Source organism: Erinaceus europaeus, chromosome 8 (genome assembly GCF_950295315.1).
Source record: "Erinaceus europaeus chromosome 8, mEriEur2.1, whole genome shotgun sequence".
In the NCBI taxonomy this organism is placed as follows: domain Eukaryota; kingdom Metazoa; phylum Chordata; class Mammalia; order Eulipotyphla; family Erinaceidae; genus Erinaceus; species Erinaceus europaeus.
In genome coordinates, this window is record NC_080169.1 from 11,542,890 (window position 1) to 11,685,668 (window position 142,779).

General features: G+C 53.6%; 1 protein-coding gene across 13 annotated transcripts; it reads right to left on the reverse strand.

The window, feature by feature from the left end:
* Positions 1–13,603: 13,603 nt before the first annotated feature.
* ADGRB1 (adhesion G protein-coupled receptor B1) lies at positions 13,604–95,034 on the reverse strand. Of its 13 annotated transcripts, none has more exons than XM_060195900.1 (33): positions 94,602–95,020; positions 80,967–81,956; positions 71,517–71,678; positions 70,734–70,844; positions 70,244–70,408; positions 69,924–70,088; positions 69,358–69,522; positions 68,936–69,100; positions 68,639–68,740; positions 68,077–68,183; positions 67,752–67,946; positions 67,374–67,442; positions 66,836–66,944; positions 65,199–65,342; positions 64,680–64,755; positions 64,374–64,476; positions 61,981–62,024; positions 44,986–45,127; positions 37,390–37,493; positions 35,235–35,337; positions 34,545–34,695; positions 34,068–34,137; positions 32,595–32,661; positions 30,355–30,440; positions 28,510–28,608; positions 24,556–24,727; positions 20,794–20,889; positions 19,355–19,394; positions 16,211–16,917; positions 15,187–15,222; positions 14,882–14,986; positions 14,672–14,713; positions 13,604–14,378 (listed from the first exon to the last, which is right to left on the reverse strand). In XM_060195900.1, exons 2-33 carry the CDS (start codon positions 81,742–81,744, stop codon positions 14,181–14,183), a joined length of 4,878 nt encoding a protein of 1,625 aa, XP_060051883.1. In that variant the 5' UTR covers positions 81,745–81,956; positions 94,602–95,020; the 3' UTR covers positions 13,604–14,180. The 13 variants fall into 13 exon arrangements, with proteins under 13 accessions (XP_060051883.1, XP_060051884.1, XP_060051882.1 ...); XM_060195901.1 differs by having other exon boundaries at positions 16,226–16,917; positions 19,340–19,394; XM_060195899.1 differs by having other exon boundaries at positions 19,340–19,394.
* Positions 95,035–142,779: the final 47,745 nt, after the last annotated feature.

Genomic DNA, 142,779 nt, shown 5'->3' on the forward strand with positions numbered 1-142,779 from the left:
GGGGAAGACAGAGAGGAGGAGAGAAAGTTAGACACCTGCAGACCTGCTTTGCCACTTGCAAAGCACCCCCCACACACCTTCAGTGGGGAGCTCTGGCCCGAACCAGGATCCTTACACCCGTCCTGGCACCTTGTGCCATGAGCACTTAACCCACTGTGCTACCGCCTGCCCCCCTGTATGGGATCCTTGCAAGACAGGAAAGCTGAAACCCCAGTTTTCTAACCAGAGGCCAGAAGTGGAGGAAGGACTAAGAGCCAGTAAAGCTAGGAAATCACTCAAAGGAAGGGAAATAGCCACATGAAATAGAGTACAACCTGTACCATCTTGACCTGGACATGACTAGACCCAATCCTAAAAGTAGAGCATAGATTTCACAGTTGGTCATTAGAGTGGACCAGTGCCCAGGTCTCAAATGCACAACCAGTCACCCTGTGTAAGAGAGAGAGATAAATGGCATTGACTGACTGACTCAGGAACCACAGGCCATGGAAAGTGAAGTGGGCAGCATGGGTGAACTCTGCAGATTGCTTGCAAGTCCTCCAGAGTTGAAACAAAACCAGAGTCTCATGCCCTATAACCATAATGTCCAGGATGCTGTCCAAAATCACTTGATATGTAGAGTCTAGAAAGTATCCATTGCGGGGGGAGGCATCCAACAGAAGGACACTCACAATGACAGGATGCTGAAATTGTCTAAGGTTGTCAGTGATGATTAAACCTACGCTCTGGGAATTGGGCGGTAGTGTAGTGGGTTATGCACACATGGTGCAAAGTGCAAGGACCAGCACAAGTATCCTTTTTGAGCCCCCAGCTCCCCACCTGCAGGGGAGTCGCTTCACAGGTGGTGAAGCAGGTCTGCAGGTGTCTATCTTTCTCTCCCCCTCTGTCTTCCCCTCCGCTCTCCATTTCTCTCTGTCCTATCCAACAATGACAATATCACTAACAACAATAATAACTACAACAATAAAACAAGGGCAACAAAAGGGAATAAATAAATATTTTTAAAAAACTATGTTCTAAGAAGCAAAGCCATGAATAAAAATAACAATTCCACAAAAAAGAAAACAGAAGAATAAAATGTCGAGACAGTGATGCATTGTCAAAAAACACAAACTGGTCAACAGAACAGACAGAACAGAGAGCCCAGAAATACAGGCATCCTCTAATGAAGGGGGAAAAAACAAACTGTGCTTAGAACCTTTGCATCTTGTATAAAGGTTAACTCGAAATGAAGCAAGGATCTAAAAGTTAAATGCAAAATGAGAGAGCTCTTTCAGAGGAAAACACAGAGGAAAGTCTCTGTGACTCGGGTTTAAGCAAAGGAGTCATAACTATGACACCAAAGGTTCAGTCCATAAGAGAAAGAGAAAATCAAACCCTTTGAACTACAGAAGGCGCCACTGAGAGAATTCAAGGCAAAGGCTTTCCCACTTGGGTGGTGGAGATGTCAATAAGTTAAAAAGCAGGGCCCTGGTTGCCAGGGGTTGAGGCTGGGGGGTGGGATTTGTTGTGGTAGCCCTATGCCCAACTTGTGATGATGGTGACAAGTGGGACATGAGCTGTACATTTATAAAATCCCCCCCCAAATTGAACAGATTCTATCATAAAAAAAAAAAAAAAACGGCACATCTATAAAGGTGAACACAAAATGTAAAATTTAAGTACATCCAATATGGTTAGCTAAAATTTACAGAGGATGTCAGGAATTTATAGTAGATTGTCTATAACTTATAATGATTAAGCTAATACAGACTAACCTGTGTTAGACAATAAAGCACCATTTTTATTAATAAGTCACAGCAGGGGCCGGGCAGTAGCGCTTCGGTTTAAGCGCATATGGTGCAAAGAGCAAGGACTGGCATAAGGATCCCGGTTCAAGCCCCCGGGTCCCCACCTGCAAGGGGCATGGGGTCACTTCACAGGCGGTGAAGCAGGTCTGCAGGTGTCTATCTTTCTCTTCCCCTCTCTTTCTTCCCCTCCTCTCTTGATTTCTGTCCTATCCAACAATGACAACGACGACAACAACAACAATAAACAACAAGGACAACAAAAGGGAAAAAGCCTCCAGGAGCAGTGAATTTGTAGTGCAGGCACCAAGTCCCAATAATAACCCTGAAGACAAACACACACACACACACACACACACACACACACACCACACAAATAAGTCACGTCAAAAAAAAAAAAAGATGAAAAGGGGGCCGGGCGGTAGCACACTGGGGTTAAGTGCACATAGTATGAAGTGCAAGGATCCCTGCAGGTGGGGTGTGGTCGCTTCACAAACGGTGAAGCAAGTCTACAGGTGTCTATCATTCTCTCTGCCCCCCACCCCAAGCTTCCTCCTCCTCTCTCAATTTCACTTGGTCATCTCCTATGAAAAAATGGAATAATGGCCTCCAGAAGCAGTGGCTTTCTAGTGCTGACAGAGAGCCCCAGTGATAACCCTGGAGGCAAAAAAGAAAATCAAAATGAAAACATAAAAGATCAGATGCATATTGAGCAACCCAGATTGTTTTTGTCATTTAAAAAATTTTTTTTGTCTTATTTATTACTGGATAGAGAGAGAGAGAGAAATTGAGAGGGAAGGGGGAGACAGAGAGGAAGAGCCACAGAGACACCTGCAGCCCTGCTTCACCACTTGTGAAGCTTTCCTCCTGCAGGTGGGGACCAGAGTCTTGAGCCTGGGTCCTTGTGCACTATGATGTGAGCACTTAAACAGGTGCACCACCACCTGGCCCCCCAACCCAGATTTTTTTTTTTTTTACCAGAGCACTGCTCAGCTCTAGTTTATGGTGGTGCAGGGGATTGAACCTGGGACTTCAGAGCTTCAGGCGTGAGAGTCTATTTGCATAACCATTATGTTATCTACTCCTGCCCCCAACCCAGATATTTTTAAGTGACTAGTGAGAGAAAAATGAGGTCTGTAACTATGTAATTTAAATAAATTTAAAATATACATACTTTGACAACTGAATCATTATGTCAGTTATGAATATTAGACGGAAAATTGCTAACAGTATACAGAACCTCTCTGTACTATCTTTGCAACACTTCTGTAGGACTAGAATTGTTTCAAAATAAAAAGTATAAAAATATATCTTTTTTTTTACATGAACATTCACAAACAAAGACAAATTAACTCATCTTGAGTATTTGTACTTCAGTGGGAGGTGCTGCAGATAAAAAAAAGACGAAATTAACAAATCATTAGGGAAAGGTCTTGCACTGTGTGTGCTAATGAGGTTTATGTGCCAAGGAATGCAAGTAATTCACTTATGCGTGAAGGAAAAAATGGAGGCATTTACATCAACCACTTAAAGGGACTGGGGTGGATGTGTGCTGGAGGGAGGTGACCATGACGTGACATCTAAGGTGACAAGGGCAGCACAGAAATCATTAGACACATAAGCAAATAGAACTCAGCACTACTACCTGTTTTTTTTTTTTTTAAGTTGATACTGATATGTGATTAGTGGAAATGCAAAACAGAGCTTAAGTAATAGACAGTGTTACCAGGGCAGCCAAAGAAGCTGACTAAGAAGTTCTGAAGCCCTTGTGTTAGCAGAATGAGTGGGTAGTGTGATGATGCCTTTCAGACCTTCTAAGGTTAAATAACTAGTAGAAATTCAGAAGTAAGCTGGAAAGGCAGAGTAAGAGTCCATATAGTTTCCTGATTGATTAAAGATAAAGCACTTCAATAATTATTCATATGGGGGGGTTCTTGAAAAGGACAATAGAATCATGATGGATATAGAAAAATACATCAATGGAGAAAGAAGTCCATAGGGATTATTAATTACAGAAAAAATACTTTGATCAGCAGTCCTCTGATTACTTTTATTATATTTTTATAATGATAATTATTATATGTTATATATTGTAATTATTACTGCCACCAGCATTATCCCTAGGGCATGGTACCTGCACAGTGATCATACTCCCAGTGGAATATTTCCTCTCTCTCTCTCTCTCTCTCTCTCTCTCTCTCTCTCCTTTCGTTTCTTATAGACACAGAACCATGGTAGAGGGAGAAACATCTTCAACACTTCTCTACCATTCAGGATGTTTTCCTCTTGCAGGTTGAGACTGAGTGCTTGAACCCAGGCCCTGGCACATGGAAACATATGTGTTTTACTAGGTGGGCCACCGCCCAGTCCTCTCTGATTAGATTTTTAAAGTTTAATTCTATGTTGTTATATGAGACACATGTTTAATTTAAAATAGAGCCATAAGAACTCTATTTTACAGAGGATGGGTAAGGTATTTACATCAATATGCTGATAGACTAAGTCAGGAGATTTAAAACTCATTATATAAAGAGATGGTCAGTTCAAAAGAAACTTCCATTTACCGGTGAAATCTAGCATTTTAAAGCCTGTGTTCCAGATATAGAGGAGCATGCAAACTGGAAAGCAAAATCTGGTCAAATCACAAAGTGGAAATCTGCATCACAGTGGGGAGTTTCACTGTGTGCTTTTGAATTATTGGCAAGCCAAGAAGATAGAATGCATTTGAAGATGTAGAAGTTTTGAACCATGAAATTGTCAGAATTTAGTTTAATGACCATATAAATGAGTGTGTATTCAGCAACGAGAAGATAATATGAAATACGACTAGAAATTGGTAATCTGCTATGTGACACAGCATATCCTGTATGGATTACATTCTGTGACACCAAGATTAAGTCAGAAGTCGCAAAAAGAGGTAGATTTAAAAATCGCTGTGGTTTAGGGGCCAGTGGTGTAACTCAAAGAAGGCACAGTCCAAAGAAGGTGATCCACGATCAGAGGTCCAAAATGAAAACACTATTTATTATAAGGGGGATGGGCTGTGGCACACCTGGTTAAGTACACATATTATAGTGTGCAAGGACCCAGGTTCAAGCCTCTGCGTCCTCACCTGCAGGGGGAAAGCTTCATGAGTGATGAATCCAGGCTGCTGGTGTCTCTCTGTCTCTTTCCCACCTTGTCTACCCCTCCTTTCTTGATTTCTCTCAGTCTCTATCCAATAATAAAGGTTAAAATATTTAAAAATAATAAAATACAAAGAATATTATAAGCAATTTATCCCAAATATGATTGAAAGCTCAGCTGAAATAAGTGGGTCTCTAAAGATAAGAAAAATACTGACAGTGACTCAAGAAGTAGTAGCAAGCTTGAATAGTCCTGGTGTAAAATGCTAATGGGAAGAACTTGGGGGCAGTGGTGAGAGTCTGGAGAGAGGAACCCCCACCAGCTGTAAGGGCTAGCTTGGTTCAGAGACCGATGGTGTTTGCCTGGGTATGGTGCTGGGAGGAATCAGCTTGTGAGGTTCTGGGAGGCCCAGGGACCGGACAGAATCCGTGAGCGGAATGAAGTGACGTCACCTTCCTGAGCAGGACTCGTGTCAACACCTGGCCTTTCACAGCCTGGCATGATCCTGTGGGCACCATAAATAGCCAGGCCACATTGTTAGAGTGCCAGCCTGGGTCTTCCTTCCTGCTCTGACTTCCAGTTTTGAAATGAAGGAGAAGAGGAGAGTCCTCCAGGACCCAGCAGTGAGACCTGGACCACCGGTCTCGTCTCTCCTAGACTGGCGTTGGTGACCTGCTTTCTAGAACCCTCTCTGGCCTCAGAATCCCACACCTTCGTTGAGAATGGAGCCTCCCTCTCCTGCCAGTGATCTGACTTTCCAGACTCCCATTAGTAGATGGACCCCCTAGGCACCCTGCCTGGACCCCAGTCCTCTGCCCTGGCCAGGTCCTCGCACCATCATCAGCTTTCACCGCTGAGTCCTGGAGCTCACCCCCCACCTCACCTCACCAGGTGCTCCGTAGTGCTCCCCCCCATCTCCTCCCCCATCCCTTCCTCCAGGAAGTCTGGAGGGGGGGGAGTCCTTGTTTCTTTTCTGTCCCCCTCTATTTCACTCAGTACTCAGGGTACTGACCCCAACATCCTTACTTCTCTATTTTTTATCTTGAAACTTCCCCTCCTACCCACCCCCCCCCCCACCCCAGAGCTACCTTTTGCAAGGTCACCTGTCCCTCTAAATATGGGATATGGGGACTCTGGGCTGGGGATCAGGAAGGATAGGAGGGAGCAGTGGGCAGTAACCTGGCGGATGAGGAAAGCTAGAAAAGGAAGGCCCTGAGGATCTGGGCAGTTGAGTTGTCCCGGAACCCCGACTTCCAGGCTACCCCCACCCACCATCTGTCTCCCCATAGGAACTCCCGGTGACAGACAGGCAGGAAGGAATTGAGGGTGCTGCCTCCTGCCTCTTTTCCTGGGTGGGAGGGGGGTGCCCATATGGTGCTCTAGGGGAGCCAGATTGAACCCAGCAACACCGCCCCCACCTTCACAGGACAGCTGGGATCCACCCTCGCCCCTGTACCGGCCTTCCCCCCACCACTCAGGATCCCCCAACACTGGGAGACCAGGGTTGGGACAAAGGACAGGGCATAGAGGAAGCCCCCTCTTCTGAGGAGGCCCTGCTGGCTCTTTGCTGGCCCCATCTCCCCCAAGATTTGGGGGACAGGTCTGAATTTGAATGACCTGAGGCCGTGCATGGAAATGTAAGTCCTAGGGTCAGTGAATTCTTGGGTTCCCTCATTCTGAATTATGGGGCCCCAGATGTTTGTGCAAGGAGCGGTGCAGACTTTTCCGGTGGGCCTGGGTCTATAGTGTCAGCAGAGTTTCTTGTGTGATCCCTGCCTATCAGCTTCTCCAGGCCTGCCCACCCCTGTGGGGAGGCATTCAGCCTGGCGAAGGTGGGAGGGAAGATTCTGGAGAAGCTGTAGCTTCTGTGACGTAGCTGTGAGCTGTGAGCTGTGAGCTGTGACTGTGCTGCTTCCGGCTCTGCCAAGGCCTTATTTGGAACAGCTTCCGCTTGGCGTGGGGCAAATGACTGACACCTTGGAGAGCTATTCAGAGACTCCCCTCTCGCAGTTATTTTTAGGGTCTTAAAAAAAACTACTCAGGGAGCCCGCTGCTACCCCTCGTTCCTAAGAAGTATGGAGTCACAGACACCTGGCCTGGAGGGCTCTCAGAAAATACACCTCTCCCCACCCTGCTCCCAGGGGCTCCAGGGCTGACACCAGGGTCCCAGGGAAGGGCCTTTTTCTGACCAAGGTCAAGTGGAAGTTCTGGCTAGCTGCCCCCACCATCCCTGTCTGTGGTCAGGGAGCAAGGATAGAGGCTCAGGTGGGTCCAGCCTGGGCTAGGTCTTGCCCACCTTTGGGGCCCTCTGTGGGCTGTTCTGAGTGAACCCTGCTGGAGGCCTGGAGTACCCCAGTGGGTAGGATGCCCCAGGTATGGGTGTGAAATTCAGTGCAGGGACCAGAGACACCCCATCATCTCCCACAGGTCTATGGGGAGGGTGCTCTGGGAAGCCCCACTCTGCAGGGGCCTACAAGCTATGAGCTGGTATGTAGGGGGGGGTCTGTGTGACACCCCCCACCACAATCAGATGCCCTGGGCAGTTCCTAGGGCTAGAGGAGTGAGAACTCCTCAGAATAAAGCCCCAAAGTCAAGATGCTTGCAAGGGCCTGGAGTGTGGGGACCAGAACCCCTGACCTTGCATTTGTCAGAAAGGGCTGTGACCCAGACCCATCTCCCAGGGCAATGGAGTGGCTGAGACAGGGGCGAGTGCAGGTTCAGGCACTCTTTGGTGGGATACCTGCTTTGCTGTTGCCATGCGTGGATGGGGGGCCCACATGGAACCCTGACAACCCTGGCTTTAGGAGGAAGTCACAATGAGTGGGGACTAGATGAAACAGGGAAGAACACCCTAGTGGAAGGTTCTGGAACAATTCTTACACCTCTCTGGAGATAAACCTCTCTGGAAAGCTTCAAAGAGTCAGTGGGGATGTGTAGTGACCCCATTAATGGGGTCCAGATAACAGTGAAAATGGTGTTCTGGCTGGAGGAAGGTCAAGGACAGAGACAGCTGATGGGGATAAGAGCTCTCTCTCCAGGCTGGGAGTATGGATCGACCTGTCAACGCCCATCCTCAGAGGGGAAGCAATTACAGAAGCCAGACCTTCCACCTTCTGCACGCCATAATGACCCTGGGCCCATACTCACAGAGGGATAAATAATAGGAAAGCTATCAAGGGAGGGGACGGGATACGGAGTTCTGGGGGTGGAGTTGTATGGAATTACACCTCTCTTATCCATGGTCTTGTCAATGTTTCCATTTCATAAATAAAATACTAAAAAAAAAAAAAGTTCCCCCCTTACCCAGCCTCTCTCCACCTGCAGAGGTAGTCGTAGATAGAGGAAGGACTTCTGGTCTGCACATTTTGTCTGCGAGTTATGTTCTGGTCTGGGGAGAAGCAGGTGTGAAGGCTTTGCTGGGAGGATCCCTTGAAGCCTGAGGCAAGGGTGGGGGCAGGGCGGGGGCACCCAGGTGATATGCAGGGACTTCTTGGGCCCTCATTCTGCTTGTCACAGTTTGCACTGATGACAGGAAGGAGAATAAACTGACGGAAGTCAGGTGAGGAGAAGTTGCCTCCTCCTGTTCTCAGGATTGCTGGCTGGCAACTGGGACAGCTGTGCTTCTCACTCCAGCCCACAGCCTTGCTCAGAGACTCTGATTCCTGTTCTTATGTACCTCTCCATTCATTCACCCTGCACCCAGACATCCTTCCATTCAGCCTTCCATCTATCCTTCCTCTACTCCTGGTATCTGGAGGTGGGGGAAGGCTGAGCTGTGCAAGAGCCTCAAAGGTAACCTCAAAATTACCACCAACACCTGGGGGGGGGGGGTGATCTCAGCTGGAGGGCACCGGACTTGCACGCCTGAGGCTTCCGGTTCAATCCTCTGGCACCAGATGTACAGAGTGGTGCTCAGTCTCCCGTGAAACACTTTGTTGCCTCCTAGGAAATAATAAAAGAGAATCTTGGGACTGGGTATTGGTGCACTTGGTTGAGCACACGTGTTACAATGTGCAAGGACCCAGGTTTGAGCCCCTAGTCCCCACCTGTAGGGGGAAAGCTTTGTGAGTGGTGAAGCAGGGCTGCAGGTGTCTCTCTGTCTCGCTCCCTTTCTATCTCTCCTTTCCTCTCAATTTATGGCCATCTGCATCCAATAAATAAATAAAGATAACACAAAAATAGAAATAAAGTGAACCTTCCCCACTCCCACGCCCCCCAAAAATTGCCACGACATTGATCTTGATGGCTACCACTTTAGGCTGCTCCAAGCACTAAAATTACTTCTTATCTCAACTTGCAGCTTCCCCAAGCCACCACTACCACCACCACTACCATCATCACCATCATTACCACAATCACCACCATTAATCCCATGACCTCCAGCTCCATCCAAAAGACCACCACCACCAGCTCTGCACAGCGTCCTGACCATATTGGTGATCCTCAGCCCTCAGCACCACCACTTTTTCCCTGGCACCGGATGGTGGCAAAGAAGGTGGCCTCAGGCTCACTGGTGACTGCATGCAAGAGAGATAGCATTTGTACAAAGGTGGCAAGACTATTGCAATGACAAAGGGTCCAGGAAGATCTTTTTGGAGGCTTGGCCAGCACCGGGTCCACAGGAAGGGTGACCCCTAGTGGAGGGAATGGCAAACGGAGGATCACTGAGGACCCAGGCTAAGGGCTGGAGTCTGGAGAGCTGGGCTCAGGCCCATTTATGCCCTCAGTACTTCCAGGACAATGATAGCACAGCTGACGAATGCTCAACCTTTGTTTCTTCATTTCTAGAAAGTATCAGCGCCTTTATTCACAAGAGCAAAAAACCTGGAAACAAACAAAATGCTCTTTGACAAATGACAAGATAAAAGCGCTACGGGACATATACTGAAACAGAGTATTATTCAGCAATTAAAAAAAGAGATGAGATTGTGTGCTTTCGGACAAAGTGGATGGAACTGGAGAAGATGATGCTCAGTGAAGCAAGGAAGGAGGTGAAGGACAACTACAGAATGGGCTCGCTCAAATGTGAAATACAGAGAACTGAGCGTCCAAATGTGAAGAACAAAGTGCCAGCCTACATTTAAGATTGTGGGGGAACTACAGTGGTTTTATGGGGGTGGGGGGGAGGTGGGCCTGGAGACAGAGACCTTTGGTAACTCGAGTGGTAAAAATAAGTAAATAAAAATTTTAAAAAAGATAAGAAAGAAAAGTGTCAGTACCAAGAATGCAGCAGCCTGAACATCTACAGGTACACAGGGGAACCCACCGAGATCCCCATCCTACATGTGAGCACTCTCAGCACTGGCTCTAACCGCTGCTGCACAGAGCTGACCAGAGGAGACTGGACTAGGCGGACCCGAGGGGACCCAAGTTTTAATTAACCCCATGAGAATATTTCTATCACGTATATCGCTATACACTAAGCTATCATGGGCACTGAACAATTATGAGCCCTGGTGACCAGTGCAGACACACACAGATAAATTGGCCTTTATGTATAAGACAGTCTCTCCATGGAGGAACTACTGTAAGAAATGCCAGAACCTGGTCACTGAATACTGAGCCCTGATCCTATTCACAGTCTGACTCTGACCCTGTTCACACTCTGACCCTGCTCACACTCTGACCCTAATCCTGCTCACAATCTAACTCTGACTCTGACCTTGACCCTGATCACACTCTGACCCTGCTCACACTTTGACCCTGACCCTGCTCACACTCTGACCCTGCTCACATTCTGACCCTGCTCACACTCTGACCCTAATCCTGCTCACAATCTAACTCTGACTCTGACCTTGACCCTGATCACACTCTGACCCTGCTCACACTTTGACCCTGACCCTGCTCACACTCTGACCCTGACCCTGCTCACATTCTGACCCTGTTCACACTCTGACCGTGACCCTGCTCTCACTCTGACCCTGTTCACACTCTGACCCTGACCCTGCTCACACTCTGACCCTGACCCTGCTCACACTCTGACCCTGACCCTGCTCACACTCTGACCCTGCTCACACTCTGACCCTGACCTTGCTCACACTCTGACCCTGCTCACACTCTGACCCTGACCCTGCTCACACTCTGACCCTGCTCACACTCTGACCCTGACCCTGCTCACACTCTGACCCTGCTCACACTCTGACCCTGACCCTGCTCTCACTCTGACCCTGACCCTACTCACACTCTGACCCTGACCCTGCTCTCACTCTGATCCTGACCCTGCTCACATTCTGACCCTGACCCTGCTCTCACTCTGACTCTGACCCTGCTCACACTCTGACCCCTGACCCTGGCCATACACTATGGTTGACCCTGGTCATCACTAATCTTGACCCTTGTCACACTCTGTGTTCAGTTCTCATACTAGCATTTCTATTCTAATGCTATGCTTGCCTGTGAAGATAGTGTCCATCTCGGGTTGCTGCTTTCAGTTATTCTGCTGCACATGGTGTGGTTGAAAGCACACAGATCTGGGAGTTGGGCAGGACTCTCCCTAATCACTCTACAGTGACAGCGGTGACTCCCAACCCCACCCCTCACCATCCTGGCTGACCCTGACCCGGGGCTTGCGCTCTTCACAGAAAGGGAGCCAGGGTCCAGGACTTCCTCCACCTTGACCTGCCCCTGTGACTTCCAGTTTCACTCTGTGATATGCCCTCATCTCCTCTGCAGGCTTCATTGGACTGACTCAGGACTCTGTTGTGGAGTATTACCCAGAACTCTGGACACATACTCCCTTCAGGGCATCTCCCACACCCCACCTCCTCATGACATATGTGCACATGATTCTGGCCAGAGAAAGTGTAAGTTCGGGTCAGGCTTGGTCGCCAAATCTCACTGCAAATATGGCTGCCTCCAGCATTTAGGTCTGTGCCTGAGACTTTCCTTTGGTGAGTGTGGACCCCAAGGGATGGCTGTAGATGCCCCCCCCGCCCGCCCCGGGTTCATTTCCACAGGGTCTCTGCGATCATTCTGTCACTGCCCAGAAACTACATTACATTACGAAGTCCCTGCCTGTTCCCTTTCTTTTTATTATTATTATCTTTATTTATTGGATAGAGACAGCCAGAAATCGAGAGGGAAGGGGGTGACAGGGAAAGAGATAGAGAGACACCTGCAGCTCTGCATCACCATTCACAAAGCTTTCCTCCCTGCAGGTGGGGACCATGGGCTTGAACCTGGATCCTTGTGCATTGTAACTTTTGAGCTCAACCAGGTACGCCATCCCCCCAACACCCCTCCCCCGCCCCTGTTCCCTTTTGAGCTCAACCAGGTACGCCATCCCCCCAACACCCCTCCCCCGCCCCTGTTCCCTTTCTATCTGCTGGCAAAGCTCAAGGTGGGGTCTTGGGAGAGTGCCACAGATATGTCCCGCAACTTTGTCCAACTAGAGAATGGCCACAGACGGACAAGACCACAGTGGGTGCCACACACTCGGCAACTGCCTGTCTTTTTCTACTCAACTTTGCATTGTATCCATTTTGAAAGACGAGGCTGACATCATCATCTCTGGGGTTCTGGGGTCTACAAATGCCTACCTGCACACTCCTCTCCCGGAGCCTGTGCTACTGTCCACTGTGGTGTATCCTGTTGCTTGAGACCTTGGGGACCCCTCAATTCCAGGACTGGGTTCTGGGTGGAGACTGGGGTGGGGGGGAGGGTTGTACAGCACAAAGTTTCTCTCAGTCTGGTAGAGTCCAATCCAATTCCTGCAGGGGCTCAGCCTGCCCTCTGCTGGCCGCACGTAGACATGACAGGGACAATTTGCTTGCATCTCAAAGCTCCTTCTCAGGAAAGAGAGAAGTAGCTCAGTGGTAGAGCATGTGTCTGACATGTGTCAGGGCACAAATTCAACTCCCTGTACCATAGATGGCAGATCAGGGCTCTGGGCTCTCTCATTTAAATAAATTATTACAAAGTTTAAAAAGAGCAAGGCAGAAGGGGTGGGCACAGAAGATGGCAAGGAGCTGATCAGAGGAAAGTGGGCATGCACTTAGTAGCCCCTCCCTGGCATGAGCAGGTAGTTCTCACAGACAACCCTTGTCCAGCTGGGACCACTAGGACCTTTATGACAGAGATATGTCCTAAGACCCAGGGAACATTGGACCCTAAGTTCAGTGTACCCCAGAACTTTCTTCCATCTCAGAGGCAGGAGACAATGGAGCCAGGGTGATGTGGAAGAACGCAGGTATTCTCTGAAGAGTAGGCCCACCCAGGCCAAGGAAGTGTCAAGGCCCCTCTCAGGTTACTTTTTCAATGCACCATGTTGTGAACTGAGGACGTAGCACTACAGACTTGCATGCCTGAGACCCCAGAGGTGCCAGACTTGATGCCTGGCACTGCCACATGCTAGAGCTTGAGTAGTACTCTGGTCTCTCACTTGTAATTAAGTCTTAAAAAGAAAAAAATCCCATGTTGCCTTTGTCCTTACTGCAATGAATCAGACACAGGAAAGTCAAAGGTACCCCCTTTTGGGTCCAGGCATTTGAGAAGAAGGTGAGCAGAGGCCTGGCTCCCAAAACTCCCCAAGTTCTTTTGTGGCCCTGCTGAGAGACGGAGCACCTGGGGAGTCGGGGACCACTGGCCTGGGGAGGAGGGAGCTCAAGGCCGACACTGGGTCAGTGAAACCCATTCCTGTCTCCTAGGCACCTCAGTTCTAGAGCTGGACAGAGAAAGGTCATGCAGAGAACTTGTAGGTTTTTAATTCTTTTTATTGAAGAAAAGAAAAGGAGAGAAAAAATAGATTCCCCACCCGTTTCTTCCCGGAGTGGGCTTCTAGTCCTGCCCCTGGGGCGGCGCAGGTCAAGGGCTGTGCTCTCCACCTGGGTCTGGGGAAGGGCCCAGGGCCCTGGAAGTGTGTGTGTGGGGGGGGGGGGGCTGGCTGCTTCCCAAGGGTGAGGGTGTCTAAAAAACGGCGCCAGGCCGCGTGGCCAAGCAGGCTGGTCCTCCGCTGTGCCCCTACAGCAGGGCATCCTGTGGATGCGGTGGACCAGGCCTGGCCATTGTCCATGGCCGCCCGGCTCCGGGCTGGGCCCGAGGAGAGCAGAGTCTGAGGCTCCTTCAGGCCTCTGGGGCCCTGTGCCCGCCGGGCCACCGCCACCTCCTGTCCCGTCTGGCTCTGGTCCCAGCACTGCAGACTTCTGCCTGGCCACTGTCCGAGCGCCCCGAGACTGGGGCGTGGGTCTGGCCTGCTGCCCGAGCTGTAGCAGGAGTGGGCAGAGCAGCAACCCTCCTCCGTGGCCCAGTGCATGGCCACTGCCCACCCGCTCAGACCTCGGTCTGGAGGTCAATGATGTCCTGGCCCACTAGTGGGATTGTGGCACCCGACTTCTCCCACTCCACACTCTGCAGCTCCATCGGGGATGGGGCCAGGGGCTCCAGCTCCTTCTTCACCCAGGTGGGCGTCCCGTGGGCTTTCCGGAGGCTCTCCCAGGGCCGCTTGTTGGGTGTCTGCTGCTTTTCTGGCTGTTCGGTCAGCAGAGGAGGAAGAAGCAGAGGACCAAGAGGAGACAGAGAAGTGCATGTGGGCAGGAGGAAAAGGATGCCGACAGAGTCAAACAGGCAGGAGGGGATCTGAGAGGCAGGAGGGGCAAAGGAAGACCCTTGCATGGAAGGGAGGAATGGAGGGCCCCCACCACTGGGCCTGGGGAGGTGCAGCCTGCTCGGCACTGTTCACTGGGCCTTGCCCTCCACCAGGCTGCCCAGCCCTGGACACAGCCCATTCCAGACAGGGGCCCAGGACAGACCCCTCTGCCTACCCTATCCTTCCAGGATCTGGCATGCGCTGGGGGAGGCCAGTCCTTGGGAGAGATTTGAATGAATGAAATGGAAATGGAATCATAAGACAGCATACCCTTACCTTAGGGCGACCCTTGGCTGGCCCCGCCCCCAAACGAGCCCCGCCCCAACCCATCCCCATTGGCCAGCCCCAAGGTCCGCCCCGCCCCTTCCCACCCCGCCTTCCAGACCTTGCTGTCGGCTCCCAGCACCTCCTTGTCCTTCTCAGCGTGCTGCAACTTCCGGTTCAGGTCCTGGAACATGTCCTGGTGCCGCTTCCGCGTGTGCATGATTTTCTGCAGGGGCAGTAGGGGTAGCGAGTCCTGAGTCAGATGGGGGGGTGGGCGCTGGCCCTGTCCATATGGTCCCCCAGATTTCCGAGGAGTCCTCCTTTCCAGACCCCTCCCTTCCCCTGCTTGCTAGAGGGCCTAAGCTGCCTGGACACCAGGTACCTCTGGCCCCCAGTTTGGGGCAGGGGGTAGGCAGTAGAACTCACTTCGAAGTCCAGTTCCGCATACCGCGATTTTCGTCGCTGAGGGGGGAGAAGGGAAATGTGTGTGTTAGCAACCAGTTCCCTGAAAAACCCTACACCTCCAGGCATTTCCCTGGGAGGATGAGGGCAGACCAGCAACCCCTTACCACACGCCTGCCCTCAGGTCCTGGTCACACGCTGGGGGACACAAGTTGAGATTGGAGTGAGTGTCCTGGCCTTTCAGAAGATACTGGAAGGCCCTCTGAGGAAAACGGTGGGGCCCCTAGCCCCAGGTCAGCGGGCAAGTCTGGGGGGGTGGGGGCACAGGGCTCTCTCCCCCGTGAGACTTTAAGGCTCTGCTATCCCAGATCCAGAACTGGGGTGCACCCTGTTTTGTGCTTTACCCTGGGACTTGACTCCCACATGGGGCAGCACATCATCCAGTGCGGTTCACCCTGCCCAGGTCAGGCTCCTGGATACAGGAGACCTGGACATGGCTGGTGGCCACCCGGCTAAGTTCAGTGACAGAAAATCCAGGAGCAGGAGACCCAGGTTCAGGAGGTGACAGCATGGCTGAGGGAGGGAGGGTGGGTCTCTCAGAAGGTGGTAGGCCTGGGTAGTCCGCCTCTTCAGGCTGAGCTCTGGCTGTCTGGCTGGCCTCTAGGGGTACTTGCTATGGCAGATGAGCTTCCTGCCTTCACTACAGAGAAGGGGCTGGAGTTGGAGACTCAGATCACTTCCAGCCCAGCCCCCTGTGGGTCCTGAAGCCCCTCAGCCATGGTGGGACCACTACTTACAGGGCAGCTTGGCCCAGGCCTCAGGCTCTCTGTCCTGAGGGCCAAGCAGGGCAGGGGCAGCAAGGCTGGTAGTCAGAGAGAGGACCCTCCTGGAGCTCAGGCCGGACCTCTTCCTCCCCACACAGGCCTCCCTGATGTAGGCACTGGGCTCCACCCAGGCCACCCACAGCATCATAGCCACCTGCTTAGCCAGAGTCCCAGTGGGCCCCCTTTAGACCCGCCCCAAACACCAAGCCCTGAGCAGCCCTCACCTCCAAGGAACTCACGGACAAGGTGTTCACATTCTCATTCTTCGTTCCAGTTCCTGTGCTGGGTCCCGGGTGGACGGGTTGCTCCCCAGACTCCCCCAGGCTGGGGGGCGCTGGTTCCATTGGGGGAGGCGGAGGCAGGGGCTGTTGGGGGGGTGGAGGGGGTGGGGGTGGGGGAGGTGGGGGCTGGGCAGGGGGTGCCTCAGGGGGCCCACTGGGGGGCTCTCGGGCAGGGGGGCTGTGGGTGGGGAAGCTGGCGTCGGGTGCCATGTTGAGGTGGATGAGGCGAGTCTGGGGCATCTGGTCAATGTTGATACTGTACTTGGGTTCCTCCTTAGGCTTGGGCCGCAGCGTGGCCGTGGCTGTGGGTAGGATCACGTAGCTCGTGTCCAGAGCCTTCTCCTGGGCCCGGCTCAGCTCCGTGTCCAGCTTCTTGAAGATGTCGCCGTCACCGATGAAGGAGGACTTGGGTGCCCGGTCCTTCTTGAGGGTAAGCGAGTGGTTGGGGAAGTCAGGCAGGGGTCCGCCTGGGCAGCGGGGGGAGCTGTGCAGGTGTAGTTTAGACACGTTGGCCGGCAGGCTGTTGAAGTTGGGGGGTGGTGCTGCCTTGGCATGGGCCAGCTTCAGCTTCTCCTCCTCAGGGAGTGACGGCCGCTTGAGTGTCCCCGTGATGGTGGCTGTGCGGCAGGTTGTGATGTCCTTGTTCAGCACTGCAGGGTGGGGTGGTGGGGAGGAACAGATGGAGGTCAGAGCGGCCTGGTGGTGGCTCAAACTGCAGGTGACCTTGGCCTTTTCAGACAGCCCCCTGCACCACCATAAACCAGAGCTGAGAACTAGTCTGGTTAAAAAAAAAAAAAAAAAAAAAAAGGAAAGAAACTAGACCAGGGCACCTGGCATGACTCTGTCTGCTTCTGCAAGCAGACAAGTGACCACCACTCATGGACCACCTCTCATGGCAGCTGGGCCCAGGGCAGAAACATTGGCCCACGCTGCCTGTGAATGGAGGGAGGACGTGGTGCCTCACCCTGGCTGAACAGCCCGAGGGCTCCCGTCAGTCACTCCTTACCGTCAGTTTAGCTGACACAGGCCTAAGGAGGGCGTAAAGCTACAGGCAGAAAGGGCTGATTGTTCAGTGAGCAGCCTCAGGATGCATCCCTGCAGAACTGGCTCCAGCCCAGGACCCTCCCAAATAGATGAGGGACACGCTCTCTCACCACCTGGCCTCGTCTCCAGCCCCCAGCCTGTGCACTGCTATCTCCGCGGCGTGCACACTCCCCACCCGCCCGCCCTCTGCCCTTGCCTGCCTTGGCGTTGGTTACTTACTGCCCTGATCCTCCCGCTCTCTGCCCACAATAGGCTGTAGCCTCTCAGGCTGTCATTAACTTGCTTGGCCTCTTGACATGAGTCTCTGCCAACAGGGGCCATCACTTTCCCTGCCAAATCTAAGGGCCAGGAAAGGTCCCTTTCTCAACATTTCCCCTCCTCCCCAGGCTCCCTGTCCATCCCTGTGACTGTGGGTCCCCAAGGACTGGACTCTGAATCTCTCCTGAGTCCATCTGGCTGCAAACCTCCTGTGTACAGAATCTACCTCATGGTGCTTGCACGGTGACACACTCGTTATCTATCATGCACAAGGACCTGGGTTCAAGTTCCAGGTCCCCACCTTTGGGGGGGGAAGATTCAGGAGCAGTGAACAGTGTTACAGGTGTCTCTTCTCTGCCTTTCTCCCTTCTCTGTCTCTTGCCCACTATTACACACACACAAATACACACACACACACACACACACACCGGCTTCTGTGAGTAGTGGGGTCATGCAGCATGGAGCCCTGGCAATAACACTGGTGACAATCAATTAATTAATTACCAAGAAAACAAAACCACTTCCTTTGAGGCTCCCAGGGCCCTAATCTGTCTGCCCAGGCACGACCCCTGACTCCACACACTTGTCCCCGGATATGTGTGTTTAGGAAAGCCTGACCTTGCCACCACTTGCTGCTCTAGAGATCATGGGTTAGGCTGTGCTAATAAGGAAAACAGAGACTCAGAGACAACAACCTCACCCAAATGGGACTGGGACCGCGCTCCTAAAACCACCCTCCTCCCCCTCCAAGTCTAGGGGTCACCTCTCAGGAGGTTGGCTATAGCACACAAGACCAAGAGAGATGCAGGAAGGAAATTCTGTCCAGCTCCTCTTCACTCCAAAGTAGAGACCCTCACCTCTAGGAAGTCCTCCTGGATCCACCTGGCAACAGACAGCCCCGCCCCACGCATGCACACACAAGGGTTGGCTCAGCCCCTCTCCTCTAGTTATCCCTAGAGAAAGTGCCCCACAGACACAGGCTGGGCCAGAAGAGTGACTTCCATAGTCCAGAAAGACCCCGCCTGTCACTGACCCCCATGTCTGGCTCCCACAGCAATGACACAGGTGAGGGGTGGGGATGGGGGGTGGTCCTCTTCCCCTTCTTGCACTCTCTTCCAGAAATCTTGGCACTAGTCTAGGGCTCAGTGATGGTTTCTTATACCTACTCTCCCAAAGGGCCCCCAACCTGACAGCTGGACCTGCCCCTCCCCTGGGATAAACTAACAATGGAGAAGTGAAAGCAACACAGAACATGAGTCTTAGGCGAGGAGGTGCGAGAATGAGGGATGGAGGCAGGGCAGCCCCAGATGTCACGAAGAGCCTGCCCGGCCTCGCTTTCCCTTTGAACATGAAGGGAAAGGCTGAAGAGTCAGGGGTGCTGAGACCCAGCACCCCACGGAGAGGGGAGCTGGCCAGGGCCCTGCAGGGCGTGGGGAGGAGGCCTAGGTAGTTCTCTGCATGGCTGAGAAGCCAACAGCAGCATTTGGGATGCCCCTCACACCTGCTGAGTCCAAACCCCAGGATAGTTTTCCAGAAGCTTCTACTCCCTGCTCCCAGACCCCACCTACAGATCTGTGTGCAGCCCAGGCTCTGTGTCCCCTCTGAACAGGGCTCCAGGGCTGGCAGCACCCTTAGGTGGTAGTCTGACCCAGTGTGGCCATGGGGGCTGTGGAGGGGGTAGGTACGATGAGAACAGACAAATGGACAGACAGACACACAGAGAAAAAGAAAAGCAGGTAGGCCCAGGCAAGGGCCCCCTGTCACTCTCACCTGTCAGGCGCTCACCTGATCTACAGGCCAGATCCACATCCTTCTCGAAGTCAGTCTGCAAGACAGAGATGGCACAGTGAGGGCCTGGATCCAGTAGGTGGGCAGGGCTGCTGGGGTTGGGGGAGGCACCGGGTTGGGGGCAGCACCTCGAGGGGCTGTGTGTCTATGTGTACACATGTGCTCACACTCCTGAGTGCTGGGGTGGGGAGAGGGAGAGGGCTACTCAAGGGTGCCCACCTGTGCTGGGGTGTTTGCACGAAGCAGCCTGGGGCAGGTGGCTGCACTCTTGCCTGTATCTATATGTGCACACACATGTGCCTATCTCTGTGTGTGTCTGTGTATGCAGACACATGTGCATGTGAGCACAGTCTCTTTCCAGGGCCTTTGTGCTCATGGGGAAGTGGGAGGTGGGTCTCCCCTATACTCTGACCTGTCTTTCCTGACCCTAGCACCCCCTCTGCTCAGTCCCTTCCTCCCCTCTAAAGGGAAAGGTTCACACCAGATCCCTTATCAAAGCCTCCTGATTCCAGCCCACCACTTGGGACATGCAAGGTATGGTGGCTTGCCACAGGTCACTTCTTCTGTCTTCACCATGCCCCAGGGGGGGAATGGAGAACAGCAGGTAGAGAGGACAGAGGGACAGGACTGAGCTAGAGGTGTTCGCCATGCAGCTGTGGTCCCTGTTGTAGAACCTGCCATCTGGGGTGAGGACCAGGGGAGGAGCGAGAGGGTGACCCGGGCCCTGGCTCAGTATGGCTGTGGAATCTGCTCAGGACTGTGCCAGCATGTGTGGGGCCTTAGTCTCAAACCGGCAGGTGCCCTCCCTGTAAACCAGTCTCCCCTGAGGTCTGATGGGAAGGAAGGTCAGAAGGTCATGGCCATTCCTGGCCACCCTCCTCCCCCACTCCACAACTCCCACAGACACTGGAAGCCTCCCAGGGGTAGGGCTCGAGCAGTGGATGAGGTTGTGACTGGGATTCTCACGCCCAGAGTGGGGTGCAAGCAAACTAGTGATAGAAAGAGCACTGCTGGGATCACTGGAGATCCTCCAGTGGCAACAGACACCAAACAACAGTGCAGAAAATTCACCCAGAGTGTCAGCATGGATTAGACAGAAGACCTGACAAATGCTGGTGAGGATCCGAGAGGACTCCCTGTAGGAGGTGATATCTCATGGACACAGGAGTAGCAGTGCCAAAGGACAGCCATGGCACACAGTGACATCAGCCCTAGCCTGCACTCATCACCTCCACCCTCACCCTCCTGTGTGCAAACACTGGCCCAAGATTTTACCTTGTGAATCTCAGTGTCCCCAGCCTCAAACTGGGCTCAGAGTTCTTCCTAACAGGGCCACAGTGGCCAGCCGAGCTTTGAGTAGTGAGGATACCAAGGTGCCCAGCAAGGGCTAGAGGGGAGACCCAGCTGGGGTGACCTGCATGCCCCCCAAGCCCTACCATGAGCTGAGCGTGGCCATTCTGGAAGGAGCCCCCCGAGTCCCCGTTGCCCTCCTCCTGGCGGTCCACCACACGGCACTTCACAGCATCCTGGACCTGGGGAGGGCAAGCAGAGCTGTCAGTGGGCAGCCTGGCTCCATGGGGCACAGCAAGGGTACTGGCATGTCTGGGCAGCCCCACCTGGCATCCAATGGACCGGTGCACTAGGGGGTCTCCCTGGAGCCAGCTGGGATCACCTCTGCATTCCTTGCTTCTCTGAGGCTCTCTCTGGCTAACACCATGAAGCCCAGGGGCCCTTAGGATGAGCCCTCAGGCTACCTGTTTTCATTCTGTCATCAGGGGGCCTTAGCACTCTTGGCCAACTTTTTCAGATAAAGACAGAGGCCGAGGGCGAGAAGCTTCTTCTAGTGCAGTGGGGGCCGGGATAAGACCTGCTTTGCATGCAGGATACAACCACGCACTATCCAGGTGAGCTATCTTTGTGAAGCCCTTCGCATGAGTTTGTCCTTGCCGGAGTTTGTCAGCAAGGAGGTGGGGAGACAGCATAATTGTGATGCAAGTATCTCAGGCCTGACCTGAGGCTCTGAGGTCCCAGGTTCAATCCCCAGTAACACCAAAAGCCAGAGCTGGGGAGCTGGGCAGTAGCACAACAGATTAAGCCCACATGGCACAAAGCACAAGGGCCAGTGTAAGGATCCCGGTTCGAGCCTCCAGCTCCCCACCCGCAGGGGAGTCGCTTTACAAGCGATAAAGCAGGTCTGCAGGTGTCTTTCTTTCCTGTCTGTCATCCCCTCCTCTTGATTTCTCTCTATCCTATCCAACAACAACAGCTATGACAGCGATAACAACTAACAAGTGCAACAAAAAGGGCCACAAAATGGGAAAAATGGTCTCCAGGAGCAGTGGCTTCATAGTAAAGCCACTGAGTTCCAGAGATAACCCTGGAGGTAAAAAAAAAAAAATTTAAAAAGCTAGAGCTAAGCAGTGCTCTGTTTAGGATTTCATTTATTTATTTTTATTTACTACTGGATAGAGACATAGGGGAATTGAGAGGGAAGATAGAGAGGGAGAGAGACAGAGAGACACCTGCATCTCTGCTTCACCACTCGTGAAGCTTTCCCCCTGCAGGTGGGGGCCAGGGGCTTGAACCCGGGTCCTTGTGCACTGTAGTGTGTGCACTTAACCAGGTGTGTCACTCCTAGTCCCCTGTCTGTATGTCTGTCTCTCATTCATTAATATATTGGGATGCTGGAAAAGTCATGATGCATCTCTGCACAGAAAACCCTATCATGACTTTTCTGACATCCCAATAAATAAAGCATTTTTTAAAAAAGAATAACCCACTATCAGGCTCAGAATTACTGGGTGCCCAGACACTCACCCTAGAGTACTGGGGACACACAGGGATCTGGTCCTTACTCCCTGAGAAAAAACCCCGTGTGACAGAGATGACGGGAACTTGACTAAGGCCACACAGCCAGAGAGGGGAACCCACTGTCTGCGACTCCCCTGTGGTTGCGCCTTCCCCCTATTCTCTCCCTCAAGGTCCAGTCTGGCAGATATCTGCTGAGCGATCACTGTGTCCAGTGTTTGGGGGCCACCAGCTGGGGTCAGCAGATGTGAATGCACTTTTTCCAGTCAAGAAGATGAGCTAGGAGTCCCCAAGTCCTCCTCAGCCTTCTCCGTTTCCCCAGCAAAAGACACACACTCCTCCCACCTGTCAGAGGGCTGTGGACCGGACACACAGGGCCAGCTGGGGCTTCAGTGGGGCCTCCACCTGCCTCAGCACTGCCCCCTGAGGTACCAGGCTGGAGGGCCACTCTTGGCCTGGCACACGTGGCGGGGTCTCTGTAGTGTGTAGGACTTTCCAAGCTCCAGACTGACAGAGCAGCCTGACCACTCAGTCTCTGTGGGGACATGGGGGCCCTCCTCTTGGCCCTAGCCCTGATGGTGGGTCTCTCAGGGAGACCCACTTCTGTACATAGGCCCTGCATGTTGTACTTCCTCCTCCTCTCTGGCCCACCTCAGCTCTCTGAGGCCCTCCCTCTGCTGTGTCCCTGCAGCTCCTGCACAGACTCAGGGGTCCACAGAATCCACCTGCTCCTGGCTGTGCAGCTTCTCTGTCCTTCTGCAGGACGACACTTCACTCCACCACCTGTGCAGTGTCTCTGGGTCCATGCTCAGGTCTGTGATTCCTACAAGCTCTTCTGTGTCTCTGGGGAATGCTTCGTTGTTTCTTGTTTCATGAAAGTTGGGCAGCTGGAGGCTGTGCGTGTGACCAAGGCCTGGTCAGTTTACCTCAGAAGCTCCGTCTGAAGAAGGGGCGCTGCTGCTGCATGGAGACCAGGGAGGCGGGGGGGGGAGCCACAAGACTCCCTAAGTTAGGAGCTTCCGAGGACATGTGGGACTTCTCTGAGGCTAGGGACACAAAACTGAGCCTCCAGCTGCACTGTGCTGGTGGTGCCAGCTGGGATAATCTGTGGTTCTACCATCACCTCTCTGGGTTCCTCTGCATTTAAGAGTGAACCTCAGCATTGGAAACTTCAGAGCTTTATCTTCCTGTTCCTCATTCTTACAGTCCCTAGACAGGGGGCCCTTCACCCCGAGAGATGCAAGCCCAGCGGGTGCTGAGCTGACAGGGTGTGTGGCCACGTCTCCAGGCTGTTTGTAGAATGGCCCATCTCCAGCTGGGCAGGGCAGTCCTGGACAGGGTCCACATTTACACCTGCATGGTGATGCCCCAGCAGGTCCCCAGAGGAGATGGAAGCCCTTAGATCCACAGGTAGAAGACCTGCCTCCCCACTGTAACTCTTGTGAGAGTGTGCGTGCAGGTGTGAGCCAGGGCTCCCCCAGTAACTGAGTCCATGTCCATCCACGGGCCCTGCCATCCAGCCGCTGATACCTGTTCCCGACACTCTCTCTGCCTGTGACTCTGAGCCTTCCAGCCTCCCTTCACCACGGACGTCCCCAGGAGATTTCTGTGGGGCAGAGGCAACCCCAACCTGCTGGGGTTCTGTCCCCTTGTCACCTCTGCTCAGATGGGCCTGTTGGCCTGATGCTGTCAGCAGTTCAGATGTGATTTGGTGACAACTTTCTGAAGCAGTCTGTTGGGGAATTATGCAGATGCGGTCTTTGCCCTCAGGTTTTGCCACTTCCCGTGAGATTCTCCGCAGTGCCTTTTTCAACCAATCCTGTCCCAACATGTCACTCCTGGTTGTTGCCCTATAAAGCCCTCCCACTTCCCCCCCACCTCTCTTTCTCTCTCTCTCTCTTTCTCGCCCGGTGGTGAGGTAGCGGGGGACGGCCATTTTTGGCTGGCTCCACGTGGCCTGAACCACCCGTCTGACCCAACAATAAAGGATTGTGTTCCCTTTCTGCTCCAAACCTCCTTTTTCTGTATCCTGCCGCCACCAACTGCAGCAAACGACAGCAGTCCATAAAAATGCCAGAACAGGTGTCCGAGCTGCCGCTGACATCTCTGATCTGGTGTCCCCCCCAGGCCCCAGGAGCAGGGACTGTCCCCCTGCTTGAGTCTGGGCCAGTGCTGGGCAGGAAGTGTCATTCTCTTCAGGGGTGAGTATTCTCAAAGCTCTGGCTGCTTGCTGGACACAAGTGCGACCCCAGAGACGTGGGGATGCTGGATCTGTACCTCCCCCAACACCATCACACCTGGAGCACACCCCCACCCCCGCCAATCCTCCCCAGAGACCAGAGTGCAGGCTCCTCCTGGGCCCTGACCACACAGTGGCTGGCGAGGCCCACCTCTCTCCGCAGGACACAGTGCACCATCACAATGACAAAGCCCTCCAGTGAGTCGAAGACAGCGAAGAGGATCTGGAAGAGGGCGGAGCGTCGGTCGGTGACGGCAAGCACTGCCGACATCCAGGTCAGCGCCAGCAGCGGCAGCACCACACAGGAGCTCCAGAGAGACGCCCTGCAGACAGGGTGGTGGGTGGGTGGCATCAGCACTGCCCAGGGGCCCTGCCCACGTGGCCCCTGGAGGGACACCCAGGACAACCACCTCAGCCTCCCTCCCTCCTGGGCTCCTGGGCCCCCTCTCCCCACCCTCTATACAGACCCTCTCCCTGCCCAGCCTCACTGCCTCCACTTCTGGGAGTAGCATGCAGGGCAGTAACTGTCCCCCCCCCAGCCCAAAGGCTCATGGGAGGTCCCAAGGGAGAGAGGGGCTCCCTGGGGGACCAGAGCTCCTGACTGTCCAGGGGGTCATGGGTGGGGAGGAGGTCTGGAGTGGGTGGGCCCCTGTTGCATCCAGCTACCAGGCCTTCAGCCCCCCAAACCAGGGGTCCAGGGCCCAAGCTGCAGGATGGCCACAGGGGCAAGGCATTTGGCCAAGCCTCTAAGCACTGAATGGAGAGACAGAGAAAGAACCAGGGAGGAGGAGAAGGAAAGGGAGGAGGAAGAGGAGGAGGAAAGAGTGAGACAGACGAGACTAGGTGGGACAGGACTGGGCACACACAGGAACAGAGAGACCAACAGATGCTTCCTCCTCTCAGTGGCCCCTGCTCTCTGCCCTCAGCCCCCTTCTCCAAGGAGCCCTCCAGAGTGCCAGTGGTAGGCATGGCTCTATAAAGTCTAGGCGCCTCTCTCTGTCACCACAGCTATGTGCCTGTTTCTCTGACTGCAGCAGGGACCCTACCACCTCAAGAGGCTGCAGTAGGGAGACAATGAGCACTGGCAGAGCCCTTGTGTACAGCCGGTATCTGAGGAATGTGCTTGAAGATGTCAGCCAAGGTGGGCTGTGCCCTGCTGGTGATCTAGGGGCTATGGGGTCACAACCACTGTCACCAGGTATGGAGGCTGGTGTCATAGCCACGACTGCTCTCCTCTCTCTCATTCCTGCTGGCTCACTCTCACCGAAAGGAGGCAGGAGCAGGAGAAGCAGAGGACCGAGGGCCAGGCCACTGAGAAAGAGCGGGCATAGGACTAAGGACGAGGCTGAAGGGACTTGAGGTCCACCAGGGCCAGGAGCCCCCAGCAGGCTGCTGACTAGGCCTTGGGCACCTGATCTCACTCCTCCACTTGTCGTCAGGAGAAGCAGCCTCCTATCCCTAGAGTGCTCAGTGCTGGGCATGGCAGTCACTCCACGTCTTGGACGCAAATCTCTTCTCTTCCTCTCTGGCTTCTCTCCTCACCCGAAGACTCAGCTCCTTACCCCAGCCCTGCTTCTTTCCAAAGCAGAGCTCCTGGTCTTCAGCCCCCCTTCCCCCCCTCCCCGCGCCCCAGCCAAGGACAGCTTCTGGGCCTCCCAGCCAAGCTTCAGGCGAGAGGACTCCCCTGATGGGCTCTCCTCCCTCCACACCTGATGACCCCACCTATGCACCCCGCCACAAGCCCCCTGAGTATGCACACACCCACAGCAGCTGTCCGTTGTCTCCTACCAGCTTTGGGTTTCAATGTCTCCCCAATGGTGGGGAGAGGGGAGTGGACCTCTGTAGCTGGGACTCCCAGATGCCCTCATCACATCCTGAGCAGCTGGACACAGCCTCCCTCCCAACTCCTCCAATCTGAGGGGGTCCTCTGCCTCTGTGGAGGCCTGACTACCAGATAAAGGGGACTGTCAGCCACTCTCATGCCTGCAGGGGGCCAGAGGAGGAGCCCGCAGGCCCAGAACCAGGGGGTGGTGGTGGGGTGCGGCGGACTGCCCCTCTGTTCTGGCCCCTTAGAGAGATAGACATTGGGGGAGGGACTTTTTAGCATGGATGGGGAAGCAGAGCCATCACCTCCAACCTTCTGTGTGGCCTCACACGTTCTCAGGACAGCCCCCTCCCCCACACGTGGGATGTGAATGTCCTGAGGTGGGGTGCTGCAGTACACCCCATGGACAGCAGTGTGAAACAAAGGCCTGTGGGTGGAGAAGTGGCAGGCTTGGGGTGCCCGGCATCAGCCAGCTGCTTGTCTGACCCCGGGATCTCCTCCCTCACGGCCTGAACCCCACCCAGAGCTCTCCTAGGTCGCCCCTGCCCCCCCACCCCAGTTTTTGCGCTCCTATACTTCCCACACCAGGAGTGCCCTCTTTAGGTCCCTGAGCACGTGAGCCTGAGCCCCACTCAGGAGTGATCACCGGGTCCTAGACACTCAGGTGGCTGGAGCAGACTTGCCCCCACCCAGTGACCACCCTCCACCCGCCCACACTCCCGGCTGCCCGCTGGACTGCTTCTATGGCCAGGACAGCTTCTCCCACACACATGTGCACAACATTCAGCAACACATGCATACACAGACACGCTCATATGCACTCCTGTAGGCACTCACTCTTCCATGTATGAGCACACACACCTGCACTTACATGGTACACACACACACTCCCTCACACCCACACACTCGAATGTACACCTGTGCTCTTACACCCACACATATTAACACCCACACTCACGGGCCTGCACACTCGAGTTCTTTTTTTTTTTATTTCCTTTTGTTGTATTGTTGTTATTATTGATGTCGTTGTTGGATAGGACAGAGAAAAATGGAGAGAGGAGGGGAAGACAGAGAGGAGAAGAGAAAGGTAGACACCTGCAGACCTACTTCACTGCTTGTGAAGTGACTCCCCTGCAGGTGGGGAGCCTGGGGCTTGAACCAGGGATCCTTACGCCGGTCCTTGCGCTTCAAGCCATGTGCGCTTAACCCACTGCGCTACCGCCAGACTCCCTCGCACACTCGAGTTCTTACAGTCACAAAGGTATCCACAAACTCACACACGTCAACATCCATATGCGATGCTGTAGTAGTGTTTTTTTTAATTTATTAATTTTATTTATTTATTGTTGGATAGAGACAAGAGAGAAATTGAGAGGGGAAGAGGACACAGAGAGGGAGAGAGACAGAGAGACATTTGCAGTACTTGTAAAGTGTTCCCCCTGCTGGTGGGGACCAGGGGGTTGAACCTGGGTCCCTGTGCACTGTAGTGTGTGTGTGCTTAACCAGGTGTGCCACCACCTGGCCCCTATATACACTTACACTTGAACCCTACTGAACACTCAGACTTCATCTTACAGATGAACTCTTACACCCTGTGTGGGGACAAATACCTACTCACACACTCACACACACACACACACACACACATTCACAGACACATATGTGATCAACACGCATGCTCGGACCCACACTTGCAGGTACCTGTTCACACCCACACATTTGCACACACCCACACACACATGGACTCAGACATACACATGAACGAACATTCATAGCCCCACAAACACACATGAGCTTACAACTCAACACGAGTGTTCACACCCACCTAGTCACACGGAATGCTCCCACCCCCACACTCGAGCACACCTGCACCTACAAACACGTATTCAGACACTCCCACTGTCCCCAACTCACCCATATCCTCACACACACAGCACGCTCTGAGCACGCTGATGACACATGCATGCGCTGGCCCTGGCTCCAGCACAACCACATGCTGGGAACGGTGCTTCCTGCTGACCCCGAGCTGCCTGTGGGCATCCTGTGCTCTCCCGTCTTGGGCCTTGAGGCCCTGGGTATGGAGAGTGGAAGAAGTAAACCTGGTGGGGAGCAGGGCAGGAAACAAGGTGCCAGGGCAGGGAGAGGCCAGGCAGGCACCTGGACTCCTGAGGGAACAGCAGAGGTGACAGAGTGACAGAGAGAGCTCAGAAAGGAAACAAAACGCAGCCCAGGAAGAGAGTGGAGCCCGCGGCAGTGGGCGGGGCACTGAGAGGCACTAACATGGCATTACTGGCAGCTTCGGAGGTGGCGTCGGCCGCAGAGAGGGCTCCACACTCTGCACATTTGAGGGCACGCCCGAGGGGGGCCGGGGGCAGCTGACTGCAAATGAAATTAAAAGGCTGAAATAAAAACAAACACTGTTCTCCAAGAAACAAGAGGCTACAGAAAACCAAAGAGCAAAACCAACCAGATGGCAGGTAGCCCTGCCGGAGCCTTCCTGGGGAGGAGGACAGGGTCCTGAGGTGCAGGCGTGGGTAGAATCCAGGGTGCAGGTGGGACTTTGGGGATTAAGGTTGAGAGATGCAGGTAGGGATGGAGCCTAGCAGGTTGCCAGTGGGGTCTGGGTTTTGAGCTACGGGTGGGAGTGAGGGGGGGAGGGCAGCGGAGATGGAATCTGGGAAAGTGCTGTTCCCAGAGGCTGGGAGCAGGTGAGGAGTCAGGGTGGGTCTGTGATGGGCTATGGGCTAGAATATGTCTGAGTTTCCACAATGTACCAAAGTCAGACATGCCCTTCCCTCTGCTCCCGCATGGGGTCTGGCAACACCTCCCCAGAGAGAGAGCAAGAGGCTGGTGGCCCTGTCTGTCCCTTGGTGCCAGTGGACCAGAGCTGTCTGGGGGTGCTTCCCGTCTGCATGGGGAGTAGGTATATGGGTACAGCTGCATGGGATTTATGCCCACACCCCTCAATGGGGTTGACACAGCCTTACTGGCACAGCTGGACTCTAATGCCCTGTGACTCTCCCTCCTGAACCCAGCTGCTCAGCTGTGGCATGGGGGGAACAAAAGACTCCTTCAGTATCTCTTGTAGGTGACATGGGTCCAGCCCACTGGACACCTTAGGGCAGTGTACAAGCTCTGTACAAGCAGTATACCCGTCACCCTGCTGCTCAGGGAGCAATGTGTGGGTGACTATTCTGGGGACAGCCTGAGGCCTACACCAACCAGTCCCTACTTCTCAGCCTGGAACATAGGCCCAGGCCTCAGACCCAGATGTGCTACCCACATAGCCAGGCTCCTAGCACCGTGGGAGGCAGAGTTGCATCTGTTCCCCAGAGCAGGATTCTAACCAGAACCAGAGCCCACCAGCGACCCAAGGGGAAGGTTTCCTGAAGCTTCTGTTCACTGGGGGAAAGTAGGAGCGGGGGAAGAGGAGAGACAGACAGACAGCTAGAGACTGAGCAAGACCGGCACGGAAGGTCACGAGGAGCAGGGTGGGAGACCCCACGCAGACACCAGCTAGGGCAGAGGTACAGAGCAGCAGGCAGGGGTGAGGTAAGGGGGGGGCTCAGAGTAGTGCACGGGGCAGAAAGAGGGGCCTGTCCCAGCCTGTGACCCCTCCCCACATCTGGGACCTCAGGCTTAACCTCCTGGCTGGCTGGCTGGAGGGGACTCTCCTCCAAGGACACGTCTCCCCAAACTGGGTGCCACCCACCCATAGTGCTGCATGCCCTCTGGCCAGAAAACACCCTCTCTGGGCCCAGGCTCCCCAGAAAGGAGGAGCATCAGTGTTTTCTGCACTCTTCTCTCCAAGCTCTGGGCTCCTCACAGACCACTTCACTGTTTGGGAGCATTAGAGAGCCAGGGTCACCCTGCCACCACCCATCCCAGTGGGCCCAGTGAGGATGAATGAGGTCTCCAAAAGCAGTTTCACTGCTTCTGAGGATCTTCTAGATCTCTCTGTCGAGAGCCAGATGGAGAATCTGAGGCACAGAGCAAGGTGGGGACTGGCCAGAAGCCTGTGCAGAGCTCTGTGCCTCAGTTTCCCCACCTGCAGGGGAAAGAGGGTGTTCTCAGGGGTGGGTGGGTGATTCAAGGCCAGTGAGGAGCCGCTGTGGCTGGTCCTACCCTGCCCGCTCCTTCAGCTTCTTGTCTGTGATGCCGTCTTTGGACACCAGCTTGTTGAACACCAGGATGCCAATGACCATGTTCACCTGTGGGCAAAGAGGGGCGGATGTGGGGGCCAGTGAACATGGGTGCTGGGCACCTGCATCAGGAAAGAGACACAGCCATGGTGACTCTGTGGCCTTGGATGGCCTCTGGCCCCCTGACCCTGCCTTCTCTTTCCAAAGCTGTTTGAGGGAGCTCTTAGTGCCACAGGGACCCCCTCCCCCCAAGCTGTTCCAGGACTGGGCACTGCAGCTGGAGCCTGGTCATGCAGGCATGACCCTCAGGGCAGCTGGTATGAGGAGGGATCAGGTGAACCCTATTGGGGCTCAGGGTGGCATAGGGGTCCAGCCTGAGGGCCTGGACAGGATGGATGACACTGTGGTTAATATCAGCTTGTGAAACTGTAGTGCTCTCTGTGTGGGGAGCAGAAGTCAGAGGTCAGAGGTCAAGCAGGAGTCTGGGGGAAGCTGTGTCTTCTCAAGGGTGGCTGACCGGTTCCGGCATCACTGTTCCCCATATTCCTCCCTCCTACTAGGGAGCACACCCCCACCCTAGGGTCCACCCTGAAACCCATCTGCTTGACACCTCCCTGTTCTTTCTCTGTTTGGAATCATGTAGTCCTTCAGAGAAGGCCTTAATGAAGGGTCATAACCTACCCTCAACACACATGCACACGAACACGCACTGACACACACACACACACACACACACACACACACACACACACACACACACACACACACACACACACAAACACACACACAATCTTCTAGAAACCCACAATAACCCAACAGGCACCGACCCAGGCTATGGCCCGTTGGCCCTCTCTATGGGCCTAGAAAGTCTGCGGTTCCCTCTCCTCTGCCTGCCTTTTGCAGACAAGCTTGGGCTGGCCTAATCCTGCCTGGAACCTGCAGCCCTGAACCCCTGGGGCTCAGTAGATCCAGATCTTAGGCTCAGAGGTCCCCTGAGGCCAGTTCCCTAAAGCCCCACAGACAGGCTGCACGCCCAGCTCTGCCTCCCCCACACGGTGGATGGAAAGTTCCAGCAGCTGGTGCCAGCTGCTCAGTGGCAGTATCGCTCCCGGACGCCCTCATTTCTGCCTTAGTGGAAGGCAGGACGGGCAGGACACCACTGCCCTGCCCACAGGAGGCTCCCTGCTTAGCCTCCATCCATCCTGCTTGTCCTCAAATTTCCTAGGGGCCCTGGGTGGAGGCCCTGGGAGGTGTCAGGACCACCCCCCTTTCTGAGGCAGGGGCCCCATGCCTTTACCTCCCCACCCCCTCGCCCACCCTTTCTGGGGTGCCTGCCATTGACAGGCCAGGATTAAAATGCACAGCACGTAGGCCTTTCTCTGCTTGTAACTTCCAGGAATAAAGAGCTGGCATTGCAAGCTGGGGCCCTACGGAAGCTGCCTGGGACCCCCACTTCCCAGCTCCCCCCTGACCCAGGCGCTCCCAACTCGTCTCCTACAGACTCAGCCTCCCCACACTACCCTGTGCTGCACTTCTCTCTCCAGCCTGTGCCTGGATGTATCCCAGGAGCCCCCGTGACAAGGTGGCCTGGATGCTGGGGAAGAAAGACGATCATACAGGAGGAGGGTGGGTGTGCCCTGGCCTCTCCTGGGGTGGGAGAGAAAGAGGGAGAGAGGGAACAGTGCCAACCTAAAAGACTGCCTCAGACCCAGCAACCTTAGCTGTCCCCAGCCACCCAGCTCATCTGTAAGTGGGGATGATAGCCCCAAGCTACTCTGGGGTGCTGCCTGAAACCTCTCACCAGAGGAATGTGGAAGACTGCAGAAAGGAATTGGGGGAGGGGGTCATCAGGGAGTGAGGCCCCAGAGATTTGAGAGCCTCCATGGAGACTCCCAGCAAGGCCACATCTCCGGACCCTACTACACATTGTACACCCCCACCTTCTCCTCCCCACCCCTCTGCCTCCACACACACCTGGACCACCAGAAAGTTCCACAGATCTCCCACAGATCCTGAGCCAGTGCCCGTGAACAGGCAAGCTGCATGCAGAGAAATCAGTATGCCCCCCCACCACTCCCACCAGCCTGGCTTTGTACCCCTGCACCCTAAACCAGTTGGCGGGACAAAGGTGGCTGGCTGCCCATTCGCTGGTGGGCAGTAAGCCTCACTGGTCAGCACACCCAGCCCAAGGCCCACCCTGGAAAGGTGTGAGAGGATCAGTACCAGCACAACAGCGGCAGCCGGTCCCACGAAGGCATACAGCAGTCCCCCCTCCAGGGAGAGCCAGCAGCTATGGATGGAGAGGGGCTGTTAGGGCAGGCTGGGGGTCCCCACCAGTCTCGCAGGAAGAAAGGCAAGGTGAGATGCTAGCAGGTACAGTGAGCTGGTGATGTGAGGGGCTTCTGCCTTCAGGGTGCCCCACACACCTTCAGCTGCAGGAGCCCCAGCAACATGATGACCCTAGAATTTGCCCCAACAAACATCAAAGGCCAGGGTGGACACATGAAAGGACCCTGACCAGTCCTCCTACCTCCACAAACACACACACAAAACCAGTTTTCCCTTTCCCAGCTGGACAATCTCTACTCAGACACCTACTCCCACCCAGTCTTGGGCAAAACCAAGCTCTCCAAAGTGATGCCCAGAAGGTTGGGATGGTCACTGGCCTAGCCTAGCCCCCTAGGGGCCATTCAACGCAGGTCCATGGCTTCAGCATCTGGCCTCTGCTCTAATGACAGGTCCAGGCCCCTAGCTCCCCCTCACTTGGCCACCTGCCTCACACTAACCCTAACCCTAACCCTAACCCTAACCCTAACCCTAACCCTAACCCTAACCATAACCCTAACCATAACCCTAACCCTGGACACCATTTGTGCTGATCCACAGGGGCTTGGCACCCAATGAGGGTCATGCTGCCCCATCCTATCTATAAAACTCTTCTTCATCCTTCAGAACCCACTTCAAGATCTTCATCTAACCTGAATTACCCAGGACCCCTGCAGACTGGGTGTCCCTATTCACCCCACATGGGGCTTTGAGGAAACACACCCCATTCATTCCCACTGCCCTCCACTGTCTGGTGGGGAGGTTTTTGGTGTACCTAGATCGGCCATGCCCTGAATCTGGGGCTCTACAGTGAACCAAGCCTTACTCTTCCTGCTGCTCAGTGCTTCCTGATTGCACAAACCCCAAACTTCTTCCCTGCCATGCAAAGCCACACTATCCCTAGGCCAATCCTAAGCTTTCTGGACATAACCACTACTCTACCCTACCCCACCCACCAAAGCCAGTCCCGAATAGCCACTTAGGCCTCTGTGAGCAGGCCCTTCTACCTGCCCTTTCTCCCTAGGTCACACAGTCCCTCCTCTCTCCAGCAGAATGCCGGGTGGATACCGTGTCCTGCAGGTAAGCAAACCAAGGCTCAGAGAGGCTATAAGATCTGTCTAAGGCCTCTTAGCAGGAGGAGCCAAGTTCTGTTGGCCCCTGGCTCTCTGGGTTCTGCTACCCACTGCAGGAAAAGCTGACTGACTTGAAGAAGGGAGCTGTTCTGATCCTGGCCCCCCAGTTCCTGGGCCCCAGGTTCTCCCCACCTGTGCCTTGTGTGAGACAGAGCCAGTCCACCCTCACCTCCTAGGGTGAGGGGAGGCTCAGGAAGCAGTGTGGCCTCCACCATGTCCCCACCCTGCCCCGACTCACTAGTTCATGGTGCTGTACCCTTTGGCCTTGGTAAATCCCACAGAAATGGCCACGACCAGTGCAGGGAGCCCTAGGATGGATAAGAAGGAGAGGTGTCAGTCCCCTGCTCTTCCAGTTCATCCTCCCTCCCACCTCCCTGCACTGGGACCAAATAGTGAGTTGATGCTGAGCATGTGAGAAGGGACAGGCTTTGGGCAAGGATGAGGAGTCCCACAGGTACAAGGCGGAATTCCCAGTCTCATCTCAGTGTCATGGCAGAGAGGCAAGTCTTTCTAGTTTCTAGTGTAAGCGTATATCAAACACTAAATGGGATAGGCTCCCACTGAAATGATGATTGTCTGGAATTCAAATTAAGTTTGGTGCCATGTTTTAGCAGGCAATACTGAGGAACTGGAGAAGATGGTGTTCCAGGGGCTAAGGGGCTGCAGGGATTGTGTGTGTGTGTGTGTGTGTGTGTGTTGGGGGGGTAGTGCTCACCCCAGCCCAGGCAGAGGAAGCGCTTTCGAATGAGGCGGTTCCGAAGGCGGCCCGTCACGGCCATGTAGGACTGCCAAGCCTCAGTGAGCACCCAGCAGAAGGAGGACAGGAAGAAGAAATGCAGGAAGGCAGCCACGAGTGTACAGACCACCTGGGCAGGGAAGGCAAGCAGGGGCTGGACAGGTGTCTGGCCTCACGCCTCCTTTAGGGACACGGCCCCAGCCTGATGTCCATAACAGTAACCAGGTCAGACCCCGGGCAGGGCATCACCAATCAGCCACACTGGCTACTGAACATGTAAGCTTCCCCTTACCTCCCACCCCTGATAGGGATTGACATCACCATCCACATCCACGTGTGTGAAACCAAGGTCAGAGAGAGCAAGTCCACCCAAGATCACACATAAGCTCAGCCAGCCTGGGCCTTGATGGCCAGCTGAGTATGGATATCTCTAGTTCCTCCTATCAAAGCACTAGCCCAGTTGCACAACTACAGACTCCAGACCCCAAATCCTTATGCCCATCCTGGCCAAGTTCAGCTGGGTAGCACAAGGAGGAGAGTGAAGGACTCTGTTTGGCCCAGAGCCTCTACCCACAGTTCCTGAGACCCAGGGTCCAGGCCCACTGAGACCGTCCCATAAACTCAAACCAGGAGTGCTGGGAGATGCTCAGTGAGGTGGCGGTCACCTACCTTGTTTCGGGTCTGGGTCTGCCCGATGAGGATGAGGGCGTTGGAGGAAATGATGGACAAGCAGAAATTGATGAGGATGACAGACCTCTCTGAGCGGATGTACCTGTGAGAGGGTAGGAGTCGGGGGTCAGTGTCTGGCAAGGCTGTATCTTCACAAGGACCGAGGCCCTGCAGTGTCCCCAGGGTTACAGCGCCATCTCTTCCCTGCAGTCACTGCTGATGCCACTGCTGACACCACCGCTGCTTCCACCCAGATACACTTCAAATTCCAGCACACAGCTGGAAGCTCGCTCACTCCCCGTGCACCTGTCAGACAAGCTCACCCCAAGGATACACTCCCATTTCTTTCTCTCGCTCTCTCTTTTTTTGTTTTTAGACATGGCAATCCCCCCTTAATTAATTTTTCATAGGAATACAGTTTTTAAAATTAATAGTGATTTATAAGACTACAGGTTAATAGGAGTATAGATTAACACTATTCCCACCAGATCTGTGTCCCTATGCCCACCCCACTACACTTGCCCGCCCAGAGTCTTTTACTTTGGTGCAATACTCCAATCCCAGTCCAAGTTCTGCTTTGTGTTACCCTTTCTGTTCTTCTTTCTCAACTTCTGTTTATGAGTGGGATCATCCCATATTCATCCTTCTCTTATCTTTCTGGCTTATCTCACTTAACGTAATTCCTCCTAGCTCCATCCAAAATGGGTCGAAGAAGGTGGATTCATCATTCTTAATAGCTGAGTAGTATTCCGTGGTATAAATATACCACAACTTTCTCTTCCTGTTGTTGGACACCTGGGTTGCTTCCAGGTTTTGGCTATTATGAACTGTGCTGCTATGAACATAGGTATATATAGATCTTTTTAGATGGGTGTGGTTGACTCCTTAAGATGTATACGTAAGACGGGAATTGCTGGGTCATAAGAAAGGTCCATTTCTCTAGCCTTGAGAACATTCTCCAGACTGCTCTCCACAGGGGTTGGACCAATTTATAGGACACTCCATTTCTATTGCTCCCCTCCCAGGAGATCTTGACTTTGAGGCGAAAGGCATACTAACAGAAGGATGCCTGGCACCAGAAGGTTCTGAGGGGAGCTCTGTTTATATTCCTGAACTGACCCTGCCATGTCCATGCTGTGTAACCCTGGCAAGTGACCCAGCCTGTTCATCAGAGTCCGGGTGGGTGAAAGTAAGAGTCGCTCAAGGTGCAGAACGTGGTCGGCTGATTAAAGGACCGTGACAGGGTCTGAGGCCTAATGGAGATGCTCTTGATGCTGGTATGTGGTTGTCTGACCCTCCCTCCCATGTCCCTGTGCTTGGGGAGGAGAGCAGGGTGGTGGCTACCCCTCCTACACAGCCACATTGACCTCTCGTGCTAGCCTCAGGCTGCCATGTCAGTTCCAATTATTGGCTGACACAGAGCTGGATGCGTCGGGAGTCTGGCTGAGCCCAGGGGGCTGCTCCCAGGATGCGGCCTTGACTTTGCCCTCCTTGTCCTAAGCCTCTGCTCACAGGGGTTGTCAGCAGGCACCGAGGACACAGAGATGGGACGCTTGGCAGCCATGAACGGTCACACTCTTTGAGGCACACGCTCCTCCTGGCAGGACGCACGGCTATGGCCACCTGGACCTTCTTGAGCTGCACGGGAGTTATACACCTCCCTCACTCCAGAAGCTGGTGACCCATTTAGACAAAATGGGTCCTTGCTACACTCCTCACCCTCACATTGTCAAGAATCCTGCACCCTGGAAGAGTGAACAGAGAATGCACCCTTGGGCCCCAGGCTCCAGGGCTCCAGGAAGGCTCTGGTCTTACACATCCTGGTAATAGGACAGGCAGGGAAACCAGGGCTCACCAGAACCCTAACGGCCAAGGGGCACAATGCCCAGCTGGGCATGGGCTCTGGACTGCCACCCATCAGGGACACAATCGGAGAGCTACCTGAGGCAGGGTTGCAGTCTGTGTGTGGCACTGTGGGTGGAAACGTGGCGTGTCACTCTATAGTTTCTCCTGTGTCTCCACCCCTTCTTCCCATCAGTGTCCATGCGGCAGTCGGTGTGAGGTGAGCAGCAGGCACTGGGCCACCTGATGCTGGGTGTCCCTGGATGCCCTAGCGACAGGGTGAGACATGATCCAGGCCGCCCTGCCCACGTACCTCCACACAGAGACATATATGATGATGAGCATAAGCAGGGTCAGGGACGACACACCACAGCCCACGATGAGCGTCACCGATGGCACGATCACCTTCTCCATGTTCTGTAGATTTGGAGGGGGAGACAGAAGAGTGAGTGACTGGCAGGGGAGGTACGTGGGCTGTGGCCCTGCTCAGGGGCTATGGTCACAGCACGTGGACCTGAAGGCTGTGGGGACACCGGGAGGGCGGGGAAGGACCTTCCTCTTCAACCTCTCAAGTCACCGTCTTTTCATAAGCTCCTCCTCACCACACACACACTGCCCAATAGTACTTGGTGTCCACCTCCCAGCCTCTGGCCACACTCTCAGTCCCTTGGTCTGCACTGTCCCTGTGTCTCTGTCACCTCACAACCCACTCTCCAAGTCCAGGGACAGGCCACCAACCATGTCCAGGGGTCATGCAGGAATCAAGCTCAGACCTTCCACCACAGACAGCTCCCCGGGCTCTGTCCATGGTCCTGGGCTAACAAAGACCAAGCGTTGCCATTCTCGCAGAGGTCCCCAAGGGACCAGATGTCCAGACAGGCACGCCAGCCTCCAATACCCACCAAACCCAGCTCCCACTCACAGCTCCCGACTCCTTCCAAGGCCTACACCAAACATTTCCACCACGTCTCCTCATCCTCGCCTCTTAGCTCTAGCCTCTGCCCTTCACCCTCTGGCCAGTCCCCCCAGCTGACCTCTTTTCCAATCAGCAGCCAGGGGGGTTTAGAGACTAACCAGAAGTCCCTGCCTCACCCTGATAAGTCCTCCCTGCCCCACCCCTGGCTATGTCATATGCCCTTCCTGGCTCCGTGAAGGCCACTGGCTTCACACTGTCCAGCTGCAGAGGCAACCCCCCCACACACACCTAACCCCCAACACGGGGTCACCTTCTTGTTCCGGTCTCCAGTCTCTGCACCAGCCCCTTTCTTGACCTGGGATACCTTTCCCAGCTGTCACAGGAAACCTTGCTATCTCCACCAGGTGGCCCAGGGAGTCCAGAGTAGCCTGGCTAATGCATTTACACACTTATCTACACTGACTGCCATGACCCCCATACACATTAGCTCAGTATTCAGGATGTGCCGCTTCAAGGCAAATGGATAGCGCACCTATTCAGACCCAGACACCCTGAGAGACAGAGAACTAGGCCTTGCCGTCTAGAGGCAAATGGAGAGATTGCTGGGAAAGCAGAGCTGGAGGCCAACGGTTTCTCCTGGGCTCCCCATCCTAAAGGTGATGCCTTCCTGTCCCAGGTGGAGTCAGTGGACACAGCTCACTCACAGCAACGTTCAGACCCAACCTGGGCACTAAAGGACCCCTCCCCCACCACTATCATCACAGAGGGATCTTTGCTCAATGCCTAAAGTCTTGAAGCACTTACACAGAGTACGGCAGGCTGACCTGCCTCCTCATGGCAGGGCAAACCCACCCCAAAGGCGGCTGTGCCCAGGCCACACAGTTTCTCCATCCACCAGCCTGCTGTTTCTGCAGGCTGGCCAGCCCGTCTTCTCACCAGAAGGAGCATTTCCTTCCCACAGAGCCTCTCTGTGTGCCACTGTCTCAGCCCAGCTGCATGGCTGAGGTGCCTGCCTGCCTATTCTTACTGTCCAGCATCCTCCACGCAGATGGGCCTCTCCTGAACCAGCCTGGGAGTGGATGTGACTGGCAGACAGGGGGAACTGGGAAGGCAGGCTCCAGAGATGCAGAGCTGCTGCAGGTCACCAGGCCATCTGTGGCCCCTGCTGCTGCCTCCCAGTCAGGTTACAAGTCCCAGGGCTCCCAGGACTCGGGCACAGCTGGTGCATGGTGTCTCCTCCTGCTGGCTATCACCCCTGTGCTCTGGGCCCCATGATAGCCAGCTGCCTGACAGCCATTTATCTGCTCTGGCCTGGACCACTCACCCCTATGGGAGACAAATGACCACTAAGCTCCTGCCCATGTTTTTACTGGCTTCTTCCTGGCTGGGCTGATTCTTGCTGCTAACTCTCTTCTGTTCTATTTCTGCTTCTGTGTCAAGCGAAGCTCTGAAGTCACTCCTGCAAGATCTCCCCAACACGCAAGGCCTGTGCACCCTGGTGCCTATCTGAACCTCCTACTCCTGCTGTCTTCCTGGGGAATGTCTCCTGTAGAAAAGCACTCCAATCCACGCTCTCTAGGACAACTCCTCCAGGCAGGCCCCTCTGACTGCCATCCTAAACGTCACCCTGTGAGGGCTACATAAAGACAAAAACAACAACAGCAACAAACAAACACAAGGTTGGTCACTGCAGAGTTCAGAAGAATGCTGAAGCAGGGATCCTGAGACTGGAGTCCTGTCACTCTACAACTCACCAACAGAGATTCTGACATCAAAGCCATAGAGGTTGGTGGGGAGTAGGGTGACCCCAGATAATATTTCCAGAACACTGGGTTGGCTGGGAGCCAGTCAGTTATATGGGTCACAGGTGGCCCAGCAAGTGGCTGGCACCTGCTCCATAACCATCTGCCCCCGTCTGTCCTCGGGCTTGGCAGCCATGAACTGCCAGCTCGCCCACCTGCCTACCTGCCTCTCCTCTCTTCTATCACTCCTGACAGGTTGTGCAAATCCTGGACAATGTGGGCAGGGCACAGGGGCCAGAATGGGTGGGCCTCAAAGGAAGCAAGGCTGGCCTGACTAACACAGAAAGAACAAACAGACCAGCCTCCTGCCCAGACCACTCTGCAGCCAAACCCAGGGCTGCCCCAGGGCCTTTGTGTATGTGGGTACCTCTGTCTCGTGTACTTCTCGACCTTCACATGGTGACTCTGTTTGAGCTGAGATGTCCCCCTCTTGCAACGCCCTCACTGAACCATCAGAGGCAGCTTTCTCCTCTCTGCACACAGCTCCCCCCACCCCTCACCTCCCACCCAGCCTGCCACTTTTCATTCTTCAGTCCAGCAGTAGGACAGCCTCACTGAAGCTATTTCTACTTGTGAGTTACATGGTTACTGTCAGCTTGCACCATGTGGGTTTCCTCCTTCTCACCATCCACCGTCACATAACCTACATCCCTGAGAGACTGATGTTTTGCCTCCAGCACCAACTCCCCCTTCACTGCTGCATACTTTCATAGGAACAGAAGCACCCACACAGTCCTAACACATACAAATCAACTTGACCCAGCTCACACCCGGCCCCTGCCCCTGCTCACACTCTGACCCAGCTCACACCCTGAACCAGCCCCTGCTCACACTCTGACCCAGCTCACACTCTGACCCAGCTCACACTCTGACCCAGCTCACACTCTGACCCTGCCCCTGCTCATACTCTGACCCTGCTCACACTCTGACCCAGCTCACACTCTGACCCAGCTCACACTCTGACCCTGCCCACACTCTGACCCAGCTCACACTCTGACCCTGCTCACACTCTGACCCTGCTCACACTCTGACCCTGCTCACACTCTGACCCTGCCCCTGCTCACACTCTGACCCTGCTCACACTCTGACCCTGCTCACACTCTGACCCTGCCCCTGCTCACACTCTGACCCTGCCCACACTCTGACCCAGCTCACACTCTGACCCTGCTCACACTCTGACCCTGCTCACACTCTGACCCTGCTCACACTCTGACCCTGTTCACACTCTGACCCTGCTTACACTCAGACCCAGCTCACACCCTGCCCCTGCCCCTGTTCACACTCTGTTCTTAACCCTGCTCACACTCTGACCCAGCTCACACCCTTCCCCTGCTCACACTCTGTCCTTAGCCCTGCTCACACTCTGACCCTGACCCAGATCACACTCTGACCCTGCCCCTGCTCACACTCTGACCCTGACCCAGATCACACTCTGACCCTGCCCCTGCTCACACTCTGACCCTGCCCCTGCTCACACTCTGACCCTGCCCCTGCTCACACTCTGACCCTGACCCTGCTCACACTCTGACCCTGACCCCTGCTCACACTCTGACCCTGACCCTGCTCACACTCTGACCCTGACCCCTGCTCACACGCTGTCCTTGACCCTGCTCACCCCCTGACCCTGACCCTGCTCACACTCTGACCCTGACCCTGCTCACCCCCTGACCCTGACCCTGCTCACACTCTGACCCTGACCCAGATCACACTCTGACCCTGACCCTGCTCACACTCTGACCCTGCCCCTGCTCACACTCTGACCCTGCCCCTGCTCACACTCTGACCCTGACCCTGCTCACACTCTGACCCTGACCCCTGCTCACACTCTGACCCTGACCCTGCTCACACTCTGACCCTGACCCCTGCTCACACGCTGTCCTTGACCCTGCTCACCCCCTGACCCTGACCGTGACTCAGACATAACAGCTTCAGGGACACTGAGCAAACTCCCAGCACTAGCTGTGCCGTCAGCCTGTTTACTATGAACCAGGTTGTGTTGTGTCCCTCAACTCCTCACTTCGTCATCCCCCAACGGCTCCGGGCAGGTGGTACTGTCCCCACACAGATGTGACTCAGAGCAGCCCCTCAGTCTTTCGGCCCAGCAGTGGTATAGCAGAGCTTTGGGGGTGGGGGTGGTAACTGGGGAGGGGGGCTGAGTCTGATCTCCCTTCACTCCTTCTATACCCCTGCCTAGGTTTCATCTCTCCCCACCTTCTCTCCACTGCTCCCCTCACACTATCAGCTGGATCCCCTCTCAATGCCACTCCAAACCCCTTGGAGTCCAGACCTACTTCCTCACTCCCTCTGCATCCTCCCACACCCAGCTCTCCCCATGCCTCCTACCTGCTAGCACCATCTCAGTCAGTGGCTCCTCAGTGCCCCAGGGATGCCACCCCCACCTGCCTGGTCTAGGCTTCTGTCTGGTCTTGTCCTTACTCTCCCTGCCTTCGCAGTAGTTCCAGCCTTTCTCCTCCTCCCTGGGATGACCACCTCTCCTCCACACAAAACTCATCTAGTGACTCCTGCTCACACTTCAAAACCCCAGTCTAAGCCCCCTCCTTCTGTGCTTATCCAAAAAACCAACCCCACCAGGATGCTTTCTCACCTGGGAGACGCTAGACAGTCTCCCATCAAGCTATGTGCCTCCTGAAGGCAGGACTGCAGTTTAATGCAGGGCTCGAGATGCAGAGGGGTCAGCAAGCAGCTCTCCTGCCTCCACTCTTGGCCTGCCACCTCCCAGCATCTCTGAGCTTCTTCCCCTACCACAATCTGGACCTGAGCTGGCTAGGAGGAAGACAGCAATGGCCTCTGAAGGTGACCGAGCAGGAGATGGGGCTCTTCCCTTCTCACACTGAGGCTTGGGCAGAGCTGGCCCATTGTACAGATGAGGAAACTAAGGCTCACAGTGGCAGGCAGCCCTAGTCAGCTGCTGCACCCTTACCCCAGCCACTTGTTCTGGGGTCTGGGGATGGTTATCTGATTCCCGGCTTGTGTCACACTTCTGAGGACCCAGTAGTAACAGGTCAGGATAATGCAAGACCCTCTAAGTGCAATCTCTGCTCCTCACAAACAAAGCCCCCTTATTCTTCCTGGAGGGATGGGCCCATCTACCTGCATTAGAGGCACCCTCAACATGCAACACCCCCTAGAAAGGCTCTGGGCACCTGCCCAGGAGTGTCAGCAGCTCATCCCACTCGCTCATTGAACCTGCTCCCTGCGCCAGCTGGGGGCTCAGCCCTCCATCAGGCATCACCTGCCAGCAGAAGCAGTGTCCTCCCACCCAGGGAGCTCCCCGGAGTTCCTGGCTCCCTCCCAGCCTCTCAGGAGAGTCACAGAAGCAGCTCTGCTTTCTAGGTGAGGAAAGTGAGCTTCAGAGGGATGGCAGCCAGTCTAGGGTCACCCTGTGTGACAGACAAGGCTCTGCTTAAGATTCAAGCCACTGGGTCAGGGTGGTGGCACACCTGGTTGAGTGTACAATGTGCAAGGGGCATGATTCAAAGCCCCCAGCCTCCACCTGCAGGGGGAAGCTTTGCAAGCAGTAAAGCAGTGCTGCAGACGTCTCTATTTCTCTGTCCCTCTTTCTCTTTCCTTCGCTCTCAATTTTTCTGTTTCTGCCAAGCAAATCAATTAAATTACAAAAAAAAAAAAATGCAGGTCACACTGACCTCCTACATAACAAACCCTAGGCTGGTTGGATGTGCCCCACTTCAAGACTTCAAGACCCTCCCCTCCCCTGGCCTCCCTACCACTCCCCTTCCCACCCCCCACCCCCCGCCACCCCAAATGAAAGAATCAGTGGCTAGCTCAGTATCCAAATCTGGGTCTCACAGTTGCTTCCCTGCTTTGATGACCACCTACACAGAAAGCCACCTCTTCCAGGGAGCCACCAGGATGGTCCTATTCCTGGAACCAGCAAGAACAGGAATAGTCACTGTGTGTCGGGTGGGGTAAGGGGCATACTGGGATCAAGGCCAAGAACATAGATCCCTGTCCAGGACAGCCTCTCTCCAAGATCATAGGCAAGGACCGCTCCCAGACCTCAGTTTCTTTACTTGTCAATAGCAATGACCTTTAAATAAGTCCCATACAGCGCTCACACTGCTGGGGAAGGGGGGCGGGGGGGGGGGGGAATGGATGACAACATCACCATCCTTGCCAATATCCCAGAAGACAAAAGGTGGTGGGCGGAATGTTCTCACAGAGGCCTGAGGCCACAGGGGATTTATGAAGGGAGAGCTTTTCCAACACCACCTGATGAGGGTCAGGCACACCAGACACCCAGGGATGCCATGTTCCCTGGCTAGCCAGTCTTCCACACTTGCTGCCCGATGACCCTTCCAGAGCCACCCTGGGGCAGATGAAGATCTAGGTGGGTCAAGGCCCACAGCCCTTTCTTGTCCATGTGGCCCAGGCACAGTGTGTGTGTGTGTGGGGGGGGGGGGGGTGTCCCAGTCTCCCTGGGACAGTGAATGCTGCTCAGCCCTGGCACCAGGGAGCCCACACGGGTCCCAGCAGGCCTCCCAGCACCCAAGGCCCCAGGCAATGAGCTGGCCCCAGATGCCGTCGCCATAGAAACCAGCAGCCCCCACAAGAATGACTAACACAAAAGGAGGGACAGAGATGATGGGGCCTTCCTGGGTAGGGTTGGGCAAACCTGAGCCCTGATCACAGCCTCAGCCTGAGCCTGGGTCCCTGTCTGGGGACACCACCACCTCTACAGACCAAGGTCTACCTATTCGCCATGGAAAAAAAGGTTCTGAGGAGGAGGGAGATGTCAGCATCTCCCCCCACCTCTTCCAGGCTCTTCCAGGGGGACTGAGGCTAAGTGGGGTGGGGGGTGCTGCATCCCGCTCTGACAGGCTGTGCCTCCCCCAGCCTGCCTGGCTCCCCGAGGACCCGCGGCCTCCAAGGTCCCAAAGGGTCCAAGGATAGCAGGAGACTCACCCATCAGTCACACCTCCCGGGCGTCACCAAGTCCAACACCACCACCCACTCAGCTGCCACCCACACTCTACAGGGGCCCGGCCTCCAGGATGCAGGGGGGCTGGGGGCGCAGACCCTCTTGCAGGCCGGGCCCTCGCCATGCCGGTTCCCAGGCCACCGGAAGTCCCCCGGGCCCCCTCCCCCCGCCAGCCCCTCCCTGCTGGTGCCGCCGCCCCCGCCCTCGCCCCGCGGGTCCCCAGGGTCTCACCGCGTCGGCGCTGAGCTGGGCTAAGATGGCGAATGTGGAGAGCCGGTCACAGAGGCAGCGTGTCCGGAGGGCGTCGAGGGGCACCGTGCGGCAGCCGCGCCACGACCAGGGCCCGAGCTGCGGGGGGGCGGGGGAGGAGGGTCTGGGAGGGGCGGGAGACAGGGCGGTGAGCGGTAGAGCCCCGGCCCCGGCCCCGCGCTCCGCATCCCGCGCCCCGCACCTGCACCCGCCGCCGCGCGCCCGCCCCGCCGCCAGTCCCCGGAGCCCCGCGCCCCATGGCCGCGCCGCCGCCGCCGGGAGCCGGAGCCACGGGAGAGCGAATCGCGGGCGCGCGGCCGGGCGGAAGCCGGCGGCCGGGAGCTTGGCCCGGAGCCCGCGGAGCGCCCCGCCCCCGCCCCCGCCGCGCCCCAGCGCAGAGCCCTGATCTCCCCCCACACACCCCAGCCGAGGGGGCGGCTTGCGAGCGCAGGCAGAGGGGACGGGGGAGGGGGCGCACTCTCCATCCAGCCCCCACTGTCCTGCTCAGGACCGTGACCTTGGAACCGCCCCAGCACCCCCGGACCCGGGCACCCTGATGGCCGCGGTTCAGTTCCTGGAACTCGGAAAGAGCCTTTCCTAGTGCCCCGCAAGCATGCATCCAGAGGACCCCCTCGGGTCAGTGCCCCCAGGCACCACTGTTGTGTAAGTGCGTGATCTCGCACTTTTCCATGCACACGCCAGGACGTGTGTGAGGTTCTCACTGCGTGGGACTGCACGCAAACCCAGACCTACCCCCCCCCCCCCAAGTCCCCAGCTCCCACTTCCAGGGGACTTAAGAGTGTCCAGCTACCCAAATGGGGTGTCAGTGACAAAAAGGTTCAGGCAGGCAGCAGCCTCCCTGGCTCCTTGGGCTGCCTGGAAAGACAAGACAAACTATGAGGCGGGAGGGGGCACAACTGGGAGTGGTCGCCTTCAAAACCCACAGCCAGAAAGGTCTCCTCCTTCCAGCCCATATTCCTCAGAAACTAGCTCCTGCCCCAGGACTTCCGGAGAAAGTTCCAGGTCTGAGCAGGGGCCCCCAGAGGAGGCCCTGGAGCTCAAGCAGCAATCTCACTCTCTCTCCCACGGAGAATGATGGAGCTACAGGGGCCTGGCAGAACCTGCAGCTGGCTCCTACCTCCCCACCCCTCTGACAACCCACAAGCTGGGACCCAGCTGCCCCCTGCCCTCCCCACTGTCACACTGTGACAGTGCTGGCAAACACCAGACTGAGCCACTCCCTAGCTTGTCACCTGGGAGAATGACATCCCAGATTTAGTGTTCTCTGAAATGGGCAGGGAGAGGGGAGTCATTCACAGGTGGACACAGGTGCCTGAGGGGCACTGATAGCATGATGGTTTGTGTGGGGATCTTCAGGACGATCTGGGATCACCTGCTGCAGGTGCCCAAGAGCCACACAGCCCTCAAACCGCCCCCCCCCCCAAGTTCTGTTGAATTTGAAATGTTATGCAATCTCCCCTCTAAGCTTGAGGCCCCAGGCAAGACAGGCCAGGCTGGGCTGAGGGTGGGGTGGGCGGGGGAGGATGCATCTGCTTTTTTTTCTATTGACTCTGCCCTCTAGGAAGAAGACAGTCCCCAGTCTTACAGAGGGAAACCGAGGCCAAGGAAAGCAAGATGCGGCCAAGATGACAACAAGGCAGAGCTGGGAGGGGCACCCAGGAGTGGTTCAGGGGCTCGGGGTGTAGCAGGCCCCTGTGATCCCAGGAAGCCCCCCCCCCAGTCTGTCTGCTTATCTCTGAAGCGTGTAAGAGGGTGCCCTGCCACTCATGCACATGTGCTCTGAGCAGTGGGGGCTCTAGGAATCCAAAGCTCATTCACCTACCATGCAAAGGCAGAACCATAGAAAGGTCACAGTAGAGCCCAGGAAGGTTCAGAGCAAAGGCTGCACAGCCTTGACCCCAGCCACAGGCATGGAGGCCAAAGCCTTGGCTATCTGGCACATTCCTCCCTACCTGCCACCTCTCGGGTGCTCTGTGCCAGTACAGAGTGGAATAAACATCACTGCCTGATCAAATACCAGCAGAGACCTTGCTCCCCTTCCTCTCCCTGGAGCGAGGTGGAGACCCCTCTCAGCGAAGAACCAGACATGAGGCTGAGTCAGAAGAAGGACGTAAGAGGGAAGAGGATGTGGGGGTTCTGAAAGACCTGGTTGCAGCCCTCATCCCTATCCAACCCAATCAGGTTCTCTTGCACCCCCAGCCATCAAGATCTCAGACAACCCACTTCCTGTCTCCCTTCACCCCACCCCAGGAGGCCAGGGACATGGACACAGCAGGGGATCAGAGCACTAAGCCCTGACTGATCCCAGCTCCCTCTGCTGCTCTGACCCTGCCACAGGAGACCTCAAACACCGCATCCTGCAGTTGGTCCCATCAGAACAGAACACCGCTTTGAAGCTGCATGACCACAGCACTGGGACTGCTATATTGCCCCAGCCAGTCCTACATGCAGGCTCTGGCTCTGCCTCTGCCTCAGTCTTCTTCAGAGCCAGAGGCCCAGAAGTAAGCCCATCTGACACTACTAAAAAGCCCTGGAATAACACCCCAGGGCTGGGGTGAAGGGGGTGGGCTGAATCAGCAGGCTGGCAGGTTCTCGGTGGTGCTGGCGGGTCTACAGGGCGCCAGGCTACCAGCTGCCAGCCACTTCCTGGGACACGGCCAGTGCTGGCCAGAGGCTGGCTCCATGGCTCTTGCTGCAGCAAGCATGAGTTTCTCAGGGCAGGGCAAGGGGGGGGCTACCTGCTCTACTGTGGGATTTTCCCTGCTTTCCCTAGAGCTCAGACCATGGAGGCACATGGAGGTGCCAGCACAGGACCAGAGCTGCTGGCCACACAGGAGGTCGCTCTGGTCTTTGGCACTTCCTGGCCCCAGGGATTAGAATCTGGACAATGGAGCCTGCAGAATTCACCCTTATGGCCCAGTTCTACCCCTTCTGGCTACATCAGGCCTCAGCAGCTTGCACCAGAACATAATTGGCTTCAGCTTGGGGCACAGTCCCTTGCCCTTACTCCTTACCCCTCTCTACACCCCCAAAACATGCTTCAGTGCAGTCTCTCATTTAATCTCTGCAGTGCCTCTGAGTGCAGGGGTCTGACAAGGCCACACAGCAGAGGGCTAGAGTCACTCAAAGCCACACAGTGAGACAGCAGGGGGCCCAGGGTCTCCCAAGACCTCCTACGTCTTATCTATCTGCTCTGAAGATCTGAAAGGGGCCCCTGAGATAACCTGAGAGCCAGGGCAGCAGAGGGAGTGGGCTTGGCCAGTGCAGGCTTCCCAGGCCGTCAGTCTTCCCTGGGGTTCGGTGCTGGGTAACAGCCAGGGCTGGCCTGGTGCTGCACAGGTGGGGGTGCTCCCTGACCTGAGGGCTTGTACTGCAGGCACACCTTGACCTTACGGCAGGGAACCTGATGGCCTCCTTCTTGCACCCTGACCTCTGGGACATATTCTCTTCCAGCCGGACCCATAACCTCAAGGAATTCCCTTCTACACCTGACCAGAAATCTGCCTACTGTAGGGTTCACCTGCTCCCCTCACTGCCACACCGCCACAACAGTCCCTCCGCTCACACACCACGGCCGCACCACACGAGGGAAGACCATGTGCTGCCTGTGGCCTGAGCTTCAGAAACTTGCAATATCTGGGTCACAGAGCCAGCCCCCCACTTTTCCAGGGCCCAGGCCTAAAGAATCTGGGTCAGTGACATCTGTTCCTTCCCCAGTATGTCCAGGGTCACCTAGCAGGAGCACAAGGGCAGGGAACTCTGGCTTAGAGCAGCAGGGAAGACTGAGGGGGGGACCTAGGTCTCTCAGATCAGAACATCCCAATCAGACCAAGGCCCCTGGGGCTAGTTTGTGCCTCCCTTATCAGATCAGGGCCCCTAAAGTCCAGCCACTGAGGGCCCCTGAGCAGGCCTCCAGTTACCCAGCATGGGGGGTCCTCCCACCCCACTCCTTCCAAGAACCCCATAACCCCCGATGGCAAGAAGCCCAAGTGACAGTTTCCTGTCTATTCTCTTCCACTGCTGACCACCTCTGCACCCTGAGACCCTCTTCACACCTGCTGCCTTGGTCGCGCTCCTCACAGCTAAGACTTTCCTCTGCCGACTCCCTACTTTCCATCTCTTACCCCACCAGCTGACCCGCCAGCTGATCTGAGTGTCTTTCTCTCAAAAAGCACAGGTGCCAAGGCACCACACACCCCAGGTTTAACCCCTAGCACCACCATAAGCCAGGGGTAAGCAGTGTTCTGGTAGAAGAATTAACCATTTTATTAAAATACACGATGTCAGCCATTCTTCAGGGGGGAAAAAAAGGCACAGGTGCTAAGCACTGTCCATCCTCCACGGCTGCCTCATCATTGCCAGGGTCCTCCCTCTGCCCTACTCCTCCCTACCCTTTCAGCAAAAACCACCCTGTCCACAGAGACTGCAGGGCCACTGCCCCCACCCCGCCCTTCCTGCCCTGCCCTTCTGCACTCAGGCCGTGAGCACCAGCTCTCCGCAGCCCAATATAGCAAACGTCTCAATGTTTCTAGTCCCCAGCACCAAGGCCAGCCCACCTCCTCAACCTGTCCCTAATGAGGAGGCATGGATAAGGCAACTCAGTGCCCGCTGGCCAGAAGGGCATGTGCCTTGCAGCCCCCAGCTCAGCTCAAACAGCTCTCACTGAGCACCTTCACCATGGCCAGGATGAGCTGAAGTCAGAGGCTCTGGAGGTGGCTCAGCCTGTGCCCTTCCCCCACCTCTACCTGTCCCCCGCCACCTGGCCAGACCCTGGTCAAGCTTGGCCATCCAGTCCAGGAGGGGACCTGGACACCCAGGAAGTTCCCACCATTGGGCATGTTCCCTCCTGGCTACTTGGATCTGAGCTGCCTCATAAGTTGGTGTGAAAGGGGTATCAGTCTCCCCTGCCTTTACTCCCACTCCCAACAGGTCCAGGGAGACCCCAGGACCTGGCGTGTTCATGGAACCCTGTGGGACACACAGAGCAACCCCCCCCCCCCACCCAATCACCAGCTGCTTCGCCACTTTCCCAGAGCCTCCCGCCGGCCCACGGAGCAGGTGCTATTATGGGCCTGCACGCCCTGGTCCCCTGGCGTCTGATGGGCTAATTCGCAGTGCAGCACAAGTGACTCACAGCTGTCCTCCCACATAGCAGAGTTGAGCAAAGTGGGCACGGCGGCCCCAATGGGGAACATGGAGTGGGCGAGGCAGCTTTGCAGGCAGGGGCTTCAGGGAGGCCCGCCACACTTCTCAGCCTGGCCTTCAAGGCCCCTCACCCCAGGAGCTGGTCTCTGTAACACTTCCTAGGTCCATCACCAGGTATAGTCCCTGCTGACCCTGCTTCACGCATCACAGTGCCCACCTTTTCTGCCCCCTGTGAGCCACAAGCCTGAGCTAATGGGGGTGGGCTGGGGTTTGCCTGACCAGAAAGTCTGCCTAGATAGGCCTTGAGGTCTGAGTGCTGCACTAATCGCTGATTAATTTTTATTTATTTATTTATTTATTATACATTTATTTATTGATTCATTTTTGCCTCCAGGGTTATCACTGGGGCTAGGTACCTGCACTATGAATCCACTGCTCTTGGCGGCCATTTTTTTCCCATTTTATTGGATAGGACAGAGAGAAATTGAGAGAGGTGGGAGGAGATAGACAGGGAGAGAGAAAGAGAGAGACCTGCACACCTGCTTCACAGCTTGTGAAGCATCTCCCATCCAGGTGGAGAGCCGGGGACTTGAAACCAGATGCTTGCGCAGGTCCTGGCACTTAGTACTGTGTGCGCTTAACCAGGTGCGCCACTGCCCAGCCCTGTCACTGATCTTTTCATGGGGTTCTGCCCTCCTGCTGTGGTAGGATTTTATTCCCCACCCCTGATCAATCTTACCTCCTCTCACATGTAACCGGGGCCCCGCATGGCTGTCAAGCCTCTCTTCCCACTGACTCTGCCCAGCCCTGATGGAACCACCACTCCTCAGGCTGGGCCGGCACGAGTCCCACCCTCTCTCAGTCCAGCAGCTGGGACAGTGCCTGTTGTCCAAGAGGACACTGGTGTCTAGTCTGGACATCCCTTTCCACATCCCATTCCACATCCCTTGGGTCCTTGGCCCTGCCTATAAGGCTGATGCTCAGACTCCTAGCTCCCCCGCCCCCAACAATGTCTAGGCCTTGCTCAGCACCCCAGGATCAGGACCAGGGAATCAGGGCTTCTCACATTCCCTGCCATGCCAAGATGGCCATCTTCTGGGTGCCAGCTGGCGCCAGCCACTCCCAGTCAGGGCTTTCAGCTGCTGACCTGTCTCCTCACTGAAATCTGGCTCTTCCCAGGGTCCTGCCCCCATCCTACTTGCCTGGGGTTACAAGGCAATGTGTCAGGCAGACAGGAGTCCTGGAGAGGTGGCCCATGACCCCAGATCCACAAACAAGCCATCTGGTCCAGAATAGGGGCGTGGGGGAGACGGACCTACAGTCCCTCTGCCTGCTGATTCCACCTGACTCAGGAGCTGGGGCCCCAGGAGTCTGGCTTGAGACCTTTGCTCCTTCACCTGCCACACTCAGCTGTGCTCACTCTACTTCCTCCATCAGCCCAGGGGCGTGACACCCACCACCCCTCGTGTGCCAGCACAGGTCCCCCCTGGGTCAGGTGGGCACACCCACACATCACGGGCACCTCCCCTGACCTGGCTATGCTTGACTCTGTGCCCCGAACACCTGCAGCCACTCTCCTGACTCTTGAAGACCCCAAACATTTCCAGTCAGCCTGCCTCCTCCTGGTATTCCTCCAGATTGCTGTGGTCATGGGAGCTGTCCCTGCTGTTCCCCACTGACCCTTGCCTCCGTCCTGGCTGCGGTGAGTCCTCATGGCTGCAGTCTGGCTCGTTAGCTGTGTACAGGGACCCCATCATTCCCACTGGGGTGGGGAGCTTGAAGCCCCCACTTAGAGCTGAGCCCTTTACCAGTAAGTACATTAGCTGCCACCACATTCACTGCTACCAGTGAAACCAGCCTCGACACAGTGGCAATGCCCGTTAATAGGGCCATCACTGCTATAACGATGAAATCACCACCACCATCATTTGCACCAAATGGTCAGCATCAGTACCACCACTACCTCTGTCACTTATCACGCAATCAATCCTACCACTGTCACTAGCGTTAACACTATCAATAATAAATAATTCAGCCACTTCTATCACCAGTAGCTATGAAATTGTGTGTGTTTGTGTGTGTGTGTATGTGTAAGAGAGAGAGAGAGAGATACAGAGAGAGAAACAAAGAGAGAGAGGAAAAGAGAAGGGAAGGGAAGGGAAGAAAGGGAAGGGAAGGGAAGGGAAGGGACTAGACTGGGGACTTTAGCATCTGCTAACTGTTCCCAAGCTGAACTTTAATTTTAATTTTCTTTATATTTCATACATGCACATATACACATGGGAAAAGGGGAGCCAGAGGAGAGACACCACAGCTACAACATCTGTGGAGTTACCCCCCCCACACACACACACACACACACACATGTGGAGTGTTCCCATGTGGTTCCAGAGCTCAAACCTGGGGATTCACAGACAGCAAAGCATGTACCCTAGTGAGTGAGCTCTCTGTTGGCCCTCACAAGAACACCACTAACAACACTGCCTCTTTCTTTCTTTCCTTCTTTCTTTCTTTCTTTCTTTCTTTCTTTCTTTCTTTCTTTCTTTCTTTCTTTCTTTTTTTGCTACCAGGATTACTGCAGGAGCTCGGCGCCTACACTACAAATCCATGGCTCCTGGAGGTCATTTTTTCCCCCTTTCTATTTTATTTTTATTTGACAGGACAGAGAGAAGGGGCAAAAAGGGAGGAGAGCGACACCTGAAGACCTGCTTCACTGCTCATGCAGCACCCTCCCTGCAGGTGGAGAGCAGGGCATGAACCCGAATCCTTGCACACCGCGATACATGCGCATAACTGAGTGAGCCGCCGCCCAGCCCCCAACAATGCTGTTTCTGCACCAGCATCACCTCCACTACTGCTGCCATCAGCATCATCGTCAACATTATCAGCCCTGCCACCAACACCAGCAACACAGTCATCACCAGTGTCGTTGGTCCTGCCACCACCAGTAGCCTCAGCAGCACACCACTGCCACCACCATCATCACTGGCTTCGCAAAGCCACAATTATGATCCCCACAGCCACCAGCACAGTCTGCACTATTGCCAACAGCACCATGACTGCCACTAAGTTCTCAGAGCCAGAAACAGTAGGTAGCCACCATCACCAACATCCCCCAGCAAGCATGGCTCAGTGCCCAACAAAGCCAGGCCCCTCACAAACACTCTAAGATGTCTCCCTGCCATCTCCATTAGCCGGGCTGATCAAACCCAAGCAGTTGCACCTTCCGACCACCAGTCTCACACCTCACCTAATCCTCAAAGGCTCCGCCACTCCAGGGGACCCCCAGGCCATCCCACCATGGCCACTACCCTCTTTGCTGGCTTGGCTGTCCTGCCTGTGTCGGCCCACATCCTGCTCTTCCATGTCCACAGTTGGCTGCCTGCAGGGCTGAGGAGAGAGAGAGGAGCTGCCCTCGGGTACCCCGGGCCGGGGTGTGAGTCACTGAGAGATTTGGAGTCAAAGGTCTGAAAGAAGCAATGTATGCCCCGGAGTGGGGGACACATGGCATGAGGAGGATCACCCATCTAAATACTCCCCATGATATTACAGACCCTTCCAGACATCACTAGGCCTCTTCAAGGTCACTGGGGGAACACGTGTGTGAAGGAGTCTGGTAGGCACAACAGGGCCACTCAGGCTGTTGTCAGAATCCATGAGCCTGCTGTGCTAGCCTGGGCAAGTGCCACTGCCACTCTGAGTCTCAGACTTCTTGTCTGGGGTCTGAAGTTCAGGGCTGGTGCACAGAAGAAGCTAAATAACATAGACACAGTGAAGCCGGGTGGTGGCACGCCAGGTTAAGCGCATGTATTAAAAAGTGCAAGGACCTGGTTCCAGCCCCTGCTCCCCACCCACAGGGGGTCTACTTCGTAAGTGGTGAAACAGGTCTGCGAGTGTCTATCTTCCTCTTTCTCTATCTCTTCCCTCCTGTCTCAATTTCTCTCTCTCCTGTCTAGTAAAAATTAGAAGACAAAAACACACAGACACAGCAGGGAAACTGTCCTGCCGCACTCCCACCTCAATTCCACTTCTGCAAAGTCACCTCCAGGGTTAGAGAGCTCACCACCACCCCCTATATTCCTAGAGCGAGAAAAGAGTGAGAGTCTATGCTGGGAAGGGGGGCTCAGTTTGCTCCCTGAACCCTAACTATTGTCTTCCTTGTGCCTTGGAGCCTGCTGTGCCCTTGGCCTGGGGGGCCTCCTCCTGACAGGTGACCTCTGTATTTCCTTTATAGTCCCTTACTGCTATCCAGACACAGGCCACAGTGCCAAATAGTAACGGGCATTCTCCTCCCCTCCTCTAAGCCTCCTCCTGGTGTAGGGGCGATGCCCACTTGCTGAGAGTTCCAAGCTCCAGTCACTTCATTCCAATCATCTCACATGACCTGGGGTTCATACTCCCAGAGGGATAAAGAATAGGAAAGCTATCAAGGGAGGGGAGGGGATACGGAGATCTGGTGGTGGGAAATATTTGGAGTTGTACTCCTCTTATCCTATGGTTTTGTCAGTGTTTCCTTTTTATAAATAAAAAAAGTGAAAAAAATGAATGAATAAATAAGTAAAATTTTAAAAAGAAAAAAAAGAATCACAACAACCCATTTTAGAGCTATGGGAATGGAGGGCAAAGGCGGTAAGCCCAGTCACCTTGTTTATAAGGCCTTGGGAGGGTCTTACCCCTCCTACCACCCAACTGTTGTTTCATGGGGTCACCGCAAAGAAGCCAGTGTCCCAGCAGGCTGCTTCGCGGGCTAAGCCCGTGGGCTCCCCAATGTGGCACCTTGAAGGAGGCAGAGGGGCTGGGGAAGTGGATAGACCAACACTGCGGGAACAGTGTAGCAGCATGGGGTAGGGGGTAGTGAGCAAGGCCCCCAGGAGGATGAGAGGGAACAGTGGTGGGACAGGGCCTGGGTAGGAGGTAGCCCAGCCCCAGCTCACCAAGCACAGGGGACCATGGGGTGTGGGCTGAGCATCAATACGGATCCTCAGAGCTCTGAGCAGCTGATGTGTTTCCAAACAGATGAGGAATGGACAGACAGACAGAAGGATGGACAGGTGGATGGAATCCCTTGCCAGATGCATTCGGTGTATTGACCAGGTCTTAAAACTTTCCTGAGGACTTCCCTGCTCTGCCTCCTCATGTACCCCTGTCTATGCCAACAAGGCCCATAATACAGCCACTCCCTCTGCTCCCCAAGGTCATCACTCCACCCCCGGAGCTGAGCACTTCCTGAAGCTGCTGAGTGCCCCTGCAGGGCTGAACACTCACCCCCCCACCCATGGGTGCAGAGTGACCACAGGACACAGGGGCTATGTGGGGGTATAGTGTGGGGGAACACAACCCAGTTGGGAAGTTTGTATAGCAATGTTGGTATGTTTCTAAATTCTGCTTATAAGACCTCCTGTTTTGATCATCACATTAGGTTCGCTTGTATTACTTAAGATGTGGTCTATTTACATAATCACTGTTTTACCTGGGTCCCGCCCTGCCTGCAGGGTATTGGTTTAATCCCCACTGGTTAGATGGAAGCTTTCTATGTTCTATTCGTGCTCTTTTTTTTGGTCTGCCCCCTCTCCTAGTCACTTCCTTTCCCTTACCACTTCCGGTGAAGAGATGCATAAAAGGCGATGTATCTGATTAATAAACAAGATACTGCTTCCCAGCTCAGCCATGAGTCCCTGGTCGTCTGTCTCCCGCCCGTGAAGCTAGACCGGCAACTGGTGCCCTGAACAGATACTGGCATAGCATGTCCTGATTGGGGGGGGCAGCAGTAGGCAGCAGTGCAGTTTTCAAGGGAAGAAGAGAAAGCTGCAGGGAAGGAGCCTGAGAAGGGCCAGGCAGGATGCAAGTGGGGACAGTGGGGGCTGTAGGGGAGGAGTGGGGAATGGGAGCGGCACTGGAAGCCTTGTCCCCTGCCTTTGCTAGGAAGGGACTTGGCACGGGCTGGGTGGCACTCCCTACACTGTAGGTGAGAGGCAGTCATCTTCCCCATAGTACAGTCAAAGCTGGGGCCAGGGCCTGCAGGGTCAGTGCAGGATGAGCCAGGATGAGTCCCTGAGCTAAGGGCAACTGTCCAGCCTGGTGGACTACAGCTATAACCACCACTACGGCCCTTCCACCCTGTCCCCCAACCCCAGATACACAAGCCCAAGTTGCTCAGGCGCTGTGTATTCCTGACTCCTCCCCTCTACTCTATATCCGGGAGTGGGGAGGAGGTGGGGTTCTAGGGTCCAGGCACCCCAGTGGATGCTTTGTTGCATGAGGGTCAGGGGTGACACAGTTGAGGCCAGAGTATCATCAACATGGCAGACTGCACTAGGCAGACTGGATGCAGGAGAGCTGTCTCAGGGAGTGAATGAGTGAATGGACAAATGAATGGGAGAATCCTCAGATGCTGGACAGGAAGAGGGAGGGACCTCGTTCAGACGGAACCCATTCTCTCTTTCTTGCTCCACTGAGTGTTCAGTGTGTTCGTGAGGGGTGGGAGTGGAGGTGACGGAGGACTGACCCTAGGTGGGACTGACATTCTACAGGGTACACAGGCTCTGTGCACTGCCTACAAAGTGGGGTCCCAGCAGGAAGTAGGTGGAATGGGGTGGCAGAATACCCCAAGAAGGTCTGGAGGAAGTGGTGCTTCCAAGACAGAGGAGAAGAGTGTTCAGGGGACAAAGGTGTCCCAGCTGGCCTCAAGGGGCCTTGGGGCTGGGGACAGCAGCTGGAGGAGCAGGGCACTGGGTGCATCTCCAGCTGTGGGGCTCACTGGGGTCAGGGGCAGGGCCAAAGAGTGCTTCCTGTCCCTTCCTGTGCCCCTCCAAGTGCAAACACTAGGCTATGAGTGCCTGAATGTTGGTTCCTTCAAGCTCCCAGGCCCTATGGGCTGGGCTCAGAAGCCCCCCAGGACAAAGACTTGGGGAGATTCAATGGCAGGACTCTGGGGGGGGAGGATTGCTGCAGAAGCAGATTAGGAGGGGCAAGGGGCTCTCCCAATATCAGCCTCCTGCACAGGCAGGTGGGAGGAAGCTGAGAACATCCATCCTCCCTCTCCCTCCCACACTCATTGACCCTTCCCCGGACAGCAAAGCGGCCCTCTGTGCTGGGCACAGCCCCTCCCTGCCCTCCCCTCCACCCACCCCCTCTGCCCCATCAGGAACTGGCCGCGTGGGAGAAATCGGGCTGGGAACCAGCCGCTGACAGGGACCTGGGGACCCTGCCAAATCTCCCTTCCGCTCCCCCCCCCACGCCTGCCCCCTCACTGCCCTCTCTAAGGAAAACAGGGGTGGGGGCTGGGGGTGAGGGCGGGCAATGCTCTTAAAGGAACCGGGATAGGCACTGGATCCAAGAGTTGGGGGTGGAGGGTGGAGGGAACAGAATGACTGCTCCTGGCTTGGGCCCTCTGTGCATGGCAAGGAAACTACATGGGAAGGGGGGTGTCCTGTGAGACTTACTGAGGGGCCCTGGAGCCCCCATCTCCTCCACTGAAAGGAGGGCGGTCAAGGACACTGGACTGAGAAGACTTATGAGTAGAGAAGTCACAGGCAGAGCCATCTGGTGTGGGGTCAGGCTTCTGGGAAAGGGTGACAGCATGTGAGGGATGTTCCCCCCTTACCACACCCTCTGCTGGCCTGTTCAAGTCAGGGGGTGATGGTTCTGAAGACTCACTGCTTAGGGAGCCCCTCTTACTGAACAGGAGTCCACTCTGGAACTCCTGGAGCCTTCTACATGATGTATCTGCGGACCAGGAGGACATGGCATGCTAGATCAGGAACCCCACGCTTCCTAGAGCCCTTAGTCTCCCCAAAGGCTGGGGGAACAGGACAAGCACCACGGACAGAGTCTGGACTGCGCCCATTCTGTACTCATGCTCATTTTCTGTTTTCTTTTTTAAATTTGTTTGCTTGTTTTAATGAAAGAGAAAGAAAGAGAGAGAGATAGATAGAGTATGTATGAAGGTGAGGAAGAGGGGGGAGAGGTAAATGATAGATAGATAAATAGGATAGATAGATAGATGATAGATAGATAGATAGATAAGTAGATAGATAGATAAGTAGATAGATAAGTAGATAGATAAGTAGATAGATAGATAAGTAGATAGATAGATAAGTAGATAGATAGATAGATAAGTAGATAGATAGATAGATAAGTAGATAGATAGATAGATAGATAAGTAGATAGATAGATAAGTAGATAGATAGATAGATAAGTAGATAGATAGATAGATAAGTAGATAGATAGATAGATAGATAAGTAGATAGATAGATAGATAGATAGATAGATAGATAGATAGATAGATAGATAGATAGATGAATACCAGATCACTGCTCAGCTCTGGTTTATGGTGGTGCTGGGGATTGATCCTGGGACCTCAGAGCCTCAGGCATGAAAGCCTTTGTGTAACCATTATGCTGTCTCCCCAACCCCTCGTGTATATTTTCAGGGGAACAGAGGCTCCCAATGCTCTTGTCCGTGCTGACTTAGATGCTCAGTAGAACTCTGAATTCCTTGCTTATTAAGAAGAGATGGGAAAGATAGCTCACTGGACAGGATGTCAGCACTGCTGTATTTACAACTCGGGCTCAGTTCCTGCTACCATATGGAAGACGCTACAGCAACAAAGGGCATTTTGGAGATGTGGTGTCTCTCCCTCTCTACCTGAATGAAAAAGAGGTGAAACTGGAGTTGCATGAGACCCTCAGTTCCATGAAGAAATGAATAAATATACAATAAAAAGATGTTAGAAATTATTCTTAACTTCCTATCAGTAAAAGATCCAGGACGGTAATCTTTCAGAACCAAAGATCTGAACTCACAGCATGAGTTCCTGGCTTCATCATCCATTGTTGCCCACAGTCCATTGCTTTTCCCAATCAGATACCCATCAACCCATCACCACTCCCTATCCTACAAGCTCACACTCAATTATCTTCTATTACCCACCCACTTAACATTCATCCATCTACCTACCTATTCATCCTTTATTCATCCATTCATCTGTTCACTCATTCTCAATCCATACCTCTACCCATCCTCCCACCCATCATTCGCCCGTCTAACCACCTATTCATTTATCTGCCTACCTACCTGCTTATACTCCATCCACATATCCACCCATCATTCCATCCATCCATCTACCCATCCACCTACCCGTTAGTCTTCCATCCATCCACCCATTAATCCATCATCCATCCATCCACCTACCCATTAATCTTCCATCCATTCATCCATCCATCCACCCATGCATCCAGTTATCCACACACTCATCCATATGCCCACTACCCTTCCACTCATTCAGCTATCTATTCATCTATCCATCTATCCACACATCATTCAATCATCCACCCACCAACCCTCCATCTATTCTTCCACCCATCTATCCATTATCGCTCTACCAATCCATATACCCAGCCCTCCATTCATCCATGCATTCATGCATGCATCGTGCACTCAACTATCCATATACCCACCATCAATCCATCCGCCAACCATCCATCCATCAGGCTGAGCATTTGGAAACTCTGCAAGGACATCCTCCTTATTCCCTAGTCTCCTCCCCATGCCTCCTCTTTCCAGACCCTTGCTGTTACAGACCTGGCTTTATAGACCTGAGAAAGGGGACTGAATCATGCTGTCAGGGCTTAGAAGTGGATGAACCTTTGTACTTCAGTGGGCAGAATGGGAAATGGTCACATAACTCGGGCTCCTGGGTCAAAGAAGACTCCAGGGTCCTTTCAGGACTCAGTGTTCACTGAACATTGGTAGATGCCTTGAGTGTAGACAAAAATCCTGTGTTTGCAAGTGTATGCAAAGGTGGGGGTGAGGCAAGTGGAGGGTCTGCAATGTGGGTGGAAGCCTCTGACTCATTCTTCCAAGATGAGTGTGTCATATGGTCGACTGTCACGTGTGTCTGGGAGAGAAGATGGCCCTGCAAGCATGACATGAGTGATTACATATGAACATGGTAGACTCCTCCAGATAAGACACAGGAATGGGTCTCAGAGCGTGAGCAGGGTCAGGAGTCAGAGTGTGAGCAGGATCACAGGTCAGAGTGTGAGCAGGGTCAGGGGTCAGAGTGTGAGCAGGATCACAGGTCAGAGTATGAGCAGGGTCAGGGGTCAGAGTGTGAGCAGGATCACAGGTCAGAGTGTGAGCAGGGTCAGGGGTCAGAGTGTGAGCAGGATCACAGGTCAGAGTGTGAGCAGGGTCAGGGGTCAGAGTGTGAGCAGGATCACAGGTCAGAGTGTGAGCAGGGTCAGGGGTCAGAGTGTGAGCAGGATCACAGGTCAGAGTGTGAGCAGGGTCAGGGGTCAGAGTGTGAACAGGGTCAGGATCAGAGGGTGAGCAGGGTCAGGGTCAATGTGTCAGCAGGGCAGAGTGTGAACAGGGTCAGAGTGTGACCAAGGTCAGAGTGTAACCAGGAGCAGTGCCTAGCATGTGAGCAGAGTATGACTGGGATTGGGGTTCAGTGATGACTCTGAGTCATGGGTGAAGAGGCCGTCACTCTAAGCAGATGGCCACTGATAGCTTCCATTCCCACCCACCCTCAGTCTCAACTCTGCAGACATGTGATGCTTTGTATCTTGCACAAACAACCACAGACCCAGGACAGCACAGATTTGCACTGTTGCAGAGAAGACAGCGGCACTGGAGTCACTGCCATGGGCTGCCATTTCTGATTACAAGGGAAATGCTTGGGTCCTCTCAACCAAACACGGGGTAAAGGGAGTCCCTCCAGCCATGGAAAGAGAAGCTGTCATGCACAGAGCAGAGCACTGAGGAGAAAGGGGGTGTGAAGCCTGCCTTTTCCCCATGGCCTCTGACCATCCCCACGGTTCTAGGTCCCAGGTTCTGGATTAGGAACCATGGTCTGCACGCCTGAATTTGCACCTGGACCCCAGGTCTTTTCACTAGGAATGCTCACAGTGCTCACAGTGCAGAGCCCAGGATTGTGGCCAGGAAAGACAGACGCATCCATCCAGAGGCAGATCTGGGGAGCACACTGACCCTACCTCTGACAGAGGAAGAGAAGGTGGAGGCCACACTTCTGGGGGCCACTCCTGGACCTGGTGCAGACCCTCCCTGCTCCCCATAAACAGGAAGTCCCGGTGAAGGGGGCGGGGAGCTGAGACTCCCAGAAGACAGGACTCCCCTGCCACTGGGCCAGAATCCAGGTCCAAGGGCCAGTGTCCTTGACACATGCTAGGCCAGCCAGGTCTTTGAGAGCCTTCAGCCATGTGGAGCAAAGGAAATGGAATTTGTGGAAAGGAATTGACCAAAAGCTTCAAACTGTCCTGGGACTGGATGTTGAGGGAATATGAGATATGTATGCAAAGCTGGGCAAGGATGTAGAGCAAGCGTGGCAGGTGTCCCTAACCCAGCGTCCTTGTGAAGGATTGTGCCTAGAAGACCACACCTGGGGTGCCCTCTCAGCCACCCAGATGCTGCTCCTCAGGCGGCCCCTCCAGGCCAGATATACACACACAGGCTGGACAGAAACAGGCAGTTGACACAGGAACCCCTGAAGCCATGGAACTCCCAGTCTCCCATCCCATCCAAGTGGGCAGTGCTCCTCAAAGCACAGTGGGTTAGCTCCAAGAGCAGGGCCAGCTGGGGGGTGGGGTCATGCCCAGTGCCTCACCATCTGTCCTGAAGGGAACCTCCAGGGAGGGTGGGTGGGCTCCATGCCCTTTCAGAGCCAGAATTCACAGACAGGTGGGGATACATAACTCCAACCTAAAACCTGCCCTCCTCTCCCCTGTGGTACTGCCTCCCCCCAAGCCCACCCCTGAGGCTGAGGCCACAGCACTCAGGTAAACTTACACGCCCGTCTCATCCCACAGGATACACGTCTGGTTGGTGGTGCCCTGAATGGAGAGAAGGCGGTATCAGGGCCACTGCCCCCACCCCACAAGCCAAGCCTGGGAATACCAGGACCCCCCCTCCCCAAACACCACACACACATACACACACACACTCACTCACTCACTTACATACACTCACATACACACATACACACTTACACACACATACATACACTCACACACATACATACACTCACATACACACTCACATACACACACTCACACACACATACACACTCACACACTCTCTCTCACACACTCATATACACACACACATACACTTACACACACTCACATACACACTCACACACATACATACACTCACGCACTCACATACATACACTTATACACACTCACATACATACACTTACACACACTCACATATACACACACTCACATACACACACTCATACATACACTCACATACACACACACTCACATACATACTTACACACACTCACATACACACATGCATACACTTACACACACACTCACATACACTCACACACTCATGTATGTACAAACACACTCATACACAGTCACATACACACACACTCACATACATACACTTACACACACTCACACACACACACACACTTACATGCATACACTTACACACTCACATACACTCACACACTCATGTATGTACAAACACACTCATACACAGTCACATACACACACACTCACATACATACACTTACACACACTCACACACACACACTTACATGCATACACTTACACACTCACATACACTCACACACTCATGTATGTACAAACACACTCATACACAGTCACATACACACACACTCACATACATACACTTACACACACTCACATACACACACACACTCACATGCATACACTTACACACACACTCACATACAAACACTCATACACACACATACACACAACTCACATACATACACTTACACACACACTCACATACACACACACACACACACAGGTGTGCAGGCACTCTGGCTGCACTGCTTTGTAGAGAAGGCAGCTGATGAGGAAACAGGCAGGTTCGGGGAGTGGACTGACTGACTGACTGACTGACTGAACCCCCCCCCCCATCATTCTGTGGCTGGTTGTCTCCTATCCCCTCTCTGTGCAGCTTTGGGCAGCGCTGGCCAAAACCCATGTCCGTATACCACTATGGCTGGTGCCAAGTAGTGTACAGGGGTGGTCCCTCCTCAGAAAGGCCCTTGGGGATGAGTGAGCAGGAATGGGGGTGCTCTGGTAGGGCCTCGGCAAACACACCTGGCTGCCGGTCACATGTACCAGTGCTGGGAAGATGGAAGCAGGGCTTCTGGAGGGTGCCTACCAGGACACCATGCTCCCAAAACTGGGGATGGCGGGCAGTATACAGTCCTCACCAATCCTCTTGCCCCATGGCACTGAGGAGTTAGGCAAGCACTACAAGGCCACACAGCAGAGAAGAACAAGGTAGCTTCTTCCCAGAGCCCGGATCTGGGGTTCTAGGCCTGCTACTGTCCCACTTGGGTTTCTTTAAGGCCCACTGGAGAGCCATGAAGCGGGACGGCTTTTCTTTTCTCTTCTTTTTATTCCTTTTCCTTTTCCTTTTCCTTTTTTTTTTTTTTTTTTTTTTTTTGATAAAAAAAAAAGAGGAGTGAGAGAACCAGACTCTCACTCTACTCCATGCAATGCCGGGGATTGAACTCTGGACCTCATGTCTGGAACTCCAGCATTGTGTCCACTGCACCACCTCCCCAGGGTGCTTCAGGGTGGGTTTCTTTCTCAGGAGGGTACGAGAAACAAAGGAACAACCACGCCAGGTCAGAAGTGCAACACTGAGAGCATGGGGCTGGTGTGTTCAATTCAAACCAGCTTTTGCTTTTGTTTTTGTTTTTCCACCAGGGTTATCTCTGGAGCGCTGGCATTATAAACCCACCTTTTTTTTTCTTTTTCTTGTATTTGATAGGACAGAGAGAAGTTGAAAAGGGAGGAGGAGGTTGAGAGGGAGAGAGAAAGAGACACACCTGCAGACATGCTTCATAGCCTGTGAAGTGTGTCCCTCACCGCCTGCCGACAGGTGAGGAACAGGGCTTGAACCCAGGTAACATGCTCACTTAACCAGGTTGACCACTGCCCAGGCCCTCGGACCAACTTTGCTGCAGGCCCAGGAAAGGCATCACCCCTTGCCAAGCCCCTGCATCCCCACAGCTCTCATAGGCTGGCAGGAGCCCCCAGGTGGTTGGTACCCAGATGTAAGAGCAGGCAGTCACACACAGGATGCCATGGGAGGAGTGGCATGTTGACACACGCATGCGCGCGCGCACACACACACACACACACACATGGGCATGGGCACACTCGAAGGGCACTCACATTGTACATGTGGGCAAACTCGATCTCTAAGGGTGTGAGCAGGGATCGAGGTGGGGGTTTCACGGTCACTGAGATGACCTTGGAGTTTAGGACAGTCGTGTTCCTGGAGGGAGGCCAACAGAGGGTCAATAAGGGGGAGGGGGTCACCCCTTCCACTCCCTGGCCCAGCTCCCAGCCCTTTTCCTCAATATTCTTTGACCCCAGCACCCCACAATCTGGCCACTCTCTACACCCAGTGAGCCCCTCTTTTCCAGGTTAGGACTCCCCTGCTTCCCTACCCCCTTACCCCATGCCAGCAGCACCCACCTCTGCAAGGCCAGGAAGCTGCCCAGGTTCCGGTACAGCACGGTGCCAACCACAAACACAGAGGAGTCATCGGCCTCTGGAGGAGAGCACAGATCACTCTCTAAACCACGCACCCTCGACCCCCTCTCTCAAGGGCTGTGTTTGTCTCCAGGAGAAGGCAGGGCTCTAGGGTTCTGTTCACAGTCCTGGCAGGTGGACAGGACAACCAACCCCCTCAACCAATGGATACTGCAAGGCAGCTACCTAAGTGCTAGAAATGATCCCCAAAATCTGGGTCTCTGGATGACCTCCACCCCAAAACATGTCCTCTTGAGAAACAGAGCCTCCCAACACCGAGAGAATTGGGAGGGCTTCCTGAATGAGGAGGCGTACAGAGAAGCAGAGGTGGCCTTTAAGGCAGCAAGCCAAATGCCAGGAGGCCCTCTTTGGGAGTGTGTGTGTGTGTGTGTGGGGGGTGTTACACTCAGACCCCAGGTCCTGAGTCTTTTCAGGGACCCCTCCAGTACCCAGGCCCCTCACCTGCCAGCCCCGTGGAGAAGACACTCTTGGACACAGTGACCCTGTCCTCCGGCACCTTGGCCCAGTCGCCTGTGGCCCTCCAGCCCTTCATGGGGAAGCTGATGTCAGTGGCTCCGCTGGCTGGAAGCTTGTGGATGCTGAGGACTGGGGATGGGGTGGGGGAGGGGCGTAGTAGAGACACAGAAAGAGTGGTCACATGGAGTATGGCTCACATGGGGAACTGGGAGTCAGGGCCAAGTGGAAGCCCCGCCCCACCAGACTGCACTGCTCACTGACTCTACTCACCAGGGGGCTCCCATTAAAATCAGAGCCCCCTCCCCCCCCCCCCCCGGACCTGAGCCTCTCTACGTACAAGATAAGGGCTGTCATGTTCCTATACAGGTTTCTGAGGTCTCCCCAGCTCTCAACAAGCTTTGGGGTCTGGGATCCTGAGCTCCTGGGACAGAAGGGAAAAGTTAGGTCTCGGGAAATCTCCTGGAGTGCAAAAGTAGGGACATCCAGTCAGCCTCCCCTTCAACCACCCAGCACCCCTGTGTTTACTAGCTTTTAGCATAAAGAGGCCTGGGTGTGTAGGGAGCCAGGTGGTGGTGCACCCAGCAAAGCGCACATAGCACTAAACGAGAGGACCTGTGCAAGTATCCGGGTTCAAGCCTCTGGCTTGACCACCTGCAGGGGGGGAATGCTTCACAGCAGTGAAACAGGTCTACAGGTGTCTGTCCTTCTCTCTTCCTCTCTGCCTCCACCCCTTCTCAATTTCTGTCCTATCCAATAAAACGGGGAAAAATGGCTGCCAGAAGCAGTGGATTTGTAGTGCTGGTACTGAGTCCCAGCGATAACCCTGAAGGCAAAAAAAAAAAAAGGGGGGGAGCCTGGATGTGTATGCATGCCTCAACAAGGGAGGTGACAATCTCCCTCTTTGCTGCTGTGTGGATCAGAATTGGAGTCAGCACCTATCTCCGGGGTCCCCACTGCAATGAGGGACACTGACCAGTAAAGACAGTCTGGGGAAAAGCCCCCACACCAAGAAGCTATGTGAAATGTGTCTGAGAAGGGTATATATAATAAAAAGTCTCCACATGGCTACTGCGAAATAGAAATGAGAATCTAGGATGACAGGTAGCCTCTGCCTCCCAGGTCCTAGGCCCATTTGCCATTCCAGTGCCCCCCATCCCCCATTCCCCTGTTCTCCCTTTCTCCCACTCTCTGAGAAGAGCAGAACTATAGAGACTGTGTCAGTACAACGGAGCTGGTGGAGACTGAACCCCACTCACAAAGTGCTTCTGGGGCAGAGCAGAGTAGGGGCCTGGGGGGCTCTGACAGTAGCACTGCCCTGCCTTCACCCCTTTAAGATGTCTGTCCCACCACAAAGGGACAGGTCAGGGAGGCGTGGTACATCAAAATAGCTCCTGGCCTCCAGAGGTGTAAGGAAGGGGAGGGGGAGTGAGAGTCCTCGTATGTCAATAGATGGCAGGTCTCCTGAACCTGGTGTGGGCCTGAGACCCCCATCATCAATCCCACAGTTTCCTTAGACCCCACCTCCAGGAGGTCAGAGCAGCTGCAGGCGAGGGCTCTCAGCACAGGGCCCCAGTCTACGCAAACAGGGACACTGAGGCAGGGCCATAGCAAGGGAGGCTTACCCAGGTTGTCTGTCACCTGGTACGCATCCCGCAAGTCCTTCATGCGGAAGCCAATGACATCCACAAAGTCCTCCACCAGCCGGAACAGCTCCTTGGCATTCGGGCCCATCTGGGGATGGGAGGTGGGTGTGGGCAGGATGCCTCAGACGGGATCAATGCCCATCAGCCTCCTCCTTGGAAGCCCCAAACCCCAGGTGGACATGAAGCCCAAAGGGACTCCTGCGACCAGCTTCATGGGTAAGGGTCAGTCTGAGGAGAAGAGTGGTCAGTACCTTAGAAGCAAGGAGAGTCTCCTTGACAAGAATCACACTGTCAACATACTTTCTGCACCCCTCCTGAGCCCCTGAGGCAAGCTGCTATCCTCTGTTGTGTGGGACCTAACTCAGGAGGGAAGTGATTTCTTCTCACTTAGGACTGATAAGAGGCCCTCCCAGGATATGAACCCAGGGCCCCACCCTCGGCTGGGCTGGGACAAGGAAGGCACCCGAGGCTTGTGTCCACCCTGGTCTGACCACCAGATGCTGAGCTGCATTCATACCAGCTGGGCCTCCTCCCACTTGTCCCGGTTCTCTTCTGCCAGCAGGTTGCTAATAATCTGGACAAAGTTCTGGAAAGAGGATCAAGGATCAGTGCACAGAGAAGAGACATCCAGGTCAGGGAGCAGAGTGTGAACAGGGTCAGGTCAGAGTGTGAGCAAGGTCAGGTCAGAATATGACCACGGTCAGAGTGTGAGCAGGGTCAGGAGTCAGAGTGTGAGCAGGATCAGGTCTCAGATATGCCCAGTGTCCTGTATCAGCTTGTTCAGATTTGAGTCCATCTGAGGTCAATTCTGGGTGCAGGCTGTGTTCAGTTGGGGCTTACTGTAAGCCATCCACCTGCTCACTACCCGACCCCAAGCCTCCTCTTGGAAGCCCACCTGTACGTCCCCAGGGGTGGGGCTGTAGTAAGCCCTCCGGAAAATCTCCGTCATGTTCCTCAGCACGTCAATGGTGGAAAGCAGGTCCCCGCTGTAGCTGGTTCCGTCCTGGGAGATCTCCACCAGCGTCTGGATGACTTCCGAGACCCCTTCCCCGGGCAGGCCTCGCTGAGCCTTGGCCAGGTGCTCCCGGGTCTGGGTACATGAAGAGAATGGGTGCCATGACACCCCCCCTCCATACCCAGAGGGCTCTCAGCCAACAGGGACACTGGGCAGAGCAGTGCCCTGGAGTAATGATGGGGCAGAGGCCCAGAGCTGCTCTCACCATCATCTGGATGTTGCGGTAGTCAATGGAGACACAGCGGATGTAGGTGGGGGGCTCCCAGTAGGCCATGCCTTCCTCATCCAGTTCACAGCGGCGCAGGATGAGGCCTGGGGAGATGGTGGGTCAGCTCTGCCCTCCACCTTTCAGGTGAGGGAGGACCCTTGGGACACAAGAATCCCACCCACGACCTTCAAGTAGGAGCCCCTCTAGCTGGAACCCTCTAGATTCACTAACCCAAGGTCTCTTGAGGAGAGCAGAACTGGCATGGAGATCAGGCCTCCTCTTCTTTCTTTTGATGTATTTCTGAACTTTGGCTGTGCCTGATGCCAAGCAGCAGCTGTCAAACCTTGGGAATCCCATGGAGGCAGAGCTCTTGGCTGTGGGGGACCCTGACTCCTGATCTGTACCACCCCTGTGCATGTGTGTCTGCTCCTTGCACTGACAACTCTATGAGGTGGGCCTATAGTGGCACTTGGGGGCACTGCCTAATCTCTGTGATGATGGAACAGGAACCTCCAATACCATCTGCCCCAAAGCCCCTCTACCCCCTGCTAGCCCTCACCAGTGGCATTGCGAGGGCACCGGACCGTGGCCACCTCTCCTGCCGGGGTCTCTTTCCAGATCACAGTGCCAAAGTTGTCCTCGTCACAGATCTCATGGGGCTCTGCCAAGGGACCAGAGATGGTGAGTAGGAGCTGGATTCTAAGGGGGGGGCTATAAGTGGACAGCAAGTTTGGGGAGGCCATGACCCCCCTGGGAAGCTAACATTATCCAGACAGCTATACCCCAAGCCCACCCTATGGCTCTGGGTAGCCCTCTTCAGGACTCAGCTGCAAGGCTGGGGTGGGGGAACACTCACCAGGACACCGCTGGGCACTGCACTGCCGGTATTCATCCTGTGGGCCCTGGCAGGCTGCTCCCCCAAAGAAGGGTCCGGCGCACATGCGCTCTCGGCGCTGAGTGCCACCTCCACACGTGACACTGCAGCTGCCCCAGGACGCCCAGGCCTGCCATTTCCCATCCACTGCAGGGCATGACCGGGCATGGAACCAGGGCCAGGCCCAGGAGCCACAACAGGGTGGCAGGCAGTGAGACAGAGAGGCAGGAAGGCATGGGGGACATCAGGGTCGGGAGAGGAGAAAGCAGAGCTCAACTCAATACCAGATAAAGCCAAGGGCACCCCGCCCATGACCACACCACTTCCCAGGCTGCTCCATCCACATCCCCAAGTTCAGGCTCACTGGCCCCCACTCACTCCCAGGCCCCAGGAACAGCCCTCACCTGGGCACTGCTGCAGGAAGCAGTCTCGAGTCTCCACCCAGTGGCCCTGACACTCTGCACCTCCATACGAAGGCCCGTTGCACTCCCGAGTGCGCTGCTGCCGGCCCTGAGAGCAGCTGGCAGAGCAGGCGCTCCAGCTGGACCACTCATTCCAGTTTCCATCCACTGCCCGGCCCAGGGGAGGAAGGGACAGGGAGCCGCGTGAACACCGGAGGCAGGAGCATAGATGCTCCCACACCACCACCCCACCATGCAATCTCAGACACCGACTGCAGCTATGTCATGCAGCCATCCCACCGCACAGCCTGGGCACGTCTGAATACCCTCCCAGGGCCCACCACCCAAAACACTGAGCCTAGGACTTGATGTGAATACTGGGGACCTGTGCCACTGCAACTGCAATAGCATATGAATGAGAATGCCCCCCAAGTCTCCAGCCTGATTACAACCTGAGGCCTCAACCACTGAGTCCCACTGGCAGATGCATTTGGAATGTACCAAGCCTGACCTGGGACTGGCCTGTCACCACGGGGCCCTTTTACCTCAGGGCCCTTCCTCTCACCTACCAGGGCACAGGGCAATGTTGCAGAACTTGGTTTGCTTCTCCGGACCCTCACAGGGGTTGCCTCCAAACTGGGGGGGCCTGCAGGTACGCGTGCGGTCCCGAAAGCCCCGGCCACAGGTGCTGGAGCAGAGGCTCCAGGGGGACCACTCATCCCAGGCACCGTGCACTGCAGGAGGGACAGGAGGCTCAACGCAGGATATCCCCACCAGGCCAGAGACCACCCTGCGCCCAGCCCCATCCTACCCAGGAGGCTCCGCCTGACTCTGGCCCCGCCCCAGCGCCCAGTGCGGGCCGGGAAGCCACACCCCCGGGCCGGCCCACCTGGACACACAGCAGAGTTATTGCAGAGTCGTTGTTCGCGCAAAGGCCCGCTGCACTGGGTGCTGTAGGACGACGACACGCAGAAACGGGTGCGGGTCTGCCAGCCTTCGCCGCACGTACTGGAGCACACGCTCCACGGGGACCACTCCTCTGCCGCTGGGTCACCTGCCCGCCAAACCTACAGCGTCAGTGGCTGCCAATGCCTGCCTATGCGGGTGCAGTCACATCCTGGGAGGCCCCCACCCACCACCCCCAGGAGGGATGCGTGTTGGGCAGCAGGGAACTTGCAGCGGGCTGACCACCAGGGTGTGTCACTGTCCCCAGCAGGCGGGGGCCAGGTCTGTGCTATCTCTGGGCCTAAGAGATTGGTCCAATTGTGGCGACTATCACTGTTACTTAGAACCAGCAAACATGACTTTGCCCTAAGGGTCCAGCCCTCTGACCCACCTTCCAGCTCCAGCAGTGATGCCTTCAATTACCCGCTGCTCACCTGTCTGTGGGGCAGGGAACCCAAACTGCTGTAGTTCATCTCCCAGCTCGTCCCGCCGCCGGGCATCCGTGGACCTCAGGGACTGGCTCCGGGAGTTGGTGCGTCCTGCCGCTGCAAGCCAGGCTCAGATCAGCATTGGGGCAGAGGAGCAGCCGGCCGCAGCTGGAAGTCGGCGCTCTCAGCCCCGCGTCCCTTAGCCCTGTCTGGAGTGGAGTTGGGCTGACCAGACTTCGGTCAGCTGGGTGCCCGCACCCTGCACCGCCTGTGTGGGCTCCAGGGGCCTCTCCCTAGGCCTCCAGGGGGCGTGTTTGAGTGACAACACCCAACCCTCTCAGTGTCCCCTACCTCGGCTTTGGAGTTACACCTAACCCCCCCCCCCCCACACACACACACACACGCAAGAAAGCAAAAACAACCGAAGAATGCCAGTCTTATTATAGCCTGATTTAATTTTATGGAAGCACTAAAAAATACATGAGGTCATTAGAGAACCTTATTAGAGAAATACATCCTTCAGGCAGGATGGGGCTGGGGCAGGCTTGACTGGTTGCGGGGAGGGGGCGGGGGAAAGGCTTGCTCGCCCCCAACGTGCACCCTCCAAGCCCCAATCCACATACTCGCCCCTGCCTAGATCCCACCCTAGCCCCGCCCAGCCCCTCCTCCTTGGCCCGCCCCTTCCCAGAGCCCTCCCCAAGCCTCAGAGGGTCTGCGGGTTCCAAGGTTGCAACAAACTCCTTTCACCCTGCTCCGCTCTCGTCTCCCCCAAGTGGGTCTCGCACTCACTGCCGCAGGCCTTGCGGTTGCACAGCCGGCCCTCCTCCAGCACCCCCTCGCAGCCGCCGCCCTCCACGCCCGGCTTGGGCAGGCAGGTGCGTGTCCTCGTCTGCAGGCCCCCGCCGCAGTCCCGCGTGCACTCGCCCCACAGCGACCACAGCTTCCAACCTCCTGGCGGGAACCAGAGAGGAAGGGTCAGGGCTGGGCAGCGGCAGCTGCGTAGGGTGCCCCTCAAGGGATCATCTCAAGGGGGCCCATGGAGACCCTCAAGTAGGATGGCTGGGAGAGTCCGTACATTGAGCAGGGAAGCCTTCAAGTCCTGGACAGTGGCAGAGGGGCACAGAGCAGGGGAGGCCACCCCATGGCCTCTGCCACCCTATCTAGTCTTCTGCCTTTAGGATACCAGAACTTGCACCATCTTCCCCACCCGTCAGGCCTAGCGGGGCACTTTGACATTGCGCCCACCTACGTGGAGGTGAAGGGACAGTTCAGTTCATTGCAAAGAGGCCCTGGCACTTCTAGAGTGGCCTAGTGCTTTCTGCCTAAGTAGGGCTGGAGCAGGGAAGCAGGGCTATGGAGGGACAGGTCACACTGGCAGGAACCCTAGAAGGAGGGCCCAAGTGCAGAGTCTGAGGGGGCCACCAGAGCCCAAAGCATAGGTCCCATGTGGCCCCCATCCCCACTGACCATGGGTTGGCCAAGTATATCTGCTATGGCCTCCTGGCTCTTTTCTGCAGGTAATAGGGTCATGCTTGACAAGCTCAGTGATGTGTGGCATGAAAGGGTCAGTAAGGACAGAAATGGCATGATCATAGAATGGGTGAACACCAGAACCACTTGGCTCTTCAGCAAACTCGGTGCCCAGGCCTCTGCTTCCTGGAGGAGCCGCTGTGCCCTTCCCCACTTCTACAAGATAGTTGTGCACAACGTCCCCACTCCACACCCCTACCCTACCCATACACACACACACACACACACACACACACACACACTCCTGTGCCTGTGCTATAACTGACCAGCAGGGGGCACCAGGGGCCACACAATGGACGCAGGGACCAGATGAACCTCCTCCTCCCTGTAGAGTGTATAGTGGAGGTGTGGGGAGGCTCCCACACCCTTAAGTCTGTTGCAGAACATTCTCCCCTTTTGCTCATGGAGCACCTCCCCCTGGACTCAGATGAGGAAGCCTGCCCTGTCCATCGGGCACTGAATAACCAAACTGGCCCCACAGTGCAGGCCTAACTTGGGGCACACAGCAGTAGATGGGGCAGTGGAAGGAGCCCAGGCACAGAGAAGACAGCCAGAAGAGGGTGGCAGCCTTCAACCTTACTGGTGGTGGGCCTTGGGACTCAGTGGTGGGCACACCCCAGTCCTGTCCCTGGTTGGCACCAAGTGTCACACAGAGCTCCTAGAGGGCAGTGGAGACCTGTGGGGAGCTGGATAGGGCCAGAGTGGGGGCAGAGCTCCACTTTGCAAGGACCCTCACAGTGGAGGTGGAGCATCTGGCTCTGTGCCCCTGCTTGGGCCTGGGCTCCCTAATCTGTGGGTTGAGACCTTGTTGCCACCTCCTGCCATTAAGAAAAGACCCAGGCCTATGAAGGAAAGGGGTGTTCTGTTCTTCCAGCGGGGAAAGGCCCATCGGGGAAGTGTCAAACTTCACCCACTTGAAGAAGGGTGTACCCCCACCCTGAGGCTTTGCGTGGAGCTGCATTATGAAGAGGGCTGTGCTGACCCCCTCCACTCCCAACACACACACACACACACACACACACACACACACACACACACCTGTCTTCTCAACAGTTGGCGTCTCGGCTCCAGGAGTCTGAACCCCAGTGTGCCCTATTTATAGTGAAAGAGACTAGCGGCCTGGGGTGAGACCAGCCCAGAAAGAGCTGCCCTAGGTCGGGAGTGAGGGCTGCAGCAGAAGCTCAGAGCGTCGATCAGGGGTGCTGACGGGAACCACTGAATCAGGGTGCTGCTTGAATGTTACTCACCCTAAGCTGTAAATGCAGTGAACCCACTCCAGAGAAGCAGGGAAGGGGCTGTGGGGTGGGGGGGTGGGGGGACACCCAGCCTTGATTGTTCTCCACAGTCCATAACCATGACCTGTGGAGGCACTGGGAGGTCATGGCAAACCCAGGACAGACCAGAAAAGGAGCCAGGGTTGGAACCCATGGGCAGATGCCATTTGCTCCCCTGTGCCCCCACAGGGCAGGCCTCAATGCTCTCATCTGTCAAAGACCCCCACCCCACCCCACCCTACCCCACCCTGGGGCTGTGCGCCCCAAACAGAGATGTCCTAGGCATCCAGACCCAGAGCCAGGGACAGAACAGGCACATCCTGCCCCGGCCCTGCCCCCCCCCACGTGGAAGCCTGAGTGACGTGGAAGCTGGCAGTGGGTGGGAGAGAGAGAGGGTGTCCAAGCCAGGCTCATCGGAGGATGCCGATCGGTTGCCATGGCAACTGCTGCAGCACTCCCGTCTTTCAGGATAGACTCAGGTTAGGTCTCAGCTGCCAAAACACCCACGATTTCAGGGCTGGTTACCTTGGTGACCCAGGTGGTGAGGACTGGGGACGGGGAGAGAAGAAAGGACACAGCAGGAGAGGCAGAGAGGGGACCACGGGCTCAAAGGACAGACAAAAAGCCCCACCAAGCCAAACCTTGATCCTGACTCTGATCACACACTGAACCCTGACCCTGGTCACTTTCTTATCCCAGTCCTGGTCACACTGGAAATACATGGCCCCTGATCCTCCTCCTCACAGTCTGAGCCCAGATCCCCTTCACAGACCGATCGCACACTCCCACCACTCATCAACACTGGTGCAAGGAGAGATGCTATTTTTGCTGCAATTTTTTTTTGTTTGACTATGTGTCGCCACACACTGCTGACATTTGATAACTACTGAGTGAATGCACCCTGACGCGGGGATTCCCAGGAAGGGTCCTGGGCCTGCAGTGCAGACACCCTGCTCTGGGTGGTCACAATGCTTCTGGGCTGGGTGTGCTGTGAGGGGGCAGCAGAAGCATGGGCCAGGCTGGGGGTGGGATGCCCCTCCAGGCCCGGAAAGAAGCCGCCATTCTTCCCACCTTCAATGTCCCCTCTGTCTGGGAGCCTCATTTCCATCTCATTAAAGGATGAATGGAGCCAATTAACGGCCACCGGGCAGCCTGGCCACCCAGGAGAGAGGGCACATGATGGTGAGGGTGCTCCAGCCTCCTTCCTACTCTGCCACTCCAGCCTGGAGGCTATGACCTCCCTATTCCTGTGCCCCTAGATCAGCTGGGATGGGGTGCTGGGGAGGTCCTGGGCTTTCCTGGCTTCCGGAATCCCATTTGGAGGAGAGACTCATGCACTTCCCTTCTTGGCCAGCAGATGTCTCCCCAACCCTGCAGGTGAGGTCCCAGTGCTCAGTGCCCAGTCCCATCTCTGCCTGTGGTTCCCCAAGCTCCCACTATAAGGTGCAGCTCCCTGGAAGCCTTTGCACCACTTCCCACCAAATTAGGGAGTCAAGGCCTGTCTTAGGCTCCCAGAATCCTTCTCTGAGCCTCCCTGTACGGATGTCCAAATGGAAAACAAAGAAGACAGGATAGGTCCCTAAGGCCCTTTCCCCAAACCACCTGTCCATAGCTCCCTTACCCAACAGGGCCTGACTCAGCCTGCAGGCTCCTCTCCAGGGCCCAGGATGCCACAGTCTGCCCAGCATCAGGCACCATGGACTCTCATTTTGGTGCTCAGAAAACCCACTAGGCCACTCTTACCTCCTGAGGCCTAAGACTGTCCCCTAGCAAGGACACCTTCTCCTAGCAGCCTCATGCAGCCCCTATGAACAGGTACCATTTATTTCATCCTCATTTCACAGAAGAGAAACTGAGGCCCACCAAGCTGCGGTGTGGCTGATGAAAGAATAATTTGTTTTTTGGCTATCCTAGCAGGATGTCCTGCTTCCAGCCTGAAGATGGCTGGCTCTGCTTTTGGCATTGAGGAGCCTGCTCCTTGTTGTTCTGGGAAGCAGAACCCACATAAGCCACATCCTTCTCCCCCAACACACATCCAGGGCAGGAGTGTGCACAGATCTCACAGGGCCCTCTCCCCAAGGACAGTAGCACAGGGCTATTCCCAGTTGGCAGAGGCATCTGTAATTTCAACTCTAACCTGACTTTCCATGTTTTCTAAACTGTGTACAGAGCATCTCCCCTGCCTTGGCCACAAAGTTAAGTCCTTGCAGGGGAGACTTGTTGTATGCTCTCCCCCTGCCAAGAAAATTGGTTCAGTCCTGCTAGTTTTCCCGGGCTGCTTGTCCCCGCCCCAAGGAACCCCGAGAGAGTTCCAGAGTTCGAGAGTTCTTGGCGCCGCCATGTGAGAAGGAGGCAGGAGAGTTCTGTTTGGTGATTAGTTTGGGTTAGTTTATGAATCGTTGTTCTTGAATAAAGAAATACAGCTTCTATGCCCAGCCGTGTGTCCGCGAGTCTCTGTTACCCGCCCGTGAAGCTAGCCCGGCCTGCTGGAGCATCCAAATTTTAACAACAGAGACTTAAAGTCTTTCAATGACCCAGCCCAACCCAACCCTCTGCCCTCCCCCAAGACTCTGGAATTGGTCTTCATAGGGATCCCCCTCATACCCTACATTCTGCCTCCAGCCCCTCGGCACTCCTTGCAGCTCCTGGACAGGGTACTGTTCCCAGAAGGACACGGTGGGAGTGTGGGTGTCAAATGTGGGTGTGAGGCTAGTGTGCTGGCTTGGAGCAGGAGGCAGGATTCAACCCCTCTGCTAGTCTGCCTCATGGGCAGGTCATCACAGACACATGTACACACACAGACACACAGTCACACACATTCAAATGCCACTCTCTCTAGACACTCAAGCTCCCCCACACAGCTGCATGGGCGCACACACACACACACACACACACACACACACCACTACCACCACCACCACCCAGGACACACATACATGGGGCCCACACACAAGGATATACACATGCACACACACTCTCTCTCCAGCCCCCAGGGCACGGCTTTTTCATTATCTTACATGTCCCTTCTGCAATAAAATTCTTTAATTAAAACATGAATATTTAAAACAGCCCTTGAGAGAAATGGCCCCATCTCACCAGAGGCAGGAAAACACAGAGAGACTCTGGGGAGGAGGGAGAGACAGAGATAGACTGTGAAACCCTGAGGGGAGGAGTGAGCGGGAGGAAGCAGGTGGAAGGAGAGGGGACAGTTGCTCTGGCCTGAGATATGCTGCCGAGTGGGGCGCGTGACGTGGCCATGTGGCATTTGGACAGGCTGGACGGGGGGCAGGGTGGAAAATGGGCCATGGGCAGCCTGGGCCACCTGCTTGCTCCCTGCTCAGTCACACAGCCCTCATGAGGCAGAGATGGGAGGAAGTGTCTGTTCTGGCAGCTCCTAGCCAGTGGAGAGGGCCCAGCTCCCTCCCTAGATAGCAGTTCTGCCCATAAGACTGGATTCTGGCGTTCCCTGGGCTTAGCTGTGTGTCTTCCAAATCCTGCCCCTTGTATGGCCCTGTGGGCACACATCTGCACATGCTACTTGCATACAAACACATATGAACCTCCTAGCAGGACCAGAGAAGAGCCAGGAGTGGGCGCTGCTGTCAGCATCTCACATGTGCTGTGATCCTGGCTGCTGCCTTATTGCCCTTGTGTCTCGCTCCTCCGAGCAAGTATTAGTCCTGCCATTCCACACTCTGGGGTTCCATCATGGATGGGCAACTGGCCTTCGCTTCCCCGCAGTGGTTTCATCCTAGAAGGGACAGAGTATAAGACAGGAACCCAACAAACTCATCCAGTGAGCTGGGCAAAGAGACACAGGGTCAAGGACATGGAGTCTGGGATACAGGGCTGTGGGGGGAGGGCTGACATGGGCCTGTTCCACTTTTAGCAGCCTGGGGATGGGGGCCTCTTCCAGGGAAGAGACATCTGAAGGAGGACTTGAGGTGGGACCTCCAGGCATTTGGGGGAACATCTCAGGCAAAGTGGTGGTGGGGAGGATGGTGACAGAATAGGGAATAGGCTCAGGGCTCCAGTGAAGAGTGATGTGGTTGGTCTGTGATGCTTCTGGCATGGAGGAAACATAAGACACAGGGGCTTTTCCTGCTACTAGAGTCCCCTGGCCCTCAACTGCCCAGGTCCCAGAAGCACAGCACCTTCAGACACTTCCAGGGTAGGACAGCAGGTCTGAACCAGCCATATTGACCAAGTGGGGTCCCATCTGGCCCAGCACAGGGGTTCCACCTTCACATGGTCAGTGACCCCAATGATATGTTTCCGTGAAAGTGGTCCATACTTGTGCTTGGTCAGTGTGACTGAAAAGGCCATATACAGCGTCTTCTTGACACACACACACATACACACACACACACACACACACACACACACACACACACACACACGATACACCACATTCATGCCCAGCCCAGTTACATACACACATAAGCTCTCACACACATGTATGCAGGCCCGGTGCAGCCCATACACCATGAGTTCACGATGATCGTAAGAACATGTACATACATCACATGTGTGTATATATGTGCATGTGCACATGTATGAACACATGTGTGCACCATGCACTGCAAGATACACAGGTTCTAGAGTGCCAGCACACACCTTGCACAGGTCTGCACACATGGATGGATACCTGGACACGAGCCCATCACACAGGTGCAGACACACCTCCTCCAGCACCTCCCTCCCAAGCAAAGTCCTCCTCAAGGTCTCTGTGTCCACCCTTACAGCCCAACCTCACTTTCAAACACCCTTCCCTCCAATCTGTGTCCTGGAAGGCCAGGCACTTTTTCTTCCCTGACTGTACTCCCTGCTAGCACACACACCAAGCACAGGCTTGGCATACTTCCCTTTTGCAAACCAGAGGGCCTGGGCATCCCCCAAGAGGGTGTGGTCCTAGGACACAGTGGGTTCACTCAGATCCAAGTGTAGGACACCCCAGATCCTTGTACACTCATTCATACAACATCCCTATCCAGTGGCCCACCCCCTTCCCTAAGCACCTTATCTCATCCCCAGATCTCCTTTCCAGCAGTGGCCCCTACCTGCCCTGGGTGGAAACCTGGGAGGCTGGAGCTCTCCTTCCCCTATGCCACACCCCGTGCTCAGCAAAGGCCATTGGCACTGCCCGGCTCTCTTTTCATTTCCTGCCGCTGCTGCTGTGCCCTGACCTGGATGGTTGCAATGTCCCCTCCCTGTCCCCCTGCACAGTTCTGTGGAGTGTTCCATTAGGTTGAAGTCTCAAGGTGGCAGAAAGACTCTAGTCGGCCTGGGGTGTGTGTGGGGGGGGGGAGGGTGACTGGAGCAGGTGTTCATAAGGGAATTCACCCCCTCCCCCCAGCTCTAGTCAGCATGCTCTCCCCTACTCAGACACTGTCCCCTGGTACAGTCAGTACTGCCTGGTGCTGACTCTGAACAGCCTTGTGGATCATTGGCCATTGTGGCCTGGGCCATCGTATCCTGAGGACCCCAGGCTCCAGAAGCCTCCCTCTACACACACACACACACACACACACACACACACACACACACACCTTTGAAAGATCCCTTGCTCTCTCCCTGTTCCCACACATCACAGAACTGTACAAGGTCACTGTGACCTCCAGCTTGGCCAGCCCTCCCCTCCTACCCTGTGGCTGCAAAGGAGGATGGTGGCTGACACACTGACCCCTCACCTCCTCTTCATGGATTTATTGACAGCCCTATCCCACCCTTACACCAAGGGGGCTACCTGCTTTTTTTTTTTAGATTACAGGGACCCTGCTAGACATCTTCCTCTTCCTCCCCCCACCTCTTCTCCCCTTCTGCTCATCTCTCCTCATCTCCCCTTCCACAGTCCTTTTCTCCTCTCCTCTGCTCTCTCTTCCCTACTCCTCTCCAGCTAAACTCACCACTTCACTAAGGTTTCTAATCTGGGATCCTGGGCCCAGGGGCCATGAATAGAATGCATTCCAGGATCACTGGCTTCCTTTGTGACCCACACGGTTTATTTTATGCCTTTAAAGGTATTATTCTGAGAAAGAGTCCATCGGCCTCACCGGTTCAGGAGAGGTTAAGGACCCTGGACATGTGTCCAGGCCCCATGGGGACACTCCCAACATAGAAAACCCAGCCCAGCCTGACTCCTGATCTCTCAGCACATGTGTTAAGCATGCGTCTCAAATGCAACAGTCTGAGGCCAACTACCCCTAAGCCCCAGCCTCCCAGGAGCTCTCAGGAACCCATGCATCCTTCAAGGGGCTCTGAAGGTCTCCAGCACCTATGTGCTGCCTGGGTTCCCAACTCGCTAAGGAAAAGCCAGTCTGCTCCCAAAGGTGGCAGCAGGATCCTTCCCCCCAGCCCCACCCAGTGCATCCAACATTTCACCTCTGCCCAGCCCTCTGCCCTGCAGTGCTATTCAGATTCCTAGGAGCTCACCATACTTCTTCCAGGACCTGGATCAAGCCCCCCCACCAAAAAAAAAAAAAAAAAACGACTATGGGAGTTCCCTGCCCTCCAGGTGACCTGCCTCTCACAAAGGGGATGCATCCTGCCATGTCCTCTGTCCTGCCTCTGTCCAGAAATCCCCCCCCCCCCAGGAGGCAGTTCTAGGGGAACAGGGAATCTGCACAGGTTTACTGCCATGTCTTAGCACCTGGGGCATACAGCAGGCACTCCATACCCAGCTGCTGAGTGCTATACGGGCCCAACCGGACACCATCCCCAAATGCCACCTCCCAGTAGCCCCTCTGCTCACTTCCTCTCTACATGGTCTTGTTCCAAGAGATTCTGGCAGCCTAACCACGGGGCCAGGACAGTTGGCTGGCCCCTTATAATTGTCCTCCTAGGCCAGGTGGTGCACCTGGTCAAATACACACAAAACAGTGTGCAAGGTCTGAGGTTCAAGCCCCTGGTCCCCACCTGCAGGGGAAAGTTTTACGAGTGGTGAAGTAGAGTTGCAGGTGTCACTGTGTATCTTTCTTCCTCTCTATCTCCCCCTCTCAATTTCTGTCTTTATCCAATAATTAATTAATTAAAAAGAATTATCTTGCCTGCATAAACTAAAGGAGTCCCCCCAGACAGAAGTGGAGAAACTCCCTCTTGCAGTCAGGAATGGGATTCTCCCTTTTCCCTCTATTCCATCCCTCCTTCCTTTTAGCCTTTCTTTTCAAAGCTTTTTTTTCCCCCTCTCAGAACACTGTTCAACTCTGGCTTATGGTACTGTGGGAGACTGAACCTACAACCTTGGAGCTTCAGGCATGAGAGTCTGTGTGCATAACTATTATGCTCTCTCCCCAACATCTGCCTTTCAAAGATACAGGGTTCCAGGATGCCACAGACACCCCGGGCTGCCTGCCCTTGGCCACCCACGGTGAAATCTCCTCTCGCTGCCCTGGGCATACCGGCTCTCTCCCACCAGCCTCTCCTGGTCATTACTCACCTGGGGAACCGTCCCCGCCCCGGTCCTGGGTCAGGCTGGTAAGGCAGTTCTCAGGGCCACCAGCCATGCCTTCCCTCAGGCAGACGTCCCCTTGGGGAGCCAGGGAGCCAGAAGCAGGGTCTCCAGGGTCACCCCCCAGGCAGGCACAGGGGGTTTGCATGATGCCACAGGGATGAGAGCTGCGGCTACCGGCCAGACAGGCATCCAGCCATCGGCACAGCATCTGGCAGGCAGCCCGGCTGGGGTTACGGTTCCCCACGACCAGGTACTCCACGGAGAATTCGGTGGCCGCCGAGGGTCCCAGAGCCCCGAGGTTGCGGTCCCAGGGTGGCTGCTGGCGCTGCATACGCAGGAACTGCTTGCCAGCTTGCAGGAAGGCCAGGGGCGCCGAGGGGTCGCAGAGACGCAGCACCTCATCGAAGCTCTCCACACCCAGGTAGGTGCGCGTGGACTCCAGGAAGGAGTCGAACTGGTAGGTGCGCACCAGGCCCAGGTCCCCGCAGGGCGCGGGCGCCTTGGTCACCTTCATGTAGAGCGTGTAGCGCCGAGGGTCAGGGTTGCGCAGGGTCCAGGAGCAGCGGGAGGCGTTGACGGGAAACACGGCGGCAGAGGAGAAGTAGCCGAAGAACTTGCCCTGCACCAGGGTGGCACAAGGCTCGGACCCGGGCCCCAAGTCCATCCCTGAGGCTGCAAGCGCCCAGTGCCCCGGTAGCAATAGCAGCAGCAGCAGCAGTGCATCCAGGAGGCAGAGGCCAGGGGCGGCGGCCTGGCCCCTCATCCTAGCTCACGGGGCCGCTGAGGTTCCGCCGGCTGGGCAGGCAGGCACAGACCAGGCCTTGACATGCCAGGTCCGGCAGAGAACTGGATCAGGCCAGTTGGGGAGTCGGGGCCGGTGGGCTCCAAGAGAGGGCAGGAACAGGTATTAGAGGACTCCGGTGATGGCTTCTAGCATCCAGGGTCCCGGTGCCAGTCTGTGGCCACCAACAGCAGCTATAAGATAAAGAGCAAAAAGGGGCTGGGTAAGTCCCCATGGAGAGTCCAGAATTTGGGTGCTGTGTGGGGACCCAGTGACTGACACAAGCCTTGGAGATGCTCCTTAGCACCTGTCCTGTTCACCAGGCTGTCTGCCAGAGTGCCTGCCTGCAGGGACAAGCCCGGCCAGGGGGGCAGGAGGTGCCTTTCAGTCCAGGTCTTAGCAAGAGTACAGGCAGTGCCAAGTACCACAGGGGCCCCGTCTGGCCTGGCGGCCTGTCATGGCGCCCTGGGCTCTGGGCCTAAGTGTCTCCTGGCTCACAGTCTGTCTCTGTGTCTCTGATGTCTGAAGGTGAGCTCTCTGCTGTCTCCCCTGGCTCTCCACATAAGTACCTCTCCCCACATCCCTCTTTTGGGGGACAATGTACAGAAGTGATCATGGGAAGTCAGGTGGGGGAATAAAGATCATTCTACCAGCCACAGTCTGGTCTCTAAGCCATCTGAAGGCGGGGGTGCAAAGAACCCCCACCACACACACACACACACACACACACACACACACACACACACACACACACACATACACACACACAACCTGGAAGCAGGAGTATCCAAAGCCTGTGCACCTGTACGGCTGCCCCTCACACTCCAACTTTCCTCACCATCTTCCTGCCTCCTGGTGCCCCCATTAGGGACCACCCCCTCTTCCCAGTCTTCTGTGCTGGGATGCCCAAGCCCCCCAGGTCTGCATCTCTGGATGACGGGAAAAGACTTAGGGGAGGGACCCGGAGGCACACCTCCTGCATCCAGGCTGGGGCTCACTGGACTCTGCTCCACACCCCACTTTGCTAGACCACGACTGTGATCACCGCACGATGAGAAAAATGGAGGCTGGGGATGGCGGGAGTGACTGGCCTAAAGTCACTGTGAGTGGACGGAGAATCCACACTGAATCTGCTCCCCACTTCTAACCCCCAGACCTGTGCCTGCCCTCCCCCATCACTCTCCTGCTCCAAGAGAGGGTGCTGGTGCTATGGGAGGTGGGCAAAGGGGCATAGCCCAGCCACGCTAGGCTCAGGGGGTGGTCACTGCCCAGTCTTGACCCCACATGGACCTTCCCTTCTGCCAGCAAGGTCTGTGGCTGGGCCCTTTGGGCTATGTGTATTTACTGAGCCAGCAGGCAGGCAGACAGGGAGGGAGGACAGGCTCTCTCCCACCCATACTCTCCAGCCCCACCCCCACTTTAGTCAGGATGACCTCCTGGTGCAGCTGTCCACTCTGCTGACAGAGCACAGACCGAGCCACCCAGAGGGACACTGCCTGCTGCCCAACCCAAGCAGCCGGCCAGCAACATCAGGTTAGTGTTTGCAGGCCCCCTTCCAGGACCCTTTCCTTCTCAAGGGTCTGAGGGTAGAGTGGGGAAGTGGAGAGCTGTGTTCACAGGGCAGTGTGATCTCAAGCAAGCACCATGTATCCCAGCCTCAGCTTCCCCAACCTCTCAGGTGGAAGCCGGTAAGAGCTGAACCTGCAGGCTGGCCCAGACATGGAACAGAAGTGACCCCCCAATAGGGAAGCGGGGTCCTGGATGACCAGGTTAGCTGCAGTGAGGGGAATGGAAAGGAGAGGAGAAGAAGAAAGAGAGGAGAAGGAGAAGGAGAAGGAGAAGGAGAAGGAGAAGGAGAAGGAGAAGGAGAAGGAGAAGGAGAAGGAGAAGGAGGAGTAAAGAATGGGAACAGAAGGAAGACATACCGCATACACAGAAGGGTTCTTTTCAGACTCCAAGGAGCTATTTCCTCACTGCTTTCTGGCAGGGAACTTTGTCCCTGTACCTGCCACTCTTGTGTTCTGTAGATTGGCACCTTGGGCCAAGAGATGCCACGTGCTGGAGGTGCTACAAGTGAGGGGAACTTACCCAGGATGCAGTCTAGGGGCCGGGCAGTAGCGCACCGGGCTAAGCGTACATAGCAGGATGCAGTCTATACACACACAGGATTTGACCTAACCCAAGTCTAATAGTAAAATCCCTTAGCTCTGTGTACTGGCCAGCACTGCCTGGGCACAGGACAATGGCCAGGGGGGGGGGGCGCTTCCAGGCTAACCTGCAGGCCAGTAGCTGCATAGTAAGGGGGGACCCACCTGGAGGGTCCTGCACAGTGAAGAAGCAGCATGAGGGAAGAGTCAGAGTCCTTTGAGGTAGCTGCACCCCAGGGACTGGTGCTCTGAAGTGAGCCCCCAACAGATTCCTGGCCTTGAAGTGTCTATGTAGGGGTTTCTAGACAGGATTCCACAGAAGATCACAAAGGCCACCAGGGAGCCAAGGTGGGGAGGGTTCCAGTCACTTCCCTGACCCTAGGCTAGGCACCCACCTTTCTCCCCTCCTGGTGTTGGGTGGGCCGCAGAGCTGAGGCAGAGCTGAGGCCTGGTGGTGGTGCACACGTCTGCTGTGTCTGCTGTACCTGCAGCAGTCACTCTCTAGTACCCAATCACTTTCCTTGCTCCACCTGACCTCACTCTGACCTACAAATTCCTTTCAGTCCTTGGAGCTGACTACCTGTCTGACACCTCCCACCCCAAGGAAGCGTTAGATCAATGGGAGAGGTGGAGTGAGCCTGGCAGGCAGGGATCCCAGATCACACAGCCATGGTCGCAGCCAGCTCAGGTCCAGACCAGGCCTGGCTATCAGCACTGAGATAAGTGAAGATGGGGAGGGAAGGCCCCCAGCTCTCCCTAGCACCCGGAAGCGGAGTCCCGGAGGAGGCCTTGTTTGGACAGGTCCTGAGAATGAGGGGATGGGTGGAACCCAATTCAATCTTCATTTCACTGGCTCCTTACTGTTGGGGCAGAAATATAGGTGGGGGAGAGTGAGAAGGAAGGCTGCTGGACCCAGAGGGAAGTCTTGGGGGAGACTAACTTCCGGCTTGGGCAGGTTAGGTAGGGTGGGGTGAGGTGGGTGGTGAATGTGTATGTGCACACATGTCAGTATGTACACTTTCCACAGGTCCAGGCATCTATGCATGACAGCACGTTCATAAGCACATGGTATACACATAGGCATGCTCACACATCTATGCATTTACATGCATGTGTACACACATGTATACAAAACACATGTCTTTGTAAGCACATATGTCTGTGCACACCTGTATCCCCATAGAACATGTATACAAGGTACATGGAAGAAGAAATTTCTTCTTCCTCTTCTTCCTCTACTACTATTTCTTCTCCTTCTCCTTCTCCTCCTTCTTCACCCTTCTTCTTCTTCTCCTCCTCCCCCTCCTCCTCCTCCTCCTTCTCCTTCTTCATCTTCTTACCACAGTGCTGCTCAGCTCTGGTTTATGTTTGGTGTGGGGGATTGAACCTGGGACTTTGGAGCCTCAGGTATGAGAGTCTCTTTGCATAGCCATCATACTATTCACCCCCATCTTCTTTTTTCTATTATTATTATTTTACAAGAGCACTGCTCAGCTCTGGTTTATGGAGATGCAGGAGACTGAACCTGGGACTTTGGAGCCCCAGACATGAGAGTCTCTTTGCATAACCATTAGGCTATCTATCCTAGCCCAGCAGAAGAACTTCCAGAAGGTAACAGTTCAGGGTGAGCTAAAAGGCCAGACTAGAGTCACAGCAGCTGGTGACAGGGTCTCAGAGGAGGAGGTGGCAGAGTGGAGGCTGTCTCACCACTACTCCTGCAAGGCTTCCTGGACCCTCTCTCTCTAGGCTCCCCTTTGGATCTCCTCTAGCCTCAGCTCACACAGGCCTCTGCTAAGGACCCCAATCCTACAAGCTTCTGACTAAAGGTGTGGGGCTCGGCCCCAGGGCTGGGATCCACATGCTCTCTGGCCATTCCTCTCCAGAAGGGCTCCCTTTTAATTCAGCTTCCCTTCCAAATCCTCTGCCCTCTGAGCTGATGGTTGGTGTCCACTGTCCTGGCTTCCAAGGACAGTCACCAGTGCTTGGTGTGGCCCCCTTACCCATCAGCTGCCCTGGTGTTCTCAAGCATCTGGCCCCATCCTTTTGTCCTGGCAGTCTGTTACTGCTGCCCAATCACCTGTGCTGGCTAGCCTGGGAGAGGATGGAGCACTGCAGGTGTCTGTGTGTCTGTGCAGGGTGACAGGCAGGGACCATGGCGGTGGGGTAGGGAAGGGGCCAAGTGGCCACCCAGGCAGGGCCTAGGGCTGAGTCACAATGACAAAAGAGAATGACCTTCGGGGAGTCGGGCGCTAGTGCAGCAAGTTAAGCGCACATGACGGCATAAGGATCCCAGTTCAAGCCCCCGGCTTCCCACCTCCAGGGGAGTCACGTCACAGGCGGTGAAGCAGGTCTGGAGGTGTCTGTCTTTCTCTCCCCCTCTCTGTCTCCTCTCCTCTCTCCATTTCTCTCTGTCCTATCCAATGACAGCAACAACAATAATAACAACCACAGCAATGATTAAAAACAAAATAGGATGACCTTCATGGTGTGATTCTTCTTCAGGTCTGGCTGATAGGGGCCAGGGTTGAGGATCTCAGATCTCAGGGACCCCCCCACCCCCCGCCACCTCATTCAATCTTAAGGCACCCCCAGGAGCAGTGGTCACACACAGTGAGACTCAGAGAAGGGCCACCATCAGCCATGGGACACAAGCCCACTCCCACTACAGCCCCAGATGGATCAGAATATCATCAGCCCCCCTGCTTGGCCATCAGAGGCCCTGGCTGCCTTGGTTTCCCCCCCCCCCCAGCAACAGTAAGGAGAGCTGGTCACTGGCCCTGTGGCTCCATGTTCTCCAGCCTCACCTCAGTCGTCCAGCCCTCCTCCCCCACTGGCTCAGCCCTGACCCAGCCAGTGTCCCATCTCCTCCCCACCCACCCCAGGCTGCCAATGGTGGCCCCAGACGCCAGCTACAAAAGGCACTCTGTTGTCCTGTAGGCCCTGTGAACAGTGCCTGACTGTGTATCCTGGGAAGAAGCTGCATGGGGGAGGGGCGGTGAGCACCCTGGGCACCAGGACCGCTCAGGGACTGGCCAGGGGAGCACACAGCACAGGCTGCCAGGGCACCCCACTACCCCTGCCTGAGACAGCTTTCCCACTCAGGATGCCCTGGGCACCCCCATGGAAACCTCCCAAGCTAGGTCAGGTCAAGCAGTCTGGTCACAGGGGTCTAGAGCACTATGGGAGCTGGACACAGGCCTAGTAGTCTCAAAAGGGTAAGGCATGGGGCATGGGGAGAGTGCCCAGTAAGTGTCCCTCTAGAAGCAGAGAGCTGGGGAGGGACAACAACCACCATATGCCCCCACCCTAGCTGTGCCAGCCAGGTCTCAATGACTCTTCTGGCTTGAGGAACAGAGGGCCCTGGGTCAGAGCAGAAGGGGGTTGGACTGACGAAACACGTCTGAGACTGGGTTGCTAGCAGAACCAGCCCCCCTCAACTCTCCCAGTTCTCATGAAGGCCTAATATCAGGAGGTCTCCTTCCTCTGTGTGTGCCAGGGCAAAGGAGTCACCCACAGATCCTAACCAGCCCAGGCCCAGCTGTACAGGAGCTCCAGCTTCCTGCTGTGAGGGAGGGGTGGGACCACCCCTGGGGCCAAGACAACAACTCCTCCAGGGATCCACAGAGAGATGATGTCTACCCCATTGTCCAGACAGCCTTGGGAGAGGCCACTCCTCTCAGCCTAGGGCTCAGTTACCCCAAACCACCTGCAGACCAGGGGGACCTTCCATGTTCTCCAGCCTCCCTAGCAACCCCCTTGCTCTGCCGATGGCTAGAGCAAGTCTTCAGTGCAGGGCTGGGCACTTAGTTCCACACCTGGTTAAGCACACATGTCACAATGCACAAGGACCCTGGTTCAAGCCCCTGGGTCCCCAACTGCAGGGGAGGAAATTTTATAAGTGCTGAAGCAGGACTACAAGTTTGTGTGTGTGTGTGTGTGTGTGTGTGTGTGTCTGTCTGTCTGTCTGTCTGTCTCTCCTACCTCCCCCTTCCCTCTCAGTTTCTGCCTCTATCCAAATAAAATTAATTAAAGTTCCGGAGTCGGGCGGTACCGCAGCAGGTTAAGTGCACGTGGTGCAAAGCGCAAGGACCGGCATAAGGATCCCAGTTCAAACCCCCAGCTCCCCACCTGCAGGGGAGTCGCTTCACAAGTGGTGAAGCAGGTCTGCGGGTGTCTATCTTTCTCTCCCCCTGTCTCTCCCTCCTCTCTCCATTTCTCTCTGTCCTATCTAACAATGACATCAATAACAACAACAACAGTAATAACTAAAAACAATGAAAGCAACAAGGGCAACAAAAAGGGAAAATGAATAAATAAATATTAAAAAATTAAAAAAATTTGAAGTTCTCAGCAGCCCATCATGGCTTTCCAAGAGTGGGCGTGCCTCCTCCTATGCCCCCACTGCGCTGCACTCCTGAGTGGGTGTACACATGTATGCATGCACACATGTACACAGTGCACACGGAGATGCAAAGGTGTGCGCACATGCTTTCTGACAACCCCAAGTCAGACAGAGTGATGATCAATACTTGTCCCCTGGCTGGGGCCTCCCCATAGAGGTGGACCTCATGAAATCAAGACGTTCTGGGAAGTCTTGATGTGACATATGTCACCCTCTCCTGTCTGTGTCCCCTTGCTCAGGACCCAGAGTGAGCCCCAGTGCCCAAGATAATGTCTTGCTGCCACCCTCGAGTGGCCAGGCTTTGAGTGGTGCTCCTTATGCCAGGGTCAATGCTCCCAAGGTCCCTGGGGGGAGGGGCTTGTCCAAAGTCATGTGTCCAAGGTCACACCAGAGGGCACAGAGATAGTGATCAGACTGGAAGAGATATTTGGGAAGGGGCTGTCCAGGGCAGGGGGTACTTTCATACCCTGGTATTGACCCTCCTGCAATACCTGTCCCCCAACTATGCCTGAGACTTCAGTGGACTGAAAGTACACCAAAGGGAGCCTGGGCCATGAAACCAGAGGGCACCCTGGGGAGAAGGCCCCCGTCACCTCTGGATAGCTGAGAGAGTGAGGGGTCAGGGTGGATGGATGAGTGTGAGTGCAGGACACATGTGCACAGATGAGTGTGCAGTACATCTGTGTGGACAGTGTTGGGTATATGCACTGTGAGTCTGTGTGCATTGCACACAGATGTGACCATGCCTGAGTGTGCACACAAGAGTGAAGATGTGTTCATAAGTGAGTGTGCACTGCAAGTAAGCAAGTGTTCATGAGTGTGTGTGTGTGTGTGTGTGTGTGTGTGTGTGTGTGAACATGCATGCATGCACTGCTGTGGAAAGAAGACCTTCTGGACAAGTTGTTGTGAGCCAGGCCAGGCTGGTCAGGACTAAAAGACAGGATGAGCCAGGGCTCTGGGTGGGGCAGGGAGTGGGTGTGGCTTCTTCTCACAGACCACACCCCACTCCTGTCCCATTCATGTTCCCAAGTCGTGTGCATTCCTCAGGGAATAGGATGGGGCTTTGTCAGTACCCATCAGTGTGTCACAGTGCAGGGCTCTTGGGCACAGAGCTCTAGGACCTATCACCCTGGACCCAGAGGAGCTCACCTAAGGGAGAAAGGTGGGGTAGCTCAGGCTCTAGGGAGATTTCTGGGGGTGGATAGCATGGCATTCATGGGGTGGCCTTTGTGCCTTAACCTTCCCCCAGTTACTCCTCTGCCTACTTTCATTTGGGAACCCTCAGCCCCCAGGGTATAGAAGTCAGTGCCCCCCTCAAACTGGCCACAACTGGAGAATGGAATAGTTTCATCATATGCTACCACCTACCAGGTGCTAGAGGTGGCCTGGATTCAGGTAAATCTCCCAGCCTCTGGAAGTGCCGGGCTCCATGGTCACAGAGGTTTCCTCATACCCCCATGGGCAAGAGCTGGGTAGCGGAATGAGTGTGAAGACAATGGTGAAGGCGGGGTGATGTGAAGGGTGACGGGGTAGGGATCCAGGTGTCTGTGGCATATACTGGGCACTGACATTCATCTAAGTCACTTTCAGGGCAGACACAGGTGTTGCTTGGGGGCAGCACAAAATACTCTGGGAGGGCCCCAGGGCTTGTTATTGGGTCTGACTGAGAGGAGACCCCCGGGGACTTAGAACCCAACCCTTTGGTTCTGGGCCAACCTTTGTCACTTTCTCAACTAGTGAAGTTAATATGGGGGGTATGGAGGCCGGAGCAGACATAAGAACCCTTCCGGAGTACTCTGTTTGCTGGCTTCAGCTTTAATATTGACCCTGGCAGTCAGAAGGATAGTATCCCCCAGACTCAAGGAGTGTCTCACAGGATCTGGGGGGGGGGGCATGGACAGGAGGGTCCCCTTGTCTTAGAAGGGTGGCTTCCACCCCTGGGCCCATAGCTGTGCCCTGTCAGACATCAGGGTGGCCTTTCCTAGGCCTCCTCTCCTTCCCAACTGGAAGGGAGCTGGGAGTGGGGCTGCGTTCACGGGGCTCTCCATGCTGCCCAGACCTGGCCTTCCTGTCCTGCACAACTTGTCAGTGAGTCCCCTGATGTCCTTCCAGATAGTTCTGTGCCCCACAAGCAGGGGGGTTAAGGCCTGCTCTGTACCTGGGTAGGAGGAATGGGCAGGACAGCACCTTCTGAGGGGTCAGCAGGACTAGGGACCAAGCCAGCTGTTCCTCCTTTCTGTGTGTCCCTTTTTTCAGAGGACACGTGGGTCCTAGCTGGTGTCAGGGCAGCTGCTGTTCCGGTGAAAGGCACTGTGTGTATCCAGGTACATGTGTGGACTTGGGCATCTGGGTGACTCCCCACTCTGTCCTTGGCATGTTGACCAAGTCCCATCACCACTCCCTACTGAAGCCCTCTCAAGGCTCCCCAGGACCCCCAGGATAAAAACAAGGCCTGCGGCTCTGCTGTTTTGCCCTGTTCCCTCTGAGTCCCCCCCCCCTCCCACTACTCATTCCCCCACCTCCTCAGCTGCAATTAGTCCTGACACACAACTCCTCCAATACACACTCCCTCCTGATAGGGGTGTGTGGCTGAGACCACTCAGTAGAGAACTCTGACCCTTTCCCACCACCCACTCCTTTGTGGGGCCCAGTCCCTGTGCCACTTGCTTGTGGAAACCTCTGGGGGGAGCCCCACCTCTGAGCTTCTGCAGGCCTCTGCCTTCCATTGCCAGCGTCAATTCTTTCTCCTTGTCCCACAGTCCCAGGAGCCCTAATACTAGGGGACAAGGCAGGCCATCCCCCACCCCAAGCAAGCTGCAGTCCACCCCATCACCACTAGTGTGTACACATGGCCCTCTGAGTTCTATGTGCCTGCACTCAGGCTGTGTACATAGTGCCCAGGACTGTGCTTTCCTGGGAATCACAGCTCGGCTGTGTGGCGCAGTTGCACAGGCCTGAGGCTGGAGGGGCCAGAGCACTCTCAGGTGGGCAGTGGGGTTTGCACCACAGGGTTCAAACTCTCCAGGCTCCAGGATGGAGGCTTCATGGGTTGGTGTGGCAGAACGGGATTTTTATCCCCAAGAGCTCATCTGTCTGTTCAGACTTGGGACCAGCCTGCAGGAAAAGGAGGTTCAATCAAATTCTGTGGTTCGGCGTTCCATGCAAGCCAGTGTGGAGTTTGCTCCCGCAGCCTGCTGCCAGGCACACACGTGCATGCGTGCTGCACATGGGCACACCACTGCTCCCGCCTGTGTGCGGGGCACCGCGGCTCAAGAGACCGACGAGTTTTTTTTTTTTTTGGGGGGGGGATATGAAGCACGGGGCTCGGGCAGGGCCGCGGGTGGCGGGCTGCCGCGGGGTAGCTGGAGGGACAAGGCTGTAGACCCGGGTTGCCAGAGATGTAGCTGGCTGCGCGGGCTGCGGAGGAGGCGGAAGGGGCGGGCAGGCGCGGTGCGGGCGCCCTCTCCCGGCCATCCGAGGGGCAGCGCCGCCCTCCGCCCTCCGCCACCGCAGCCTGGCCTCAGCCTCCTGGGCTTCGAACCCCCTTGGGGAGGCCTTGCTGGCAGCACCCCCAGGAAAAGCTCTGGAGGCGGGGCCCGGCCAAGAGGGCTGATCCGGGGGTTGAGGCCCCAGTATGAGGTTTCCAGCGCCCAGGCCGCTGTCCGGGCCCAGCAGCTCCAGCTCCTCCCCGGGCCCGCAGCCCTGTGCCCGTGGGCACCAAGCTGCCCCAGGACCGACCAGGCCCGGACGCCGCGGCAGACCCGGCACGCAGGATCTCCGGGCAAAAGCGAGGGCCTGGGCCGGCAGGGCCCTGGAGAGAACCCGCATTCCCATTGCACGGACGCGGCCGCGGAGGGCCGTCAGGAGCCGCAGCCTGCGGACCAGGGAAGGGGGCTTCTGTGGGCTGGAGGGCTGCCCGCGTGCCTTCCTCGGTGCGGGATCCGGGGGGTGAGACAAGATGCCCAGGGCGACACCATGGCAGCTTCCACCCCCGTGCCGGAGCGCGGTGGACAAACGTCCTTCTCCGGGCTCCGAGGCGGCAAACTCGGCGCTGGAGCCCCTGCGACCGCCCGCCCTCCCGCGGAGCTTTCCTGCCAGTCTCGGGGCTCGGCCCTGCGCCTCGCCGATGCAGGTGCAACAAGTCTGCAAGCAGAACGGAAGAACGCAAGGCGAGTCGAGAACCAGGGCGCCGGGCGCCCCGGGATCCCCCAAAGCGCGCAGCGTCAGCCTCTGGGGATTGGGCACCGGCGACGGGCGGCCCACTCCCCTCTCCAGGCTCCGAATCTGCGCGGACCTGGGCGCGCCCGGGAGCCCCCGCCCCCTCCTTGGTGTGCTTGACCTTGCTGGGGTCCTCAAAGCCCGCGCCGGCGGTACCCGAGCGTCCGGGGCGCGGAGTTTCGCAGCTGCCCGCGGTCGGGGAGGAGAGGGGGGAGCTGAGCAGCTTCCTCCCTCTACCCCCCTCACCGGAATGTGAAGCCTGGGGCTCTAGGGGACGCTAGGGTTGCCTCTCCAGACCCCCAGCAGCACACACTAAACCCGGATATAAAAGAGGAGCCCAGCCCCACGTTATCCCCAGCATAACTGTCAGTTCTCCGCGGCCATAGGGGAGGGGGCGTGTGTTTCTGCTGGAAAGGCACCAAGGGTCTGCGTGGGTCCCCAGGGCGCGGTGGGAAAGCAGATCTCCAAGCCCTCTTCCCAACACAGAAGCCAAACTGCTCCCTGGGGCGGGGGTGTGAGGCCCCTGCCCACCCACGCGCCAGCACGTCTTTCAACTCGTCCCTGTAGCAGCTTATGAGCACTGGCCTAGGCTCCAGGGGAATGGGACTTGATGGGGCAGGGTGCAGGCATGTTTGTGGGGGGGGGGGGAAGGAGGTCTCCTGTGGTCCCCGCTTGAATCCCTGCACTCAGAGAAACTTGGAGGCCCAGGTAAAAAGTATAAAAGATAAGGTGCTCAGAAGGCCAGGGTCTGCGTGGCAGCCTGGGCACATTCTCCAAGGCTGCCTGGTAAGTGACCCCATTGGAGCCACCAATGCCAACCCAGAGGACCCGGTTCTAAGCCGCAGGCACTGGCCAAGCCCTCCCTGTCTCCTCCTTGGCGGAGCTTCTCTGCTCCACTGCCCCTTTCCTGCTTCCAGGCCCCTGGGAGTGCTCTGCTTGGCCCAGGGCACCCAAGGGAGCCAGGGAGACAGCAGCGCCAGACCGGGCCCAGAGACCCCTGTCTCCCCAGGAAGTGGGGGTTGTGCGCATTCTTCGAGGCCAGCGGGCGGTCGTGAAGGGCTCTGGCTGGCAGTGGTCGGATTGCGGAATGCCTGGTTTCCCCCCTTCTCAGGAGAAGGCAAGGTGCAGGGCCGACCCAAAGTTCAGAGGGGGCTTATCCGTAGGGCCTGTCCGATCTGGCAGAAAGGGAACCAAGGATGGACCAAGCCAGGCATTTGTGGGAGGCAGGCGCTAGGAGAGCCTTCCTGGTATATTTTTATTTTTATGGGATGGGGCGTTTGAGAACCTCTCTGGAATCTCTGCGGTCAATGCTGGTCTATGGGCTAGGACTTCCAGGGGGTGTGGGGGCTTCTGTCTACCCTACCCTGCCCGGGCTCTGTGCAGAGGAGGGGGCGCCTTTGCCACTCCGAAGCCAGAATGGGAGGGGGTCCGTGTGATTAAGAGTCAGGGGGACTGAGGTGTCTTTCCCCAGAGTACCTGCCCCAGAGTACCTGAGTGTATGAGGTGTGTGTGTGCGGGGGCGGGGGGTTGATTTCACATCTGGGAATCCCAAAGCCCCCTGCCAGCGACTGTACACTTTGGGGACACAACGGGAACTCCTTCCCCAGCTGCCGTGGGTCTGTGCCTGTGGAGGGGAGGGGGTAACTCCCCCACCCCCAGCCAGCCTGCCAGCTCGACCCGGATGCGTGTGAGGTGTGTGTGTGTGTGTGTGTGTGTGTGTGTGTGTGTGTGTGTGTGTGTATCTGTCTTGCGTGCTCTGGGAGGAGTTGAGCAGCGCGGAGGACCATCTCCACGTCCAGGGCCGCCCCCTCCTCAGCCCTCCCAGCACGGCCGCGCTGGAGGAACCTGCCAGGTTCTGCGGCCGCCGCTGGAGGAAGCCGAAGCCCCGGTCGGAGTGGGGGTGGGGGCCGGGGTGGGGGCGGGGGGGTCCCCAACTCCCTTTCCCAGCACAAATCTCCGAGCCGCTAAGCCCCAAACGGCGAAGTTCGGAAGTCCGGGCGGCTGCCCATCCCCCGACCCCTTCCTTCCCACTCCTGAGCCGCCGCCAACCCCCGGCCCAAGCCTGCCCCTACCTGGCTCCGGAGCAGCGTCCCCGCCGGCGAAGACTTGATCCGGCGAGTTGCAAATCCCCGGGAGTCGCCCGCGGCGGAGCCGGGCGCCCGGCCGGAGGGGGTGCTTCTCCCGCCGCCCCCGGTGAGCTCCTGGCCTAGCCCGGACGACCCCTGGGGCACCCCCGCAGGCGCCCGCAGCCCCCCGCCCAGCCTGCTGCTCGCCCGAGCCCCCAAGGCGCCCGGCAGGTCCGGATGCCCGCGCTGCGGGCGATGCGGGGCGCGCGGGCCGGGCCCGGGCAGGACGCGGCGCGGCCGCCTGTGCTCCCGGCTCGCCGGCTCCGCGCTCGCTCCGCCAGGGCCGCCGCCAACGCCGCGCCCGCTACCGCCTGCGCCCGCCGCTCCCTCTCCGGCCGCCGCCGCCGCTGCGCTCCTCTCGCCTGCCCCGCTCTTCTCGCCTTTTTTCCCCTTCCTGGGGGTGGGGGGGGGAGCCCTGTCGAGCCGGGGGCGGGGCGGCGCGGAGAGGAGGAGGAGGCCGAGGACGAGAAGAAGGAGGAGGAGAGAGGCGAGCTGCTGCCCCCCACCACCACCACCGCCTGCCGGCGCTCCCCAATCTCTCGCTCTCTGAAACTGGATCCCGAATCTGGAGCCAGAGACTGCATTACGGATTACATCAGGCTTTATAGAGCTTCCAGATCACACATTAGAGGGGGAGTGCGAGCGGGGGGCAGGGGGAGGGGAGCGAGATAACGGGGCTGGGGGGGCTGGTAAAATGCACACAGGCAGCACAGAGAGGAAAGCCCAGCTCCTGCCCCATGCAGCAGGGAAGCCAGGAGTTGAGTCTCTGCTCCTTACCTCCTCCAGAAGCAAAGCAGTGGCTGGCGGTGGGTGGACGGACGGATGGACGCATGGACGGATGGATGAATGAATGACCGACCGGATGGATGGGTGGGTGGATGGATAAACGGACGGATGAGCGAATGAATGACCGGATGGGTGGGTGAGTGGATAGACAGACGGATGGATGAATGAATGACCGGATGAGTGGGTGGGTGGGTGGGTGAGTGGATAGACGGATGGATGAATGAATGAATGAATGAATGACCGACCGGATGAGGGGGTGGACGGGTGGGTAGGTGGATGGATGGGTGGATGGATGGATAGATGGATGAAGGAACAGGTGGATGTATAGAAAATACAAGGGTTTGTACATAGACTGTATAGGTGCACGTGTGGACAGGACAAATGAGATAAGTGGGTGTAGACAGAAGAGTTGCAAAGGAGGCTGGATGGACGGACAGAGAGATGCTTAGAAAGACGAGGAACTGTTGGATGAAAGGATGAGTGGCTGGATGGAAGCTAGCAGTAGTCGAGGATGGATGGTCAAGCTGGGTGAGTATTTGAATGGAGGGCTGGCCAGGGGGCTGTGCACATACCAGAATGAGAGATGTATGGATAGAGTATGAGAGTGGATGGGCAGGCAGCATGGAAGGTGGACAGAATGAGGGGCATGAGAGGGTGCCAGAGGTCTGCTCTGGACCACAGAGGACCAGAGGCTGATAGGCTGGGAAGAGCCAATGTGGACTGCCCAGGCTGGGTTTGTCCAGTGTTTCCTTGTGGGGAACCGTGTTCTGAAGATGACAAGTGGGGTGTGTGAGGAGAGCCCGCGGAGATGGAGTCTGCCCTGAGGTTAAGGCTGCCATTCATCTGCTCTGGCTGTCCCCAGTCCTCCCCCACCTAGTCTTACTCTCCATCCATCTTTCTTTGTCTTGGTGATAGTCCTAGTTCCATATTTGGAGTTTGTTTTCCATAAGCTGACAGAGATGGCTCTTTTAGCTACTTCCTATCTCACTGCAAAACATTCTGTGGCCCTTCTTCTTCCAGGATCTCTGGCCAGATAGCCATGGGGCACTTCTCTAGAATCCTGCACGAATGACCTAGGGTTCCTCTCTCTATAGGATCTTTCTGCCTTCCAGTAACTTCCTCTATTCCCAAAACGCGTGGCCCAGTCTGATTGCACAGTCCTCAATGGCTCTGCCTGACTACGTATTACCTTACAGTTACCCTTATGGCTGTCCACACCAGCCTTTGCTACTCAGCTCCAAGCGCTGGCTGTTCTTCTCAAGGCATTCTACAGGTGACTTCACCAAGGCATCTTCACTGTCACCACCAACATAAATTCAGTTATTGTGGCCACTTGAAGTTCAGCACCTTCCCCTCCTCCCCATCAAGGTGCTTAGTAAGCCAGACCAGAGGCAGGGAGTCGGAGTAGTTGCTCAACTACAAGCTCATGAATACTTCACAAGACAGAATTGTTGTTCAGACTTGTGCTTTTACCAAGGTCAGACTTTTCCCAGAGCCTCCAAGGGTGTCCTGTCCTGGCAGACTGGTCAGAAGGGCCACAGAGATGCATATCGGGAGCCTGCTAGGGTGGGCAGTAAACTCCACGCCAGTCCTACTACCTGAGGAACTGTGGTCTCCCATCTCTCCATCACCTGCCTAGTGAAAGAGCCTCCTGACAATGTCTCTGATGCAGGTGGTAGCACTACAGACTCTGCCTCTGAAGACCCCAGGGTCCTGCTCTTCTCCCCCATGCCCAGGCCCAGGCCCTCCCATGTCCATATCTGGCCCTTCTTCCAGGCTCTTCCTGCACTAACACCTGCTGGCCACCAGGGGGACCCTGATATTAGGCCAGGAGGCCGTTCTGCTCTGAGTCAGGATTTTGGCTTCTGTTATGCCAACCCGGCTTCTCCTTGCTGATGGGGGAGGGTAGTGGCGATTTTGTCTCTTCTACCCTGAGACCTGGTTTGGATTTCCAGGGCAAGGCCAAGGTGCCTTCCAGTTAACTTTTCACACTGGAGCCTTCTGCCCGGGACCATGCCTTCCCGGTCTTTGCAAAGGGTGGGGGTGGGGGCTAGAGGGTTGGGGGTGGGGGTGGAGATGAGACTCTTGAGAATAGTGTCCCCTCATCGCAAAGCACACAGATGTTCCCCCTCCTAGAGGAAAAGGGCACATTCACCTCCCTCACTCCGGAGAGGTGAAGAAGGTCTGCTTGGCCCCTGATTTGGGATGTAGAAGATTCTGCCCACTCCCCCACCCCCCACCACCAAATCCCACATAGTTGAAGGGCCTGGATTGAAGAGGACTAGTCATTTGGCTGAGTAGCAGCTGCCTGAGATAGTGCTGACCGTGTGGTGGAGTGGTTTCGCTAGGACTCTAGACCTCTGAACCAGCACCTAATGCTCTTAAGTGCAACACTGCACTTCCGGCAGCCCCTCTCCCACTCCCCAAGCCCCTGACCCTCCCTGAGGTGGACCATGTCACACCCACTCAGGTGCTTTCCGAGGGGCCTGAAGAAACTTGGGCAAACTAGGGTGGCTCAGCTTGGGAGGCTGAAATCCACTGTCTCTCCTGGCTTAACCCACTCAGTCTAGACTCCAGCTCCCAGAACCTACTGACCTGCCCCAGAGGGAGAGCAGGGCATCTGTGCCTCTTGAGCCCAACTCAAGGCCAGAAATCAGCCCCTATCCACACCATCTCCTCAGCCATGACATCTACTTGACTTTGCACTCCTGGGTTACGAAGTCAGGTAGCACACTGAACCCCAACCCTGGTCAGACACTGACTGAGCCCTAACCTTGGTCACGCCATGGTAGGTGGAAGAATTTTTGTTTAATTTAATTTTTTGTGTTTGCCCTGCAGTACTGGGTGCTGGAGAATGAGATGTAAATGTGAGGGACTGCTGAGCCACCTCCATACCCTGTTCAAAAAAAATTTTTTTTTTTGCCTCCAGGGTTATCATTGGGGCTCCGTGCCTGCACTGCAAATCTACTGCTCTTGCATGCGATTTTTTTCCCCAATTTTTTTTTTGATAGGTCAGAAAGAAATTGAGAGGGGAGGGGAAGATAGAGAGGGAGAAAGAGAGAGGGAGAGAGAGAGGGTGATATCTGCAGACCTGCTTCACTGCTTGAGAGGTGACCCCCCTCCCCCTTGCAGGTGAGAAGCTGGGGGTTCACACCAGGATCCTTGTGAGGGTCATTGCACTCCCTATTATGTGTGCTTAACCCAGTGTGCCACTGCCTGCTCCCCACCCTGTTCAATTTTTATTCAGCATTTTTGAAAGGTGGGGGGGCGGTGAGAGAGAACAAAGTAATCATCTGTGGAGTTCCTTGATGCTCTGTGTGATGCCAGGGGTTGAACTCAGGAGTTCTTGCTTGGAAAGGCATGAACTTTATCTACTGCACCATCTTCCAGCCCCCAGGGCAGCAGTTTTACTCATCCATGTCTCTTTATTTTTTATTATCTTTATTTATTTATTAGATAGAGACAGTCAGAAATTGAGAGGGGAGGGGAAGATAGAGACAAAGAGTGACAGAGAGATACCTGCAACACTGCTTCACCACCCTACAGTTGGGGGTTGGGGGCTTGAACCCGGGTCCTCATTTATGCCTTGTAAGGTGCACTCAACTACGTATGCCACCACCAGGTCCCCTCAACCAGCTCTTCAATTTAAAGGCTGACTGTAGCTTCTAAGGCACTCTTGGGGGATGGGAAACGGGAAAATGGGGGTGGAGGGACAGCTAGAGGACCCCAGAGAGGAGCCACAGGAGACATATGTCCAAACTCCTGTCCACTTTCAGTTCTTCTCACTAAAACTACACCACCCTTAAAGCATTAAGTGAGGGTTTAGAGGGAGAGGGTTTGTTTGAGATACCCATGGATTGGGGGACAGTGTTCCTGACTCTGTCTCCCCACCTTGCTTGTGGGGCAGAGGTCACCAGGGGCTGGACAGGACTAGACAGCACAGGGCTTCCAGCTAGGGGACACCCTGTGGTCCTCTTCAGGCTAGTCCTGCAGTGAACTCTGTCAGCCAGAGGCAGAGGGGTGAGGGATGGGGGCTGAGTGCCGAGAGTAATTAGCTGATTCACACATAATTAATTGTGGATGCAACACGCCACAATTAGCATTACTCCCCGCCCCCCTCAGGACAGACACCCTGGCTGCCACTCAGCTGAGAGGGCGAGGTCCCAGCCCTGCCAGCTTGGCTTGTAGCCATGCCCCCCTTTCCACCTCAGCACCAGCTCTGGTCTTCCAAACTGTGAAATCAGGAGGGAGGGGAAAGTTGAAGGTGTGTTGGGAAGGAAGGTTGGCCAGACAGAGGTTGTCAGGCCCTTCATGTTCTAAAGGACAAGGTTCTCATGGCCTCCTCCTTCAGGAAGCCCTCTGGTCTTCCCCCTGGTAGGCCTGGCTTCATCTTATGTCCCAGGCACACTGCAGACTCCTCTCTCTGCCCATCCATGACGTCAAACCCTTGGGACCCTCTTTCTCCTTTGGCCCAGAGGCCCCTGGGGGAGCTGTGGTCAGTCCCTCAGGAGATGAAAGTGATCGGAACCTGCCTGGGCCAGCCTGATGGACCGGTGCAGACTTGTACCAGGCAGATGTGTAAACAGCTTCCACCCGTGAAGCTCTTGGAAACTCATCGACCATCTGCACCAGCATAGACCCAGTCTGCAATGGAGGTCAGGTGGGGTCCCTCAGGAGTTTCCCAGGAGAGGACCTGGGAAGCTGGCCCTCTCTCTCCCACCCTCGTATCTCCCCTGCCACTGCCCACCCTGTCACTGGATGGCTTCATCCTATAGAATATTCTGTGACAATAGTCCCGTAAGATCATCACTGATTATATGTGGCTACTGAGCACTTAAATATGGCTTGTGGGCCCGGTGAACTGAAGTGTTCATAGTCCTTACTTTACATTGATTGATTGATTGATTGATTCATTGCCACCAGGATTATCACCGGGTCTCTGCGCCAACAATGAATCCACAGCTCTTTGCGGCCATTTTGTTTGCTTGTTGGCTTTCTAGTTTTCTATATTTATTTGTTTATTTGTTTGTTTATTTAATTTGTCAAGACAGAAATTGAGAGGGGCAGGGGAGACAGAGAGGGAGAGAGAAAGACTGCAGACCTGCGTCACTGCTCAAGCAGTGAACTCCCTGCAGGTGGGGAGCGGGGCTCGAACCTGAATCCTTGAGTGTGGTGGTACAGGCACTTAGCATGAGTGTGTTGCCACCCAATCCCTCATTTATTTATTTATTTATTTATTTATTTATCCATCCATTCATTCATTCATTCATTCATTACCAGAGCACTGCTTAGCTCTGGCTTATGGTGGGGGGGGGGGTATTGAACCTGGGACTTTGGAGCCTCTGGCATGAAAGTCTCTTTTTTGCATAACCATTATGCTATCTCCCCTCCAACCAACTTATTTATTTTTATCATTACAGTGAGTTCACAGCTCTGGGCCTACTCTTTCAGACACCAAGACAGAGACAGTCAGAGAAAGAGAGGCAGAAAGAGAAGAGAAAGAAATACACCACAACGCTGAAAATTCCTCCAAGGTGGCAGGGGCCAGGGTTATTCTCCTTAATTTCTCTTCACAAAGCCACATGGGGCTGGGGGCTTGGTGAGTGATGCTCTGGCCTCCCCAGGCTCTCCAGGGTGCGGCTCAGGGGTTAAAGTGTTCCTGTCCTTAGTTTCACCCCAGTCAGCACACTTCTTGTGCCTCTGGGCCCAGGCTCTTAGCAGGGGAGCCCCCTGTAAAAGCGTCACGGGGGTGGTGGGAGGTGGGCGAGGAGACCTTAGAGAGAACAGAGTGCTTGCAGCCAAACCACTGGGGCTGTGTCCACTTGGAAATGGAGCTGTGTGACCTCAGGCAAGTTACGTCCCTCCTCTGTGCCTGCCTCACTTGTAACTGGGGGTCCCATAAGGACCAACCCATGTTGGCCTTTGATAGGCTTAGTGAGTGAATTGACAGTGAGCCTGAGGCAGATGGTGAATCCCAAAGGGAGTGCAGGCTTGGAGCCCTGCTGCTCCTGTTCCCTAGTGCCAAGCTTGATAACCTCTCCCCTGCCTCCCCACACTGAGTCAGCCCAGCCCACAGGACAGGACCCCCCACTCCCCTCAGTGCCCCCTGAGTCAACAGATGGTAGCTCCATCACCCACGTCCCCCTTCTGTCCCAGTGCCATGAGCTCCCTGCTCCCACTCATTTGGTAACATGGAAGAATATTCCAGGGACACCCCCTCTGGGCAAGCTGACTGGTAGGTGGAAAGGCAGCCCCCCTGCCTTGTCCAGCCAGCATCACCCTGGATGCTGCAAGCCCTTCCTACTTGTAGCTGTGGAGTAGGAAGCTTGCTTGCTGTGACCATTCTCAGATTCATAGCCACCTCCCAGTCAGCCCTCCTCAAGGGCTCAGCACTCAGGTCTGCTCTGCTCTGCAGTCCCAGGATACCTGCCTGCCATTCACACAGATTGAGGAACTACTCAGGGCTCACCAGGTCTGGAAAAGTCAAGGTTCCTGAAGCCCAATCAGGGGCTGCCCTCATCCCCTCCAGCTTCTTGGAAGCCGGTCTCTGGAACAGGGGGTGAAAGGGGGCGGGGAGCACCCAGGCCTACCCGGGGCTCTGCAGCCCACATCTGTGTCCTTGCCACTTACTTCTCTGCCCATCAAAGGGGTCAGAGGGGTGAAGCACTGACTCTGGGACTCAAGACTGGCTACTATGAAGGGGGACACTCAGGAATGAGCCTCTACAGAGCTCCCCCCAACCCCACTCAGCCTCAGACCCAGGGTTTCCTCCAGCCAGAGTGTGGGTCTGCACCCCAATTTCTCCAGGGGAGACAGGCGCTTACGTAACCTGGCGTCCCTGCCCACAGCCATGTATCCTCACTGCCCCAGCCCCCCTGGCAGAGGAGGTCATGGTGGTTTCAGGCTATTTTCAAGCCCTGGTTCTCACAGCTCGGGGGTGAGAACCAGGTGAGATTGGCGGGTTTTCCTAACACCCCCTGGGGCAGGCAGAGGAAATGCAGGGCGGAGTAGGCCATCAGGCAGTCACCTAGACTGGAGCCCTGTGGGCATGTGAGGAGCCCGGCCTGCTCCAGACAGTGTTCTGGGCAAGAGTGCTGGTTAATTGGGTTAACTTTGAAAAGTCCCTTTGTTATGGGATGATAATATTAACTATTGATTGTCTTTTTGAACCCTAAGACAGCAGGAACCTCACATCTTTACTATAGAGCCCCTACTTCCCCCAGTCCTGGAACCCTTGGATAGGGCCCACTTTCCTGTATGCATCTCCCAATCCAAACCAAATAATATTGCATCCGCCGATCACAACCTAACCAACGCAACAATTGCCACCTCAATATGCTTCACCTCAGACTGTATCCAGTGACTTCACGTGTGGAATGACAACCCTTCAACTTCATTACTCGGGTGAGACCTTTCCTTTTATAGTACACTCTAATTTCATCTCAGGTAGTTCACTTTCTAACAAAGTCCCATAATCTAGATATACACCAGTTTCTGTGAGAGAGAGCTTATGTGCACACGTATCCATAAACTACTGCAAAATATATACCTGAAAGCAGAAGTACACTAGAGTTTGCAGTGAGTACCTCCCTAACACTTCCTCTCCACTATTCCAAGCTTGGGATCCATGATTGCTCAACAAATTGTTTGGCCTCATATGTTAACTCTCTTTTCAATCACCAGGTTCCAGATGCCACCAGGATGCTGGCCAGGCTTCCCTGGATTGAAGACCCCACCAATGTGTCCTGGAGCTCAGCTTCCCCAGAGACACACCTTACTAGGGAAAGAGAGAGGCAGACTGGGAGTATGGACCGACCTGTCAATGCCCATGTTCAGCGGGGAAGCAATTACAGAAGCCAGACCTTCCACCTTCTGCAACCCTCAAAGACCCTGGGTCCATGCTCCCAGAGGGCTAGAGAATGGGAAAGCTACCATGGGGGGGGGGGGGGGGGTTATGGGGATTGGGTGGTGGGAATTGTGTGGAGTTGTACCCCTTCTACCTTATGTTTTTGTTCACTAATCCTTTCTTAAATAAAAAATTAAAAAAAAAAAAGAGTGCTGGTTACAGTGACTTTTTATTCCCACTCCCTCTGCCCTCAGGATGTTCCCACAAAGTCAGAGAAGGTGGCTCTGAGAAGTGAGGGGACTTGTCCAAGGTCACACAGCAGGGGACTAGGATTGACACTGAAGCCTTCACTCTGGCGGGTGGGGGGGTGGGGGGGTGTAAAGGAGATGGGGGATTGGGGGAGGGGTGAGTAAGAAACCTGAACCTTTTTTTTTTCCACCAGGGCTTCAAGTCTGCACAATTCTTCTGTTCCCAGCAAACCATTTTTTATCTTCTTTTTCTTTTCTTTTTTCTCTTCTTTTCTTTTTAATATATGTCCCTAGGGTTATCACTGAGGCAAGGTGCTGGCACTGTGAACCCACTGCTCCCAACAGCCACTTTTTTGAATAGGACAGAGAGAACTGGAGAAAGGAGGTGGAGATTTAGAGGGAGACCTGCTGGGGAGTGGAGGGCTTGAACCTGGATCCTTGTGCTGGTCCTCAAGATTGGTACTGTGTGTGTACCGGGTCCTTTATTTTTATTATTATTATTTTTTGATAGAAGGTAAGAGCCAGAGAGGAAGAGATAGAGGAGAGACAAAGAGAGGAAAGACACCACAGCATGACTGTATCTCTCACATACAGTGCTCCCACATCATGGCCAAGGGCTCGAGCCCAGGTAAAATGTGCACTCTATCAGGTGAGCTATCTCCCAGCTCCCCTAGATTTCAAAGGGGAATCTTCAAAGGGGAATCTTCAGGATGGAATGAGGCAGACTGGAGGGAGGGGGTGGAGGGATAGCTCACCTGGGTGGGTGTCTACTTTGCTGTGTGTCAACTAGGAGCCCAGCCTCTACTACAGTGGGGGAAGATTTTGCACGAAAGGGTTTTTTTTTCCTTTATCCCTCTGTCACTGCCTCTCTCCCTCTATTTGAAAAAGTTGACTCAGAACACTGAACTCACAGAGCGGACAAGATAGAGAGAGGGGGAGAGGGAGAGAGAAAAAAGGAGAAAGAGAAGAAGGAGAAGATGGAAGGGGAAGGGGGAGGTGAAGGAAGGAAGGATGAGCCTGCTGGTGGTGCACCTGGTTGAGCAAACATGTTACAGTGCGCAAGGACCCAGGTTCAAGCCCCCAGTTCCCAAGTGCAGGGGGAAAGTTTCACAAGTAATGAAGCAGGGATGCAGGTATCTCTCTCTCTCCCTATCTCCCCCTTCATCTCAAGTCTGGCTGTCTCTATCAAATAAATAAAGATAACAACAAAAAATTAAAATATTAAAAAATAAACTAAAAAAAACTATTAAAAAGAGGGGGGGTTGGGCAGTAGCACAACGGATTAAGCGCAGGTGGCATTAAGCACAAGGACCGGCAGGTGTAAGGATCCCAGTTCAAGCCCCCGGCTCCCCACCTGCAGGGGAGTCGCTTCACAGGCGGTGAAGCAGGTCTGCAGGTGTCTCTCTTTCTCTCCCCCTCTCTGTCTTCCCCTCCTCTCTCCATTTCTCTCTGTCCTATCCAACGACAACATCAATAATAACAATAATAACTACAACAACAATGAGAAACAGCAAGGACAACAAAAGGGAAAATAAATAAATATGAAAGAAAATAAAAAATAAAAAAGACCCAGGTTGAGACGAGCCTCCACTGCATTGAAGGAATCTTTGGTGCTCTTTTTTTTTTTTCTTCTCTCTCTCGCTCTCCCTTCGTCTCACTGGTGGCACACTAAGGAGCATATATGTTACCATTTGAGAGGACTAAGATTGAAACCCCAGTCTCCATCTGCAGGATAGAAATTTCATGAAAGGGGGTCGGGCGGTGGCACAGTGGGTTAAGCGCATGTGACGCAAAGCGCAGGGACCAGCGTAAGGATCCAGGTTCGAGCCCCCGGCTGCCCACCTGCAGGGGAGTCGCTTCACAGGCAGTGAAGCAGGTCTGCGGGTGTCTGTCTTTCTCTCCTCTCTGTCTTCCCCTCCTCTCTCCATTTCTCTCTGTCCTATCCAACAACGAACAACATCAACAATGGCAATAATAATAACCACAGCGAGGCTACAACAACAAGGGCAACAGAAGGGGGAAAAATGGCCTCCAGGAGCGGTGGATTCATGGTGCAGGCACCGAGCCCAGCAATAACCCTGGAGGGAAAAAATTAAAAAAAAAATTTTTTTAATTAAAAATAAAGAAATTTCATGAAAAAACACCGTTGTAAATCTCTCTCTCTCCTTCTCTCCTCTCTCTCCTTGTTCTCTCTATTCTATTAAATAAAAGAATTGAGAAAAATGAAAAAACAAACAAACAAAATGGCTGCCAGGAGTGTTGGAATTGTCCTGGGTACCAGGCCTCTGTGATAATTGTGGTGGCAAATGTATGTGTGTGTGTGTGTGCGCGTGTGTGTGTGTGTGTGTGTGCGTGCGTGCGTGCGTGTGTGTGTGTGTGTGTGTGTGTGTGTGTGTGTGTAGGAATGGAAGGAAAAGGAGGGAAGGAAGGAGAGAGGGAGGGAGAGAGAGAGTGAGAGAGAGGGAGAGGGAATGAGAGGGAGAGAGAGAGAGGAGGAGAAGGAGGAGGAGGAGAGGGAGGACGAGGAGAAAAGACTGTTATTCATAGCCTCTGACTGGGCCAGAAGATCAACTCTTTTCAAGCACTATTTCCATTCTCCACAACATCCTAACTGAGCCCTTACCCATGTCATTCACTGTCCCCCATCACTGACTGAGCCCTGATTTTAATAAATCCCTGGTCACACTGAGTCTAGTCGTTTTCTGACCCCTGATGCCTGACTGAACCTCCATCTTAAGACACTGGTCCCTGATCCCTAACCATAGTCTAAATCCTGACCTTTGTCACCTGGGCCACGTACTAAGCCACGTGTGGACCAGCTTCCATTGTGGGGGGTCCTGGAACCCTCCCACACCAAGCCAACCACCCACCTCTCACACTCACTGGCGAGGCTGGGCTGTGGCCTTTAGGGCCTGTGCAGAAGGTTCCCCCAGTTTCCCCTCTAGCCCTCCCTCTGGGCCAGCAGGCTCCCAGGAATGCAGCATGACCAGCAGGCTCTGGAGCTCTCTGTGAAGGGAGATTAAGCATTTAATAACCAGCACAGTGAAAATCAATATAGCCACAAAGATAGGAACCACAAGAGCAGGGACACTGTGTGTCTGTCTGCCACACTGAACTCCAAGTGACACAGATGGCCAGATTGCTCCCATGGGCCTTGCAGGTGCAGACTAAGCTCCCTGGCCACCTGCTGTCCTACCCAGGCATGGCCCTCACATGCTCACTGCCTCTCAATGCAACACACAGCAGTGGGGAGAGATTTTACGTGTCCACAGAGAGCCTGGACATGCCTGGCCGTTCACTTGAGTCCTCTCCACATCCCAGGCTGTGACGCCACCCACCAGGAGACATCACTGTCTCCAGAGAACTTAAGGGGCTTGCTCTGAGCACCCCAGGTTACAGCACAGCCTGGGTGGTGGGAGGCCAAACAACAGACAGAGATTTGGGACCCCTCGGCCTTCGTGCCAGGATTCCTTTAGAGTCTAGACACCACCTGCTCTGTGTTCACCTGCTGATCCACAGAGGCGATGATTGCAAGACCTGGGGCTGGCAGGACACAGGAGGAAAGGCCTAGGTCCCAGGATTTATTATTATTATTATTATTATTGTGATTCTTATTTTGTGCCACCAAGGTTGTCACTGGGGCTGGTTTCCTGCATGACTGAATTGTTCCTGGTGGACATTTTTAATTTTTCAAGTTTATTTTGTATTTAATAATATATATTTAATTTTCATTTGTTACTAATAGTTTGTTACAAGATTGTAAGATTACCAAAGTTCTGGATTCCCACCTTCCCAACTCACAAAGATAGACTGATAGTTCTCATCAGTCTATTTTTTTGTATTTAATTTATTATTGTATCATTTTTTTTCCCCACTTGACACAGGGTGAGTCAAGAGAAGAGAGACACCTGCTGCACTGCTACACACTTGGGAAGCTTCCCTGATACAAGTGGGGACTAGAGACTGGAAGCCTGATTCTCACTCATAGTCACATGAATGCAGTCTGCCGGGTGAGCCGCCACCTGGCCCCTCTAAGGGTCTATATGCAGGTGTCTCCTCCCCTCACTCAGCACCCAATAGAGAATAGCTTGGGGGGTGGATAGTGGTGCACCTGGTTAAGCACACATAGTACTAAGCGCAAAGAATCCTTACAAGGATCCGGGTTTGAGCCCCCAGCTTCCCACCTGCAGGGGGGACATTGCACAAGCATCAAAGCAGAACTGCAGGTGTCTATCTCCTCCTCTTCCTCTCTCAATTTCTCTCTGTCCTGTCCAATAAAATGGAAAAAAAATGGCCACCAGGATCAGTGGGTTCATAATGCCGGCTCCGGGCCCCAGTGATAACACCAGCAATAACTGGGGGGGGGGGGGGACCTTGGCTCTGACTCCTATTTTCAGCAACCACCTATGACCCCTGCTCTTCCCCAAGAAGGTCATGTGTTTTTTCTTTCTCTCTTTCTTTCTTTCTTTCTTTCTTTCTTTCTTTCTTTCTTTCTTTCTTTCTTCCTTCCTTCCTTCCTTTCTTTCTTTCTTTCTTTCTTTGGACCTTCTCGTGGTGCATCCCGTGAGTACCCATTCATTGGGGAAACTGACGATCCTTCCTAGCCGACTGAATCCACATGGATCCCAGTCACTTTCAAAGCCAGCAACAAGCAGCTCCTGACAGCTTTCAACCTGACCTGTTGACTGGCTACGGAAGAAGGGCAAACGCTAGAAGAAGAAGGGATTTAATAATGATTAACAAGATTATAAGGTAACAGAGGTACAATTCCACACAGTCCCCACCACCAGAGTTCTGTGTCCCATCCCCTCCATTGGAAGCTTCCCTATTCTTTATCCCTCTGGGAGTATGGACCAAAATTCTTTTTTAAAAATTTTTTTATTTATAAAAAGGGAATATTGACTAAACCATAGGATAAGTGGGGTACAACTTCACACAATTCCCACCACCAGAACTCCCCTCCCCTCCCTTCCCCTTCCCTCCCCTCCCCTGATAGCTTTCCCATTCTTTAACGCTCTGGGAGCATGGACCCAAGGTCATTGTGGGGTGCAGAAGGTGGAAGGTCTGGCTTCTGTAATTGCTTCCCCACTGAACATGGGCGTTGATAGGTTGATCCATACTCCCAGCCTGTCTCTCTTTTTCCCTAGTGGGGAAGGGCTCTGGGGAAGCAGAGCTCCAAGACACAATGGTAGGGTTCTCTGTCCAGGGAAGTCTGGTCGCATCCTGCTAGCATCTGGAACCTGGTGGTTGAAAAGAGAGTTAACATACAAAGCCAAACAAATTGTTGACCAATCATGGACCTAAAGGCTGGAATAGTACTGATGAAGAGTTGGGGGGTTCTCTATTTTGTAGATAGATAGTAGGCATATTTTAGTTTTATTCCGAAGGGTCTGTGGCTATACTAGTTTTTTTTTTCTTTTTTCCCCTGAGCCTGACATCTGATATGCAGGTGGATATAAGTTATTGTCTGGGGAGATGATGTCCTGGCTGGAAAAAGGACCAGAAAGCTGGATCAGGGAAGAGAGTAGTTCCCTAATATGGGAAAGGGGTATAAATATTGTTGACTGTAAACCCCAATGATTTGATGTGATCTGGGGCCTATAGTCAGCTTAGAAGCCTATGTGACCTCTGCATCCCTCTAGATCTGAGCTCACATTCTGTGGTCATAGATCAAAATTCTTTATGGAGTGCAGAGGGTGGAAGGTCTGTCATCTGTAATTGCTTCTTTGCTGGACATGGGCATTGGCAGGTCTGTTTCTTTTCTTTTTCTTTCTTTTTTTTTTTTTTTTTTTTACATGCATTCCTTAAACCAAGGAGGTGAATTTTATTTGGGAAAAATTACAGAAGAATGCACAAATAATTCTATCTTTCCCTAGTGGGGCAGGGCTTTGGAGAAGTAGGGTTTCAGGACTCATTGGTAAGGTCATCTGCCCAGGGAAGTCAGGATGGTATCATAGTAGGATCTGCAACTTGGTGGCTGAAAAGCATTAAGATTTAAAGCAGTGGTCTGGGAGGTGGTGCAGTGATAAAGCTTTGGACTCTTAAGCATGAGGTCCCAAGTTTGATCCCTGGCAGCACATGTGCCAGAGTGATGTCTGGTTCTTTCTCTCTCCTCCTACCTTTCTCATAAATAAAAATAAAATCTTTAAAAAAAAATTTAAAGCAGAACAAATTGTTTAATTATCAGGAACCTAAAGGTAAGAACATAGCAAATTTGGGGTCTTCATATTGGAAGAAGCTAGGGAGTCTATTTTAGGTATACTCCAAGGGGCCCATGACTTTACTGTTTTTTGCCTGAGCCCAATAGCTAATATGCAGGTGGGCTAAAAGTATTGAATACAGATCTGGTCATGCTTTTTTTTTTTTTTTTTTTTTTTTCCAGAAGTGGGACTATGGAGTGGAGTGGGGCTATGGGGTAAGATCAGCTCAGGGATCACCTCTGCTTTGTCTTTCTCCCTGACTTCCAAGTGTCATTGGTGGAGATTGAATCTAGGGTTTTCAGGGACATACTGGGATATTGGAGGAAGGAAGGAGGTAGGTAGGTAGCTGGAACATGGGGGACAGGAGCTGAAATTTGAGGCAACTCCAAATTTTCACCTCTGCAAAAACAAGTGGGTACATTGTGGAACAACAGAGAGACAGCATGAACCTGTAGCATTCCCAGTCACATGCTACTGCCTCAGACTTCTCCTTCTCTGGCCCCCTGCTATGCTCACCACCCACACTGAGCTGAACTCTAAGCAAGCAGCCTAGCCTAGGGGATAGGCTAGGGACTCTCAAAGGGCTGCAGGGGCTTTGCATGTTATCTGTATACTGTTTGCATTCCAGTCAAAAGTGGAATCAATCTTCCAGCTTCTGGGCTGGATTCCTGGAACTGGAGCCTCCAAAGACCTAGAAACTGTGTTGTTGCTGGGGGCGGAGGGCACCAGGGCGGTCACTACTGGGAATGGACTGTGCATGGTAAGGATAATACATAACATTTGCTCGGCATTGTAAAATTTACATAACACCATCAAATAGTTCAAATTGTTTTAGTCTAAAACAACACTAGAAGGAAGAGAGGCTAGGAAGCATAACTATGCTCTTAAACTCAGTGGGCCAGTGTTGATAGCATAATAGTTATGCAAAGAGACCTTCATTCCTGAGGCTCCAAAGTCCCAGGTTCAGTCCCCTGCACCACCATCAGCCAGAGCTGAGCAGTGCTCTGTTTAAAAACACAAGGGGGGGGGGCAGGTGGTGGCATACAAAGAGCTGTGTTCCAGCCCCCATGTCCCCACTGTCAGGGGGACACATCACAAGTGGCGAAACAGGTCTGCTGGTATCTCTGTCTCCCTCCCCCTCCTCTCTCAATTTCACTGTTCTATCTAGTAAAATGGAAAAAATGACCACAGGGAGCAGTGGAATCATTGTGCTAGCACCAAGCCCCAGTGAAAACCCTGGAGGCAAAATAAATAAATAAACAAACAAACAAACTCACTTGGATAATGTGTTTGTTTTATTATGTGTACCACCCAGGTTTGAGCCTGGCCCCCACCACACTGAAGGACTCTTTGATGTCCCCACCCCCACCTAAAAAAATAACCTTAGACCTTAGAGGTAACATTTCGGGGAGTCGGTGGTAGCACAGCGGGTTAAGCGCAGGTGGCGCAAAGCACAAGGACCGGGGTAAGGGTCCCGGTTCGAGCCCCCGGCTCCCCACCTGCAGGGGAGTCACTTCACAAGTGGTGAAGCAGGTCTGCAGGTGTCTATCTTTCTCTCTCCCCCTCTGTCTTCCCCTCCTCTCTCCATTTCTCTCTGTCCTGTCCAACAACAACAACAACATCAATAATAACCACAACAATAAAATAACAAGGGCAACAAAAGGGAATAAATAAATAAAATAAATATTAAAAAAAGAGGTGACACTTCACGAGTGGTGAAGCAGGTCTGCAGGTGTCTATCTCTATTTCCCCCTCTGCTCTCAATTTCTTTCTGCCCTATCAAATAAAAGAAAAAAAAAATAACAGAAAAATGGCCACCAGGAGAGGCAGATTTGTAGTGCTGGTGGCAAAAAATATATATATATCCAAAAACCAACCAAACAACTAACCCTGAAAGTGAGAAAAACTGAATCTCAGAAACAGCCAGTCAATTGGAACAGGCAGTGGTTACATCCGTGGAGGTGATGAGGATGGAACTGGTGGTGATGATGCTGGTCATGGTACTAGTTGTGACAGGCATGGTGATGATGGTACTGTTGGTGGTGGTGATGGTAGAGGTGACCATGGGCACAGAAATGATGATGGCATAATGGTGAAGGTGGTAATGCTGTTAGTGGTGGAGAAGATTGTGCCAAGGGGCCAGGCAGAGTCACACCTGGTTAAGCACTCACATTACAGTACACAAAGACCTGGGTTCAAAGCCCCTCATCCCCACCTGCAGGCAGAAAGCTTCACATGTAGTGAAGCAGGGTTTCAGGTGTCTCTCTGTCTCTCTGCATCTTCTCTTCCCCTCTCAATTTCTCTCTGTCTCTACCCAATAATAAATAAATTAATTAAAATTTAAAAAGAGATTAGTAAAATAAAAATTGGAAACAAAAAAATAAAAAGAGAGAAGATTGTGTTATTGCTGATGGTATTGAAAATTGTGATTGTGATTATATTAAAGAGGGTGGACCTGGTCTGGGTGACCCAGGAGCCAGTCCAGAGTCTATGTATCATCCTGGTGATTCCGCAACCAATGTCCTGCTGCCACTAGTTACATGACCTTCTCTTCTATAGTTAAGGGCTCTGGAAGTGTGTGTTTTTTTTTTTTTTGGGGGGGGACAGTCTCTTCTCCCAGCAAGGCTTGTCTGGCTGTGCTGTCTCCCAGCACTCAGGTGACATGGCCTACAAGATCGTTGTCACCGCATCTATCAAGCTGCCACTTCAGGAATGGGTAGCAATTGCCTTGCTCGAAGAATGAGTGGATGCCCAAGTCCATAAGGGGAAATGAAGTAAGACAAAGAGCATCTCCTTAGATGCTCAGACTCTCCATTGCCCTGCAGCCCTCCTCAACCCACCGGGTGTCTCTGTGTCAGGGCAGCATCTGCTCCTGCCTTCCCTTCCCTCATACGGAGCTCAGCTCCTCAAATAGAGCTCCCAGTTGTGCCTGCCCTTGGTTCACCACTAGGCTGTGAGCCCCACACGGTCTCCACTCCAGGGTATGCACACACGTGTACTTACAAGCAGGCATGCAAATTGCAGAGAGCAGATACACAGAGACACAGAGGCACAGAAAGATCGTGTTCCCTTGTACATGCACGAACACAACCCGAGGGCTAGGAGCTCAGCACTCTGCCACACAGACAGAGCTGAAAAGCCTGTTCAAGTCTTGCGTACATCTCAGAAAAGAATATCTGGATGTGATCTGAGTCTGTAGTTAAAAGTCATTTATTTGGGGGGCTGGGCAGAAGCTCACCTGGTTAAGCACAAATGCTACAAAGTGCACAAACTGGCACAAGGATCCCAATTCAAGTCCCCAGCTCCCCACTTGCAGGAGGGTCACTTAGCAAGTGGTGAAGTAGGTCTGCAAGTGTCTATCACTCTCCCTCCCTCTCTGTCTTCCCCTCCTCTCTCAATTTCTCTCTGTCCTATCCAACAACAGCAGCAACAACAATATCATCATCAACAACAATGGGGACAAAAAAAGATGGCTGCCAGAGCAGTGGATTTATGGTGCAGGCACGGAGCCCCAGCAATAACCCTGGAGGCAAAAAAAAAAACAAACATTTATCTCATAGTTACAGGAGGGAAGCAGGGAGTTAGGAGAGAAAGCAAACAAAATGACTTCCCTGGAGAACTGGGGACAGGGAGGCTGGGAGAGAGGGCTGCTGCCCCAAATCTTGATACCTTTACATTCTGACGTTTTGGTTTTTCCCCTCTATTCCCTCCCTTCCCCTTGTTTGTGGATGGTTGATTCAGATATGCACAGGCAGACTCCATGTGATTCACTGACTCAGCTCACATGGTGATGAGTAGGCACCTGTAGCCATTTGCAATAAGCCCTGGGTTCTCAGGTGACATTCCCACCTGCAGGGGTCCCCTCCATGCCACCTTCATTGCTGCTGAATAATTTCCTCAAACCTTGGGCCACTAACTATAACAGAGCCAGTGTCAGTATCTGTGCTCCACATGGCTTTGAAAACTACCCCCACTCCCTGGCACACACACACACACACACACACACACACACACACACACACACACAGCTAGGCCTCCATAGAAGCCCCTGACAGATGTCACCTGACCCAAGCCTATGCAGGGAGGGAGAGATGTGTCTATGAAAGGGACCTTTCTGAGTGGCAGTCACTGGAGTCTTCCATGGAGGCTGGGCATGCTAATGCTACCAGGACAGAAAAGGCAGGGCCTGTTCCTCCTAGGGAAGTTGTGTGGGGTGGGGGGAAGGCTTGTTCCTGAACCCCTTAGAGGGATTACAGCTGAGATATGCACAGAGTTTCAAGAGGGTCATTACCCCGAGCTTATCACTCCAGATGCCCAGGAATCTCTACACCCACTACTGAGCCCCAGCCCCCTCCTTCCACCCTCCCACTGCCAGGGCTGGTGTGCTGTGAGCATTTCACATTTCCCAGTGCTGAGTTATGCATTTTCCCCTCTTATGCTTCAACTAACATTCCCTCTACACTGAGAAATGCAGTGTAACAGGTGTGGGGGAACATTGCAGCCTGAGACCCAGCTTTGACAGAGTTGGTGTTTTGCCTACTGTTTTGTCTTTCCTCTTTCTAATTATTCTTTATTTTTTAATTGCCATGGGAGTTATCTTTGGAGTTCTGCACCTCAATGACAAAGCCACCAATCCTGGTGGCCATTTCCCCCCTTTCTTTTGATAAAGACAGAAATTTAGAGTGGTGATGGAGAGGGGAGGGAGAGGAAGGGAAGCGCTGTAGCATTGCATCACTGCTCATGAATCTTCAGTGCAGAGGAGGCCAGGCTTGAACCTGGGTCGGCAATGCTGTACACTGTCTAAGTGAGCTATTTCACTGGCTCTCTTCTTTTCTTTTTGGATTTACTTGAAGGTGTGGGGGGGGGGGCGGGGCAGAAGAACCAGGCATAGGCAATGGTGGGGATTGAACTTGGGAACTCCTGCCACCGACCCTGAGTTCTACCTGCTGTGCCACCTCCCATGCCTCTCTACTTCTTTCTTTCCATCTCCTTGTCATATACATCTTTCCATAGTGTCTCTGGAGTCCCCAGACCTTGGAGGAACAGGGAAATGACATCTGAATTAATTTCCTTCCACAGGTAACTGTTTGAGCTCAACTCTGTGAGACCAGCTTGTTGTCAATGTGTGTTTCTGTGCCCACCCATCCCATTGCCATGATGGCATCCTCCTTCCTGTGCCAGCTCTGTTCCTGGTCTGCACAGGTGGGGTCAATGCCCCAGTCTCCATCATTGCCTATGCCAGAGGAGCGCTCTGGTTCTCCCACCACCCCCACCCCAAATAAATTCACTTCCATGCCCGCAGCCACAGGCACACAGAGCCTTCCTGCCGTGGATCTCATTTCTGGATTTTGAGAACCCTTTGCACACAGCCAAATGCAAAGATAAATGAATGAGCAAATGCCTACCTCTGAAATAGCTGAATGAATGAACTAGAAAGACAAAATTTCACTTAGGAGGCAAGATTTTCATTACCTTCAGGAAAGTCAAAATCATAGGCAATAGACTCCGGAGACCTCTGGGTAAGTTGAGGCTTGGGTCTCCATTAGGTGGGAGGGTCTGACTCCCTTTTGGATGATGGGTCTGAGGTCACTCATGTTTGGGGGACAGAGCCTTCTGTGGCTCCTCCTCTGATGTGTGGATCTGAGTGTCTCCTCAGTGAATGATCTAAGCCTCCCCTGGATAGGAATCTGAGTCTCCCTTGTGTGGGGGTCTGAGTTTCCCCTGGTCAAACTGTGGGAGGCTCTTCCTTTTTTGGCCTGTCAGGCATCTTCCCCCAGGTGCAGCCCCTCACCTATAGCCCTGAGCTCACCTGTGGAGCTCATGCCTGGACCCCAGAGTGTGCAGGTGGTTAACAGCAGATAGCAGGCGTCAGGTCATGGACAAGGGTAGTGAAGTGGGGTGGGGGGAGGGGCTTCAGGGCAACCTACAGACAGAATTCAAGGGGTGCTGATACCTTGGGGGAGTCTGAGAGGGAGGACTCGCTGACTGGCCAAACCCACAAAGGGAACAGGTTGCTGGGAGGACTGGAGATGTGCCTCTGCAAAGCAGAAAGAGGCAGCTGCTTCCTGTCTGGGGTCTCCACCCCCTCATTTTCTCTGCCTGCCCCATGGACCCTGTTAGCCCTTCAGAGGGGGAGTCAGGGGGACCTTGAGGCCCTGATTGTCCAGATATGAATGTCCAGCAGCCCAAGGGGGACTCTGTGGGGGTATCTACAGGCCTCCCAGGAAAGGAGAGCCTTGAGGGGAGGCACCTGGCCGAGACAGCCTCCAAAACCTTGCCAGGGCCTGAGCTGGTGCCCGGACAGTGGCTCTGATGGAGCTGCCTGCCTGAGTTTGGCAGTGCGGTGCCTGCCAGATCAAATTAGGTGTCGCCAAATTAAAAATACATATTTATTTTAACTGGATGGGGTATTAGGAGGGAGATGAAAGGGAGGGGAGATGAAATATTACAAATTAGATAATTAAGGCAGCGGAGAGGCAATGGGAGCGGGGATGGGAGCTGGAGGGCGGGTGGTGAATTCCCCACGCTGAACCAATTTGCACGGGAGAGAAAAAGAAACAGGAGACATTCACAAACAGGCAACAAAGCCCCGGTCTGCCAGCCTGAGAGGATCCCAGCAGTGCCCTTCTAGGGAGTCAGCAGAGGGATCCAGTGACCCCCAGGCCTGGTAGGGGTGTCTGTGGGCAGCTCACAGTCCCTGACACAGCACCAGCATGGTGCCAGGTTGAGAGTCCCAGTTCTACAGGGCCGACTGTGCCAAGGTGCGGAGCCCAGGTCCCAGTATGGTAGCACTTCCAGGCCTGCTAATGAGCTGCTAGCTACAGGGTGTCTGACACGTGACAGAAAAGGGGGCGTGGCTAAGGGGGTCTCTGGTTAGGAGGAGGAGGAGCTGCTAGTGGCTGGTGATGTGTGATGCTGGTTATGACTTGGGTGCAGGGGTCCTTGAGGGCTGGAGGTGATGTTGGTGGCATGAAGGGTCAGGTATCTCTGTCCAGGTGGGGCAGGGTGAGCCACCACTTCTCTCATCTCCAGGTCATGGAGGCCTGGGGTCAAGCATTTCACTAGGGTGACTGAGAATGCTCCCATGGGGTTGGGAGGGGGTGCACCAAGTTGAGCGCACATGTTACAATGCTCAAAGACCAGGGTTCGAGCCCCCAGTCCCCACCTGCAGAGGGAAAGCTTTGCGAGTGGTGAAGCAGGGCTGCAGGTGTCTCTCTGTCTCTCACCCTCTCTATCATCCTCTTCCCTCTTGATTTCTGGCTGTCTCTATCCAACAAATAAATAAATAAATAAAGATAAGAGAGAGAGAGAGAGAATGCTCCCATGTGGGGTAGATTCAAGGGCCTGGGATGGGAGGCCATGTGGCAGGCCTCCCAGGGGTGGTGTCACTGGTGCAGCTAAGGGACAGAGCATAGTGGGGTGGAGACCCTGTACTGCCTGGGGTCACCTTGGGTCCCTGATGTGTGAGCCGCTGTCTGGCCCAGCTCCTGTTAAGACTGTCCTTGGAGAGGTGAAGGCCTTAGTACAGGTCTGCTCACATCCCCAGAACCCCCCTCCCCACAGGCACACCCCTGCAGAAGAGTGGGCTGGCAGGAGATGTGGGTCACAAACGGGGCCATGAGTGCGGCATTCATCCCCACTAGCTGACCTCCTTAGTGCCCGTGGTGCTGGCTCCGCTGGCCCCACATTTAGACGCCTGAAGAACAGCAGCTCCCCAAACCCTGAGAAGGTGGGGAAGGCGACTTTCCAAAAAATAAATAAATAGGAGAAGAAAGGTCCCAAGGACTTAGTGCCCCGTCGCCTCTCCCTGACCCCAGAACAGGGTCTCCTGAACAGAGGAGCTCGGGGTCTTGAGCTGACAGGAAGGTTCTAGAAGCTTCCTGTATCCTCCATTTCTGGACCCAGCTGTTCAACAGAAGAATTAGGGCTTCCTTTGAGAGGAGGAGCTTAGCTTCCTGTGATTGCCTCTGGTGCTGGGGTCCCCTGGGATTAGCTCTGCCCAGAAACACTCTCTCTCTCTCTCTCTCTCTCTCTCTCTCTCTCTCTCTCTCTTCCTCCCTCTCAATAGGGATCTGGAGACTTGGAAGTAGGCAGGGTACCCCCAGGTCTGGCTGGGTCCAGGCATGACCTGTCCCCCCCACCCCACACCCGCCAGCACTAGTTCCCATTGAGGTGGATGGCAGAAACTGGTGTGTGTCCACGCTGTGCAGTGTGGGTGCAGCTTGTGTCTACACATGAGTGCACACAGATGTGGGCACACACATGGTGCCACCGACACAATGCAGGTGAGGGTGCATCTCACAGGTCTGGGCACCCAGGCCTGTCACAAGCGCATGTGCACAAAAACACCTGCCAGACTTAGGCATCTGCACACATAGAAGCTCACATGTAACAACAAGCACAAGCGGGAGGCATATGGGCTTATGCATGTGACTCAGGAGATGGGTGCAGCCCACAGGTGCAAAAGCATGTGTGTGTGTGTGTGTGTGTGTGTGTGTGTGTGTGTGTGTGTGTGTTGGGGGGCTGGGCAGTGGCTCACCCAGTTAAGCGCATGTATTACTAATCACAAGGACCCTGGTTCAAACACCAGTTCCCCACCTAGAGTGGGTCCGGTTCATGAGCGGTGAAAACAGGTCTGCGGGTGTCTATCTTTCTCTCCTCCCCCTATGTCTTTGTCTTCCATCAATTTATCTCTGTCCTATCTAACAACAACAACAAAAATTAGAGAGAGAAAAAAAAGGGAAAATGGCTACTGGAAGTGGTAGATTTGTAGTGTTGGCACCAAGCCCCAGCAATACCCTGGTGGTAATAAAAAACAAACAAACAAAAAAAGCATGTGTACATTCAAGTTACATAGTCAAGCACAGCTGGCATGGGCACCGTGTGGTCAGAGGCAGGAGGAGGGGTGGAACCCTCTGCAAAAGGTGATGGGGACAGAAACCAGTTTTCTGGGTTATATAAAGGCCTCGCTGTACTTTTCACAGTTCCAGGAGAGGTGTGAGGAGCTACCTGTGAATTTTAAATTGGGCCACACAGAGACCAACCAAGTGGTGTGGGCTTGGTGACCAGAGACAGTCTCAGGCCTGTTGTGATGGGGCACTGGCCCTTCCTGTCTGAGGAAGTGATTGGAGAAGCACCATACCAAAACTGAGGGCCACTCAGGTCCCCACCTCACTTCATGAAGAGCTTCATCCTCCACCCCCACACATCCTTTGCCTAGGCTAAAAAAATCCCCAGGCTGCTTCTTCCTACAGGAAGTCTTCCTTGCATGTCCCTTCTACGCAATATCTCTCCTCAGAAGCCCTCCCAAACATGAAGTCTGAGCTGCCCCCCTGTCCTTTGCAGCACAAGCCTCCCCACAGGAATTTCTAGGAAGCATTCAGCAGCCTGTAGCCTAAAACTCACTTTAGGCTAACTTAAGTCCTCAAGCCTCACCTGTACCCCCCCCACCCCACTCCCCATGGTTCTTCCTTTAAAAAATAATTAATTAGTTAATTTATTAATTATTGGATAGAAACAGAGAGAAATTGAGGGAGAAGGAGGAGATAGAAAGAGACAGAGAGACATCTGCAGCCCTGCTTCATCACTCATGAAGCTACCCCTCTGCAGGTGGGAATCAGGGGCTTGAACTTGGGACCTGTGTACTGTAATGTGTGTGTTCAACCAGGTGTGCCGCCACCTGCCACCTGTGTTCAACCACCTGTGCTGCCATCACTGAGCATCTCAAACTTCCTGGCCTAAGATGATGGCTTTAGTTACAGTTGTCTAGTGGGCAAAAGAGGGGAGAAGAAAGGCCTGACTCTTCAAGGGCACTTTCTAGAAGTTGCATGTTTAGCTTCCCATGAAGCCCAGTTCAGAACCCGGACCCAGCTGGAGGCAGACTGGGGGAGAAGTTCACTCTGGCAGTGCCTGACCCAGCAGAGGCCTCAGGAAGAAGGGGCAGGGCTGATACAGATTCATCCAGGTGGTAACAGAAGCTCCCCTTTAAGCATTAAGGCCAAGCTTAGTACTGAGCTTCAGGGCCTCACCTACAAGCAGAGCGCTGGACCTGAGTGTGGTTCAGACACCATTCTGCCCTTGGTCACCTACAGATGCCGAGGAGACCAGACTTGTTCCCCACCATCATTGAGAAGGGACACAGACAGATGCCATGAAATGGGGGTGGGGGGGGTTGGATGCTCTGATAGGGGGTGGCAGGACATTTGAGGCAGGGAAGACCCACCACTGCTATGATGGATGAAGAAATTGCTCATCAGCTTGAGAGAGGGGAGAAACGGCTGAGACATGCCCACTGGTGGGGGCCTTAGAACCTGAACCAGGGGCTAGAAGTGACCCTGTGCACCCCGGAGGGGACCAGGCTGTCTGGCCTCTGTGCTCTGCCATCCACACATCCTCCCTCCTATCTTCCTTGCCTTGCCCCAGATCCTCTGAGTCCTGGGGGGTCATTCTTGCTGCTCACTGGCCATGCAGGGAGCCAAAGTGTCACTTAATTAATTAACACGTCCACGGGCTTTTGCAGCTCGGGAGTCATTAGCACAACCCAGTTTGACTGTTATGAGTGAAGAGTGGAGTGGTTGGCAGGCAGACACCTGATCCTGCCTCCACCCCAAGACTCCAGATCCCATGATGTTGAGGACTTGGACATTTGTTTGAGTTCCCACCCACCCTGACATGTAGATGGGACTCCTTGTTGATACAGCCCCATGTCAAGAACAAGGCAGAGGAAAATTAGTGAGAACAATTCAGGTGGTTCTGGCTTCAAAACTCATTCCTCCTTTTCTCATCTGTACTCCAGAGGTCCAGAGGGACTTTGGACAATAGCTGTGAGGTGGGACAAACATCTCTCCTCTGAGGTGTGGGGTGGACAGTGCCCTGTAGGGACCAAAACACAGTAGCAGCCAATACTCACTAGTGCTCACCTGGGAGCTGCCAGTCTAATGTGGAGGGAGTGTTCTGACTCTCAGACAGCCAGATGAAGTGATGCCAGGCAGGAGAAGGTGGGACTATGGAGACCAACATACTTTAATGACAACTCTTTGGTTACTACCAGGCCATCCCATCACCAGGGGCCCTAGAGAGGGAATCCTGGGATTCCCACACAGACATGATGGGCTTAGGCCTCTTTAACAGATCCCTCTCTCGACTGTCACTGGTCATCTGCTTCAGGAACAGTATAGTGGACCCTTTTGCTGGCCTCTATAGGACCTTGTCCTCAATGTGGGTCAACAATGGTAGGGACTGTTCCATTCTCCAAAGGGAGATTAGACAACATACTCTACCACTTGATGAAGATGGGTCCTGAAATTAGTGCAGCCTGGAATGTTCTAGAATGATCACAGAATGCGAGCTCAGACCTACAGGGATGCAGAGGTTACACAGGCTGAATATGGGCCCCAGATCCAATTGATGGGGTTTACAGTCAACAATATTTATATACTTTTCCCATATTTGGGAGCTACTCTCTTCCCTGATCCAGCTTTCTAGTCCTTTTTTCCAACTATGACACCATCTCTCCAGACAAAACCTTAGGTTCACCTGCATGTTACCTGTCAGACTCAGGCAAAAACTAGTAAAGTTATGGGCCCCTTGGAATATACCTCAAATAGACCTACTAGCTTTTTCCAAAACGGAGACCCCAAATCTTCATCTGCAATATTCTTGCCTTTAGGTTCATGATTAGTCAACAATTTGTTCCGCTTTATTTTTTAACTTTTTTTTCAGCCACCAGGTTCCAGATGCTACCATGATGCCTTCCCACCAATGTATCCTGGAATCCCTCTTCCCCAGAGCCCCACCCCACCAGGGAAAGAGAGAGACAGGCTGGGAGTATAGATCCAACTGTCAACGCCTATGTTCAATGAGGAAGCAATTACATAAGCCAGACCTTCCTCCTTCTGCACCCCATAATGATCCTGGGTCCATGCTCCCAGAGCAATAAAGAATAGGAACGATATGGGAGTCAGGCGGTAATGCAGCGGTTTAAGCACACGTGGTGCAAAGCACAAGAACCGGGGTAAGGATCCCGGTTTGAACCCCCAGCTCCCCACCTGCAGGGGAGTCACTTCACAAGTGGTGAAGCAGGTCTGCAGGTGTCTATCTTTCTCTCCCCTCTCTGCCTCCCCTTCTCTCTCCATTTCTCTCTGTCTTATCTAACAACAACGACATCAATAACAACAGCAATAACTACAATAACAATAAAAAACAAGGGCAACAAAAGGGAAAAGAAAGAAAGAAAGAAAGGAAGAAAGAAAGAAAGGAAAGAAGGAAGGAAGGAAGGAAGGAAGGAAGGAAGGAAAGAGAAAGAAAGAAAGAAAGAAAGAAAGAAAGGAAGGAAGAAAGAAAGAAAGAAAGAAAGAAAGAAAAAGTAAGAAAGAAAAAGAAAAATGGGAAAGATAATCAAGGGAGGGGATGGAACACTGAACTCTGGTGGTGGTAATTGTGTAGAAATATACCCCTATTATCCTATGGTCTTGTCAATATTTCCATTTTATAAGTAAAAATAAATTTAAAAACACCAGAGAAGGGGGTGAGGACATGGAGAAGGAGAAGGAGGAGAAAGAGAGACACCATAGCAACACAGCTTCCTCTGATGTCATAGCATCACCTTTGTGGTTCTGGGGTTCAAAGCTGGGCTCTAGGAGTGGAATCGCAGATGCCTTTCCAGGGTGGTAATTCTTTGACCCTCTATGATACTTTCTTTCTTTTTAATATTTTTTATTTTATTTATTCCCTTTTGTTGCCCTTGTTGTTTTATTGTTGTAGTTATTATTGTTGTTGTCGTCGTTGTTGGATAGGACAGAGAGAAATGGAGAGAGGAGGGGAAGACAGAGAGGAGGAGAGAAAGATAGACACCTGCAGACCTGCTTCACCTGCAGGTGGGGATCCTTATGCCGGTCCTTGTGCTTTGTGCCACCTGCGCTTAACCCGCTGCACTACAGCCCGACTCCTGATACTTTCTTTGTTTAGCTGCCATCACATCAGAACACAGAAGGGTTTCATCACCCCCCCAAAGCTATCTTCCACTGGTCTGGCTAGTTGTCACACAATCCCTTGCTCCCTAACTCTGAACCACCTCCCACACATCTTCTGTGACTAAGGTTTTATCTTCCTGAGGGTCTCATGCCCATGGAAACACAAATGTGTCACCTTCAAAGGTAATTTCTTCCACTCAGCATAAGACCATTTGTATCCAGGCCTGTGCTTCAAGCATCACAAAGTTGGTCTCTTTTTCTCACTGGTATCATTCCTGGTCTGGATGGACCACTGCTTGTTTGATTGTTGCTGACAGGACTTCATTTCTCCAGATAGATTTTTTTCAGAGACAAAAGAGACAGAAGGGAAGAACTGAAGTTTCTTTCAGTGCCATGGAGACCAGGTAGCTGCATGCCTGGCAAAGCAGGTGCACTATGCACGTGAGGTCTTTATGCTGTCTGGATCACATTTCTTTCTTTCTTTCTTTCTTTCTTTCTTTCTTTCTTTCTTTCTTTCTCTCTTTTTCTTTCTTTCTTTCTTTCTTTCTCTTTTTCTTCCTTCCTTCCTTCCTTTCTTTCTTTATTAATAATTTTCATTTATAAAAAGTAAACACTGACAAAAAACATAGGATAACAGGGGTACAACTCCACACAATTCCCACCACCAGACCTCCTGTATTCCCTCCCCTCCCCTGATAGCTTTCCTATTCTTTATCCCTCTGGGAGCATGGACCCAGGGTCATTATGGGGTGCAGAAGGTGGAAGGTCTGGCTTCTGTAATTGCTTCCCCACTGAACATGGGCATTGACTGGTCAATCCATACTCCCAGCCTGCCTCTCTCTTTCCCTAGTGGGGCAGGGCTCTGGGGAAGCTGAGCTCCAGGACATATTGGTGGGGCTCTCTGCCCAGGAAAGTCAGGTTAACATCATGTTAGCATCTGGAACCTGGTGGCTGAAAAAAGAGTTAACATATAAAGCCAAACAAATTGTTGACTGATCATGAACCTAAAGACTGGAAAAGCTCATATGAAGAGTTGGCGAGTCATGGTCCGGGAGGTGGCGCAGAGATAAAGCTTTGGACTCTCAAGCATGAGGTCTTGAGTTCAATCCCTGGCAGCATGTGTGCCAGAGTGATGTCTGGTTCTTTCTCTTTCCCCTTATCTTTCTCATTAATAAATAAATAAATAAATAAAATCTTTTAAAAAAAGAGTTGGGGAATATCCGTTTTATAGATAGTTAGTAGTCATATTTTAGTTATATTCCAAAGAGCTCATGACTATACTATTTTTTTTCTTCTTCTTGAGCCTGACATCTGATATGCAGGTGGATCTAAGTTTTTGTCTGGGGAGATGATGTCATGGCTGGAAAAAGGACCAGAAAGCTGCATCAGGGAAGAGTAGCTCCCAAATATGGGAAAGGTGTATAAATATTGTTGATTGTAAACCCCATTGATTTGGTCTGGGGCCCATATTCAGCTTAGGAGCCCATGTGACCTCCACATCCATTTCTTTAGCTATTCGTCACTGAAGGGCGTGAGGGAGTTTCCAGTATGGGGTTCTTTCAAACAAACATGCTGTCAATGTTTTTTTAAAGTGTAGATCTATGTTAACACTGATTTTTTTGCTCCCTGTGGTTAAATATCTAGGATGAGGACAAACTTATCAGTAGTCTGTGTTAAGTGTGTGCCTACCTTTCTAAGAATTCAGCCACCAAATAGTTTTCTAGAAGGGCTGAAACATTCCACGCTCTCACAACCATGAGCTCCTGTTACTTCTCATTCATGCTGCACTGGGATAGCTGATTTGTTGGGAGCATCCTTATAAGCGTGAACTGATACCTCAACAGGGTTTGAATTTTGCATTTCCCTTTCTGATGGTGCTGCATAACCCCTTTGGTGAAGTGTTTTAAGCCTTTCATTCTTATCTTTTAATTTCAAAAATAATGACAGAGTTGCAGAATTAGCTAGGAACACCTTTATTTCAGCTGAAAGACATTGTTTGCGGCTTGTAACGTTCCATGCTGTAGCCCTTTTGAGCAATTTGAAAAGACTGTTCCACTTCCATCTGGCATCCATGGGTTCTGAGACACCCAAAGTCATTTGGATAACTTTTACCCTTATAAATAATTTGTTGTTTTCTCAGTTTTCAGAGCTTGATCTTCATTCTTTTCAGAGATTTGACTTTGGGGTACATGAGAATGACTTTCTTTAAAAAATTTTTTTTTAATCTTTATTTATTTGTTGGATAGACACAGTCAGAAATTGAGAGGGAAAGGGGTGATAGAGAGGGAGAAAGACAGAGAGACACCTGCAGCCCTGCTTTTCTTGAGAAGCTTTACCCCTGCAAGTGGGGACCGGGGACTCAAACCTGGGTCCTTGCGCATTGTAACATGGGCACTCAACCAGGTGCGCCACCCCTGGCCCCGAGAATAACTTTCTTTGCCTGACTTGTCTTCTGGAATCTGTTGTGGTTTTTTTTGCCTCCAGGGTTACTGGGGCTCAGTGCCTACACTATGAATCCACTGCTCCTGGAGGCTATTTTTTCCCCTTCTGTTGCCCTTGTTGTTTATCACTGTTGTTGTTATTACTATTGTTGGTATTGCTGTCATTGTTGTTGGATAGGAGAGAGAAATCTAGAAAGGAAGGGAAGACAGAGGAGGGAGAGAAAGACAGACACCTGCAGACGTGCTTCACCCCTTGTGAAGCGACCCCCTGTAGGTGGGATGCTGGAGATTTGAAATGGGATCCTTACATGGGTCCTTGGTGCTTCATGCCATGTGCGCTTAACCCGCTGTGCTACTGCCCAGCCCCCTTGAATCTATACAGTTTTTTGTTGGTTGGTTTGGTTTTTGTTTTTTTAACCAGTACACTTCTCAGCTCTGGCTTAAGGTGGTGTTGGGACTTAACCTGCAACCGCTAGCCTCAGATACTGAAGTCTATTTGCATAATCTAATTATGCTATCTCCCTGGCCATGTTTACATCTCATACATATTTTTACTTTCTAAGGTTTAGTATAGTTGGGGAATTTTAGCTGTTCCTTTTATCAGGTATCTAAATGTTTTCTGCACCACATTCCCATTTCCCCCTGGGACCCTGAGTTCACAAGTGTTAGATCCTCTGACATTATCTGATATGCTGAAAGGCCCTGTGTTCCTCTTAATCTCTTCCCCGACCCTTGTTCATCCTGGATACATTCTGTTGATTGGCTTCCTCTTCTCAGTTAGCTCTTCAATATGATTCACTAGCCCTACCACTGGGTCCTTGGGCAGAGCCTATCTATGCGCCTATCTATCATCCAGGTCGGTGCTAATACACTCTGTGCCATTCACACAACAGTGAAATCACCTAATGACACATTTCTCTAGACGTGTATCTGCCATTAAGTAGCACATGACGATTTTTCAGTTGCAAAGTTTCCATCTGGTTCTCCTTCACATCTTCTCTCTCCTTCTACTTTCCCCCTCTAGGCTCTCTGTATTTCTGTTTGTTTCAAGAGTGTTTGTCCTTCCTTGTTGGAACAGTTTTTTTACAACTGCTTCTAAGTCTTTGTTTGATAATCCTAACATCTGTGTTATCTCAAGTGAGCTTCTGTTGATTCTTTTGTCCCACACAAAATGCAAATTGTGATTTTCCTGTTTCTTTGGATGCCAAATCATTTTGGACTGTGTCCTGGGAATTACTATATGAAGCTCTGGTTCTGAGTCCTGTGATGATGTAGGAAGCCGGCAATCAAGCCAGTTGGGTCCTAGCTGGCAGTCCCTACCATCTTGAGGGCTGTGACATCCACGTCACGACAGAGTGTTAGGCCTTCCAGACACGTCCTTCTTCTTCTAGCATTTGCCCTTCTTCCGTAACCAGTCAACAGCGTCAGGTTGAGCCTGATGTAAAGTTTCGAGACCTCCTTTGAATCTGGAGAGGGGGCAGTCGTTGACTATGTGGGTCATAGTCTGTCTGGAGCCGCAGGGGCAGTTCGGGTCGTCTCTGGCTCCCCAGCGATGGAACATAGCAGCGCACCGGCCATGGCCTGTTCGATAGTGATTGAGGAGGGCCCGATCATAACGTGCTAGGTCAAAGCCGGGTTGACGCTTGCAGGGGTCTGTGATGAGGTGTTTGTTCTTGACCTCAGCTGACTGCCAACTCTGTTTCCAAGAGTCTGGAACAGAGAAGTTCAGTGTAGGCGTAGGGGACCAGATTGGGTGACGAGACGTCAAGCAACACGTCCTGTGAATGAGCATCCCATGGCCATTCTAGAAGGGTCATTGTTTGCCTGCATCTGATCTCTCAGTTGGGGCTGCACTTTTTAGGGCCCATGTGTGGGACGCCTGGGGGTGAACCTTGGCAATCTCAAACATGTGAAAGCTCACTTTCTCAAGCCCCCACTCTTGGTTCTCCTAGAGCTTTCTGAGACTCTTTCTTTTGGACTCCTGCCCATTGGGGTGGTGGAGAGGAGGGTTCATGCAGGGCCATCTCTTTTGTATGTTCCAGACTGTGCCACATCTGGAGCCAACTGCAGGGAGGACAGAGTGGAAGAGCAGCACTGCAGGCCCACTCCCCCTCCTGGGAGCTCAGTCTTCTGAACAGAGAGATTACTTCTCCATCTCCACACTGGGGAGCCATGGTCAAGAACCAGCCAGCCTCCTGTGACATTTCACAGCAGCTTGAGCTCCCCTATCAGCTTGGAGGTAAGTGTCACAGGAAGAGCCAGGGGGAACTGAAGGCCAGATCTCCCCACCATTCCCAGAGGGCTTTTTAAGGTGTTTGGGGATCTAAGGGAGAAGTATGTGTATATGGGGGGGGAGGGGGTTTGAGTACCTCGCACTGGATCCAGGTGTCCATGGAGGTGTCCAGAAACCAGCAGTCCCAGGCCTCCATCCCCAGTCCCGAGAGGGTAGGAATGCATGCCACTGTCTTGGGCGCTTCCTAGGAACCAGGGTGCTGTCTGCTGTAGCTCTCAGAGGACAGGGTTGTCGGGCTTAGCTTCATTGACGGGAGACAGACGACCAGGGACTCATGGTTGAGCTGTAGGCAGTATCTCTTTATTCATGCAGGGCGCAGCGCAATCTATACCAAGCTGAGCTAAACTAAAACTAAAACTAAAACGAACAATGTTGTCTTTATATATACTTCCCAAGTAGGGCGTCAACAGGATGTGACATAGAGAGGGTGGAGAGAAAAGTGACTGATGAAAATCAGAGTGTGACAAGGAGAGGGGGCAGAGCAAAAACATATCATGAACCAGTGGGGATTGAACCAATGCCCTGGAGGGAGGGTGGTGCTTGTTAACAGCGGTTATGTAAATAGAATGAAGTGGTTATGTAAATAGAGTATTGTTAAGCAGGGGGGATTTAAACCAAATGAAACAGAAGGGGTTTTTAAAAGCATACCAACACAGGGTGATGCCTTGGGGTAGGGGGCAGCACTCCACAACTCATAGAAAGTCAGGGCCTCTGACTATCCTTGTCCCCATCCAGGCACCCTGCCCCCAGCTTCCCAGGAAGTGCTATCATGAATAACCTGACCTGCCTGTCTCCAGGGATACTGCAGAGGTCACGACCTGTAGGGCAGTTGAGGTTTCCAGGGTCAGGAGGGTGTGGGATGGGTTGGAAGAAGAAACTATAAACTTTCTTTTAAGGATATACCCCAGAAGCTCAGCAAGACGGCTGGGTGGGCTCTGAGGGGGGCAAAAAATTCACGTTCAGGATGAAGACCTGAACTTGGGGACAAGTGGGGTATTGAGGGGTGATGCCTGCTGGAGCAGGGACCTAAAGCCAAGGTGTATGTACATAGGTGGAGCCCTGGAAGACCTGTGCCTGCCCTTTGAAAGGACTTCAGAAGCACAGATGCGGCCCTTCTGAGAGGGGAATAGTGTGTTCCCTTCCCATGTGAAGCACTTGGGGGGAAACCCAACTCCAGTCAAGAAGGTGGCGATGGGGAGATGTGAAGGCAGGTACCCTGAGGGCTGTTTGTCAAAGATGGGCAGCTCAAGGAATAATAGGGGAGCTGAGTTCTATTCCAGAAGGATGGGATAGCACAAGGTGGACACTGAGAACAAGGCACATATTACCCAGGGGGCCTCATTTTCCCACAGGGGGTGCCCAGAGAGATCCTCAGATATCAGAGACCCAAGTGAGTCTCCCAGAAGGAGGGTAGAGGATTCCAGGACAGAGTCTGTCCAGGCCTTGATCTTCTTCTGGGGTTCTGACCCTGAGCCTGTAAGACACCCCATGGCCTGTCCACATGAGAGCCTATGCCACTGGTCAGCAGAGCCCAAGTAAGCCCCCTCCCACACTTCCCCAGAGTCCTCCTCCCCCAGTGCCCACCTGAGCCCCTTCCTCCATAACCATCTGCAGCTCCTAGTATGCCTGGAGTTGTCACCTCCCCGCCCCTCCCACACACACCTGGAGCCCCAACCAGGAGTCCCACAGTTCTCATGGGAGCTGACCCTAGAAACTTCCTGTAGACAAATCTGTCTCCTTCCCATGGGTCTCCACTGTTCGTCTCCCTTTCCTCATGCTCCCCCCACCTGTTAGACCTCTCTTGCTGACTCTGTGGGAACTTGCCAGGCTCAGGTGTTGGTGTCCCAGAGCCATAGGTTAGCTCTGCCAAACTTCTTTCTTGGTGCTCATTGCAGGCATAGGGTGGGCAACCCTGGCTGAGGGCTGGTGTAGCTGAGAGAGACAGCACAAAAATGTGCCCACAGTAGTCCGGGAGGTGGCGCAGTGGTGAAGCTTTGGACTCTCAAGCATGAGGTCCCGAGTTTGATCCCCAGCGGCACATGTGCCAGAGTGATGTTTGGTTTTTTCTCTTTCCTCCTATCTTTCTCATAAATGAACAAAATATTTTTTAAAAAATGTGCCCACAAAATGCAAACTGGTGCAACCCTTTTGAAAGGCTGTAGGGAGAGTCCATAAATAGTTAAAAATTTAATTACCTTATGATCCAGCAATAACACTCATAGACATCTAGCCAAAGGACAAAACAATTACTAATTTGAATAGACATAGGCACCCCTGTGTTCATAGCTGCTTTATTCACAATAGCCAAAGAGTGAAAGTAGCCAAAACGCCCATCGACAGATAACTAACTAAAGAAGTTGTGGGATATTTACTCCATGGAATACCACTCTGGAATCACAAAAGATTATATGTGTCCTTTGGGACAGAGTGGATGGGGCTGGAGGTGATTATGCTTAGTGAAATCAGTAGATGAAAGACATCTACCAGATGGTCTCACTCATGTGGAATCTAGAGATCTGAAATACATGAACTTGCAGAAGGAAAGGAGTGGAAAGGAAAGGAAAGAGTAGGAAAAGGAAGAAAAGGTAGTGTGGACCTTGCTTCTAGGGCCTTCCTATCCTCTATCCTTCCCAAATGGTTTCTAGGACTTGTGAGAACTACGGTGGTTGTCTGTTACCTTTGGGTGGTGGGGGGTGAGGTGTGGAGCTATACCCCGTAAGTTTATAGTCTTGCAACACACCATTAATCACAAGTAAAAACTGAAAAGAAAAAAACAAAATCCAAAAGCTGGCCACACTTGAAGATGAGAGAGGACTGGGAGGTGGAAAGGGAGCAAGGAGACCCGAAGTTAGTGGGGGAGAGGACAGGGTGTCCTTGTAGGACCAAGGGCAGATGCCTTGGCAACGGGGGCTGTAGGACTCCTAGTTGGAGCTCCAGGTGTACATGTGGGGTGCGGCGGGCAACTCCAGGCATGCTAGGGGAGTGGCTGCAGATGGTGGTAGAGGAAGGGGCTCAGGTGGGCTTTGGGGAATGGGGAATTGTGGGTGGGGGGATACTTGAGCTCTGTTGATCAAGTAGCACAGACCTTCAAGTGGACAGGCCATAGGCAGAAGGAGGGAGATCTTTGTGGGAGTTCAATCCATGTGGTTGTCCCAGCCTGGAAAAGGGGGCTCCAGTCTCAGCACTGACCAGCAATCGTGGGTGTGTGGGCTGCTTATGCCATGCCAGTGTGTTCAGTAGCTCCTCGTGGTGACAGCCAGTTGCCAGGGGGACCCAGCTATAGTTGGCAGCTGACCTTAGTAATACAGCAGGGAATGGGGTGTCTCAACTTGATGGGGAATCTGGGGGCTCCACTGGAACTACTCAGCTCTATTTCCCAGGAGCAATGTGCCCACTCCCACCACCGCCTTGTGTGGGGGTCTTAGGTGAAGAGTACACCCACACTCACCATTATCTCAATCTGATTTCAAGACTCCTATGACATGACTCAGAGCAGCTGAGCTCAGAGCAAAAACAGATGACGTACGGGCACAGGGTTGGATGGCCCTGGACAGGAATTTGCTACCAGGTGCCACCCCCCCTGCCAATCCCCCATAGCAGCTTGTGATGGGCCCACACCCTGGCTGCCTCATATCCAGAAAGTCCCAGTCCTAGCTGGGAATTCAGAGTTGAAGGAGCACCTCTCCTCTGTGTGCCTAGGATGACTACTGGGCTGACTCTGCCCCTGGCCACATGCTTGTCCCTAGCCCTGCTCACATTGAGCCCTGACACTGGTCCTAGGTTAAACATCCCAGTCCTCCCACCCCAGACATCCCAGTGACACAGCCTGGGCAGAATCACAGGGGTTATGGCAGTGGGGACCTTGCTTCAAGCTGAGCACACGGCTCCGCTGACATCCACCAACAGGTCCCCCACTGGCAGGGCCTCCCTGTCCCTGCCCCCATCCTGTTCCCTCCAAATCCCTAATCCAGGCGGGAGAAGCAGAGAGACCACACTGTGAAGCTCTGAAGTGACTCACATGGCTCCTCCTCACTTTATTTTTATCTCCATCAAGCCCTATAAATACAGCAATGATCACCAAATACAGTCAATATGCCTGGCGCCTCCACCCCCGGCTCTGGCCCACCATCACCAGGCAGAAGTTGAGAGCAGCACACCCACGCTTCTGGGGACTTGGGGCAGAGGGGCAAGGACAGGCTGGCACCCCTCCTTTCTTCTCAGTTATGGTTGCAAAGCACAAATGGTACATTACCTTACCCTCAAGCCTCTGCCTATCTGTTTTCCCATCATAGAAGTGAAGGCGAGAGCAAGGATAGAGGCTGTCTGTGGTCTGCCTCCCCATACCCAGTGCCCATTCTGGGAGAGGGCAGAAGCCTCACTTGTTTCTGTCACTGCTTCTTCCACTGGTGTAAGAGCCTCTGGGAATGTTTCAGGGGTGGATCAATGTGTAGATGCATGGATAGATGGATGGATACTGAATGACTGGATAGATGTGTGGATGGATGGATGATGAATGAATAAATGAATGAAAGATGGCTGAATGGGTGGGTGGGTGGATGTGGTGATGCTCTATGCCCTGACACAGTGCTGACGTCAGCTTTGGCGACAGAAGGCTGACAGAGTGTGCAGTGGTCTGCGCAGGCGCACGGTGGACTGTAGGTAGATCCAGACTGCTGGTGCAAAGCATTGTGGGTAGGCTGAATAGACTTAAAAGGACAGCAGCTGGAACTCTGGGGCTCTTTCTCTTTGGCTGCGGCTTCTTCTCCTGGTCGGATCCCTCTCAGCGGAGGTGCCCCAGGCATCCATCTGCCATGTCTACTTCTCCTGGGAACTGAGCACGTGTGATTCTGCTAGCCGGTAAACTTTTAGACCCCTCTACAGCCAGGAGCAACCTTTACCAGAGCTGATAATTGTTTATCTTATGGGACTAAACTTTGATAACCATATTCAGACTTCATAGACCTAGGGTACGATTAACCCTTGATGATAATTGCTTATTTTGCCTTTTACCTGTTTCACCCTAATAAACCGTGTATTGATTAAACCAGTTCCCAGCTCCTGCTGTGAATTCTTCTATATGCGGCACAAGCAGCCCCAACCCCCACATCAAGTTTTAAGTTAATTTACAACAGGTGGATAGATGGATGGATGGATGGGTGGGTGGATGAATGAATGAATGAATGAATGAATGGTGGGTGGGTGGGTAGGTGAATCAATAAATAGATGGACAGATGGATGGATAAATGAATGATGGATGGGTGAATGGATGGATGGGAGAATGAATAGTGGATATTAGGGTGGATAGTGGATGCATGGGTAGGTGGATGGATGGGTAGTGGATGACTAGATAGATGGATGAATGAATGGAGAGTGGATGGGGTGGATGGATGGCTGGGTGGGCAGATGGACTTCTTCTAGCGTTTGCCGGCAGATGGACTAATGAATAAGTAAATAGTAGACGGGTGGATGCTGGATAGTGAAGGAATTAGTGGAGTGACTTGCTTTTTACATAAAAGACTGAACACCTAGGCTTGGTTAGGACAAAGCTCCTGGTGCCTCTGGAAGTCCTATCCCATGATGGCCACAGGCTGTGGAGTGGTGTAGCTCTCAGTTGTGTTCATCAGGAGTTTTGTTGTTTTTTTTAACTTAATTTTTTTCTTGGTTGGGGGGATTAATGGTTTACAGTCAACAGTAAAATGCTGTAGTTTGTACATGTGTAACACTTCTCAGTTTTCCACATAACAATTCAACCCTCTCAAGGTCCTGCTCTGCCATCCTGTTCCAGGACCTGAACCCTCCCACCCCCCACCCCAGAGTCTGTTGCTTTGGTGCAGTACACCAACTCCAGTCTGTTTTGTGTTTTCTTATTTTTCACCATTTTTAAATTATTACTAATTTAGTAATGATAGACACGATTGTGAGATAACATGGGTACAATTCATTTATTTCCCACCACCAAAGTGCCATATCCCCTCCCTCCATTGGAAGTTTCCTTATTCTTTATCCTTCTGGGAGTATGGGCCAAAGATCTCTAAGGGGTGCAGAAGGTGGGAGGTCTGGCTTCTGTCATTGCTTCTCCAATGGACATGGGTGTTGGCGGGTCGATCCATACTCCCAGCCTGTCACTCCCTTTTCCTAGTGGGGCAGGGCTCTAGGGAGGTGGGGTTTCTGGATACACTGGTAAGGTCATCTGCCCAGGGATACATATTATACACAGATTCAGAGCCCTCTGGTCATCTTCCCCCTACCATTTCTCCCTCACTGGGAGTATGGATCAAAATTATATTGGGGGTGCAGTAGGTGGGAGTTCTGGCTTCTGTAATTGCTTCTCCACAGAAGATGGGTGTTGGCAGGTCGATCCATACCTCTAGCCTGTTTCTACCTTTCCCTAGTGGGGTAGGAGTGCCCTCTTTTTCCAGATGAGGTAAGAATGCCTACAGAGTCCTGGAACATGATGGCAGAGGAGAACCTACTGGGGATTGTATTGTTATATGGAAATGTTATACCTGTACAAACTATTGTATTTTACTGTCAACTGTAAACCATTAATCCCCCAACTAAAAATAAAAAAGAATGCCCATGAATGCAGGAGTGGCTTGGCACATGCAAAACCAGGGTTATGCTTGGGCTGGAACTGGGGCCTCGGCTGGCTTTCTCACCCCTGCCCTCCCCCATCTCATCCTACTGACCATCACCCATCACTTGGCAGATCTGCAGGGCTTGCTATAACTCCAGGGGCCTGCTTAGGGCTTCCTGGGGTCAGCCACAGAGAGCAGAGGAGCATTATCCAGCTCTGGAGCTGAGCTGGACCTCATGCCTCTGGTCTCCTAATTATCCCTGTGTAGGCTAGCCTTCCGCCTTGCTGGCAATGGAGACAGCAAGATGGCCTGCTGTGTATCCACCACCAGGATAAGCCTGCCCAGTAGCCTTGCACTCATTGCATTATGGGCTCCATGACATCCCCCCCCCACACACACACACACATACACACACCACAGTTTTGTAGTCCTTGGAAGCTTCCCACAGATTCTCAATCTGAATTACCTTTCTTGGCCCCCAGAACCTCCAAGAAAACCGTCCTTGCTAGTTCTGGCATCACACCAAGAGGCTCAGTCAAGTGGGGGTGGGGAGCAGCATCCTCAGGCCATCAAGCACTTACCCCTAATAAGAACCAGACACCAGGCCATGGGGCAGGTCCCCATGATGGAGGAGGGACACCTGGGAAGTCTTGGTCCAGAGAGATAGTAGAAAATGAAGGACAGTGGGGGGCTGGTGGTGTACTAGGTTGAGTGCATATGTTACCATGCACAAAGATCTGAGTTCAAGCCCCTGGTCCTCACCTGAAGGGGAAAATTGCATGAACAATGAAGGAGTGATGCAGGTGTCTCCTTTCTTCCTCTATATCTCCACCTCCCTCTCAATTTCTCTCTCTGTGTCTAATAAGAAAGAAAGCATGCAGGGGAGAGAGAGAGAAAGAGAGAGAGAGAGAGAGAGAGAGAGAGAGAGCCCTAGGGCAGGGTTAGGGTGCAGAGCTCATGAGGAAGCCGACTCTGCTTGACTCCCTCTGCTCCTGACTCTTCCAGTTCGCCAGCCAACAGCCCCAGGGGTGAGGTTCCCAGCGTTTTCCATCCACACTTAGCACTGTTGTGAGGCTCATCAGTGAACTCACTGCAGCTAGAGCCCCTGCAAGTAGTAAGTGTTGTGATTTTGCCAAATGCTCTTCTCTCTGATTTTTTTTTTTTTAGTTATGTTCATTATCATGTCATTACTGCATTTCCCTGTGCACAGAATGGGGTAGGGCCCTCTTTGGGGTGTGGGTAGTACACCGAAGCCAAGTCAATTGTGAGAATGGGACTGTATGTGAGTGTGTGTATGTGTGTGACTGCATGAGTGTGTGCAGGGGCGGGAGAAGGGAAGAAGGCAGAAGGCAAAAGGCAGGGGCCTGGGCAGACCTAAGTTGAGGCTGAAACTGCCACAGACAGTCACATTACACTGGGTGATGTTATGACATCAGAGGAAGCTCTGATGCCATGATCTTCTCTTTTTCTCTGTTAATTTTATTTTACTTTTTAATTGATGCCAGGGTTATTGCTGGGGTTTTGTGCCAACACAATGAATCCACTGCTCCCAGCAGCCTCTCTTTCCTTTTTCTTCTCTATTTTTTTTACTTTATTTGATAGGACAGAGAGAATTTGAGAAGGGAAGGCAGATAGATAGGTAGATATTTAAATATATATATATATATATATATATATATATATATATGGAGAGAGAGAGAGAGAGAGAGAGGGAGATACTTGAATGTTTGTCTCACCACTCATGAAGCTTCCTCCAGCAGATGTGGAGCAGAATCTCAAACCTGGGTCTGTGCCTATGGTAATGTGTGTGTTTAGTCAGATTCTCTCTCTCTCTCTCTCTCTGTCTCTCTCTCTCTCTTCCTCTACCTGAGTGCTGCTCAGCTCTGGTTTATGGTAGTACTGAGGATTGAACCTGGCACCTGAGAGCTTCAGACATGAAATTCCTTTATATAACCATTGTGCTATCTCCCCAGCCCTCCTAGAAGTTATTCTTTTGGACTTGTCTGTCTTTCTCTTAGATATTCTGAGGATGTACATGGTGTTGCTTTTGGAATCTGCTCAGGATTATCAGTGACAATTAAAATATCCCATAAGCTCACAAGGGTTGTGAATAACTGTCTGTAGCTCAGGAAGATGGGGGCCCAGACACTTCTCGTAACGCAAGCTTTGCCCTCAAACTAGGCTATTCCCAGCACAAACAAGCCACTTGCTTGGTCAGGCAGAAGACCATCAGGCAGCCCAGCTCCTCAGCATCCAAGCAAAAGCACAAATGACAGATAGTGAAGTCATCCACAAGGACCCCCATTTCCAGAGACACTGGAAAGAGGCTGAGTTGAGGGAGAGACAGACACCTGCATGCACTTGCTGCCCTGGGCCCTCCTAGGCCTCTCCTGTGTCCATAACTCATTTGCCCCAGATTTGCTCTCCTGTGGCAGGAAAATGTAGCCACATGCTACTTGATGAGTTTCAGTCAGTGAGACCATGTGCCACAGGGGCCCAACAAACTGTGCCGTATGACTGAGGCGTGGACCCAAGGTTACATCAGCAAGACAGGAAATGTCAGGTGTTGGTGAGGTCGTGGAGAAGAAGATAATCTGCTACACTGCTGGTGGGAATGCAAACTAGTGTATGGAGAGTCCTTAAACAATTAAAATGGAATTGCCTTATTACCCAGCCATACCACTCATAGGCATCTATCCAGAGGACACATGCATATTAATCTGAAGGGAGAGAAGCACCCCTGTGTTCATAGCTGCATTATTCACAATAACCAAATATTCACAAATGCCCATTGACAAATGACTGACTAAAGAAGTTATGGGATATATACTGCATTAAATACTGATGTGCATTAAAAAAAAAAAAAAGATGACACTGTGTGTCCTTTAGGACACAATGGATGGAACTGGAGGTGATTCTGCTTAGTGAAGTAAGAGGTGAAAGACAACTACCAGATGGTTTCATTCATGTGTAGAATCTTGAGAACTAAAACATGATCTTGAAAACAAACAAACAAACAAACAACCCTCCAAGAAACAAAAACAAAAACAGAAGTAAGTAGGTAAATGGTTTCTAAGATGCTGTGAGAACAAGTTTGTTGTCATTGGGAGGATGGGGACAAGGAGCTGTGGTTGGAGGGAATGTTACAGTATAGAACTATACCCTGTGATCTTACAGTCTCATAAGCCACTATTAGTCACAAATCAAACAATGGTTTGAAGAAAAAAAAAATCACCTAATGATGCATTTCTCAGAATGTGTCCCTGTTGTGGTGGCTGAAATGTAAGCAGGTGCAAGGTACAGACCTGCAGGCTCCCTGCCCCTATGGAGTAGGGCGCTTGCAGGATGCTCCAAACACAGCACGCGCTGGAGCACAGATGGTCCTAGGCAGTGTTTATGACACTGGGCTGTCTATGACAGCCTTGACCCCCGACTTCAGGACTGTAAGGTTCTGCTTATGAGGAGAGAAGTGGGTTGACTTAAAGGTAGAGTCCTGATGGGGACAATGGGCTCCTATTTGCTCCAGTGTGGCCTCCTCACCTACACCAGGCCTCCCACCAGTGGAAGGCGGACCAAAGGAAGTGCAATCCTCACAAGGCATGTCACCTCTTAGAAACTTCACTCCTGGAGCTTCCCCCACCCCTCCTCCAGTGTCTCCTTGCTGAGGGGCATTCCCTGACCTCTGGCCTTTGGGATTCCCTCACACTCCACTGCTGCCTCTGTACATCTTCCGCTCAGGTCTCCAGTGCACTCTTGTGTACTCTGACAATGGGTGGGTGCTGTGACCATAGGATCACAGCTGCATGCAGAGCTTACCATGTAAGAACCCTTCTCTTGCACAAGAGCCCGGGTAGCAGCTGGGAACGTGCTCCCCAGAATGAAGACATTTCCTAGCTGTCCTTGCAGCTAGAAGCACCCAGGGGACCCTAATCTGATGGGGGAGGGCAGGCAGACATGGTGTGTACACAGTCCTTGAAAGGGAGGTTTGCAGGGTGACAGCATATCAGGGAGCCTTTCCACTATCCACTTCCCTCTCTTGTTCACTAGAGGGCAGATGCAGTGGCTGCAGCTTTCACAGTCATTTTTCTTCTTTATTGGGGGGATTAATGGTTTACAGCCAACAGTAATTTGTACATGTGTAACATTTCTCAGTTTTCCACATAACAATCGAAGCCCCGCCTAGGTCTCTTCCACCATCATGTTCCAGGACCTGAGCCCTCCCCTCTACTCCAGAGTCTTACTCTGGTGCAATACACCAAACTCAGTCCAAGTTCTGCTTTGTGTTTCCTTTTTTTTTCTTTTCTTATTTTTCAACTCTGTTTATGAGTGGGATCATCCCATATTCATCTTTCTCTTTCTGGCTGATCTCATTTCACATGATTCCTTCAAGCTCCATCCAAGATGAGGTGAAGAAGGTGAATTCATCGTTTTTAATAGCTGAGTAGTATTCCGTTGTGTATATAGACCACTCATCTAACAGTCATTTTGTATTGGGAAGAAGACCCAGTTGACGATGCAAAGAACTCTGGGTTTCTGATGATGGGGAGGTTACTTTCCCATCCCTACATTGACATCTGGACTTGAGAGTGTGATGTTAAGAGTAAACTTGGGTTATATTGAAGTTGCTGCAAGAGGACTTTCTGTCGCCAGCAAATGGAGCTTAGTGCATGGTATCCCCAGGGCTCAGGATGGGATTTGATCTTGGAAGTGAAGACTGTTGAATGAATGAATGATGGTGAGCTGAATCAGGTCAGTTTTGGCAACATAGGAGAGGGGATGCTTTCAGGAAGTAAGCCAGGTGGGTGGGGCTGTGAGGGCGGGCTGAAGAGTCTATAGGGTGTGGGTCCCCCTTTTCCCCTACAGAACACAGATGAGCAGTCTTTGCCTTTTTCTTTCAGGAGAGGTGTAAACCCAGCCACCACTGAGGACATGATTAGTGAGAACAACATCCAGATAGTCTGGTGTAGATTTGCCTTCCTTCCTTTCTTTTTTTTTTTTTCTTTTTTGCCACTCCTGCTTGGCGTTAAATACCTTGGGAGGCTGTTACAAGTCTCATGCAGTGCCAACTTTCCCAGAGCCTAGTGCTGATGAGCTGACTAGTCTTGAATGGGGTGTGTGAGTGTGTGTGTGCGCGTGCGCGCGTGCGTGCGTGCGTGCGTGCGTGCGTGTGTGTGTGTGTGTGTGTGTGTGTGTGTGTGTGGGGTGCTTGCAGGCCAGGCCCCTGCTCAGTGATGAACCTTGGCTAGCTAGCCCCTTCCCCATCACTCATAGGCCCCCTCCTTCATATATTGCCCCTCCCACACACCTAGGTTCCCAGGACCACCCAGACCTTCACCAGTCTGTGCTGGGCACACTGCAGCTTCCTGTTCCTTCAGACCATGTTGTAAAAGATGCTTGGAGAAGGTATATCGCTTCTTGATCTCACATAGCAGAAGCTCGGTTACCTAGGGAGCTGTGTGGAACACATGCAAAGGTGTACTGGGGAGCAGTGTGGTGTGTTGGGGGGTGCAAAGTGGTGTGCGAAGGAACAGGGCATTGTGCATGGGGTGGGGCAGGCGCATATGCTGGTGAGCAGGGTGACATACTGAGGACAGGCTGCGGCACTGGCTGAGGACTTAGAGGTATAATGGGGATCAGTGTGGCATGCTGGGGGGACAGGACAGTGTGCTGGGGAGCAGGGTGGTTTATGGGGGCCTATCTCTACCCTGTCCAGTAAAATGATGGGGAAAAAAACCAAAAAGGAAGTATCAACGGTCGCCATCGGCAGTGGATTTGTAGTGCTGGTATCAATCTCCAGTGACCAGAAGCAAAAAGAAAAGTAGAGAAAAGGAGATCAAAGGAGAGAGAGAGAGTTAACATTAACTCTCCCCCTTTGGGTCTTTGAAGAGTTTAGGAAAGGGGCCTCAAAGTTTGCCATAAGAGTTGTAGGTTTTGTTTTAGGGGATAAAAAACACTTTTGCTTTGAGATGAGAAAAAAGGAAAAGTCTTTCTTCGTGTTTTCTTTCCTCTCGTTCTTTCCTAGGGACAGAAAGGTAGAGAGGCAAAGGGAGAGAAAGAGACTAGCACTAAAGCTTCTTTCAATGTAGTGGAGGCTGGGCTTGCATCTGGATCACACACGTGGCAAAGCAAGTTGTTTTGGTAACCCATTTTAAAAATGTTTGGTTAGTGGTTTGACAATGATTAACAGGATTGTAAGATAACAGAGGTATAGCTCCAGTGTTTTCATCATCAGCATTCCGTGTCCCATCCCCATCCATTGGAAACTTCCCTATTTTTTAATCCCTCTGGGCTATGAACCAAAATCCTTTATGGAATGAAGAGAGTGGGAGGTCTGGCTTCTGTTATTGCTTCTCCACTGGACATGAACATTGGCAGGTTGATCCATATCCCCAGCCTGTTTCTCTCTTTTTCTAGTGAGATAGGGCTCTGGGGAGGTGAGACTTTGGGACACATTAGTGAGGTGGTCTGCCCAGGAAAGTCAGGATGGAATCCTACTAGCATATGAAAGGTGGTAAAATATAAAACAGGAAAAAATGATTAATAAACGGGAACCCAAAGGTAGGAATAGAGCAGATAAAATTAGGGGTCTTCAAGTGGGATGAAGCTAGCAAATCTATTTGGGGTAAGTTCCAAGGGACCCATGATTTTGGTAATTTTGCCTGAGTCTGATCACTAACATGTAGGAGAACTGAAAATATAAAGATGGTGTCAAATTTGAGAATAGGAATAGAAAGCTGGATTAGGGCAGAGAGTAGCTCCCAAATATGAGGAATGAATATAAATAATGTTACCTGTAAACCCCATTGATCTGATTCAGGGCCAATATATATTTATATTTAATTTAACACAGGAGCCTGTGTAACCTCTGAGTTTCTAACAGTCTGAACTCTCAGTTCATTGTAACAACTTGGAACATTCTAGGATCCATTCATTTCAGGACCAGTCTTTCCCGAGTGGCAGGGTAGGCTGGCCCAGCCTCTCTTTATAGTGAGGGCAAGGTCCAGGAGAGGCCCACAAGAGGGGTTATTCCTGATGGAAGAGGCCAGTGAAGGTAAAGAGAAGGATCTATTAGAGATCTAGGCCCATCATATCTATGTGGGAATCCAAGGATTCCTTGACTAGGACTCAGATAATGGGGTGGGCCAAGCCACTTGTGTTTACTCTTTCTTTTCCTTCCTCCCTCCCTCCCTTCCTTCCTTCCTTTCCCCCAGAGCACTGCTCAACTTTGGTTTAAGGTGGTGTGCAGGGTTGAACCTGAGACCTTGTAGCTTCAGGCATAAGAGTCTCTTTGCATAACCATTATGCTATCTCCTCTAGGCTGTGTTTCTTTTAATCTTTTAGGCTCTTCCAGCTCAAAAATAAACATATATATATATATCTTGCAGAAGCCAGAAACCTTCTGAGGCTTATTGGTGACAAATTCCCTGGTTTACAGTGGAATGTAGAAGCTTCCTTCCTGGTTTAATTCTGAAGCCTCTGCTCACTCCTGGTCTGTCATTCCACACCGCAAATGAAGACTCTGAAGCTCTCCAGGGAGTGGATGCACCAACCATACCACAGGTACTGGAAAGGTACTAGAAGGCTGGAGCCAGGTGACCTCCGATGGTCTCACCTTTGACTCTCAAATGACTCTCCCTGTATCATGACCCCCAGGCACCTGCGAAGAGCAGGTTTTATGGCCTGGCCGGCCGCCGTCCTCAGCGGTTTCCGGTTTTCCGCGATGTGCCCTCTGGAACTTGTAGTCCAGGGACACACGCGGTTTGGGGGGGCGTTCGCGACTTGGACGCCCATTGGCTACCGAGCGGCTTCGGCCGACGTGCTGCGTCGAGGGCGGCAAACCAAGCGCGGGTTGGGAGGAACCGTCACGTGATGTTTGGGTTTGTCGCCGCCCCTCCCGCGCATAGCGCACGGATCACGCCCGGGAGCAACCCCGGCCCAGGTGAGGCCACTTGACTGGGTCGGGCCAGCGGGGCGGGAAGAGAAAGTAGAGTGCAAGGTCGGGGGTGGGGTTCATTGAGTTGCGCGGGCCTCAGGCGTGGGGCGGGGCCTAGTTGAGGCAGAGGGCGTGGCCGACAGGGGCGGGGCCTCCCGGAAGGGCGGGTCTGGAGGGGCGGGGCCTCTTGCTAGGGGCGGGGCCTCCGGGCCTGGTGGTCTGGTGTGGGTGGGGTATTGGGCGCCCTGGTACCTCCAATAACTCATTGCTGGGGATCCACCCGAGGGCGCGTGCGCCCGGTCATCCTCACACCGCTATTGAGCGCCCTATCACCCAATTTGAAACCTCAACCCTGGAGGGAAAGCCAGGTCCCTTGGCTCCTTCTAGCTTTCTGTCCTCGCTCCATGTTTAACTTGAGCTGGAGTGCAGAGGTGGCATTTCCTGTACTGCCCCTTGGGGCCCTGGACTGTGTTTGGAGTGGTGGCCACCAGGCCTGGGGGGCCCGGGAATGGAGCACTGCAGGCTGGTTGGACACAAGGGACCTGATTAAATCCAGCCCTCCCCTGGCTCCTTCTGTGCTTCGGGCTCCTCTCCTCTCAGTCGTGACAGCTCACTTTCCTGACCGCCCTTCATGCTAGCATTTGTGTCCCAAGACTTCTTCCCAACACTGGTGTGCTGTCCCATGACACTTGTCGGCCATCTTCTCTTTAGTTCTGGCGGATGGGCTTGCTTTACACTGTGCCCCAGTGTGGAGTCGCCTGAGGGAGAAAATCTCACAAAGGGCCTGGCCATCCTTTATTCTTAGGACATTTTGCTGTGGGTCAGCCT

Coding starts and splice junctions, on each gene's coding strand:
- ADGRB1 (XM_060195899.1), bottom strand. CDS start 81,744: ATGAGGGGCCAGGCCGCCGCCCCTGGCCTCTGCCTCCTGGATGCACTG. Junction 68,184..68,638: donor GTGCCCTCGCAATGCCACTG/GTGAGGGCTAGC, acceptor CCATCTCCCCAG/GCCTCATCCTGCGCCGCTGT. Junction 35,338..37,389: donor ATATATGTCTCTGTGTGGAG/GTACGTGGGCAG, acceptor ACCCTCTCACAG/GTACATCCGCTCAGAGAGGT.